Consider the following 144179-nt stretch of genomic DNA (forward strand, 5'->3'; position numbering starts at 1 on the left):
TCAAACCATTAAGATATACATATTACTTTTTGAATAAATTCTTATTTCTTGGACTTATTAAAAGAGAGAATGTCATTTTACACTACACTATTTCTGAGATTATTATATGTCTTTGACTTATTTAGAAGGACATTGTCATGATGAAGCTATTCATTCTCTTTTAGAGACATCTTTTTATTGGTGATAGAATTCAGGACCTAGTATCCCCAGATTTAGGCAATTGTGCCCAGGAAAAGTGTCAGTCATAACATAATTAATAGCCTGCAAAACATGTGAGATCTTGTAAGTTGTTTTGGGAATCTGTCACTTCTATAGTGAAAATAAACCCAGACATAATGAAGTGATCTTGATGAATCAGAAACACTTCTCTCTCCATTTCATGTCTATTCCATTTTTACAACAGCTTTTGGTTTGATTTAATACATTATTATAGGAGAGAGGGCCCATTAAACAGCTATAGAACATGAGAAATGTGTTCCTTTTAGGTTTTTATACTTTTTAAATGATATTCAGATGATTTTAATTACTACAAAAGCATTGAGATGTTAATATACTTTAGATGAAAGGGAGGGATACTATTTCACCCATCCTTTTCTGCAGTGAATTTCAACTCTGAGAAAATTATTTCTTTTGATCACTCTGATAGCATATAATAAAAGAACAATAAAACATGTGGCTCAATTACCACTGCTTCTCATCAAGCATGAATTAATGAATATAAAATTATTATTAATTGTTTTTCCTGGCTCCCTCTTCATTGGACAACAATTACACATTGCTGTATTTTGATAAGCATTTTGTGTTTAACACTTTGTGAACCAGGCTTTAAGAGGAACAGAGGCATGAAATTATTACAGAGGAGAATAATTCTTTGAATGTATTAACATTTGGAAAATACATGATAATATTTTAATCTCCCTAGTTTATAGCAGTTTTCCACAACTTCCTTAAAACTTCTCTAGAATTCTGCCCCCATTTCCATGTTCCATACATCTTTTTTCTAGAAACAGTTGGTATATGCACATAAAATGGTTTAAAAGTTCAGTTTCCCAATGTTAATAATACTAGTTCCTCACATGATTATTACATGTTCAATTTCTTCAGAAAAGTTTCTTAAAAATAAAATCTATAGCTTGAGTAGTTAAAAATAAGTTAAACAGCGCAACAGAGAATATAATAGATTGTGATCACTATCATTGACAAAATTAATGTTAGTGAATTATATTTACAAACACTTCACATAAAGATTCTATGTAACTGATAGTTCATTTTATTTTTATAAGCCTTTTGTAAATAGGTGCTATGTAATATGAGTATATATAACATGTTAAAGAACATATCTTTTTAGTCCGTAACCATTACTTCTAATAGATTATATGTATACCCAGATTTTGAAATGCATACAAAGAAAATTTAACAAATAATTACATGTAAACTATACATGTCATATGATTCCTGTTACCCATCAATCTGTTTCTGTTTTTAAAACACAGTTTTCAAACACAATGTCTGTGATTAAACAATGACACTAAAGCTAAATTGTTTATATGTCCTACCTAGTTCAATAGGCTTAATAAACACATATGCATACATGTTTCCAAGAGCAAACTAAAACCTGCTTTAGAATCAGAGAATTTGGGAAGCAAAAGGAACCTTAGAAATCATGTTATCCAATGCCCCTTATGTTACAAATAATAGCACAGAGATCTGGAAAGTTTAGTGATTTTTGAGGTCTATAAACTTTTTATGTTAACATCCTTCTGCCCAACTGTGTAAGAAAAGTGTTGTTAGTATTTCTTTTGCAGATGAAGGAAACATATTTTGCTTTCTTGACAGTTCTTCAGGATGTCAATGTCTATGAATCTGAATTCTTAGAGAATAAAAGGTGAGGAAATGAGAAACTTGGTTTAAATGGAAACCACTCACAGCCAACATATGGAGCAGGGATGGACCTGGCTGGAGTGTAATGCTCACTGCCTATCAGAAGCATCATTCCTTTGACATTGGTATCTGGAACCATTTGAACTTTTTATTGCTAACTCTAACCAGAGACCAGATGACTCTTTTTATGTGTGTGACCTTATTGAAGACAATTAGATTACTTATGCAATAACAATTATTAATTTTGTACAAGAGTTGATCTTCAATGTGAAAGCTTTTCTAGATTACAAATTATTAAGATAAAACTTGTAACTTTTAATTCCTTAATGAGTGCTTTTCATCTTGATTTTCTTGTGCCAGAGTTATAGAATCCACTTTGCTGAAAATCAAAAGAAAAAAGATATGCAAATTCAGTACAAAAACAAGCTCATCACTAAAAATTTACAGACAATTATTCACCCAAAGGGTAGTGGTAGATTAAGGATTCCACTTTTCCTTCCACTTCTGAAATAATCACTATGGCTTTTGGTCATACTGTGTATATGATGTACCAGATGCCTGGTGTGCATATTTATGAGATGTCTGAGAGTCATCTCCTGACAACTTATAGGTACTATAAAACATGCAATGCCTATGGAGTACATATAGGGGGGAAGACACAAAAACTTCTGAGTCTTTTGGTAATCACACCCGCTAAGCCACATCATGAACTCTGGGAGAATAAAAATTTTAGAGCTACCACCATGCATATCAAGACCCATGATATAACATTAGATCATCTTAAGATTACTAATTCAGGAAGAAAAGTGAATATGAGAACTCTCTGGGGGAAGCAGAATATGAAAGGCAAAGTATGAATATAATTAGGTATGTTCTTGTAATTGATTCTGCAGCCTGATGGAATGTGGGTTTCTGATATTTTTTCAGAGCATTTTCTAGATGCAGTCTCCCAGTAGCTCATTAATATCACACATTTGTCATTAAATTCCATACTTTGGATCCCACGTAGGGGTCTCAAGTGTTCCTCTTTCATTCATCATACCAATAAGACAGCAGGAAAAAGTGCCTTTCACATAGTACTGTTGACCATCTTCTCAATATCATTTTGGTTATTTTATCTACTTACTACTGAATCTAAAAGTAAAATGTGGACAGTAGCTTTTAAAAACCAGTCAAGTTTCACAGGACTTAATTTTGCTAATTTACGGTACAATGTGCACATCTGTTAAATTAGCTTTTAAACCTTTCATATGTAGCTTATAAAAAATGTTAGTTAAAAACACAGGTCCTCAATATCCTTTTCTCGCATTGCATATGCTAATTAAGAGTGCAAATTATAGTAACATTGATCTTAGATGGATAAAAAACTTAAATGCTATATTTTTGTAGAATTACACAGAATTAACTAAATTTTCAATTTAAAAGTAATATTCAAAAGCATTTAAGGCAATAACCAAATTTAGTTAAAAATTATACAATATTCAAGTGCAAGCATAAAATGTCATTTACGAATATGGACTTCAATTTAAACAATTATGTGAGTAGAGAATATCTTTTTATGTTTGGAAAAAATGGAAAATTTTCTAAAATGAACGACCTTTTGGTTTAGTTGTATCTGTATCTAATCTGATACCAGAAGACAATATAAAAGTTGATTGACTTCACACCATTAAACAAAATACTACCATAGTATAAATATCTGCAGCTGAATTATTAACTAAATATAATTAATAAAATGTTTTGCTTTATTTAAAATACATCATTTTAAATGATACCAAATGCTCATTAAGGTTAACAAAAGTGTTAAATGCTTACAGAGTATAACACTTACCCATAATTTTAGAGTAGCAAGGTTCACAGTGTATTGTCTGTCTATAAATCCAAATACTATCACCCGCTTGTAGATTTTCCAAAGGCCGCTTGCATATTTCACACTAAAGAAAAAATATATATATAAACTTTCCATTATAAATGAAGTCTAAATTATTAGAGGAACAGACATCATCTCTCCACCATCGAGGCACCTTTAAGGGATGTCTACCACTGAAGTTTTCTGTTTCACTCACAGTGGAGTAGATATAAATGTCCAAAAATTGTTTATGCCAAGGACAAGATGACCATTCAGTATCTCAAACAAACACACAAAGGAACATTTATTGTTTGCTAACTTAAAGGAGAGCTAGTTACGCTGTCCAGGCACAACCTAATGGAGAGAAATAAACTGCTGATCTGACTGAGTTTGGGAAAAAGTTTATTTTGAGTTGTGCCGGTTAGAGGTAGGAAAGGGCTGACCTCTGCTTCAGACCTATCCACTGCTGATTGGCTGACTTCAAAGCATGAGGCTGTCACTGATGGGTTGGCTTTCAGAAGCCAATTCATTGAAGTAAACTGTCATTGATTAATTGGGTTTGTCTAAACCAGTTCATGTGGCTCTCTATTGTTATAGCTATAGAACAATCAGTGTTTTTCTAAGAGAGTGAAGATGTTTGTTTTTATTCTCAGTAATGTTTTATTGAAATTACACTGAAAATAGAAATAAATGATCTAAAATGTAATAAATGAAAATATTTCTATTTACTAAAAGCAATGATCAGGAGAATATTCTTGCTTTAAATTTTTCTGCATAGTAATTTTAAATAAAAAGCTATAAACTAAGTTTTGTTTAATTGAACATATTTCATAACTAAAAAAACTTTGTTCTCATAACTATACAACCTGCAGATTATATCTTTATATAGAATTCTGTACATTATGCCCTAAAATTGAAATGTTTTGCTCAAAATGAGTTACTACATTTCTGATTGCTATGTGTCACTGTTTGAAAGTAATAGAAATAGAAGCAATCAATTGACAAAGTATTGCATTGTTTGACTGGATTTGATCATTTGTATCAACTGTAGAATGTTGCACTAGAAAGAAACCATATATTTGACCCATTGTTTCTCCAACTGACTGTACATTAGATTAATCAAAGAGCTTTTTAAAAATACCAGTGCCCAATAATTGCCTCTAAGATTCATGATTTAACTGGGGCTGGTCCCAATCATTCTATTTTTTTCCTCATCTCCCCAGATGATTATAATATGCAGCCAGGATTGAGATCCACTGGTCTAGTCAACACCTTATTTTACAGTTATGGAAACTGAAGCCAAGGTAATTTAGGTGGTTGTCCAAAGTCACACTGACACAGTTACAGGCAGAGGCAAAACTAGAACTCAGGTCTTCAGATTCCCATTTAGTGCTTATGCAGTTACACCAAAAACAATGATGTCGATCCACCCAATGTTATGGTAAGAATGCAAAGAAGCATCCTATGAAAGCACAAACTATGAAGTTTTAGCCTACTAATGAAAACTTTATTATTATTTATTGAGCCACAATTAATTACAATTAATTATGCTCTCAAACGCAGACTGACATTCACCTATTGTTAAACCCATCGGTCCTAATTTCATAAGGTAAGAAACTGCTAACTTTCTTCTCAACAATTTATTTTCTTGTTTTGATTTCATCACATATTTTCTGTAATGCATAATTTAGTAAAGTGTTGCAAAAACTTTTATAAAAAGAGCAAGTGGTTTTTTTCCCCCACAGATTTAAATCTCTAGGGTAAGAGTGAATAAATGTGTCAGTAATCAACTGTAAGTCTAAAGCCAAGATAGTAATTACAAACCTTTGAGGTTTAGGCTGCAGAACTCAGAAATATTTAAGTAGTGTACTATTAATGTGACTGATAGTGCTTCTGAAAGCTTTTCCTTCATCTCATTTATTACATTAAATTAATATTTTTATTCCAGTCATTACGCAATTTTTTAGTTAGTTAAGTGAAATAAACACATCCTTACCTTAAAGCAAGTAGAATGGCAGCAAATTTGTAATTCATCTAAAATCATTTTAGTTTCTACACCCAAGGGTTTTCGGCAATAAGTGCACATATCTCTTTCAATGACAGACCTATAGAGATGTAAGCAATTAAAAATAAATTTGCCATAATATAAAAGACAGCTATATTCCCTATAAACTCACATGGAAACAGTATGTTAATTTTGATGATACTTTAGAAAATTTCACAAAAATCAAGGAAAGTTTGGAGTTTACTTATTCTAGTAATAGAATTGACTCTTCTAGTTATCTCAAAATGATATCAAATAACTAACATGAGAGAAAATCTAAAATTATTAATTCATCGGAAATCAAGAGTACATCTGGGTGGGACAAAGATGCTCAGTTTCCTAATTAGGAAATATCTCAACTACTCCTCAGAAGTAGTTGAGGGCTTTTATTTATTAATTTACATATATCATGTTATAGATTACATGGAAAAAATATGCTGCAGATTAATTTTTAACTCTCAAAATATTCAACAGACCCAAAATAGAAATCCATTCAAGAGCATGTAGATAAACTCGCAAAATGATGAGTCTGTAGTGCCTGGGACTGTAGGGGCCAGAGTCACCAAAATACTCCTCTTGGTGCCACTGTAAGACTCAGGATATAAGGATCCCTATCGTGACAAAATGTATACCCTCCAGCAAGATATAACCCCACCACAAATTTGATGGGGAAGAAAAGAGAGTTTTGTTTATTAAATAACAAATATTAAATATTTGTTAAAATAATGTTCAAGATAAATGATCTACAGATATGATCAGCAGAATCCAAAATACCTTAAGTCACACCAGAACCTTAAGAAAGGATCCTTTTCCTTTTGTAAGGTCTTAGGACAGTCTTAAATAGCACCCTGCAGAGTGTACCAGTTTCAGGGTATTAGCATGCAGGCCTGACATTTCCAGAGTAGGATATGTAATGGGGTAGTGAAATTAAGCAGTCAATATTTAAATAGTGCTTTATAGGATATGTGAAGTGCACTTTTCTCTGCACTTTACTTACATAAACTCACTTTCTCTTCACAACATTCCTGAGAAGCCAATATTATTATTTTTATCATCATTTTATTAAAAAAGAAACTGAGGCACAAAAGGATAAGTAACTTGCCACTATCATGAAACCAGTGAGTGGAAGAGTGAAGATGTGAATGGAGGCAGCGTGGTCCTAACACAATGAATCCAAAGATCTGTTGCGCTCATTGTGTTGAAATGAGTTAGTCATACCCAGGAACCGCTAATCTATTACCAAGCCCAAAAGTAGGAGCAAAGAGGAGAGAGAACGGAAGGGAAAAGAAAGTGGGAGGAGAAAGGCATTATAGCAGATAAACTTTATCTAGCTTTACACTTTTAATCATTCTAGTAACATCTTTCTAAGTCTCGTGTATATAAATGAATATTTTCTGCTTTTATTTGTTCTGTACCCACTTGCTTATAGCTACCTGGCAAATAGTTTCCTATGGATTATCCATAAACACACACACATATGTATGCATACACTTAAATTTCCCATTTAAGACTGTAAGCACTGTAAGAGTAGAAAATAGGTGCTCTATGTCCTTCCTGCATTCCGCAGGCACTGATCTAGGCGCTGCAAATACAAAGAGTGGTGAGACAGTCTCCTCTGACAAGATGCTCTTTCCACTGGGGAAACCAGATGCATGATATAATGATCACAGTGGAATACAGGTACGTGGACAGAGTGAGGAGAGCAGAGCCAAGAGAACCACTAACCCCTGGGGTGAAGTCAGGAAAGCCTTGTCAGAAAAAAGTGCTATATGCATTGTTTGAAGAGGAAAGAGCTCTCAAGGTGGGCTTGGTGGGGTAGGGATGAGGGGATGGTAGAGGAATTCCAAGCAGAGTGAACAGAACATACAAAGGTGCAACTCTGGGAGGGTGTTTGGTGGGATTCAGCATCAGCGAATATTCTGCAGGAGCAGGTTCTGAAGGACCACGGAGAATGTGCAAAAGAAGTTGGACTTTATCCTGTTACATGGGAAACCACTTTAAACAGGATTGACCTGCTTAAATAAGAACTGTAAGAACATCGCCAATTTCACACACTATCAACAGCAAAAGGTTGTGGAACTGACTGGTCTCATGGAGAAGCGACTTCTGCACTGATGACTAAGAAAAATTTCAAAGCCACTTTAGGAATAGGGTTTAAAGTCTTTCTATTAACAGCAGTACTTTTATGGAGAATGTTTTCCTCCCTTAAGTTAATAATAGAAATACAAGTTCAGGAAATGCATTGATGTTGGTATTATCTTTATTAAGATCATACAGTTAGTCAAAGATCTTTTCGAAGCATTATGAAAACCTAACTCTGTTTTTTTTTTTAATTGGTTATCCAGGTATTTGTAGTTCTAATGCTGGTGTCAATGAATTTACTACTTAAAGAGGTGTGACTTATAGGCAAGACACTCAGCAAAGCATTGCTAATGGGCAAAATGTTGGAAAAGTGACAAGAAAGGGATATAATTTTGATGTCTGGTTCACCCATGTTTCCTTAGAAAATGGAACATAGGTTCGTGTTTTCAAAAAAAAAGAAGTACTAAGTACACATTAGGTACCAAGCGCTGTGTTAGAAGCTGAGACTACATAAGAAAATAAAGTATGTCTCTCCCCTCAGTGAGTCATATCTCCAGCCCCTGCTATAAAGAAACACCATCAGTGGAACATCAGACATTTGCATGATGGCTTGTTTCCAGGGCTTGAGTTGAAATCCTAATTATTTATTTTCATTTACTTCACTGGAAATCTGCAAGCCATAATCTCGTAAGTGTCACCTAGGTGTCCTACTGAACGTTAAATGGTAAAAGAGGATCACTAACAGCAAAAACCTGAAATGGGGCCAGTTCACCAGCACTCAATCAATACTCATCATAACTCCACTCCTGGGAACTGAGCTTGGGCCCAGAGTGGGTCACAGCAGCATATGTGCACGGCTGTTTGTAAGCCAAGCAGGTTGCAGAAAAGCACAAGAAGCGGGTGTTGAGCGCGCAGTCTATGGATGCAATGAAGCCTAAACGCTAATAATGTGGCAGCCCTGGGGCCTCCTGGGGATCACCAGGGGCTGGCCTGAGAGGCAGCTGTAAGGCACAGAAAGGTCTTTTGATAATATGCATCAAAATCAGACAGCAGCAACAGCCAGGAAGCCAAGAAACAAATTCCTGGATGCAGAAGTTGTTGTTATTGAGATGCACTTCTGTCCATGCACATACATGACAAGAAACATCAGCAGAACCATCTCCAAGGACAAAGGACAGCATGAAAAATATATATATATACACATACATATATTATATACATACATATATATATATAAAAATGTGTGTGCATGCATGTGTGTGTGCGTACTTTTTATGTATAGAAATAAAGACATACTCACCTATCAGAAGTTGAATAAACAGTTTGTATGTATTTTCCGGAGATATTCTCCTGATATCCATCCTTGGGTGATTTACTAGGAACAAACATATATAGACATGTGAGAATCAGGCAATTTTCCTTATGTAGATGAGAAAACACATTCACACCATCTCATGAAGCCTCGTAATATTTTATCTTTGTGTGTGTTACAAGCCAGGATGATGTACTGACACCTTTTTTAATCTGTAGAAATATTGATACACAAGTCACCCCCAAATTGACATATATATCAAAATAAATAGAGAGTAGGATAAGGAATACAGGAACAAGTGTGAGCAGGAAAAGAAGTCCTCATCTTTCATGAAATTTATACTTGCACCTCATCTGTTTACTAAAGAAAGCTACACAGAATGTAACGTAGATAAAGAAAATACTCAAAGCACACATTCACAGGGAGAAACCGAGATTCTTGAACTTTTAGAAAAAGCACCCAAAATTTTTATTCTTACTTGAATATATCCAAAAAAGAATAATTTAGAATGAAAGCAAAAGAAGTATGATTTTTAAAAGTGTTCTCTTTTCTATTATGTAGATTGTCCCAGCTTTTAAACAGCACTCTTTCCTGGAGACGAATAAAATCTGTAATGTCCTAACCAGCTGGTTCCCTTAATTGCTTCCCAAGCACTTATGCTATCTGGGCATAGACTAAGAATAGAAGCAATATGTTTCTTTATTTCATACAATGAGTGATAACCACATGGCTCTCACTTGGGATTTTTAAATGAGAAACCTATCTCTCTCTCCAGATTTGGTGGAGGAGACTGCCGTCAGAACTAAAATCTACTTTATGAAAACCATAATCCCACAATGCTACATAAGAATTTGCACATATTTATGCACGATGCATGTCATGATTCCCATTTTATTGATGAGGAAACTGAGACTGGAAGAGTAACATCACTGAGGCTACATGGTTAGGAAACGACAAAGAAGGATTCAACCTCAAATGGGACTCTAGGGACTCCGTACTGTATCACACTGCCTGTCAATGTAGATGTTAGGGAACTTAAGGATGTCTGAGGTACATCACCATCCTTGCTAGGCTAAGGTGCAGGAGGCAACCAATCATTCCAGAGGCTTCTGGCCAACAGACTATTAGCCTGATACGACACAATATTAATATTATCTTTATATAATGATGGTGCTCAAACTCAGATGCACATCAGGAACATCTGAAGTTTGTTAAAACACAGGTTGCTGGGCTCGAGGTGTAGAGTTTCTGATTTAGCAGGCAGGAGTGAGGCCAGAGAATTTTTATTTCTAGAAAGTTCCCAGGTCATGCTCACGGTGGTGGCCCAGAGACTATGCTTTGAGAATTACTGTTCTGTATGTGAACATGATACACATATGTACAGGGTATACACAGTATGTACTTTAAAAAAAAAAAACCAGTCATCATAATAAAATAAGTATGTTTTAGTCTTGGTACTTCCAGGAATCAAGTTAATATTATTTTATCCAACTATCCTATTAATCAAAAAAATCTAGAGCATGATGTTTAGCAGAATATTCCTAATTCTTAAATAAATTATTCATTATTCAAAAATCAATATTGTGGTTGTTTGGCATTAGTTCCCATAAGAAATTTCTTTAAAAATCAAAATGTATTGATGTGACATTCCGTAAGGATAAAAATGTGAGAGATTATGTAAATATAGAAAAAAAGCCTATGCTATTGTTCACCAATATTTCACGCCTTGTCTTTACTATAATACTATTTGATAGTACTCATCTTTTTATCAATTTATTTCAGATTTAGTAACTACTTGCTATTTTAAAATTTTCTCTGAAGTGTTTTCAATTTTAGTTTAATTGAAAGCAGAAATCACTGACTTGAACACACCAGAGAGTGAGAATTGGATTAAGGAAAAAATCAATCTTGATGTTGCATTTTGCAAGGTAAATTATGCATGGGTTTGAGAAACCTTTTTTGGAAGATCGCTCACCTCCTGACATGTATTGAATTTCCTGGATCCCCATCACGACTGCCTTCCACACAGAAGCCTCCCTGAATACTCTTCTCTTAGACCTCTTTGAAACGGGCTTGTCTTAACATATGGGTCATGTATAGCAGCATTTGTGTGCCCCACCATTATTGTACTCCATAATTGGGACAATTCCTGTTTTATATTCCTTGAAAACCAAATGAATTGTTGAGCCCTGACCTTGGTCTACATTTTCCTCAATATCCATCACTCCAAGCAGCAGATTTCAATTGAAACATCAATATCCTACAACTTGGGCCAGGATGCACTACTCAAATTTATACCCCTTATTTTAGATTGGTGGTAAACAACAGTAGATAGAATCATTTTATTCAAGTGGAACTCCAAATTAGTATAGGAATAGTTGTGCATTTTACAAAGCTTATTTTAACTATATAGTTATATACATTTATGTGAGAACTTTCAAATGGCAACCCTATTATGTATACATGTGTTATATTAAAATATTATTGAGTTCATCTAATGACTATAATTATTTATAGCCCAAGTACATAATATCAGAAACATTATAGAGAATTATATATGGAGAGCTCAATATACTCATAAATGGTCTTCTATTTGAAAGAAGCACACCCTAAAACAATAGCATCTCTTATTAAACATAGATCCTTTCAAAATTATAAAATGAAGCAAAATATTTGAAATAAATTTTGAATACCTATTCTCCACATATGTCCTTGTGTACACAACAGTATCCTTTGATCCTGCCTGTTTGGCTCCAGTGTTAGAGCTGCAAAACAAATCATTTTACTTCATGTTTAAAGTTTATTTGCAAGGATAACATAAACAAGGCTGTTTTCTAATTCAAAGCAAAATGTAATGCATATATGTTCCTTCTGAGCTATAATTGTTGAAACATGAATGTTAAGAGTAGTATTAACACAGCACTGCAAAAATTTTTTATCTCCTATTTTGTTTTTAACTTCCACTGTCTTGGTTTACTTCCTAAGTATTGTTACAAAACTTGATCACTCAGTAATTCTTTTATAGAACATGAGGATTATTTTTGAGTATTTGTGTAATATGTTATAGTATCTCTTTCTTTGATGTCTCATTCATATTTCCAAACCATAACTTTCTTCATGAACCTCAAACCAAAAGTAGACCTTAATTAGCTATCATGACAATATCTGATTTAACCAAGCCTTTAGATCTACCTAAAAGAATGTCCCACTAATGTCACAATCATGCTTTTTTAAATTGCAGACTTTTTAAGGGAAAATCACGTTTGATACTTTCCTACCAGATGTCACACAATGACACATCCATGAACTCAATACTTTTGTGTAAAGCTGTTTATACAGGTAACCCCACATAAAATTAGAAATTTCTGCCTTTCAAAGAAAGGGTCAAGTTGGATGTGGGGTATCTTTATAAAACAAAAGGAGAATAGTCCTGTTGTTTATTCTGCAGTTGGCCGCAGTACCTGAGATTCTTCCTGGTTTCATAAGAATGGGAAGCAATTCTTGTGGACTGGTTGTGTAGAGGATTGGTGAACTCGCTGACTTGGGCATCTAGCCTGATAAAGCAAACACAAGTATTTGGCACTTCAAATCAAGGTCACTAGAAGTTTTTTGTGTTATTAAAATTCTTCTCAATTAACATTATTTTACAATGTGAATCTTTTTGAGTTTGCCTGGCTTCTGCACAGATAACACAAATAGAATGCATGTACTATTTTACTCCCTCTACGGAAACCTCTGCCTTACCTTTAAGAATAATCTATAGGTATGTGCCACATTAGCTAACATTGCTCTTTTTTTTTTTTTTTTTTGAGACGGAGTCTTGCTCTGTGGCCCAGGCTGGAGTGCAGTGGCCTGATCTTGGCTCACTGCAAGCTCCGCCCCCTGGGTTCACGCCATTCTCCTGCCTCAGCCTCCCGTGTAGCTGGGACTATAGGCGCCCGCCACCACGCCTGGCTAATTTTTTTTTTTGTATTTTTAATAGAGACGGAGTTTCACCGCGTTAGCCAGGATGGTCTCCATCTCCTGACCTCGTGATCCGCCCATCTCGGCCTCCCAAAGTGCTGGGATTACAGGTGTGAGCCACCGCGCCCGGCCTAACGTTGCTCTTTTTATCAAGGACAGAAATCATCTGAAATTGGTTCCTGTAACATTTTCACATCAGCAATGCCATTATAGAAAGCTTCCCATTTTTAATATATCTAAGAATTTATCAAAAATGATCCAGAGGTTGCTTTGAGAAATTCCAGTCTTCATTTTGTTTTTAATGGAAGGCAATATCTTGAAGATGGCAGAAGAACTCTGACCTAGATTTCTGCTAATCTAAAAATGTCATGATACTTAACTAAATGTAGGCATATGTGCTTTTTCCTATGGAAGAGAGGAGATTCTTCATGCAAAAATAGAGAAAATTTTAGCTCCTTTTCCTCCTCCATGTTAGTAAACTCTGACATAGAAGAGACATGAAAACCTAAATGAGAGTTTAGGTCTTAATCAAGCCTTATCATTCTCAAACAGGCTGATTTCCAGATACCTCTTAAAGAAGACGAAAGCATTTGTTTACATATTATCTCTGGCATACAGAAAACCATCTGGTTTTAAGGCAGATGTTTCACAAAACATCCACGTGAGCTAAAATTTTACTAAGTGATGAGAAGGTGGAATTAATATTATTAGGTTTTCTAACATGATTACTAGAATATGTCATCCCAAGAATCACAAACCTAGCTAAGAATCGTTTGAAAATGTTCAGATCATATAATATACAATGCAAAACCCAACTTTAACAAGTAGAGAGCTTAAAGGACAAAGATTATCTATGAGTTTGAAATGCATTTGTATTGTCCTCAGAAATAGAATATTAATTTTAGATCTTTCCTGCTTTCTCTTGTAGGCATTTAGTGCTATAAATTTCCCTCTACACACTGCTTTAAATGTGTCCCAGAGATTCTGGTATGTTGTGTCTTTGTTCTCATTGGTTTCAAAGAACATCTTTATTTCTGCCTTCATTTCGTTATTTATCCAGTAGTCATTCAGAAGCAGGTTGTTCAGTTTCCATGTAGTTGAGTGGTTTTGAGTCAGTTTCTTAATTCTGAGTTCTAGTTTGATTGCACTGTGGTCTCAGAGACAGTTTGTTATAATTTCTGTTATTTTACATATGCTGAGGAGTGCTTTACTTCCATCTATGTGGTCAATTTTGGAATAAGTGCGATGTGCTGCTGAGAAGAATGTATATTCTGTTGATTTGGGTTGGAAAGTTCTGTAGATGTCTATTAGGTCCACTTGGTGCGGAGCTGAGTTCAATTCCTGGATATCCTTGTTAACTTTCTGTCTCGTTGATGTGTCTAATGTTGACAGTGGGGTGTTAAAGTCTCCCATCATTATTGTGTGGAAGTCTAAGTCTCTTTGTAGGTCTCTAAGGACTTGCTTTATGAATCTGGGTGCTTCTGTATTGGGTGCATATATATTTAGGATAGTTAGCTCTTCTTGTTGAATTGATCCCTCTATCATTATGTAATGGCCTTCTTTGTCTCTTTCGAACTTTGTTAGTTTAAAGTCTGTTTTACACTGTTGGTGGGACTGTAAACTAGTTCAACCATTGTGGAAAACACTGTGGTGATTGCTCAAGGATCTAGAACTAGAAATACCATTTGACCCAGCCATCCCATTATTGGGTATATATCCAAAGGATTATAAATCATGCTGCTATAAAGACACATGCACACGTATGTTTATTGCAGCACTATTCACAATAGCAAAGACTTGGAATCAACCCAAATGTCCGTCAGTGACAGACTGGATTAAGAAAATGTGGCACATATACACCATGGAATACTATGCAGTCATAAAAAATGAGGAGTTTGTGTCCTTTGTAGGGACATGGATGCAGCTAGAAACCATCATTCTCAGCAAACTATCGCAAGGACAAAAAACCAAACCCCACCTGTTCTCACTCATAGGTGGGAATTGAACAATGAGAACACTTGGACACGGGAAGGGGAACATCACACACTGGGGCCTGTCGTGGAGTGGGGGGAGTGGGGAGGGATAGCATTAGGAGATATACCTAATGTAAATGATGAGTTAATGGGTATGGCACACCAACATGGCACATATATACATATGTATCAAACCTGCATGCTGTGCACATGTACCCTAGAACTTAAAGTGTATATATATATATATATATATATATATATATAAAGAATATCAAAAATCACCAGTTGGCAAAATCCACAAACAGGACAGATAAGTGATTTGCCAACAGTACTATTATGGACTGAGATGTATTCCCCCAAAATTTATATGTTTAAGCCATAACCTTCAACATGACTATATTTGGAGACAGGGTTAATAAGGAGGTAATAAAGATCATCTGTGGTTCCACAGAACTGGAATCCTCATAAGAAGAGGAAGAGCTACCAGAGATATCTTTCCTTCTGTGTTCAGAGGAAAGGCCATGAGAGTACACAGTGAGAAGGTGGCCATCTGCAAGTCAGGAAGAGAGGCCTCACCAAAACCAATCTGATAGGATCTTGATCTTGGGCTTCTAGCCTCCAGAGCTGTGAAAAAATAAATGTCCATTGTCTAAGCCACCCAGTCTGTGGTATTTTGTTAAGGCAGCCCACGCTGACTAATACTGGTATCTTTTCCCAGTTGTGTTTATAATGTGATTAATAACAATGACTTCATGGAAGATTTAATTTTTATAACTGTGAACAAAAACCAAATGCTGGTTTGTAATGTGGTACAACAAACTCTTTGATGGATTTTGCTCCTCATGTAGACTTTGAGGATGATAATTTAAACAAATAAACCATTATTTTGGAGTAACTTTAAATGTACAGAAAAATTGCAAAGATAACACGGAGAATCCCTGTACACCTTCACCCAAATTCCCTTAAGGTTAATATCTTATGTAATTATAACAGAGTTGTCAAACCTACAGAATTAATATTTGTACCATACTATGAACTAAACTACAGATTCTATTCATGTTTCACTGGTTTTTCCATTGGTGACTTTTTTCTGTTTCAGAATACAATCCAGGATACCGTATCTACATATCCATCATGTCTCTTTGGCTGCCTAGGGTCTGTGATAGTCTGCCAAGTCTTTGTTTTTCATGGGATTGTGATAGATTTTATGACAGAAATTTTATCTTAATGACAATTAAGTTGTAAGACTAATTTTTTGTTATTTAGAACCATAGGAATAGAGTTGGGGAGACAACACTTTGGCAACCAACAAAACAGCCCATAGTGCCTTTTAAAATGCTACTGGGCCCCATATCCAGATATTTTAATTTAACTGGTTTGGGGTACAGCTTGGTCACTGGGAACCTTTAAAGCTTTCCAGTGAGTCCCTTATACAGTCAAGGTTGAGAATCATCGCCTTAGAGGTTGGGAAGTCCAACATCTTACTCAAAAGAGCATTGATTCTCAAAGCGTAGTCCCTGGAATAGCGAGTGATTCTGATGTACCCAAAAGTTTGGGAACCAGTGTAACAGAACAATCTCTGCCAAATTATTCCTCTCAAATGCCTTGAATAATCCTTGTAAAGGAGAACTCATGACTCATAGCATATGTCACTTGACGGCTTAATTGTTAGGAAGTTATCCTCCATTGAAACAAACTGCTGAATTGTAATTTCCAATCAATGGTCACAGTTTTGTTTCTTAATTAAGTAATGACTCTACAAATACAAACCCAAACATTGTATTGAATCTTATAGAATTCCAAATGGGTTTACACTTGAGAAAATGTTCCCTGCAGTGGAAATTCACCTTGAAAATTTACCTAAAACCCTCATACACTGCATATGAGAATATAAAATGATATGGCTGCTTTGAAAACAGTCTAGCAGTTCCTCAAATGGTTAAACATAGAATTACTCTACAATCCATCAATTTCACGCTTGATATATACCTAAGAGAAACAAAAACACATTTTCACACAAAAACTCATATACGAATGTTCATAGCAACATTATTCACAATAGTGAATTAAAACCCAATATTGAAACAATCCAAATGCCATCAGGTCATGAATAGATAAGTAAAATTGTCTGACCACCTTATCATTATATGATTTGAAAAGTATTACAGTCCTTAAAAGCTGTGAAATGGCTCTATGAAATTAATTTCACTCACAGTCACAAACCATTTAGTTTAGGGAAAGACTCTATCATTTAGAATTGAAATAAAAATATTTAAACTTATTCCTGTTGAGTCTCAGGAAAAAAAAACCCAAAACGAAAGCCTCAGAAATAGCCTCAGAAACAAAAGTTTTTCCTTGACCTTCTCCTGCCCTCCTATCTCAGTCTCATTCTCCCCCAAGGATAGCCAAAGAAACTAGAATCCCTCTTCCCCAAGGCAAGTCATACAAACCAAAACCCCTTTTCCCCAAAGCCAGCTGTAAAACCTAAAATTATTACTCTACCTATCCCTTCACCTTTCTTTCTATGTAAAAACTGGCCATAAAGAAATTATCTGACATCCCTTGTTTGACTGTAGGTCATAAGATCCCCATTCCAGAATGATTCTACCCCATGCCCAGAAGGAAGGAATGCATGCTCAAGAGGTTAAGAAGAATCTAGGGACACAGGCCTTGCTGGCTTTCCCCACTCAGTCTGTTGCCATTAGGTCATATTCTTTTTGTCCAATCATATTTCTTCATGGCTCTCTGTACTTTATTGAACCTAAATATTAAATGGACAATTTCCCCTGTATCTTTGGGTCTTCATTCTGAAGGCTCCCATCACAGGTTAAATAAATTTATATGCCTTTTCTCTAATTACTCTGCCTTTGGGGAATTGATTTTTCAGCAAAGCTTCAGAGGGCAAAGTAGAACTTTCCCCTTGGCTCCTACCTTCCTAACGAATCAAATTACAAAACATATATTTGCTTGCGCATCCAATTATGATGTAAAGTGAATATATTCATAAAATGAATCACGTCTCAGTTTAGCAGATTTTCCTGGAATGCTTATTTAGATTTTTAATTTGATTCATTAAAGTACCCGAAGAGGGCCGGGCGCGGTGGCTCAAGCCTGTAATCCCAGCACTTTGGGAGGCCGAGACGGGCGGATCACGAGGTCAGGAGATGGAGACCATCCTGGCTAACACGGTGAAACCCCATCTCTACTAAAAAAATACAAAAACTAGCCGGGCGAGGTGGCAGGCGCCTGTAGTCCCAGCTACTTGGGAGGCTGAGGCAGGAGAATGGCGTAAACCCGGGAGGCGGAGCTTGCAGTGAGCTGAGATCCGGCCACTGCACTCCAGTCCGGGCGACAAAGCGAGACTCCGCCTCAAAAAAAAAAAAAAAAAAAAAAAGTACCTGAAGAGGTAGAATAAGCTGAAGTTACAAAGAAGCCAAAACTGAGAGGCAACACAAAATTTTGGTTATTAAACAGAAGAAGAGCAGAGAATAAGGAAGCCAATAGGTACAGAGAAGGACAGGAAAAAGATGGACAAAATCCAATACTTAGTGACTAGCTGAGTTGCATTAGTGACAAAGAACTCTAGTTAATGTCCAAGGGTTCCAAACTTCTTCAGGTCAAGAATGAACAATATTCCAAGTGAGATCTTTCTGAGGCCTGGCAATGCCACCATTCCTGCTCTTGAACTTCCATGAAATTCCATTTCCTCATTAATCCCTCTGATAAAAATCCCATTTCATTAACAAGTCCAGTGGAACTGGAACACTTCTCAAATTAAATGTGAAATTCCTTAATTATACTTAATAATTTACTTGTAATTTTTTTCACCCCAATCACTTTCAAATAATACTTGAATGAGATTAGTTAAGTGTAAGCCCAGTCCTATTCCCAAAAGAATTCATGTATTTCGAGAATAAGCAGATTCTACTGAAAATGTATCCTCCCTCATTCTCTCAAAGACTTTCTCAAGGTCACAAACAGAAGCAAGAAGATGATTTGAGGAATTAAAGGAATGGAAAGAAACTATCTACCTGTGGGATTCAGGAATCTTTTATAGACAATATGAAAAAGAAAAGTGAGCCAGCTCTTCTGCTAGCTTTTCCATTCTCTGCAGATGAAATCAACAATATCATTTCTTTACATAAAAAAATTAATACAAAAGGCAACTGCACCTTATGAAGCTGAAAATAGTAATCTATTGTGTTTAGTATTCCCTCATATATAGGGGTAAGAATTGCTAAACATGGAAAAGTTAATTCTTCCTAAAGTATACAGTCTGTGACAAAAATGAAGTATAGCTCCTGTCCTAACCTTTCTTGTAATGGCCAATAAGGTGTCACAGTTTTAAAGCTATTATACCCTATGGTGTAAAGAAATTTCAAAATTAGCTCCTGTTTTGTGGCTGTGATAAATTCATGCATTCTTTTAGCACTAGGCATCCAGGGAAGAGATTCCCAGAGTGCTTTCTGCACTGCTGAGAGCTTACCAAGCAACAGTAAGTAAAAATAAACCTTCACAGCCCCAAAGAGCTTTGAATTTCCATGATGCCATTTACACTAAGCAATAGAACAGCAGGCCCTGAGTCAGACATTCTACAGAATTAGAATTATGTTAATTTTTTCCCTATTAGCTATTAAGCACCATATAAATTTCTGTATTTGGATTATATATATATACACACACACACACACACTACCCAAATTATATATTATATATATATAATATATATCTAATCTTCTAAGGCTATACAATATATGCAGATGTATATGGAATTCATAAGAAAAAAGTGAATTATAATAAGCTTTACCTTCCATTCTTGTTTTCAGAAACATGAGAATTTACTTCAATTAATTTTTCCAGGTTCTGGTCTCTAAGAAAAAAATATGTTATTTATATATACATGTATATATGATTTAGTTACAACATAATGACAGGAAATAAGAAAATACTGAAACATTTAAAAATCAGCACATAATCTTAGACATAGTCATTTGTGACCTATCAGGCTATGGGAGATTGAATATCTGACATTGAGCTATTTGATCCATACAACTCATGGATCAAACATGGAAGTATGGATTACATTGTGAAAGAGAAATAAAGAACTAACTTTTTGGAAGGTTTGGGGAATCTGATATGAAAAGAAATCAATAATTTTTATTCACATTCAGTTCATTTTTCTTTTTTCATTGATGTATAATAGATGTACATAGTTTCAGGGTATGTGTGATGATTTAATACATTCATATAATTTGTAAAGATCAAATCAGTGTACTTGGGCTATCTATCACCTTAAATATTTACCTTTTCTTTATGCTAGAATCATTCAACATCTTCTCATCTAGTTATTTGGAAATGCGTAATCAATAATTGTAAACTATAGTCATCCTACTGATCTAATACTATGTCTTATTTCTTTTATCAAACTGCATATTTGTACCCATTAATCAACTTCTTTTCAGCTAACATTTAATGAGTATTATCTCCGTGTCATGAAGTACTAACTGTGTTTTCACATGGGTTATCTCATTCAGATCTCACAAAAGTCCTGTAGAACAGTATCTGGATCTCAGAAAGGCAACGTCAGTTTTCCAAGGCCAATTAACTAATTTTCGGAAGAGTCAAGATTTGAGATGATGCCATCTGCCCACCTGAAATCAATTCTTAGATGTTTACCCAGAGACCTTATTTAGGCTTTGGGGATCACAGAAACAAGGGAAATCAACTCAAAATTTAAATAAATAATTCATTATGTGGGGGATAAATGGAGTGATTTGATTCTTATATCTTGGGCTGCATTAATGATTTGACACCCTTTCATGAGACACAAGATCCTCTGCTTTGTTATTTATATATTAGGTATAACATTGATAGTTCTTTTTTTTCTTTTTTCATGAGTTATGAAAAGTCTTTGTCATAGGGTAGGAACACTGTTTAGAAGTCAAAACAATGAGGCCCAGTTTTTTCCTTACTTCTGTGAGCAAGTTAGCCAACCATTTTAAACTTCATTTTGCATATTAGTCTGTTTTCACGCTGCTATAAAGAACTGCCTGAGACTAGGTAATTTATGAAGAAAAGAGGCTTAATTGACTTACAGTTCCATATGGTTGGGGAGGCTCTGGGAAACTTACAATCACGGCAGAAGATGAAGGAGAAGCAAGTACCTTCCTCATAAGGCAGCAGGAGAGAGAGCCGGGGGAACCAAAACTACTTTTAAACCATCAGATCTCGTGGAAACTCACTGACTCTCATGAGAACAGCATGGGGGAAACTGTCCTCATGCTCCAACCACCTCCCACTAGGTTCCTCCCTTGACATGTGGAGATGTGGAGATTATAATCTGAGATAATATTTGGGTGGGGACACAGAGCCAAACCATATCATTTTGTAAAGAAGGACACTAACGTCCAAACTCACACAATTGTGGTGAGAATGAGTAAGTTAATGTAAATAAAATTCATGGCACAATGATACGGTTTGACTGTGTCCCCATCCAAATCTCACCTTGAATTGTAATAATCCCTATGTGTGAAGGGTGGAGCCACGTGTAGATAATTGAATCATGGGAGTGGTTGTCTCCATACTGGTCTTGTGGTACTGAACAAGTCCTAAGAGATCTGATGGTTTTTTAAATGGGAGTTCCCCTAAACAAGCTCTCTTGCCTGCCACCACGTAAGACATGCCTTTTCTCCTCCTTCGCCTTCCACCATGATTGTGAGACCTCCCCAGCCATGTGACAATGTGAGTCCATTAAATCACTTTTTATTTATAAATTACCCAGTCTCAGATATGTCTTTATTAGCAGCATGAGAACAGATTAATACACACACAGTGACTACAGTTGTGAGTGAATTGAAAAAGCATAAAAAAAAAAATAGAAGTGCAGTGATCCTGCAGTTGGCACTGTTGATTCCACATTTTGAGAGGCCACTGTCACATTTTATTTCTGTCCTAAATTGTCACATCTTTGGAATTAACTCTGTTTTTTAAAAATCTCACCTCGCATGGTCCTAAATAGTGGGTTCAAATAAGGTTATTATACAAGGAATCAGTATATAGACTCTCACTCACAAATATTGGTAAAATGTTCTCATGTTTACGTGGGACGAGATTTAATACTCTTTACATAAAATCCAAGCTGTCAATATTGGTATAATATACAAATTCGGCAGCATTCCCTAGCCACACTTAAGCCTCACATTTAAAACACTAACTGCATACTTTTGAAACTGTAGAAAATAGGGTATATTACTTTTGAAGTGAGTTACAGTGGCACTATGCCAATTAATGTAGGTAAAAAGTACTAGGTTTCAGAAGTAGTTCGGAAGTATCAAATTATTGGCTCTGCGGTCCGAACGATGTAAAATTCAAAACTGAATTCTTCTACGTAACTGCAAGAACTGAGTAAGATAATCTACTACCCTAAATCCTGCAAACTGAGAAATGGTGACTAGAGTCTTTGGATTTGCCTAATCCTTGATGGTCTCCACTAATTACTAGAGCCATCTTCTTGGCATAAGGGGCCACAAAACTATTTTAACAACCTTAGCCATTAAGAGATCTTCCCCTTAATGTTTTAAGTAATACTTTACTAAATATTTGGGGATAGTGGAATAAAATTAAAGGGAGTATCATGGTATTCCATGATCCAGTTTCCTAGAAATGTCAAACTGGGATGGTTGACAGTGGTAAATAGTGGAAGATCATCAGGAGGTGTGAATCTTGGGCAATTAGAACTTTGTTTCTCAAAGTGATTCCCCTTCCAGTGCTAATGCTGGAGGAACTGAGTGCTAGTTTTATAGGTAAACTGGTGGCTTTCATTACAACTTGAGAGTAGGGTCATATTATTATGGCCTAATATGGCCTTGCACATAGTAGCTGCTCCATAATTTAATTTAATTCCACAAATTAATTCCATTTGTGGAATCAATTTAAATTATTAATTTAAATTATCTTTTCTTTTTTGGGGAAACCTCTTACAACCTTACCCAGCTCTGAGAAAAGATATTAAAGAAACCCCAAGGAAAAGTATTAGCCTAGACCATGAACCTTTAAGATTGTCTGGTCTGTCTATATCTAGGGACATAGTATCCACCAAATTCATGTGGAAAAAAGACCAGTAAAGCCAGTTATGGACATTTCACCTCCATTTCTGTCCATCACCCAGCACCTGCCTTACTTCACCCCTGAATGCACATATTATATTTATTTCCTTTTTGCACAGCTCCCAGTCCTGGCTTTGCTTCATTATCTTTGGAGCTTGTTCTGGGTTGAATTATACACTCCCCCAAATTCACATGTTGAAGTCCTAACCCCTAATACCTTAGAACGTGACTTTATTTAGAGATAAGGGTCCTCAGAGGTAATCAAGTTACAAATAGTGTCTCTAAGATGAAATTTGGACTCAGACACACACAGAGGGAAGACAAAGTGAAGACATAAAGTGAAGACAGTTTTCTGGCTGGGCGCGGCGGCTCACGCCTGTAATCCCAGCACTTTGGGAAGCTCAGGCGGGTGGATCATGAGGTCAGGGGTTCCAGACAAGCCTCACCAACATGGTGAAACCCCGTCTCTACTAAAAATACAAAAATTAGTTGAGCATGGTGGCAGGTGCCTGTAATCCCAGCTACTCAGGTGGCTGAGGCAGGAGAATTGTGTGAACGGGGAGGCGGAGGTTGCAGTGAGTCCAGATCGCACCATTGCACTCCAGTGTGGGCGACAGGGCTAGACTCCGTTTCAAAAAAAAAAAAAAAAAGTGAAGACAGTTTTCTACAAGCCAAGGAGAGAGGCCTGGCACAGATATTTCTCTTTTGGCCTGAGAAGGAGCCAGCCCTGTGGAAGGAACCAACCCTGCTGACAGTTTGATCTTGGACTTCTGCCCTCCAGAACTGTGAAACAACAAACATTTGTCTTTAAGCCACCCAGTCTGTGGTAGTTTGTTATGCAGCCCTAACAAATAAATACAGGTCTGCTTCTACCCTTACAATGTGATTACATGTATTTTCTCAGCCTTATGGTGGACATCCTCAACTCCTCCTGGCTTTGAACTCCTGACTGCTGTAGATACTGCCCACATGCTGCTCAACCTCTTTTGTACCTTAGTTTTCATGAGGGGGAGAAAGAATGGGTTTGGATCCGAGAAAGGAGAAGAAGCCAGAATCTTAAAAATCCAACAACTATGGATAGATAACTCAAAATTGCAACCTATGTGTGCCTTCAAAGAAGCACATTTCCAAAGAGGAAATACAGTTGCAAATCATCAAGTAAACCATATTACTATTTGTTTCATAACATTTTTCTTATTTTATTAAACACTACCACATATCAGGTTTAGTAGAGTAATATTTATTTATTTAAGGCTAGTCAAGTGAAGCAGTGGAAGTGGAAAAGGAACAAAGAAATCTATAACTGGTGTGAGCAGTTAGTAGTAAACACCACTGCACTCAGAGCAGCCAAGATTTTACTCTGAATAATCTATACCAATATTTAATGCAAAATAGAAAGTTCCAGATGAAGAAAAGTACAAAATGTGTATTTACTTTGGCTATTCACTCTGATTGACGCCATCAGCTACATTTGAAGATCCAGTAAAAGAAGCACAGACTGCTCATAAGCTTTCAAAGTTAAAGGAGATAAAAATAAATTTTTGTTCTTTAATTAAGACCACATCAATTGCATGGTGACTTTTACACTGTGGTATAAGATGAAGAACTGTGAGTCAAGTGTGAAAAATAGATTTTTATAGAAATGCAACCAAATGCTGCAGGGTTAAGCAGAGGCTTGATTCCAATCCCCTTTCATGGCAGTGGCATAGAAGGCAGGCAGACCTTAAAATATTATACATTGATGGGCAGGTGGAATTAATTCTAAAAAAAACACCAACTTTCTGTAGTTACAGAAAATTGTTGAAGAGCAAATTGTTACTGACTGTTGCAACTAATAATGTTTTTTGTTTGTTATTTAGAGAGTGGGGTCCAGCTCTGTCTCCCAGGCTCGAGTGTAATGGTGCTTTCATAGCTCACTGCAGCCTTGAACTCCTTGGCTCAAGCAATCTTCCCATCTTAGCTTTCCAAGTAACTGGGACTACAGGTGCATGCCATCATACCCAGCTAAATTTTTTTTTTTATTTTTGTAGAGACAGGGTCTCACCATGCTGTCCAAGCTGGTCTCAAACTCCTGGCCTCAAGCCATCCCCTCACCTCAGCCTCCCAAAGTACTGGGATTACAGGTACCTGGCCTAATAATGTTTTTTAAATGTAGATTTCAGAATATTTGGGGAGAAATATGAGTTATCTATGACGTAAAAGCCACAGGACAATTTTTGAGTAATTTATCCATGTTATAATAATGTCATTTATTTTCTACTACCACATCAAAAACCATAAACTCTCTTACAAAGCAGGTGAAGGAAAAAAATAGAGATTCTGGAGACCCAGGAATTATGTCTTTTACTATACAACTTTTCCTAGGAGAAGCTCTGCATATGAGAAAGTTATTAGCTCACTCCTAACTGTTCTTCCTTTCTCATGTGGGTGTGGGAGGTATTTATTAATAGGCAGCAATATGTTTCTCACCATACAGCTCATTTAAATTGCTTTTGTAGAGTAGCAAACATATTTACAAAATTGAGAGTCTTCATATAAAAAATGTACTATGGTATTCCTTTTATGCCAGGAACTAAATCTTAAGCATTAGGTGTTAGTTCAAAAGGAGTATCTGTCTTTCTGAAAGGAATAGAGAATACAGTGAGAGAACTGGTATAATTCCTCTACTTACTGACATAGCAAAATGGGCCCAACTCTTTATGTTTTTACATATTTTTATAATTCTTTTCAGTGAGGGAGTCTTAAAGATTTTGTATTAAACAAATTAACAGGTCCATAGAGCAGTTGGGCAATTCAGGTATTTTAAATATAAGATGTGACCAAGAATTTCAGTGGCTCCAATTCACTATAGTTTATTGAGATTATGTCATGAGCAAAAGATAGTCATTGACTCAAGCAAGGAGACCAGTCACAAGAAATCTGATTCTTTTCATTTGGTTTCACTCATAGGGGCTCAGAATGTCACAGCTGGAAGGCTAGACTTTCTCTAAGTGGACTATCACAAGGCATTGATGAGGTTGAGATTTATCCTTTAATTCAATATTTGCTAAATACCTAACATGTGCCAGGCATTGCATTATGCACTATGGGTAAAGAAATAAACAAGGCAGACCCAGTAGTTACCCTTAAAGACCTTATAGTCAAAAAGGGATGATTAAATAATAACTCCCTTGAAGAGACCAACATTATGGGACAGAAAAGACAGATCGAGAACATCTAGAAGAAGCATCTGATGCAGATGTGGTGGGTTAGGAGGGCTTCCCAGAGCCTGAGTGAGAGACACCTAAGCGGAGACCTAAAGGATAAGCAGAAGTTAACCAAGCAATAGCGATGAAGGAGGAGTGAGGAGTATGCAAGTTAGAGGGTGTGTGTGGGTGGGGTTTGCTTTTGGGTGGAGAATGATAATAGACTGGAGTGGGAAAGCCCATAGATGCCAGATCATGGTGGGCTTGGAGACCAGGTTAAGGAGGATCATGGCCATTATGCAATAGCAATGGGGAGCCACAGAAGGAGTTTAATCAGAATGACATGATCAGATTTGTGTCTTAGGAAAACCACTCTACAGGGTGGCAAATGGATTGAAGGGCAGAAGGGGAGATTGGCAGCAGAAGTGCAAGTTAGGAGGCTGAACAATAATCTGGACTACAGAACCAGTGGGTATGATGAACTGTCTTGGACCACTCCCTGAAATTAGGTGATGCATCCAAAGTGATTGATTGATTGATTATGGGGAATGAAACACCAGAAAGAGTCAAGGTTGTCCCCAAGTTTATGTTAACAGAAATATGAAAAATATGCAATAGGTAGTTAGGAAGGAACTCTTCTCTTTTTGGAATACTAAAAACTTGGGGATGTCTTAACAAATAGGAAATCCTTAAGAAGATGGAAGTATAATGCCACAAACAGTTAAGAGTATTTTTTTTCTACTTTCGATGAAGGATGCCTTTTCTAACTGTAGAGACCGTGGTGTCACTAGACGCTTTTCAATATTCATTCAGGAGCAGAAATTTAGCATTTTAATAATCAGTCTAACAACAGTTTATAGGCTACAGATAACTGAATATCTCTCTTTGACACTGGTTGATGAAAATGTGAAACTGTTACTACCAAAAGTCATGCAAATTCTTACTGAATAAATGAAAATTTTGTGCACATCTGTATTTTTTCCTAGAAGAAGTTCCAGGATGCCTGCTTACATTCTGATCAATGGCAGTAGTTTATTCAGCCCCTAACTATGAATTAAATATACAGCTGCTGGAAATGTCAGCAAAGTCAGATGAAAGAACTCTGATTCACGGCTGTTACACTATTAAATAATCAGTGCTTATGTCACATTGAATTGATGTAACAGTGCCTTGTGACTGTTCTTCCTAGTGAGAGGCACTTTTAAAATACTCTCCTTCATAGCTACATTAAAATCAAGAGGGCAGAATGGATAGATTATAGATACGGGTGGCTGAACCAATTGAATGAAGTCGCTTTTTTTCAAATAGATGGTTCAGTCTTTCCTGTTTGTCTGCTTTGTGATAATTCTTGAACATCCCAGCTGATTCTCATCATATCTGTCATACTAGTAAACAATAATTAGACATAGGTTAGGTTAGATTTGTGAATCAAGCCACCATCTTAAAACAACACGATAGCCAATATTTTTAAATTTTTTTATAGTAATCATATCTGTGTACAGAAAATGTCCTCTTTCTATGGATATTTGATTAGGAGTTGCTGAAATATAAACTACCTTTTTACCAAATTGGCCTCTTCTAATAAAATAACAGGCAAAAATCCCTTCTGAGAAAGTTACCGTTGTCAATAAAGCACAATTGTCAGAGGGACTGAGGGAGGAAAGAGGTGGAGGGAGGAGATGTGGGAGAGAAAGTGAGAGACTACATTTTTCACTGTCAGTTATTACATAACGTGATTATTAAACCTAACCACTTTCAACATGATTGGGAACTTCCTAAAACTGTTACTGATATAAAGAAAAATCCACCCAACAAATGCCACTATAAAGAAAGGGTTCTACTTCGCAAAGATATTTCCGTACAATTCTCAGCAGCAGAGTCCACTGTTATTTCAGTTATTAGAAAATCCACATACAGCAAAGTTTTCTTTCCTCCCTGTCATTTTAACAACAATCCTCCAGAATAAATATATCTGATCATAGTCCTTTAACTGTGTATGAGCAGCAGAGGATCATAGGGAATATGCAGAATGGAAAGAACAAGAGAGTCTGAGCTGATTTAACCACAGATCTTTTGTTTTCCCTCTAGGTAGTGACATCAGAAGTCCCTGAGTTTAAGTCCAGGGTGTATTTTTCTTTCTTGAAAAGGTTATTTAGTACCTTTGAGCTCTAGTTTCTTCTTCTACAAAACAGGGTGCATGAATAGATTTCTCATGGGATTGTTGTGAATATTAAACGTATGTGAACTACCAGTCATATCCTAGGTGCTCATAACAGCAAGAACAAAATATGATACTCAGATAGAAAACAAACTAGGAGATGTAAGAGTTAGGCCAATCATGAATTACACTTTCCTGTTTCTCCTAATGGGCTCAAAGTACTTCATCATATGTTAATTTCTTTTTGTCATTTTAGAATATTGGACTACTATTTCCAGCAATGTATTTATTATAATACAATTTCAGATCAGCAGAGCAATTTGGACTTCTGATACAGTGCACTCTTTTGCATTGTCTATTACTTTATTATAGGTTAATAAAGCATTTATGTGAAATATATCAAATAACAAATTATAAGATATCGTAAGAATGTAAAATGGAAGTTTATGGTTAAAATCTGTAATATTTTGTGGACCCACACTAGCTGTGGATCTAGGATTTTGAAGACCATGAATATTCTTTCCAATGTTCTATGGAAATGCATTCTAATGTTTTACAGACATCCACAGAAACCATTAGTTTGGTTCAACTTCTTCAAAATATCTTTTTTCCTTATTTAATTGTATTCATTTCTTTCATTTCAGTCCTAAAACTCTATTTTCTGTAGACAACAAACACTAAGTTGTTTTAGTGCAAATAAGAAGCCCAGAACTAATTCCAAAATAGTGCAATTGATTCCAGAAGAGTGAGATATGTTTCCTTGTTGACAGGAGTCACATGGGATGGATTGTAAATGTATCCTCATTTAACACACCAAAGAAAACTAAAAGTCTTCAAAAGAAAGGCAGAAAGGAGAAAAGAAGAAAACAAAAAAAGGATAGGAAGGAGTGGTTCATGCCTGTAATCCCAGGAATTTACGAGGCTGAGGCAGGATTGCCTGAGCCCAGAAATTTGAGACCACCCTAGGCAACTAGTAAGACCCTATCTCTAAAATAATTTTTAAAAATTTGCTGCCAGTTACTCAGGAGGCTGAGGCAGGAGGATCACCTGAACCCAGGATTTTGATGCTGCAGTGAGCTACGATTGTGCTGCCGTGCCCCCACCTGGGTGATAGAATGAAATGGAAAGAAGGAAGGAAAGAAAGAAAAAAGGGAGGAAGAGAGGAAGGGAGGGAAGCAGGGAGGCAAGGAGGGAGGAAGAAGTTCCTACCCTAGAAACTTGTAAACATGTCAAGATAGTCAAGGTCATTTACCGATTAGTGTTTCTAAGAGCTGAAGGTTTCACTTTAATAAGATTGTCCAAGTCTTGGCTGCTTAAAAGAGGGAGAGAAAAAAGTTCAGATTAGTAACAGGTTTTGGGGTTGTGCTAGGTCAATAAAGCAACATTATAAATCTACTTCATCCAAGGGCAACAGACAAATAAAAACATGAATTGACTGCTTCTATTTGATTACCTCTGATTGTTTCTGATTACTGCAGGATTTACTTTGATGAGGTTAGCAAGATCTTGGTTTCTTTAAATCAAACAATAAAAAGAGAGCAGGTTAATTATGAAGTCCTTTTGGTAATATCATTAAGGTTATAAATCTGCTTGAAGTAATAATAAAACTTAATATTCTTTCTGACCAAAGCACATTAAAACAATATAGTTTTATTACCTTTGGTTGTTTGTGAAAATTTCAGGATTCACTTTGATGAGTTTATCAAGATCTTGTTTTCTTAAAGTGGAAAAAATATTAAAGCAACTTGGATTAGAGATAATCATAGGTTTAAGGTAATTGGAAATGGAAAGAAAGGATAATGGTATAAGACATATTGTTTTAGTATTGACTAACTATGAAATATGTTTTCTAAACAATTTAGGGGATGAAGAATTATGCTTTATCAGAAGAAAACTTACTCTAATTTCATACATTTTATTGACAGAGCCTATCTACAAGGGCATGCTGGTTAAGTCGCCATAGCAAACATTTAGTAACCGACAATTGTTCATTCTTGAATGTATTAACATTATGAAGATACCAACTGATTTTAATATCCTTATTTTTAAAATCAGGTTAATCAACTAAGGATATCAATTTTAAAAAAAATAAACTCTAAAATGGGGATTACTGTTAATATAAGGCTTAGCAAAGAGAGTTCCAGCAATCCATCAATTTCAAAGTGTTCCTCTAAACTCATTTTAATACTTATTCAGAGAAATACATGGCAGTTACCATGGCAAGAGATTGCAGAACTGACAACACCTGCTTCCAGTACCATCTGGGAAACAATCTACATGTACCTCTCCCTGCAACAGTGCTTTTTCCTTATATAAAAATAAAATACATTTTATTCCTCAAAAAAAAAAAAAAAAAAAGATGCAAGGTCAGGGACCAAAAGAGCGTCATTTAGAGATGAATCATCAGAACGTCTGAGAAAAGGTCTGCATTTTCTTCCCCAGCCTTCAACCTTTCCATAGAATGTTCAAGGCTTCATTTAGTTTGATTTATTCTTCATGGTTCTCACCTCTCCATAGCCTATGGAAAGGCTCTAACTGAATTTTCCCTATTTTGAGCTTTCTTCCACGATAATGTTCTCAATTGAACATAATAAATTGATATCTATAAATACTATTAGAAGAATGATTGACATATGAAAACTAACTATCCACAACATAATTTCATTGTGTAAACCGATGACAAAATCTGTCATAAAACTAAACTGGGTCAGAAAGACAACAGTCTTTAAAATGAGGTTAATTTCACATATTATTATAAAATACAAAGAATAAAACTTTGTAGGGTGGACAGTATGTTCAAAAGCCACAATTTTAAAAAAATATACAATTAATCACAATATTGGTTAGTGTAACTACAGATAATATTTATGTGTCAGCAAAATTAAGAGTAAGTAACATAAAAAAAACCCCAAAAATCCACTATAACTTCCATTTTCACTGTCCTACTGAGCACAAAAATTTAATTTACCTAATACTCTAGAACAATGATATACTAACCACTGTTACGTAAAGCCCAATAAGAAATACATTTTACATCACAGCCTAAAACTGTCTTTTACCGACAGCCACACACACACACACACACAAAGACATACATTTTATGAAATAATATTCTTACTACATAAGAACTCTCATATTTTCTGTTCAGTTCATTCTATTTAATTAAGAGAAAAATGCTGATTGCCATTCACTAAATTAATTACAAGACCCTTTAATGGGTTGCAACCCACATTTGAGAAACACTAGCTTAGAAAACATAAATATATGCTATATTCTACCACCACTCCTGTAAAGACAACACCATGTGTTAATAAAACAAAAATCTCAGGAACAGTCTGGAATTGCCTTGATTGATAGCATCATGCAATTTTTGCAAACAACAAATATGTAGATTTTTTTCAGGCCCTAAATCCTGCAAAGCAAGCATATCTAAATTTTATCCAGGAAAATGTAACATTTTTTCTCTCAAGTTACTATTTTTATTTATTTAGCTTTAAGAATGTAGTAAAGGATACATTAGGATATTTAGGTTATTATTACTTTCATGCAGTTTAAAAGCTGTAAAGTGTTTTGCAATCATTTGCACATTTGTGCCATTGTAATCTATGAAGCAATCTTTCAAGTGACCCTGTAAGAACAGTAAAAAACACCTCCGGGTCATCCCACAGCAAGAGCAACACTCCTATCTTTACAGCCTCTGCTATTTCCCAAGGTGCTTAATTAATTTTTATATATTTTAAGATCAAAGTCTGTGTGCTGTGATGTAAAGACTAGGAGTTGGGCTGGGAGTTAGAAGATCTCACAGATGACTGTGAGATTTTTGCCCCTGGTCTCAGTATTCTCATCTGTAAATGAGGAGGTTGGATTGGATAATCTCCAAGGCTCTGTCCATCTCCAAACACCTCCTCCTAGGACTCCATGAATACGAATTTTACTGCCTCTGTGTTTATTAATTAGCTCTTCAATATCTCTCCCTTTGAAGAATGCAACTCATTGACAATATATTCTATATTCAGCAAGCAGTACATGAGTGCTCCAAAATGTAATATATTAAACTGACAACCTATTATTGTCTTGGTGTAACATCTCTGTGCCCCGGTACATAATTAGCTTTAATCTATGTTAATTGTCTGCTGTTAATAAGATTGAATATGCCTACCGAATTCTCTTTTTGGCTTCCACAACCTATAATTATACCTAATGTACAAGTAATGATACCTGGTTGTAAGCTGTGAACCCAGTAGGTGCTCAGTAATTATTCACTGCCTAAGAGATGATAGAACTACTATCAGTCTTCCACTAATTTTTTCTGTGGCCCTGCTCAAATCACTTAACCTTTCTGAGTCTTAATTTCCTCTTCTGCAAAATGAGTAGATTCATCTGGAACACTGGTTTTCAAAATTATTCAAACTACTGGGCCAAGATATCCTAAGGTTCCTTCCCTCCATCTCCAAAATTTTACAATTTGTATACATACCAACAGAACTTAAAAGGGGAAATCATGAAACCGTTCTTAAGATATATGTATATATAAAACAGTAATGTGTAATGATATTAAGTCTTTGATTAACTATAGACAAAAAGTGAATTTCATTATCTTACTGACATTACTTCAAGAAGAATTATTAAACTTCAGGTCCATTACCTTGCTGAGCGCAGTAAACCTCCCAAGAATAATGAACCTCATAAAATTTCCACTGACTACCAGAAAACTCTAAAATGAGGTGAATGATATTGCTAATGATTAGTCTAATGAAGTGTCTAGGTCTTTTTTCAAAAAAATTAACTACCATTAATAAATTATCAATTTCAAAGATAAAAGTATTAATTTCAACACCATACAAAACAAAATATCAACAGCTCCTAGACTACCTATGTTCCTTCCTGCCCATTTCTCCAACTGCTCTGTTCAATTCCTTTACTGGAGGCTTAGAGAAGAGAAAGCACTGCCATACGTTGTTTCCAGCTGCCTCTGTTTCTTGCAATTAACAAATCTTGAGACATCTAGGTTTCCACCTGTGATGATATTTTGAGATTTGCATTCAATTTGCCCATAGAATAATTCTAAATCATTTCTATTGATTTTGGGTTTACTTAACGAGAAACATAACAAAACTCACATCCATCTCTTACCCATCAGTGTTTTTGACAACTTTGGGGCTGACATGAATGTGTTCATCAAGACCTTGTTCACTGCGAAAACAAAATTAGAGGAAATTGGCAAATTTCATACCAGCATTTCTTTTTTTTTGTTTCGACAGGTGTAAATCATTCAATAGAATCCTAGTGTAAAAAGTCATGAGTTTACTGAGTTTCCAATTTATATATATTAGTTACCACTTTTTTAATCCTCAAAACAACTCAGTGACATCATTACCACCCCACCCCCACCCCCACCCCCACTGCCTTTATAAACAAAGATATTGCACTTCAGAGGGATTAAGGCATTCCCTGGGGCCAGATACCTAAGAAATGGCTGAGGGTGAACCAAAATTCCAACCACAGGAACTGGACCGCAAACTCCACACTCCTTTCCCCAACATCCTCCCTCTGTCTCATGTTCATAACAATCCCTCACATCCATACAATGCTTTTCACCTACGTTATCTTCACAGTAATTCAATGAGTGATAGTTTGGGGTTTCTCTGCCATGCTTTTAGTGACTTGTGTCCAGTGTATAAAGGGTCTTAATTTCTCAAGAACAAAAGTAAATTCAATGTCATGCAAAAATATTCTAATCAAACATAAGAATATTACGTTGTCAGTTTTCTTGCCAGTCATTTAAATATTAATCTCTGGGTTTGTGAGAGAACAGAAAGCCAATATTTACTGATTTGTTCAGTTTTATGAACTTGTAATTTACTATGAATTTATGATTATAATTTAGTTATGCTATTACTGTGTCAAAGGAATTTCTAAAGTAGTAATTACACAGAATTACCTTCAATATTATCATCTTCAACAATAATATAATGAAATTAATGAAAGCAATAATAGATAAAAAAAAAAATCTATCCAGCATTATTACACATCAACTTGTTCTCATTTTTTTTCATGTCCCCTTTCAAAATGTCTTTAGTCAACTAATTAATCTTATTTTGGGGCATAAATTGGAGACTTGCTAAGAAGTCTTCAACAATCTTAATAAGCTTACCTTTTGTTTGCTGAAGGGATCACTTTGATAAGATTGTCCAAGTCTTGGTTCCTAAAAAAATGTTAAGTTTCAGTAGCTGACTAGGTCAACTAAAATCCAATAATTTGTATATTTTTTCAGCCTTAATATTAACCAAATGATTGTTGCTAATTTAAAACTTCATCTATACTTAAATTTTTAGCCTTATGTAAAAACAGGTAGCTACTATCAATTCATTTCTTGCATACATTTGTGTATATGATAATTTAATTTAGTTGTATTCTTGTTTCTTTCAAGTCAACCTCAAAGCAGAATTATTCCTAAACTCTTTATTTTACATACTTTATCTGTGTGGCAGAATGAGACCATTTAGAATATTTTCTGGAGGTTATAATGAACGAGAGAAAATATAAAATTATTCATTATATCCATATGTTCCTTGCTCCCCTTCTTCCACAACAAACAAAAGCTGAGATTTTTTGTAAAAAGAAAAAAAAAAAAGAAAAAAAAGTCATTTTCTGATTCTAAGTTATGTAGGTAATATATATAATATAAATATGTAATATTCACACTACCCCAAGATATTAAATCACTTCAGAATCACACTTCATGCAAAGCTAAATTAGAGCAAGGGATCAGTTTATATAATTTATGTTTCTATAATAGGCATTCATCTCTCTACAGAGATGCTGCTGTTGTCACAGCAATGATACCAACCCTAACACCAAAGACCTGAATAGGAAGCCTAATTTGATATACTTTATTATTGGATGATACATTATATATCCTGGAGAGAAAATAATTGGAAAGACTTATATCTTAACTAATCCTTAAGACTAATCTATAGATTCATTTTATCACGTGCGTGTCCTTCCATGTAAATTATTATATTCTATTACATTGAACTGTTTAAAATTGCCATTTTGTTGGTCAAAAATAGTTGAATGTCAGTAATTTCATAAGATTCAACCTCCCAGGAAAATTTATTTGCTATCTTCTTCACATTGAGTAGTGCTATGGGAAATTAACAATAAAGAAAAAATTGTTAAGAGTAATAATAATACTAATAGATAATGTGTAATAAGTACGTGAACACTAAGTGTTTTACAAGCATGATCATGTTTAATTTTTGTAGTAACTCATGAAGAAATTAACTCTTACAATCCTGATATTACATATAAAAAAGCTGAGGTATAAAGGAGGTTAGGCAATTTGTCCAAGACTACACAGCTAGCAAAAGGTCCTCTGAACTCAAAAAATCTCACTACCAAGTAAAATAAATAGACACACAACCAAATGCAATACATGGCAGCATGTGGCTACCAAAATACAGCCTCAAACACATTATAAAGGAAAGGGCATGAATAATCAGGCCATCTTCACCTTTAGAAACTAAGTCATCTTGGGAGAGGGAAAAGGCAACTGTCTTTCACTGAATCTTAATCTGTAATGTAATTATATGGTTTCTGGATTTAGTGTCTGACCCTCAATAGTAAAACTAAAGTTGTATTAATATATGCCAAATCAGGGGGCAGTAGGGTAGTAGGCTGCAGTTCAGACTCCACCTCAACTACATTCAGCTTTGACTCTCTTCACCCGCTCAAACAAAATACTATGTAGTCTAGGGGTCAGCAAACTATGGACCTCAAGCTACATCCAACTTGCAGCCTGCTTTTGTAAATAAAGTTTTATTGAAACACAGCCACGCCCATTTGTTCACAAGGTACTAATGGCTGCTTTCACACTATTGGCAGAGATACTTACTTAAAAACAGAGACAATTTTGGTCCCTGAAACCAGAACTATTTACTATTAGCCCTTTAAGAAAAAGTGGCTGACCTCTGATCTAGTCTAAATAAGCTGTTTGATAGCCACATACTGCAAAATAGACCGTATTCAAATATGCAAAGTAAGATAGGAAATCTGCTGAGAGAAGATATATATTTTGGTATCTTTTATATCTAACTCATGTTCAAATTCATTTAACAATATACATTTACAAGTTGGTGATTTTATTATGCCTGTTTATTTACTTAACATGATATGCCTTCGATAAAATTCTTTCTATATAAAAGAAAAATGTCATTCTTTTTTCAAGGAACTGAGAATAATTTTTTAAATGACTTCCCAACTTTAAGAATTGTTTGGGTGGTAGACAATAAGAAGAGAGGGAATACGTGATGGAAGAAGAAGAAGGAAGAATTTTTTATCATATGAAGACCTTTCTTTATGCTACTTAGATCTGGGAAATTGTTTGGGATGATGTTTTGTCTCATGGGGAATTCCCGTTAATTTTTAAGGAAATCCTCAGCATGGAACACAAATCTCATACTGGTAAGAGATCATTCCTATACTTCAAGGAATTCTCTCTCCCATGGCCAGAGAGCCTTGAGCACGTGCTTGAACACTAAATTTCTGACACAAGATCTGCTGATTTGGGTCCCATCATTGGTTGTCTCAACGGTGGGATGATGCAATTTATTTATTTATTTATTTTTGAGACGGAGTCTCGCTCTGTCGCCCAGGCTGGAGTGCGTGGCCGGATCTCAGCTCACTGCAAGCTCCGCCTCCCGGGTTCACGCCATTCTCCTGCCTCAGCCTCCCGAGTAGCTGCGACTACAGGCGCCGCCACCACGCCCGGCTAATTTTTTGTATTTTTAGTAGAGACGGGGTTTCACTGTGTTAGCCAGGATGGTGTGGATCTCCTGACCTCATGATCCGCCCTCCTCGGCCTCCCAAAGTGCTGGGATTACAGGCGTGAGCCACTGCTTAATTTATCATGTTTTTAAGTTGATTAGGAAAAAAACGGGGGAGAAGTTCCATAAACCTTGCCCTTGGTTAGTTGTGTTTCTTTCAGGAGCCACTTTGATGAGGCAGTCGAGACTTTGGCCCCTTAAAAACATAGAAAACTAGATCAGTGGTAGATTTACCACTGATTTCAAGTATTTGTTAATGGTTTTAAGTATTTGTTAAAACTGAGAAATACTTTTATTATAAAATATTTATCAAAATAATAAAATTAGAGATCATCTCAGAGGGCTGGGGGTTTTCAGTGTTGACTGTGAATATACATATAGGGACCTAACTAAAACTGGAGAGAAATAATGAATAAGAACTTTTAGAAAATGTTTGATGTGCCAGGCCAGGCACTCTTCTTAGTGATTTACATGATTTGTCTAATTTAATCCTCACATCAATCCTATGACATAGGAAGTATTCATAGGAAGTATTATTATTCCAGTTTCATAGAGGGAATAACTGAGACACAGAAAGCTTAAGTAATTTTCCCACATGGCTAGTGGTAGCAGAGCTGGGATTTAAAGCTAGATAATCTGGCTACAGAATGCCTGTGCCTTATCATGACACCAAACATCTATTGGAACTTAGTAACTGAATTAGACTTGGGAGTATTGAGAGAGCTCCTGGTGCCATTTCCTCACTTTGCAGATGAGAAACTGAAGCCTGAACAGAAGGGACTAGTTTGAGCACACACAGGTAAGAGGAGCAGAGACAGGCCTATACCCACAACTACAGGGACCGGTCTAGTTCTCTTTCCGCACTGTGTCATCCCTTCTGCTTGAGAAAAATAATAAATCAATGAATAAAAATGTCCTGTCCATGGTGGGAAAACAATTTTATTCTTGATTAGTCAAAGAGTACTCTCATTGTATCAGAAATTGGTTGACCAAAATTTTTAACATTTCAGATGTGAAGTAGGCAGGGTTACACGGCTTCTCTTGAAGGATCATTGGGTTCAGCATCAGTCAGCCGAAATGAGGCTTTAATTATACTTTTAGGCATTGGTTACTATGAAACAAAAAAAGGGAGCTTACTAAATCTTACCCTTGAGTACTTTTTTCTGTTCCTGGATTCACTTTGATGAAGTCATTGAGGTCTTTGGAACTTCAAACAAAAAACATGATAAATAAAAATGGAATTAAATAAATTGGCTGTTTCGATTTAAAGGATATATGTACTCGATATAAATTTTACTATTAAGCTTTGAGATAAATTGATACAAGACTATGCTCTTAATTTAAAAGACTAAACTTTGTGACCTTCTTACCAATCACTGGTACACTGACGTAGTTTCTCATTTACCCCCAAAATAAAACCATATAATTAGGGCAAGACTCCATTTAAAAAAGTCAGTTAATGAATGACATAATAATCTGCTAAACACTCTCACCTGGTTCCCCTAAGCATTCCATCTAATGTTACAGCTATAACTAAACTGTTTTGTTAATCATTTCCATTTGTAATATCCTTCTTTAAAAAATTGATTTTATATCCATTATTTCATTCATGCCTAACAACTATCAAGTGACAAAAACCAAACATCATCATTATTATTATTATTATTGACACGGTGTTTGACTCTGTCACCCAGGCTGGAGTGCAGTGGCTGGATCTCTGCTCATTGTAACTTCTACCTCCTGGGTTCAAGCAATTCTCCTGGCTCAGCCTCCCAAGTAGCTGGGACTACAGGTGCACTCCACCATGCCTGGCTAATTTTTATATTTTTTATAGAGACACGGTTTCACTATGTTGGCCAGGCTGGACTTGAACTCCCAACCTCCCAACCTCAAGTAATCCGCCTGCCTCGACCTCCCAAAGTGCTGGGATTACAGGTGTGAGCCACTGTACCCAGCCAAACAAATATTACGATCCTCATTTTATAACTAAGGAGGCTGTAGCTCAGCATTCAAGGGACTTGCTCAAGAACACCAAGCTAGTAAGTAATGGGGTTCAGACTTTCTGATCCCAATCCAAAGGTTTTTCAACACATCTTCTTTCCTGAGTACCACAAATGGATGGGGAAGAGGAAGGAAGAGAGGTAAGACATAGTCCTCACCCTTGGATACTTCTGTTTACTTCAGGGGTCACTTTGATGAGATTGTCAAGACTCTGGCCCCTTTAAAACATTGAAGGAATGGTAAGATTGACAACATGTAACAACGGTAGATTGACAACAAGAAGATAAAGCTGTTCATTAAAACTCAGAAGCAGTGTAAAAACTCATTGAGATCATGCCAAGGAGTTGAAGACTGAAGATTGTGAAAGGTGACTGCAGAAGTATGTAGGGATTTGTACATCTCTGAAATTCACTGAGACTCAGGGAGACAGTATTTTAGTCTCAGAGCCATTTGGCCGCTAGCAAGTACTGCACTAGGCTTCTCTCTACTTTTACACACTAAATGCTACAATTTTAGCTTTTAGGGGCACAAAACATTTTTGTAACTTATTCTATATATTGTTTCATGAAATATTCCAGAAGCGATACTCTTTATCAACCTTCAACATGTAGAACTTTAAAACCAGCTTTGGAGAATCCATATTTTGTAAAATTGGCATTCATTAGCAGATTTTTTTTATCACAAAACTGTATTAATACACCAATTTGTTAAAAATCTATGATATGCAACTCAGTAATTGCTTCTGGTACTTATAACTGTGTTAGAATTATGAATTTTGACTAGTTGTATTTGGCAACAAACAATAGGAATATTAAAATCTACAGAGTTCTGAAACATTCTGAAATGTAAGATCTATCAACTGTAATATAAAGCACAACACTCTGGCTGGGCATGGTGGCTCATTCCTGTAATCCTAGCATTTTGCGAGGCCAAGATAGGAGGATCACTTGAGCCCAGGAAGTCCAGGCCAGACTGGGCAACATAGCAAGATCCTGTCTCCATAAATTTTTTTTTTTAAATTAGCCTGGCATGGTGGTGCACACCTATGGCTCCAGCTACTCATATGGCTAAGGTGAGAAGATCCCCTTGAGCCCAGGCTTTTGAGGCTGCAGTGAGCTGTGACTGCACCACTGCACTCCAGCCTGGGACAGAGCAAGACCCTGTCTGAGAAAGAAAGAAAATAAAATGAAATAAAATAAAATTCCATGCAGTCATCGAAAACATTTTAGTAGTTTGCTGTTACTCTTTAGCATACGTCGGTTTCTGATCTTAGTGGAATTTTGCTTTTCTCCCTGCATCTACATGTGTTTTCTGCATACCAATAGCAGCAATAAATGCTGCTCTGATCTACAGAGGATGCCACATAGGGAAAAGAATATCCACAGGAAGGCCTTTTTGCACTGTGTCTCCATACTCTGTGACTCTATTAAGGCCATGTCCAAAAGCCCCAAGGTTTTGTCTATACAACATCAAAGATACAGATATTTGAAAGCAACTACATGTTGATTCAAGTCTTTTATTTGTATCCAGATGTCTGAGAATGTGATATACAGACTCAAAGTAGCAATAATTACTTTGAACCTTTGTCATGCAAATAATGAAACAATTAGCCCCACAGAAGCAATCACTCCACTCCAGATCACTCCTTGTTGATTTCTGCCCAAATGAAGTATGTGGGATTTGAAGGCCAGTGACTGAGAAAAAAAAAAAAATCCCGGGATGCTATTTCCAGACTTGTGTATTTAAAAAAATAACAAAACGGTAAGCATTATAACTCCTCCCTTTGTGTTGGTTGTGGAATTTGCTTTAACTATATTTTAGGACTTGATCTCTTTAAATATTAAATAAAGCACATAATAAAACAAGGTTATTTAAATCTCATAGTTCATAAAGTCCATAAAGAAGAGTAGATTAATGTAGTAATCTACTATTAATGTCATAATGTAAAATAATATGTGAGTTTATGTAAAGCAATACCTCATAGTATATGTATCTTCAGTATTACGGGTTACTTCAATCCACCCTCATAGTATATATATCCATACCTCAGAGTATATGCCTCATAGTATATCTATCCATACCTCAGAGTATATACCTCATAGTATCTATATCCATACCTCAGAGTATATACCTCATAGTATCTATATCCATACCTCAGAGTATATGCCTCATAGTATCTATATCCATACCTCAGAGTATATACCTCATAGTATCTATATCCATACCTCAGAGTATATACCTCATAGTATCTATATCCATACCTCAGAGTATATACCTCATAGTATCTATATCCATACCTCAGAGTATATGCCTCATAGTATCTATATCCATACCTCAGAGTATATACCTCATAGTATCTATATCCATACCTCAGAGTATATACCTCATAGTATCTATATCCATACCTCAGAGTATATACCTCATAGTATCTATATCCATACCTCAGAGTATATACCTCATAGTATATATATCCATACCTCAGAGTATATACCTCATAGTATATATATCCATACCTCAGAGTATATACCTCATAGTATATATATCCATACCTCAGAGTATATACCTCATAGTATATATATCTTCAGAGCATATATATGTTTTGGAAAGCCCACTATGGGCCAGACCCTGCCCCAAGCTCTGGGATAAATGTGAACAATATAGACACAGGTTTAAACCTCACGAGGCTTCCATTTCAACTTCGGAAGAGTCAGGCAATATACAATTAAATAAATAAATGAATACCACAATTCCAAATAACAATATATGTTATGAGAAAAATAAAAAAGAGGGGTTGGTGCCTGCAGTAGTGGGGGTGGGGAACAGGACAGTGACTTAATTATATTCTGTGGTCAGAAATGACCTGTTGGAGAAGGTGACGATATGGGGATTGAGCATTCCAGGAAGTGGGAACAGCATATGCTGAAACCTTAATTAAGGCAGAAATGAGTCTGGAATAGAAAAATATCAGCTTGGCGAGGATTTACTGAGAAAGTAAAAGGCCATTGCTTTATTTTTAAAAGATCTACAGACTTCATTATGTTCAGAAAAAGGAAATAACAACTACTATTCTCAAAAGCCCACAGGAAGTACACACATACAAATATAGACACATGTGCTACGTACACGCTCACACACACACACAGGTACATACACATCCATGTACATATGCACTCATATACACACAAAAGCACATGTGTATATTTACACATATACTCATAAAAACAAGCAACATGCATACATATGCAATCACACACGTACAATGTACACACATGCAATGCTCAGACTCATGTACATAGGCAATCACATATGCATATAGACACATACATATATGCATGCACATGAATGTACACATGTACAAAAACATTTGTATGCATGCATACACACATGAGCATAGGCATGCCCACATATACACACACCAATATGTGAAGAAAAATAAGTCCTGATTGGAAATATTATCATTATTTTTTGAGACAGAATCTTGCTCTGGTGCCATCTTGGCTCACTGCAACCTCCAACTCTCCGTTTCAAGCAATTCTCCTGCCTTAGCCTCCCGAGTAGTTGAGACACCTGGCTAATTTTTTGTATTTTTAGTAGAGATGGGGTTTCACTGTGTTAGCCACCATGGTCTCGATCTCCTGACCTTGTGATCTGCCCGCCTCAACCTCCCAAAGTGCTGGTATTACAGGCTTGAGCCACCGTACTCAGCCTGGAAATATTATTTTTAATAAAAATTAGAAAAGGAAACATGGTTTTTCTTGGAAAGGCGATATTAAATATTTGAACACTAAATTATGAAGAAAATATAATTCACTTGAATCTTTATTGTTGCAACAATTACTTGTATCTACTCTATGCCTGGCATGAGAATCTTATGATCCCTCTTTTGTAAATGAGTAAATTGAGGTACAGGGACACAATTAGCAAGTGATAGAGCCAGAATTCGAACCTACGATTTTTGGATTCCCTGCTCACATTCACTACCTTAGGTTACCTCCCTGAACCACCCAGGTACTGAAGGAAATCAATGCTTTCTTCTCCATCTATGGGTTGCAAGCTTGTGCAAGCCTTGAACTCATTGGGTCGCTGTGCCTCTGACCATGCCACACCTACACAAACAGGGCAGGCTTGACAGTGTGCAAACCAGCTTTTCAACTACCTAAGCCTTTGCCCTCCCAGCTGGTCTGCAGGCATCCTTGACACATGTTAGAACTGACAAATAATATGAACTGAGATAATTGAATGGAAAGGAATTCAAGGGAAACTACATGCAATTATATGTTACTGTTTCCAGCAGCATACCAACAAATTCAGTTTCAAAAATATTTCATCTGCCTTATAAAGAATAAAAAGCAAGAAGATATAAGCTCTTAAGACTTACTTGACAACTCATGGGTAAGAACAAAGTACACTTTGTTAAGCTCTTCATCTTTAAATACACACCACACTACATGCACATACACACACTAAACACAAATACACCACACACGCACATGTAGATCATACATATACACATCCACACATGCACTTACGCATACACACACACACTTATACACACACCTGTTTATACACACATGCACTTAAATCCACATGCTACTGATACACATGCACATACACTCACACACTACTTACATCTACATACATATGCACTTACACATACACACATGCACTTATATATAAACACACTACTTATATATTCACACACATACACTAATACATGTACTCACACTAGCATACAAAGAAATAAATCATTTAGTTCAGTAGAGAAGGTCAGCCCAAATCTCATTTAATTTCTCAAATTTATTTGATAACAAACTTCACCCAAGAATAAAATGCTGGAGATTTAGGTGTATCACTTGCACAGAATTACTTAATATAAGGTGTTTCGAGAAAAAAGAGCTCAGTTTGTTTTGGCCTGAATTCCAATTTGCTGTCCTGAATACCAACACTCAAAATTCTAATGTGCTTCTAAATGCCAAACAAAGGGGAGAGGGGAACTTTAAATGCCTTACCTCCTAATATTTTTATTTGTTTCAGGATCCACTTGAATAAGCCCATCGAGGTCTTGTTTTCTTTGGAAAAGGAAATTAATTTTAATGAATGATGTTAAAATATAGCACTAATCAGATGAATAATGGCTGGAAAAATTAAGAAGTGGTAAATATACAAGTTTTCTATATCAATGTAAAATTTTAAAGCTCTAAATGAAAATGAAAATTATTCTCTTATAAATTGAGCTGAAGACCATTTAAGGTTGCTTATTTGTTGGTAATGTGATTTTTTGTTTTGTTCTCAGAATGCATAAGTATATATGAAACTTGTTATTTTACAAAATCAACTTTGTCTTCAGATATATCTTGTTAGAACACTCCAAGCAGGCAGCATTAAAGTAACATTAAGTTAGATTAAGTTCTACACTGGAGCCAGACAGTATAAATTTCTACTCAACAAACTGGATACAATTGCCTATTCTGTTTTTAAGTAGTAAGAATAATGTTGAGAATCATAATTTCATAATAACAATAATTTAACAATATTAACTAAAAGAATAAGAATGTATACTTTCATATAAACTCAGTTATCTACCTAGCCCAAACCCTTTTAAATATCAGTTCCTTCAGAGTAGATTATGGTGAGCAAAAAAGGGCAAGAAAAAACAGCTCACATAGTAGAAAAATTAATGATTCACTCCCCAGGGGGACACAGGCCACCCCATTAAAATACTTTGATACCATAAAAGGCAGAAGCAGAATCTAAAAGGGGCAGGAGGGGAAGGCAGAAGCACTGTGATTGGGTGTCATTGCCATGTCAACACAGCTCTGAACAGGAGACAAAGTGGTGGGAGGTCCTCACTACCCCTGTGTGTGCCAGCCCAGCCTCCCCTGGGCTGCCTCCTGAGACCACCACCCTTAGAGATGTTGAATTAGCAGAGCTTTAGAGAAGTTGAATTAGCAGAGCTTCAATGATGGCTCATTCTTGGCCATCTCTGTCATTTTGGAAATACGCTTTGACGATTTTGTCAAGACTGTGCATTCTTTAGGCACAAAAAATTCAATTTGATCACTTACTCTGAAGACAAATCAAAGCCCAAATTCTGGGCAAAAAGGCAATTTACTATCAAACATTAAGACAATGCTTCAAAAGTTAGTGGTTTTATTGAGGGCAAGGAGGGATGGTCGTGAGGCCTATCTTTATTGTCTAATTCCATGCTAATAAAATATTTTATGAAGCTAAAAAGTCAAATTATTTTATCTTCTGATTGACATGTAACAGAAACCATAATTAAAGACATTAATTATTCTTACCCAGTGGTACTTTCATTTCCTTTGGGATTTACTTTGATAGCATTATCAATGTCTTCACTTCTTTAAAAACAAAGGTTTATATCAGTTTCAAAACATTCCCATAATATTAGACACATACATCTTCTGTATTCCCAATGATTAATTCAAGCTTTTGGAGAAAATTATTATACTGACATTAAATTGGCTTTTAGGATAAAAATTGCCTATCAATAACTCAGCTTAATTAATCCTTAGGATTTTATTGGGTTATATGTAAATGCAAATTTAGATTGAATATACTGTATGTAGATTCTTTGAAGTGAAGATCAGGGCACCAGGGATTAGACACAGAAGAGAGAAGCCAAACAAAGATGTGATGCCCTCAATATCACATAATTAATATGAGAGAAAATAACCAATATTTAGAGACATCTGTTCAGTTCTCACCTTCTGCTCATTTTATTCATCCTGGCATTCACTTTAACAACAGATTCGAGATCCTGTCTTCTTTGAAAAAAACACCAAAACTTGTCAGTTAGGTTACAGTACAATTTTCTCTGAAGTCTGTATAATCAAGAATGTCCCTGAATGTGGTGTCAGGTGTTTTCAGGACAAAATGACCAGGAAGAGCTTTGATGTAATTATCCTTAACTTACCTTTATTAATTTCCACAACAGCATTTCATTTAAACAAGTCTAAATCAGTTTAGAAAAACTTCTCAATGTGGCTCTCACTGTGCAATTTTGTCCTTTATATTTCTTAAATTAAAATTTGACTCATCTCTTAATTATTTAAGAAAATATGGAATAAGAGATTATGTAGCGGGTTTTCTTGCACCTACTTCAATGTAACTCAAATCAGAGGTCCTATGAAGGAAACAGCACTCATCGTATTCCTTTTGCCTGCTAGGTCTGATGGGTCAAAGCAGTACAAGAGTTCACTGTCACAAAGGAAAGCATAGCACTCCCATTCCTAATGAGGTATAAAAAGCTAACCTGAATAAAAAGAGCCCCATCAAGGTAGGAGATTTACTTACCCTTTCTCGTTTTTGTCAGTCCTTTGATTAACTTTACTTGGACTTCCAAGGCTTTGGGTTCTTTACAACATTGGGGGAAAAAAAAGAGAAAGAGCAACTCAGTGGTATATTCAGAATCTTGTAATGACAACAGCAGATTTCCCACCAGAGAATCTCGTAAGATGTAATCTGTAATCATTGCCTAAAGGATCAGAAGTCCTTGGAAATATTGAATTCAAGTGGCTCTATCCATCATGCAAAATGCATAAGCAGCAGCCTGAGTCTAAGATATCAACCATTACTCAGTTATGATAGAGTCAACTTAAAAAGTTTTAACCAATGTCTTGGCTTCTGCTTTCTTGGAGGTGGGTTAGTGGGAGGCTTTTAATACATATATTGAGATACTGATTTTAATACATATATTGAGATACTGTCTTATTTAAGCATGAAAATCATTTACCGGCCGGGCGCGGTGGCTCAAGCCTGTAATCCCAGCACTTTGGGAGGCCGAGACGGGCGGATCACGAGGTCAGGAGATCGAGACCATCCTGGCTAATACGGTGAAACCCTGTCTCTACTTAAAAATACAAAAAAAAAAAAAAAAAACTAGCCGGGCGACGAGGCGGGCGCCTGTAGTCCCAGCTACTCGGGAGGCTGAGGCAGGAGAATGGCGTAAACCCGGGAGGCGGAGCTTGCAGTGAGCTGAGATCCGGCCACTGCACTCCAGCCTGGGTGGCAGAGCAAGACTCCGTCTCAAAAAAAAAAAATAGAAAATCATTTACATCAGGGGTGGAAATCAATTGATCAATATTTTAAGTCTAAATACTTTGAGAATTTAGACAAGTCATTTCTCCTAAAAAGTTAGCAGATGTGTTTAAATGGTCTGAAGTCACCTTGGTAAAGTCAAAATAATTGTTATGGTCCCAGCACTTTATATAAATGAAATAAAACTCTCACATGCCAGTGACTGACAATCACTAGCGAATATGAAAGCTAATCTCTTTAAATTCCCCAAGCTTCCAAGTAGCTTTGCCATTTTCACCTCTCTCTGATTTCTCTGTGATAAGACTGTCGATATTTTAAGTTATTTCAATGTGAGAAAGAAGGAAGGGAAGAAGAAAAAAGAACTAGGACTTTTTCCCTACCATGCAGACAAGATCAGTTATTCCTGCACCAAAACTCAGCTGTTATCAAATTATCCCAGATTATAAATCTTTTTCCTAGCCCACAAAATGATCTACTTATGATGCTCATCCTACTTTTCCTTTTGTCTACCACTTTTGCAGAACTCTCCAAACTGTTTTTGAAAAATATCTGGAACCTCATCTATTCCTAGAAAGCTCATATATCCATGAACAACAACAACAACAAAAGACTATTTTTCTACTTCATCTATTCCACATTTGAAAAAGTCACCTACAATGTTGGTATGTTTACATTATAGTCATAAGTTGTTAATAAGCATTCAATGCCTGTGTGATGGTTACTGCCAACGCTTTTCATCATATAGACTTTGTTAAGTGTTCTATATCAGAAAGGGTTAAGAATGCATCGCCAAGATTGGCTTGGAAAGCTAGAATGCCATCCTGGGCATAGACTGGCACAGATAAATGGTTTTTAAAAATAACTGTGACAACAGAAATAATTCTCATGTTAGAAAGGCAAATTTCATGACTAACCAAATACAAGGTAAACAGCCAATCTGGAAGGCAAAAATAGTAGAGATCTCATAAATCCTTGCCCTTTGCCATTCTTGACTATTCTGGGATTTTCTCTAATGAAACTGGCATGGCTTTGGTTTCTTTCAACAAGAAAAATAATATTAGTCATGTAAGTCAATCATCTAGTGTATCAGTCAGGCTAGAACTACAAGGTAACCTCTTAAATGCTATCAGCTCAGTTACTAATAATTAATTAACCCATTTTATGATTTAAAATAAATAAAATCCTAGTTTTGCATTTAAAGATATTTACAAATATGTATGAAGAGATATGCATATGAAATGACTCAACTAAGATTCCAACTGAGAAGTGCCTTATACACTCTAAAGACTTTAGTGGTGGCCAGGCGTGGTGGCTTATGCCTGTAATACCAGCACTTTGGAAGGTCTAGATGGGCAGATCACATGAGGTCAGGAGTTCAAGACCAGCCTGGCCAACATGGTAAAACACCACCTCCACTAAAAATACAAAAATTAGCCGGGCGCGGTGGCTCAAGCCTGTAATCCCAGCACTTTGGGAGGCCGAGATGGGAGGATCACGAGGTCAGGAGATCGAGACCATCCTGGCTAACACGGTGAAACCCCGTCTCTACTAAAAATACAAAAAACTAGCCGGGCGAGGTGGCAGCGCCTGTAGTCCCAGCTACTCGGGAGGCTGAGGCAGGAGAATGGCGTGAACCCGGGAGGCGGAGCTTACAGTGAGCTGAGATCTGGCCACTGCACTCCAGCCTGGGTGACAGAGCGAGACTCCGTCTCAAAAAAAAAAAAAAAAAGAAAAGAAAAGAAAAAAAAATACAAAAAGTAGCCGGACATGGTGGCGGGCACCTGTAATCCCAGCTACTTGGGAGGCTGAGGCAGGAGAATCACTTGAACCTCAGAGGTAGTGGCTGCAGTGAGCCAAAGAAGAGCCTCAGAGCAAGACTATCTTAAAGAAAAAAAAAAAAAAAAAAAAAAGCAGAGAGACTTCAGTGGTGAGGGACTATGCTCCTAAATGCCTTATTATAAATGTATTTAGTTTATAAATCAACCTATTCTCCACTACTCTTAACAGCTAGTTGTGTTTCTTTCCATTTTAGATATAAAGGGGAACTGGGGGATCATCTAGGTCATATCCTTCATTTTATGGAATGAGGAAACAGAGATGTCCAGAAATTACACAGCTTGCCCAGAGTCACCCAGATTGATGTTGGTGGCTGAGCTAGCACCAAGACACACACTATCTCTGGACCCCAGTCTGAGGCTTATTCCACCAGCCTGCCTGACCCTTGTCCTAAGCAGGAGGTCTCTTCCAGAAAATAGTATACTGTCTGGGACTCAATAAAAATGGTCTGTCTTAATAAAATCTTACCCTTTGCCATCTTTATCTGTCTGGGTACTCACATAGATGAGACTTTCAAGGCTTTTGGCTCTGAAAACAAAGAAATTCACATAAAAGACTGCATATTGAAATGAAATTGTGTGGTATCTTGAAAGGTCAGATGCAATAAAAATTCTCCATGAACTGCTCATTTACTCTTATTGAATGGAAGAGCAGAAATCCTTCTTGGTAATTATGTCTGAACTAAATGTACAATGCTGAGAGCACTACCCCATCTGCTAGTATATTTCCATGCCAGAGGATTCAACTCCCTCGCAGCTAATGTCTGAAGGAATAAGACGAGCAATCTGCAAGATAAGATTTTCAGATTTGAGACAGATGCACTTACCTTTTCTCTCTTTCATCTACCTTTGGATTTGCTCTGAAGAGACCATCAAGACCTTGATTCCTTTAAATGTATTGATTAAGAAAAGCCTCATCAGTGACAATGACCAATGCTTAACTCTATAAAAACATAGACCAGTTGACATCTAAGACAGGAAACAGAAGCTTGTTGGGGAAGATGAGCTGCAATTCTTGAAACAGGTATTTTTATAGACTCAAATTTTAAATTGTAGTGGGCCTTAGAGAAAATAAAATAAAAGATATAAACTGGAGATCTGCCAACCACAATAGGTCCATAGAGGTGTTGCTTGGATTCGTGGAGCATTTCTATCCTTTTAGCTTTCAAGCATGGGCTTTAAAGTGAGCCCATGTTTACAATGATGGTCAGGACACACAGAAACCTGGATTTTCAGGCTGGGTGTGGTGGCTTATGCCTATAATCCCAGTTCTTTGAGAGGCCAAGGTGGAAGGATCACCTGATCCCAGGAGCCCAAGACCAGCCTGGGCAACATGGTCTGACCCCATCTCTACAAAAAATTAAAACTTAGCCAGGCATGGTGTTGGTGCCTGTAGTCTCAGCTACTTGGGAGGTTGTGATAGGAGGATTGCTTGAACCCAGGAGATGGAGGCTGCAGTGAGCTATGATTGTACCACTGCACTCCAGCCTGGGTGACAGAGCGAGACCCTGTCTCTAAAACAAACAAACAAACAACAAAGCTGGATTTACAGGATCTCCTGAGAATATCCTGCTGTCCTGCAACACTAGACTCCGTGGAGACCCTCAGCTGGAGCTGAACTGAGAAGCAGATGTGTACTTAGACAGGGCATTTGCTCTCCTTTTGGCCCCAGTTCTCTCACTGCCTGTGTTTCATATAGTCAGTCTCCTCACCCACTCACACCTGCCTGGCCTCAGTGGGCCGTGGAGTCTGTGACTCCTGATCTAAAACCTCCTCTCCTTGTAAATGAGAAAACTGAAGAGCAGCAAATTAAGTGAGCATTATTGCCAGAACAAGATATGAAAAACACATCTCATGATCCTCTGATCAATTCATTTGGCATTTGCCCTGTTTTCTCCTTCTCTTTGATCGCTGTTTAGTGGGTTAGTATGCAAAGTAATAGAGAGCTTGCTTACCTTATACAGACCACAAACACAAGCCTTGATTATGCATTTTTCTCTCTTGGCATATTTCAAGTTATACAATTATAAATGATTCAAAACAAGAAGATACAGCCTGGGCAACACAGTGAGACTCCATCTCTACAAAAAATTAAAAATTAGCCACACATGGTGGCACATGCCTATAGTCCCAGCTACTTGGGAGGCTGAGGCAAGAGGATGGCTAGAGCCCAGGAGGTCAAGGCTGCAGTGAGTTATGTGTGCACCACTGCACTCCAGCCTGAGTAAGAGAGTGAGACCATGGCTCAAAAATAATAATAAACAATATAACATTAACTATGATAATAAAATGTTTTTTGTAATGGCTAAACTAAAATTATTCCATGATCAAACCAAATTCTGTTTACATTCTAGTGATTTAATATTTCAGGAAGAGAAAAGTGGTTATTTATATAACTGCCTTAATAAACAAATGGAGCATGAAAATCAATGACACTTTCATATTAGTATCTTTAGACTTCAATAACCATTCATCATAACAATGAAATGATGATGATTGCTGCAAGCTTTTATTCAAGATTTGTAGGATATTTTTGACTACCCTGGTATGTGGGTACTCACGCTCAAAGACTGGAAAGGCATACAAAGTCACAATATGCAACTCAGTAGTAAAAAATAAACATTTAAAAATCTTACCTATTCAAGCTTTTGTTCATTTTGATGAGATTATCCAATTCTTCACTTTGGGAAGAGAAAAAAATATTTAATGTTAGTAAAAAGCTTGCCCAGGGTCAAAGGGTAAATTTGCCTTAAAATAACAGTTCTCTGAAATACAACACATGTCACTTTTATCATCTGCGAAAATCCTGATGATCCTCAAAGCTCTCATCAAACACCACTTTCTCCAGAATGCCTTTCCTAGTCCTCTAACTGAATAGAGTCCTCTACATTTTCGGAGCCCTTGCAGCATTTGTTTTTTCTGCACCTCCTTTATGACAGATCTGTTGCTATACTTTGAGTTATAGCCATTGCACACTGGTCTCATGTTAATGCCCCTACCTCTGCACAGGCACACGTATGCACACCACTTAAAATTTAGAACTGGGCCGGGCGCGGTGGCTCAAGCCTGTAATCCCAGCACTTTGGGAGGCCGAGACGGGCGGATCACGAGGTCAGGAGATCGAGACCATCCTGGCTAATACGTGAAACCCCGTCTCTACTAAAAAATACAAAAAAAAACTAGCCGGGCGAGGTGGCGGGCGCCTGTAGTCCCAGCTACTCGGGAGGCTGAGGCAGGAGAATGGCGTGAACCCGGGAGGCGGAGCTTGCAGTGAGCTGAGATCCGGCCACTGCACTCCAGCCTGGGCGACAGAGCGAGACTCCGTCTCAAAAAAAAAAAAAAAAAAAAAAAAATTTAGAACTGTATTTTACATCAGACACACTTCTGTGTTTTAATACAGTGTCTTTCATACAGTAGATACTTAATACCCACTTTTAATTGAGTCTACACATAGGTACATTGATTAATTACAGCATTGCGCAATGTACTTGCACATGTAGCTTCTAGAAAACATTTGTTCATCAATCGGTAAGTCTGGCTTCCTTCTTAAGCTCTGCTACTTCATTTCCAGGTCAGCTAAATTTGCTAGCCTGTTTCCACATCTGAGAACTGCAAAGCCCTTTCTGGCTGCTGCTTCAGGAGCAACCTATCTAAACTCTTAGGTTCAGGAATTCTGTTTAAACCACATGGGTTCAACTTTCTCCCCTAAGTGGGCACCCTAGGTGAGGTGGGGTGGGGGTTTCACCACAGTGCTATTGGTTTCTTCCTCTAGTTCCCCATCACAGCATGTCGTTTCTCTAACTTCTCTATTCATGACCACGCCCCCTCCCCCGCCCACACACACACACACACACACATACACACCTTGCCCCACCTCTCTTGCCTTCCTCAGCAAGTTTTTCTGTTCACAAATCAGTAGTTATGCATTCAAGTTTCCTCGTTAAGGACACCTGGAATACGATCCAGGATTCATCACTTACTCATTGGTGAACCTGGGCGAGTTACCCAACCTTCTGTAGACTCAATTTTCCCATTTGTAAAATGAGAATACTAGTCATACCCACCTCAGAAAAGAATCATAAGCTCATGAATATAAAGTACTTAGCACAACGCCTAGTCAGTCATAAATTCCCGATTAATTTGGGCCATTATAATAAATAATGCCCTGTCAACACTAAATTTTTTGTTTAATAAATGCTTGCTATACTTTTTTTTTTTTTTTTAAGGCAAGAGTTTCACTCTTGTTGCCCAAGCTAGAGTTCAATGGCATGATCTTGGCTCACTGCAACCTTCGCCTCCCAGGTTCAAACGATTCTCCTGCCTCAGCCTCCTGAGTAGCTGGGACTTCAAGTGTGCACCACCATGCCCAGCTAATTTTTGTAGATTTAGTAGAGATGGGGTTTCACCATGTTGGCCGCGCTTGTCTCGAACTCCTTACCTCAGGTAATCTGCCCGCTGCAGCCTCCCAAATTGCTGGGATTACAGGTGTGAGCCACCATGCCCAGCCTAATAAATGCTTGCTATACTTATTTTTTAATTGCACTTAGAAACACCAAGACTTCGACTTAGCCTTCAGAGAGATGCAATTGCTGAGTCACTTATGTGCTTGAAGATGCCTGGCACGATGACACTAAGGCAAGAATAGCTGCTGAGGGTAGTCCTCTTAGAGACCCTAAATTAACAGCCAGTACATAGATGAATCCTTTCAAGTAGTTTTAGGTATCAATGGTAGAATTGATGCCTGAGAATAAATACTGAAATACAAAAGTTGCTGCCTCTAACCAAAAAAAAAAAAAAGAAAAAAAAAAAAAGATTAATGCTCTATCCTTGCGTGTGACAAACACTACCCAGTCCCTTGATACAGTAACCCATTACTGTTTCTTGCTTGAAATTCTACCCACTAACTCTGAGACTAACAATCTGTTCATGTCCCCAAGGGAAAGAGTAAACCCATGAGTTCTATAAATCTTAGCCCCAGACTTTTCTGACTGGCACGAGTCACAATGATGAGATTATCGGGATTTGGAGTTGCTTTATCCCAAGAAAATTAGCATAAATCATGAGAAGACGCTCTGTGGCAAATTAAATAAAACAGATACTGTATTCCAAGTAAAAGACTTAAGCTTTCAAAATGACTTTAAATTGATGAAAGCTTTGGATATTAAGTTTCACCATTGCATTTGTAACAAATTAAATGCTCTTAATCAGATAGCAGTAACATTCCATTTCACAAAGAGCAGCTCGGATAACTAAAGCCATTTCTACTCCCTGGAGATGGCCCAAAGTAACAATACTCTATGATCACTACCATGAACATTTTTCCTGATCCCTGTCAGGCAGCAACTTGTCTCTGTGATAAATGTACCTGGCTGTGGAATTTGAGCATTATGGCTAGGGAGCAGGGACAGGAAAGTTAAACTAACTGCCTCTCTCACGGTTTTTATTTGGTTTACACCAAACCATAATTTCCCTTCAGAGTCACTCACTTATCTGTTTCTCAGATATCTTGATCACCCACCAAACCACTATCTAATCTCTACTGGAAACAAAATATTACCTGCAACAAAAATAAATCAATAAAATTAGAGATCTAGACACTTCAATGAGAGAAGACATTCAGGACAATTTCTATAGACTCCATCTGGATTCAGGGCTCCTATTTTGTTTATGAATTTGCACAGAAAAGCCAAGTGTCATATTTTCTTCTCTGCAGTTCTTTTGACAGAGACTGCAATCTCTAACAACACTCTAAGCATTACTAAAATCTATTAAACAAGGAATATTTTTTGAGAGCTTTGGATTTAAACAATGGAATATTATGATTTAACCATAATCTATTAAACACCTACTTTGTACAAAGCATCATGTCACACAATGTAAATGGCAAATAAGACAAAACATCTGCCCTGAGAGACTATAGAGATGATAGAGAAGGTAACACATTTATGCAAATAACAGGAAACAAAACTGAGTATGATTCGGTCTTATAAAATATGAATAGTGCAACTCTAATTGCTTATAGAGGCAGAAGTCACATCTCACTGGATCACTCAGGCAAGACAACAGAGAAGGTGCCACTTGATCCGGATCTTGAACAATGGGCAGGGCTTGGATGGCCTGGCATGGTGGCTTGAGACTGGGAAAGGTTACCATGTGGTATGAACAAAGCCAGAGTATTTGGAAACTACAGAGAGAAAGTGGTTTCCCTTGATATGAATGTGGGATAAATACAGGAGTGAAAACAGAAATAACTGGAATGTGAGGCTGGAGCCAGGTTGGCAAGGGCTTTGAATGAGGTTATATGCCATTGAATGGGCAATGAGGATCTGGTTCAGTGATTGAGCAGAATCTTTGGAAAAATTCCGGCATTGATGGGAAATAATAGTTTAGTGGAAGGAAAGCCTGAAGAACGTAAGTAAAGCTGGATAGCTACTCTAATAATCTGTGCAGGAGTCAATGAGGGTTTAAACTAGAGGAAGTCTGTGTACACATGAGGAACATTTTAGATGTTTAATTCAAGCATGCATGATACTACCTAGGGGGAAGGAGAAAGAAGAATCAAGAATTATTCCAGAAAGGTGAGTCTGCAGGAATGCAAGAACAGAGAAGTCAGGAACAGCACATTTGGGAAGGAATTTGGACAGCCTGAGCGGGGGTGCTAGGAGATAAGTAGAGATCTGGACCAGCAACATAAATACAGGACTGGATATGGGGAATGAGGCTTGACGGCTGAGGTCACTGGGTGAGTAAAATTGCCAGAAAAAGCGGCAGAGTTGGAAGAGTGTCCGTAAATGTCGGCACCATCCACTATTCAGGAGTACTTATCTAGAGAAACTGATGCTTTCTTATTTTAAATTATATACAATATAGAGCACTAGGATTTTGCTCATATTTGGAACTTTTAAAGGTATGGTTAAGCATTTTTTGAACGCAAGAGAAGATAAAACCCAAGCTCAAAAGCTCGGAGATCTCACCCTTTGTCAGTTCTCTGAAGTGAAGTGGCCACTTTGACGATGTTATCAAGATCCTGACTCCTTCAAACAATGAAAAATAAGTACAGGTCGGTGACAGAGGAGCTGTTTTTTGAAGAAGCTAAAATTTCTCATTTGTTTTCAGTAAATAAAGTAAATAGTCTAGGTAGTGTTCAGGAATTACTGAGTTTAACAGAAAGACAAAATGATTCTGTTATGTCAGCTCATGGCACACAGAGACACGCACATCCCCCATTCTCACACACACACACACACACACACACACACACACACTTCCCTCTGTTATTCCACCTGGGTGTTGGCTCTGCCATCTAGTGCTCACTGAAATAACTACATTTTCTCCTGAAGACTGGTATTGCCAGCTCCCAGGTTCTATGTTACAAAAAGGACATAGAAAACAAAATCCATTTAACTAACAAGTAAACACAGAAGTGAGTTCAAAAGGTTTTCCACCAGAGCCAAGCAGCATTAAGCATCAGATACAATTATTTATTCCTTTTCACCCTAAAGCGGTGAAAATGTTTGTCTTCTCAGACTCTAGAATAGGTGGAAGCACCTGAGCACATAGACGGCTTGTGTATTCCAAATCAGATCAATGCCGATATCCCCGGATCATAAAAGGAACAGTTAGGAAAATTCTTATAGTAATTAAGAACTGTGGGCTGGGTGTGATGGTTCACACCTGTAAGCCCAGAACTTTGGGAGGCCAAGGAAGGAGGATCCCTTGAGGCTAGAAGTTCAAGATTAGCCTGGGCAACAAAGAGAGATCCCCCATCTCCACATACAAATTTCTTTTTAAATTAACTGGGTGTGGTGGCCTGTGCCCATAGTCCCAACTACTCAGAAGGCTAAGGCAGGAGGATCTCCTGAGCCCAGGAGTTTGAGGCTGCAGTGAGCTATGAGTTCTCTGCTGCACTGCAGCCTGGGTGACAGAGCAAGATCCTGTCCAAAAAAAAAAAAAAAGAAGAAGAAGAAAAGAAAAGAACTCAGCATCTCATAGACAGAAGGTTAATAAGGTTCCATGAAGAACGGATTCTGTAGCCAAGTTGGGAAATGTAACCAACTTTTGCTGATTTGGAATACACATAAGCACACTAAAGATTCTGAAAAGTTCTGTGGCAGAAAACTCTATTTAATTGTGTTTCCTAAATGTAATGAAACACTGAACTCTTCTTTTGCAGAACATGCATTGACATCCTGTGGCATATAGAACACAGGCTGGGGAATGCCAAGAGTGGTGCTGTCAGCTCCTCGGAACAGGGGAAACATGACTTTTTCCAAAGAAGAGAATCCATGTGATGTGTCTTTTAGAATGGGACTCTTCTGAGAGTCAAACGGGGATGATATAAAAAATGAAAAGGATATAAGTTTTAAATTTCAAAATAATTTTTCAGTGATAAAAATCTTTTGACTGAAAAATAGTTTATCACACTGATAGACCTATAAAATAGCACTGTTTAAAAACTATTTTCAAAAAAAAATATTTTTTCTCCTGAAAAAAGGGAGAAAAACAAGACACATCCAGAACAAATGCTAGACTAAATAGGAAGTGCAAGACAACAAGTATAAATGAGAAATGTAAATCGGGAAACCGGACATTTGGGGAATGCCACCTTACCCCCACCCAAGACATTTGGTGAATATCCCTTTACCAAATGGCATCAGTGTGCTTCTTCCTGATGCTGCAGGAGGAGTTGGACATACCTATGTTCAGCTAACACTAGACAAAGTTTTTGCAGCACAAGTTCAACTGAACAACTCTATTTCCACCTCTTTATGTATACATCCACACCAAGTATATGATAGACCTCAGAGAAGGTCCTGGGAATAAAGAGGTGAGCAAGCTCTCCTGCCTTTAGTGGGTTTGATCTTATCCTGTTATCTTGTTCACACAATTTTGGTAGTTTTCTTAAAGGAAAGTTTGGGATAGAATTAAAAGGAACAAAATTCTGAAAGTGCCTACAAAAACATTTATTGATATTTTGGAGTCAGTTGGAAAATTGATTTTGTCTACCTTATTATTAATTGCCTTACAGTTTTAAATGTGCTGAGAAAGCATACTTTATCATTGCTACGGTTATGTATATAGATAGAAATCAGTTTACCTTATATTTCTTTTAGCAGATCTGTTGGTTTCTGTATATACACCCGGTTTAGGTGGACGTATCTGCCTATATTTTCAAAGTTAAAGATTACATCAGTCAGAAAAGAAGACACTTTTTTGATAAATTTAAATTTATTTTTAAAAATTTAAGTACAAAAAGATTAGTGTTTGTTGGAACCATACCTGAGATAACAAATTTAAACTGTATGGGTCGGCAGGAACTCCAGTATACTGAGTTTGTAATTTAATCTACCTTTATCTCATATTTGTAAACCACTGGATATATCTAGACTTATAAGCTCTAAATACATTTATGTTGATTTTTTGTTCTCCATCAATAAAGCATTGTCATACTTTTCTCTATTAGATAACAACATAATATTTTAAAATATTAATTTTTGTTATGGGCATCAAAGGTATTTTTTTCTTAAGAATTATTTGCTCAAGCCTGTAATCCCAGCACTTTGGGAGGCCGAGACGGGCGGATCGCGAGGTCAGGAGATCGAGACCATCCTGGCTAACACGGGAAACCCCGTCTCTACAAAAAATACAAAAACTAGCCGGGCGAGATGGCAGTGTAGTCCCAGCTACTCGGAGGCTGAGCAAATGGCGTAAAGGGAGTGGACTTGCAGTGAGCTGATCCGGCCACTGCACTCCAGTCCGGGCACAGAGCGAGACTCCGAAAAAAAAAAAAAAAAAAAAAATTTTTGAATACTATCAATAATATATTTGTTATATAAGGTGGAAAAAAAAGTCTATGTTTGGAATGACCAAACTAAACTGACAGAATTAAATTTTATTATGTTAGGTTCTGGCACAATTTAAGACTTTCCTCTACTCTTTTTAAAAGTATCTGGTTGACCTACTTATACATTCCTACTTGTTCTCAAGAAGCTATATTCAACTATTTTTTGTACTCCTGAGGACATGCGTTAATTACATAGAAAACACTTTCATTTCATATTCTTTCATTAAAATCATCTTGCTGTGATTAAAGCAGTCATGATTTTAAAAAACATGCAAGTTGTCCCAATTTTATTTTTTAGATCATTGGTGGAATAAAGAAATTTGAGTAGTAAGTTCCTGTGAAATTTGGCTTCCTTTAAATTTAAACAAGCTAGTAGTTCTAGTGACGCTGATTTTAGATTAGAATGTCAGTGGTACTAAGGCCAATTAATTTTAGCCCCTTAAAAAATTCTATTCAAATTGGTATTTAATTACTCAATACTAGAAGTGTTAGAGGAAAAATAATGTAAGATTAAAAAGTTGAGAAGATATTTTTAAGAGATCATTATAACCATCATACAAACAAAAAGTTATAAATCTAATCTATATTTTAATTAGTTCAGTGAAGAAATATTCTCTTGACTCAATTAAAAAAATTATGTTCTCATCCTAAGGACAAAATTTCAAAGGTACTGTGCAGTTTCACTGAACAGAAATTCAAACCTGGAGTTTTAACACCTATTGCTACATAGTCCTGCTGCCCAGTCAAAGCTTTCTAACTGAAGTTACCCTCTTAATGAAGAAAATTTCTATAATTGTGACTACTAAAAAATAGTTCTATACTTGTGTCTTATTAAAGAATAGTTTCATAATTGTGTCTTACATGGTGTCAAAAAAATCACCATCAAAGAGCAAAAATACAAAAGAAGCAACAGTAGGCAATCAAGCAGATCTAATGTAGTCAATCTTCATTGAGTTACCATTTTTAATCTCACAATAATAATGGAAATGTGGGGTGTACATCTCAAAAAATTGTTCAAGATATATTAAGCAGTTTAAATGTAACACATGGGAAGAGTTTCAGATCTCTGAATTTGTTTCCAAGTATTAATTATAGAGTGACAGAGATTCAAAGCTGAGAAGCAAGTCTATTTTTCCTGATTCAGAGACAAGTCAATTAGAACATCTTTCAAAACTTGTGATAGTTTTGAAATAAATTACAAATCCTTTCACTAAAAAAATGATTAAAGAACTATCCAAACATAGTTCTAACATAAGCAAGGATTTGAGTGATAACACAAAGTTTCAAGAACATCTTTCATCAGAATCTGTATCTCTTAGTGGGAAACCTAACTTGGAGCAAATATGAACAAAAAATACACTTTTAATATGGTTTATATTTATATTATATATAATACATGCCAAATACATATATGTATTTATATTTGCGTATTAGGAACTAATACATAAAAAGCCTGTGTACAATCACTTTCTGAACACGAATATTGTTTCATTTTTATTCTGAAGGCGTATTTTCTTTTTTTTTTTTTTTTTTTTTTTTTTTTTGTTGAGACGGAGTCTTGCTCTGTGGCCCAGGCTGGAGTGCAGTGGCCGGATCTCAGTTCACTGCAAGCTCCGCCTCCCAGGTTTACGCCATTCTCCTGCCTCAGCCTCCCGAGCAGGTGGGACTACAGGCACCCGCCACCTCGCCCGGCTAGTTTTTTGTATTTTTTAGTAGAGACGGGGTTTCACCGTGTTAGCCAGGATGGTCTCCATCTCCTGACCTCGTGATCCACCCGTCTCGGCCTCCCAAAGTGCTGGGATTACAGGCTTGAGCCACCGCGCCCGGCCTGAAGGCGTATTTTCTTAAGACAAGTTAGCCATTAATATTCAAAGGCAAACATAAATAAACATATGTGTTGGGAAATAAAATTAGAAAAAGTTCTACAGGTGCTTCTTTAGGGAATGTGCACACAAAACATTCATGCTTTGCACACAGAGGGTCACAATCCATTTGCTTTCATTTCCCTTGAACTTCATTTTGTCAAGGAATTCTGGAATACTAGGTCTTACCTATTATCCCGTCTCAGCTGGTTAGGAGAAGAAACAGGAGAACTGGGCTTTGGAGGTATTGGAGGGTGAACACCTGGTTCCCTTTAAAACAGAAAACAGCAGTTCATTTCTCCATGGTAACATGGCAAATTTTAGATCTATTAACTGAATGCATTTATTACCTACATAAAAATATCCTTTGCATCTTACAACCCCCATGTGTGAGGTACTTGAAAGGTCAGACTCCATGGAGCACTAAACTTTAAAGAAGTCAAATATTTAAAAGTCAAACTTTTAAAAAATATTTTAAAAGTTTATTTAATCAGGTTCTTGAAAACCCTATCCTCTTTCACTATAGTTTGGACTATCCTATGTTCTTTAAATAGCTCAAAATTTTGCTAGTATATCTAGCTCTATTCATGACATCCAGGTCAGCAGTGCATGAGAACTGTAAATGTTCCTTGGGTATTAACATAAGCTTCTTTGGGGATTATGTCAACTATCAGGCTGCTATGGAAACAGCAAGAAAAGGCTTTAATTTCAGAGACCTCAAGGTAGCATTGATTTGAAACTCTTAACTAAATCTGACTTAAACATTGTCAGCACAGGCCAGTTTGATGCTGACAAAGCATACATATAATCTACTGTCAGCCTAAACTTTCCAATGAAGCACCATGGCAGTCTCTGAGTTGGCAGGACTTAATGACGTAGGAACTGGAGATGGGCAATTTTGTGCACATTTTGGATGGAGTCAGCACCTTACTAGGGTATGTCACTCCCATGTGTTCCCCACCACTACCACCCCAGCAGTTCTCTATTTGTCCTCAACATAAACTCTGTACCTAGTGAAAGAACCCTCTGATCGTGTGTACCCTTCTGGCTTCCGTAGCAAGGTAGATAAGCATGTGGGTAGGAGTCAGCCTGCCTGAATTGCCAGCTGTGTGGTAATGGGTTAACTTGATTCTGTTTCTTCATCTGTAATAATCCTTCTAATAGGATTGTTGGGGTATTGTCAGGACTGAATGAAATTGTGCTTTTATTCAACAAACATTTATTGGTAGCTTTCTATGTACAAAGTTCTCTCTGAGCTGGATAATGTCCTCATTCTCAAAGGCTTTCAATATACAAATAAATATATGTCAGAAGAAGAAAAGTGCTGTGCAAATAATAATAATAAAACAGAATAAGGAGATATAGACTGATGGGGTGGGAAGACTATTTTATTTAGAATGGACTGGGAAGGCCTCTCTGTCAGGTGAAATTTGAACCAAGACCTGCAGGAAGTAATAGAGTAAGCCGTGAGGCTATCTGGAGAAAAAGCATATAAATACAGCCATCATTAGCTTAGAGATAGTATTTAATGCTTTAAACTGGCAGAGATCACTAAGGAAGTCAGTGTAAGTAGAGACAAAAAGATGGCCAGGGGTTGGACCTTCAGGCCCTGCAATATTTAGAGGTCAAGAATATGAGATGAAAACAGCAAAAGAATCAGAAGGAATGGCCAAGAAGGAAACAAGAATAATAGGAGGGCGTGGTATCCCAGAAGCCAAGAGAGAAAAGTTTCACAGAAAGAGTAATTGGCCATTTCAAATGCTGCTGTTAATCAAATAAAAACAAGGACTGGGAAGTTACCCTGGTTTGGCCAACAGAGTGGTCTTTGTAACCCTGTTAAGAGCAGTTTTGATGGAACGATGGTGGGGGGGGGGAAACAAAAACAAAACAAACAAACAAACCATTATACGAGTGGATTTAGGAAAAAATGGGAAGCAAGGAGATAGAGGCATTGAGGCAGTTTGGCAGTAAAGAAGGAAGAGAGAAATGGGTAGCTACTTCGAGGTTGATGGATCGAGGAAGGTTACTACAGCATGTTGATAGGATGACGAGAATGATCCAGTGAATCACTGATGCAGGAGAGTGAGGGGAAATTACTAGACAGATGACTTTGAGAATTGATGGGACCTAAGGCACAGTGGAGTGGCCGATCTTAGATAGAAGCACAGAGGGCTCATTCACAGCAGCAAGAGGGAAAGAACTAGATGGGTATAGCTGGGGTATGTTCATTGACTCAGAGTGGAGAAGGTTCTCTTTTGTTTACTTCTATTTTCTCAGTAAAATAGTAATCAAGATCATTGATTCAAAGTGAGGAGGTTGAGTAGGGGTTAGGGCAGTGTGAGAAAGAAAGAGGGGGAGAAAATGTGTGAAATGGTTTTCTAGGCAAGCAGAAGAGTAAGTGGACCCAGGAAATGTAATAAGATGATGATGATGATGATGATGATGTACCATTATATAGGGTCATTATGTGCCAGAAACTTTTCTAAGCACTTCACGTATATTAACTAATGTAATCCTCACCGCAATCCCACACATAAGTATTATTCTTCTTCCCATTTTACAGATTAAAACACTGAAGCACAGAACATAAAGATAAATATCTCATGATGATGCAGCTCATAAGGGGCAGAGCTGGGAATCTAAACCGGAAAGTCTGGCTGCATAAACTCTCCACATGCTGTGCTGTCTCTTGAAGGATCCTTGGGCCATACCAATCGCTCAGTTGAGGTTAGTACTCATGGGCTTAAAATCACATTATTTGGCATTGTTTCCTCTTGCCATATTCAACTGGTTGGGGAGGAAGAACAGAATAGACTGACAGTTGGATTTACCATTAGCCACGTTTACAATTCAGCCAAGTGAGTGCAACAAAGAGAATGATGGCAAGGAAGTGGAAGGGGTCTGCAAGGAAGGGGTTACAAATCACGTTATTTGGCATTGTTTCCTCTTGCCATATTCAACTGGTTGGGGAGGAGGAACAGAATAGACTGAGAGTTGGATTTACCATTAGCCACATTTACAATTCAGCCAAGTGAGTGCAACAAAGAGAATGATGGCAAGGGAGTGGAAGGGGTCTGCAAGGAAGGGGTTACAATGGGGGCCGTGGAGTTTGAGATGGGCATGGAGGGAAATGAGAATATGAGTGGTTGGGACTGTGAAAAAACTGGTAGAATTAATGGACTGGTGATTGTGGTGGGGCTGAGCAATTCCTGGAATCAAAGGACTGAAGAGAGTGAGCTGGACAAATAGAAAGCAGGAGCCAGAGAGGGAAAGCTTTGAAGTAGAAGTATTGTAATTTTGTAGGGTGTGTGATTATTTGCAGGGCAAGATCTATCAATGGCTGCAGTAGTGGGAAGGACAAGATCATCGGGGAGGTCACAAAAGTGAGAGATCGGGGAGGGGAAGGATCCTCTGCATGGATTTTGAAATCACCAAGCATTGTGACAAGAGGAGGGTTTGGGAAAGACGGTGAACCTGGTGCTGAAGTCTTCAAAGAATGAGCATGAGTGTCTCAGAGACCTTCAGATGACTCCAGCGAAGAAGAGAAGTTCACAAGGGCATGATTTCAAAGGAGATGGAGAGTTTCAGGGAGGCGGGAGTTAAAATTAAGAGAAGGTGGTGATGAGAAGAAACCAGACCCCTCCCTTCCTCCAGACCCTGTGATAGGTCAGTTCAGAGGGAAAACAGCCCTTGCTGAGAGAGAGGCTGTGGAAGCAGGGTCCTCTGGAAGAGTACAACAAAAAGGTGGGAGATCATTCAGAGGGGAGGCTGAAGAGTGGAGAATTTTGGCAATGACAAATGACATGCTCAGCAAGGTGGAGTGGAAGGGTTTGAGAGCTCAGTGTGATATTAGGTTGGGTCAGGTTCAGGGAGGTACAGAGCTCTGTGGAGATGGTCCGGGTGATAAGAAATGACCTGACTGGGGTTTCAATAAGAGACTATGGACATAGGGATGGAGGACATGATGAAATGAGTCTTGAGACCTCTCAGCAGAGTGGTAACGAGGCTGTGGGTGATGGACAGTGGAGCACCAAGCATGGTGGGTTTCTTGGCTCTCGTGTTGAAGGTGACATTGAAGCCAGAAGAGGGTGTGCATGCTTGGCTTCCACACAGGAAATAGTGTCTTTTGCTGTAGTGGTTGTTGTTTTCACCCCACACGACCCCAGCGCTGCAGATGTGACAAACTCTTACCCTTCCTAACACACCCCACCATATTCTGTCCCCGCTGTGGAGCACCTACTTCTTCCTTTCCCCTGGAAATTCTCTCCTTGCCCTTCAGACTTTGGCTTAGGAGTAACTATCTCCAGGGATATCCAAAGCCATGCTGCGTACATCCCTACATTCCCCCATAACAACCCTATTCACAGCACATATCACACTATTCTGGATTACACATGATATTCTGTTCCCACACTGGACTGAAAGTTCCTAAAAGGACAGTTATATCCCAAGTACTAGGATTGTGTATGACATAAGAATGAAGGAGGAAGTGATTGGCTGTATTTCTTCGGCAGAAAGGAAATGGGTACCAAAGAGGGATTTGCAACTTTCAAAATCTGTGCAAGCTTAGCTTCCTCAGAGAAATCCACTGTCAATCCCATTACAGAACACCTACTAGGTGCCAGGTACTTAGCTGGGTCATTGTGTTGTGTGATATTTCTGGAAGAGCAACTTACATGGAAATAGTCTTCCCATCCTGGCTTAGTGGCAGATTCCACAGTATTTTGTTTGTATTGCTACCATCTTCTTTTCTCAGAGAATATTCTTGTGTTGGGTGTATGTATCAAGTGATCTTTAGTTTTTAGAGTCTTTAATATATCTGTGTGGATTCATTGGTTACATGCTTTCCTTCCAGAGGCAGAGGAAAGGGGGAAGGAGATGATCGGTCCTGGGTAATAATGAGGCTGTACAGAACACTAGATGTCTGAGGACAGGCAGGAAAGAGGTAACAAGGTGGAAAGGAGGATTACAAAAAGTAGAAATGGGATGGTGCCAAGCTTTACTTATGTTAGAGTCATGCTAATGACATACTCAATTTCTTCCATTTTAAAATGTCTAGGGCCTCAAAGAGGTGGGTAAATATGCATTGCGTGGATCAGGGGAATAGAGGTGAGTAGAAGTAGATCTGAGATGGTCTGGAGAATACACAGGAAAGAGAAAGATGGATATGTGGTTATGAAGGCCAAGAAAAGCGGAGGAGCATGTTTATTTCTGAGGGTGATGCATTTACACCCCTGCTGGGCCAGGAGCCAGGCAATGCCATGTTGACTTCCATTTACCTCAAAGGAGCTTTCATTTGCATCACTGCAATGACAGCCACAGATGACAGAACTCAAGCCCTGGGGTGGGGCGGGCAATGAGAGGAGTCATTCATGTCGTGCCAGGAGCATGATGTGATGCCAAGCAGGGGGATTAAAATGCAAGAGTGAGGCAGGAAGCTGTGGCCAGAATATTTTGAAGAGAAGGAAACAAGTGACATTCATTGGAATGATCCTCATTGAATTCTGCTTTGAGATGCGATGTTTAAGCTCGGGTAAGTTGACCCTGGCTCTCCCCTTCGCCCATCCCCAGACACCTCAAGGCTCCTGCAGGATTTATGCCACCACACTAGTGGCTATCATGATGAGCTTTCAGAAATATAAAAGGTGAATTTCATGAGAAATATGTGAACACTTGCAGACTGTAGCTCAAAGGCCAAAGCTAAAAGAAATAACACTGTAAAGAAAGCTGTCTATATTATTTCATTTCCATATGCTGCTGCAAAGATCACATCTTTCCTCATGGCTTTTTTGCATAACATGCTTGGCTCTGCGACTTCTGTTCTAGTCTGGCTAGACATGTGAACATGTCTATTACTGCAGCACAAATCTAGGTTGAACAAAGAATCATTGTCTCTAATATTTAACTGTGAATTTTGTTCTCCCTTTTCATTGTGCTTAGCCAGGGTTTCAAACTGGTCTTTCTGATGTTAAATCCTTGCTTTTTTCTCTATATCATACTGTAGAGAACCAATTCTTTTCCAGGTATTTTCACTGCAAATCTATTAAAAATTGATCGATCTGAAATATTTCCTTGCCCAAGGAAGGAGCCATTTGCTCAAAAAGCACTTACTCCACAATTGCCCAAGTTATAATGTTAGGACACATAACAGTATATTAGATGTCATTAGCCAGTCAAAGACAAGAAAAGATGTAGTCCATGCCTTCAAAGAGCTTGGAAAATGCAAGGCACATGTTCAAAAGAGTGGTTACTGTGATGATGCCTCGCTTTCTAGTGGCCAGTCAGTAAACCGTAACCTAGTAATGGAGCATGCACTGGACTAGAATTCTAGAGATCTAGATTCTAGATTCTAGACTAGCTTTGCCACCAACTTTCTCTTTGACTCTGGAAAAAGCTCGGATTCCCTCCGAAACTCTGCTTATTTGCCTATAAAAGGAAGAGATTGGCCCAGATCTGTGGATGGTAAACCACTACATGACTGAGGGAGGGTGGCGCTATTGCAAGGAATCCTCAACTCCACAAGTACCTTGACGTTCATGTACTGTGCTTTTCAAATGTATGTAGATGCTGTTGTGGTTAATAAAATTTAAATTTAAGTTGGCTCTATAAGAACATGAGTCAACTTTTATTGGTCAGTAGATACAAAGATACACAAATTCAAGTATTGATAAGTCATAGCAGCTTTTTGTCCTTAGATGTTTTCTCAAAGACATAAAAATATTCCAACTATTATCAAGTGAACTAAAAAAAACATGTTCGCATTAAAAAGGAGTCTACTCAAAATGGATCACACATCTATATATCAAACATAAAACTACAAACTTTTAGAAGAAACCAGAAGAAATTTTTGTGATCATTAGTTAGGCAAAGAGTTCTTAAACATAATACCAAAAGCATAATTTATTTAACAAAACTTGATAAATTGGATTTCATTAAATTAAAAAAACCACGTTGGCTCTGAAAAGTGCATCGTTAAGAGAATTGAAAAACAAGTCATACACTGGAAAAAATATTTGCTATTCACATACCTGAAAAAGGACTTCCAAGCACAATGTATTTTTTTAAAATTTCAAAACTCAACAATAAGTAAACAAACCAGCAGAAATAAAATCGGCAAAAGATTTAAGATACTTGGGCCGGGCAGGGTGGTTCACACCTGTAATCCCAGCGCTTTGGGAGTCTGAGGCAGGAGGATCATCTGAGGTCAGGAGTTCAAGACCAGCCTGGCCAACATGGTGAAACCCTGTCTCTACTAAAAATACAAAAAATCAGCCAGGCATGGTGGCACACACCTGTAGTCCCAGCTACTCAGGAGGCTGAGGCATGAGAATCACTTGAACCCAGGAGGCGGAGGTTGCAGTGAGCTGAGACCACACCACTGCACTCCAGCCTGGGCAACAGAGTGAGACTCCGCTTCAAAAAAAAAAAAAAATTTAACAGATACTTCACCAAGGAAGATACACAGATGACAAACAAACACATGCAAACATATGAAAAGGGTGTATGTCATGGGTGATTCCATTTATATGACATTCTGCATATAGCTAAGAGAGGAGACAGAGAGATGAGAGGACAAAGACGGGCTGCCAAGTATGAAGACAGTCCCAAGCAAAATGCTGGTCCTTTCACCCCCATCCCCCACTCCCATTGTCCTCTCCCAAACCCTATGCCACAGCATGTCCCCATCACCTATACTTCACAGTCAGGCCTCCCTGCCTCCCAGTCTTCTTCCTCCAAAGCCATCTTCCACTCCCCTCCACACAATGCAAGCCTCCATTCCCTCAGGATGCTCTAATCCTGCCCAGTTTTAGCAGGAAAGAAACCTGATTCATATAATTGACACTAAGATTTGAATGACCAGAGATAGCCCCTTTAATCTGTCATGCTTCTAATTGAGGTGAAATTTACAGTCTCTAGTCGATAGAACTTTCAGCAATACTACTAAATGGTGAAATAATTTTTTTTAAAAATCAAATTATTTGTTTTTTATGATCGGAGCAAGGTGACGTTTTTGAGAGTGCTTGACCCTAGGTATCCCGATTCTCACAGCTTCTTTCTCTATCCTACTTTTGAACCTGGAGCTTCCCTGTTTTCTCATATTTCCAGGAGCTCCCCTGCCAGGGGCAGAGGCAACAGGGGCTCCAAGAGAGGGAGGGGAGGTGGGAACCTGGGTTGGGCAAAGCAGGGATGCTTTGTACTTGTTGTTTGAATGTATGAGTTACTTCAAACTAGTGTTAGGGAATCAGGGACTGTCTAAGTTGTTCCCATAGGACTGAAGAAACTATAATTCATGATAAAGGTTAAGACCTTCATTTACAGATTCTGAATTAGGTTTCTCCTTGTTCTGTTCAAACTACACATTTAAAAATAATAAACTTAAACTCAGGCTAATATTTTAATTATTTTGAATGTTTAGAATGAGCAATCTAGGCATTCAGGTAAGATTTTTAAATTACTGTATTTTGATATTTTATTGCGTGTCATAGAATCTTAATTTCTACAAAAGAGATTCCAGTTAATATAAAAATTTTTTTGTTGAGATAAAAATGAGATGGATGTATTGCTTTTATTTAGCATGACATCAAACTTTGTAGAAGATTTGGTACCAATAGAGTTAAAAATGTTGCAGCATAATTAGAAAGGTTACATTTTACCATTTATAGTTATAGACAGAAAAATATAACTGTAGTGCAAGGTTGCCATGGCAACTCACTTCTCAATCAGGATATTTTTTTCCTCCTCCAAGTCTACCAATCAGCTAACGGGAAGTGAAATAACCACTGAAGGAGAAGAGGTTGAAACAAATAAGGATGAGAAATTATGTAGAAAATATTTATATCGTAATTTTCCTAGATGCGTTTCTACTGCTTTATCAAATATTATTTCCTTTTCTATCTTTAAAAATGATTCCAGAAAAAAAAAGCACATTCATTTCTAGTGGTAGCTTCATTATTGTTCCTAAATGAGAATAATGAATAACATTCATAAATATTCATACTGTCTGTTAAGCAAGTACTTTAGTTTGGCTTCCATGAGGTTCTTAAATGAGCTTTACATGCCATTTAACCACTGAATCTCCAAGTCACCTAAATACACAGTCAAAATCATTTGAATTTATCATAAACAGAATACAAAAATTTAATGGTAGGTTCTGAAATCAGAAAGAAATTCGACTTTCCAGAACTGTTATTTCTCTAGTTCCTTGTGATGAACCTGAATATTTCTCCAGATGGTTCCTATTATTCCCTCCATTGGCTCACGTCCGGCAAATGTTACCACTCTTTTAAAAGTCTCAGAGACAAGAAAGTATTTAAGAACTTGAAAAATGAAGACATCCCCAAGTGTTTGCTGACACACTGCTTTGCCTCAGGCTTTCAGGCATATCATAAAACAAAAGAAGTGGGAAGAGGGGAACATGGCTCTGACTTTCTAGTAATTTTCTACATTGATGACACTTGCACTTTCTTTTGTACATATTCCAAATCTACGGCATATGGTCAGAGCTCAGATTACATAACAGCACAACATTAACTCTGAAAACAGAAACATGATATTCTAAAAAGGTACTTAGGCTCACCACAAATTATGAGTGGATACCTGCTCATAGTGTCTTACATTAAAAGACATTTTCCCACATAATATCAGATTTGGAATTACTGGATTTCCTGCTATTACTAAACATAATTGATAAAGTATAAATGCAGAGAATGTCCCATGGATGGGAAGCCCATAGTTCTATGCATACAAATACACTCACATAGACATGCCCATATACCCTGTACTCTCTGGCACTGGAACTTCGCTCCTCCTCTCCTTTCTGCCTGAAACGCCTCTATCCATACCTCCCCCTTGCATCTGGCTTACTCTTGCTTGTTCTTTAAGGCTTACCTCTGGCATTGCCTCTTTTGAGCCTACTCTACTCCAGATACAATGTCTACTGCCTACCTCTCCACACTCCACATATTTTGTGGCTACCTTGACCTTTGTGTTTATCATACTCCTGAGGACCCTCCCTTGGTGAGGGCCAGCCTTCATGTTTAACAATCCTGGCTCAAAATGACTCCCTGCTAGAAGTTGAGTTTTCTCTCTGTACTCCTTTTTGTACTCCTGGCATCTAGCAAAGTGTTTTTTTTTTTTTTAGCACATAGCCAGAGCTCGACAATTGTTTTGGAAAGGGAAAGAGACAGAGACAAGGAGAAACAGACAGGGAGAGAGAGAGGTGTTACTTAGCACATAGAATACAGCACAACTACAAAAAGACAAATAAGATAACAGGTTGAGGGAAATTCATTGTCTAGTAGATACGAAGAAATATTAAAATAATCGATCAGTCAATATGTACTTATTGACAAACTACTATGGATAAATTTACTTGATGATTCAAAGAGTTATAAGATGATGCCATTTAGTCGATGAGTACACTGCAATAGTAAGCGATGTGTCAAAGTAACGCACAGTTAATTGCTAAATGATCATCGAAGATAATAAGCCTTCTGAGTCCAAATGACAAAAGTCACACCTTAGGGTGTGAAAGCTTTGGGGAGGAAGTAAAATTCATGCCAGACTTTTTGAAGGATGGCTTGGTTTGAGACGGTAGAATCCATTGACCCGCACTGCCTTCATCCTATCCACCTCTCATTACACCTTACCTTTACCATGTAACCTTAGTCCCCCACCACACCTGATGTATAGACACACATCAAAGTTCCACTTCCATTTTCTTCTCATTTAATATTTTCTCAACAGGTGTCTTTACTCTATAAAGATACTACATTTTAAATCCCTGGGTTCATCCCCAAATTGGATCTTCAGAAACTGCCTTTTACCGGAGCACACTCCTTCCTCCCCTCTAGGTATTTATCTTTGCTTGGGAATCACTGATACAAATATATCCCGCCAGTGTCCCAGACTCTACCTGCTCAAAACAAAGCACAGTGTCAGCTGCTTGAGACCAATTGTGTACTCCCCATTCTGCTCCTATTTCTTCCCACATTGATTAGTGGCATTACTATGCTTTAAATCACCCTGGGCTTGAAAACCTAGCATTGTGTAATTTCTCTCCTTCCCCCAAATCCCACACTCCTATGGGGACCTGATCTCTGAGTTCCCTGCTAGAAGCTCTTCCTACAACATCAGATTTCCCAGAGAAGATGGATGTTCTTCTTATGCCCTCACAGTTGATCTTATGGTATGGTTATTTATACATTCATATTCTCCAACTTTTGGGGCTATAAAGCTGCTGCCACTTTTCAGAGTTCTCTGCTCTGGGACTCCCATAACAATGCTGAGTGATATCACCTAGACATGAAAGCCCTTTCTCTGATCCCTCCTGCCCCTGGAGTCCCTTCACCCTCCTCCCTTGCTGGGTGGTGGTCTCTTTGCGGTTGCCTTTGGAGGTTCTCATGTGGCGAGTGACTCCCTCAGAAGCAAAACCTGTGAAAGCACCAGCAAAATTAGGCTTGTGGTATGCCTCTGCCATCTCATGGTCATATCTTTTTTCTCCATCAGCACCCTAATCCCTGGAACTCACTGCAATGATGATTAAATAAACACAGTAAGGAACACAAAGAGGTCCATGATAGCTTTGATGTTTTAAGTGTGGGGGTGGCTGAATATTCAACTTACGATAACACAAATAAAATTTAATTTTAAAAAATAGCATAGAATGCCTCTCAAAAGTGAATATGTCATCGTGTTTGGTTATGACAATAAGATTCTCTAAGAATAGGCTAGTGCAGGAAGAAAGGAGCTAACCTCCCCGACGTAAGTAGTTAACAGGAACTAGGGGCTGGAGAGCAAAGGTGGAAGAAAGGAGTGAGGGGCTGTTGAGGAAAACAGCAGCAGGTGAAGGCCTGCAGAGAAATACCAGCCAACAAGAAATGCCCAATAACAGGGATGGCCAAAGAATTTATGAACAGGGATTTCCAATATTTCATTTTACATAGTTTGGTGTAGGCTTCTGCAATATGTTGCTACCACTCCCACCATCCCATATCTTTACTAAGACTTTATCCAAGTGGCATTTGGACACATCAAGGAAACTATAGCTGGTTTAGTGTGGAAGTGAGAGAACAGGACAGAGGTAAGTTGGAAGTGAAATACTGAAGGGAAATCAGATCAAAATGTGGTGATATGGTTTGCCTCTCTGTCCGCACCCAAATCTCACCTCGAATTGTAGTACCCATGGGCCCCTGAGTCAAGGGTGGGACCAGGTGGAGGTGATTGGATTATGGGGGCAGTTTACCCCATGCTGTTCTAGTGATAGTGAGTGAGTTCTCAGGAGGTTTGATGGTTTTATAAGCGTCTGGTATCTTCCCCTGCTTGCCTTCACTCCATCCTGCCACCCTGTGAAGAAGGCTCCTGCTTCTCCTTTGCCTTCCTCCATGGTCATAAGTTTCCTGAGGCCTCCCCAGCAAGGTGGAACTGTGAGTCAATTAAATCTCTTTCCTTTATGAATTACCCAGTTCCAGGTATTTCTTCATAGCAGTGTTGGAACAGACTAATACACATGGCCATGCCCTTTCTCACCAGTTCTATTCAAGAGAGTATTGGAAGTTCTGACCAGGGCAATCCGGTAAGAGAAACAAATAAAGCATATTCAAATAGAAAGAGAGGAAGTCAAATTGTTTTTGTTTGCAGATGACATGATCCTATATCTAGAAAACCCCATCGTCTCAGCCCAAAATCTTCTTAGGCTGATAAGCAACTTCAACAAAGTCTCAGGATACAAAATCAATGTGCAAAAATTGCTAGCATTCCTATACACCAACAACAGGCAAGCAGAGAGCCAATCATGAATGAACTCCCATTTACAATTGCTATAAAGAGAATAAAATACCTAGGAATACAGCTAACACGGGAAGTGAAGGACCTCTTCAAGGAGAACTACAAACCACTGCTCAAAGAAATCAGACAGGACACAAAAAAATGGAAAAACATTTCATGTTCATGAATAGGAAGACTCAATATTGTGAAAATGGCCATAGTGCCCAAAGTAATTTAGAGAGTCAATGTTATTCCCATTAAACTATCATTACAGGAGAATGAGATAGGAGACCGGGTTAGGATGAATAAGGATGGATTTCATTTTGAACACACTGAGTTTCTGGTGTCTTTGAGACAGTGGGCAGTGGGCTACCCAAAGGCAACTCAGATAAGAGATCTGGAGCAGATATAAATGAAGAAGTGGAGAGCACACAAATGGCCACTGAAACCCTGGATCTGGATGCTGCTGTTGAAAGGCAGAGCACAGAACAGGAGGAGAAGAGAAGAGGGACTTGGAGCCTTTAGGAGCATCAACATTTAATGGCTTGGTAGAAAATGATGAGGAAGCTGAGGAGACTAAGGAAGAAGGGCTGAGAAATCGAAAAAGAAAGAAAATCCAGAAGAGCGTGTTGGGGGAGTGTGCTGGTTCTCGAAACACAACAAGAGAGATTTGATAAGGGCATAAAGAGTCAGTGGTGCCCTTTGAAGGGTGACTTGGTCATACAGACTGATAGGAGCAATGTCATCAGTGACTTAGGGAAAGCTGTTTCCTAATGAACTAATGGTGATAGCAACCAGTAAATGGAGATGAAAAGCAGCATCAACTCTTCTGAGAACGTTGGCCAAGATGGAAAGAGAGGAAGGATGTCAGCTGAGTAGGTTTGTAATATTAGGCTATCAAATTTTTAGGAGCTATATTTTTTAAGATGGAAGAGGTTTGAACATGGAAAATGGGGAAACCAGTGAAGCAGGACTTTGATCAGAGAGGTAGGAGGAGAGACAGAGGAAGGTAACAAGGAACAACAGTTATAAAGCTAAAATTCTGATTCAGTCTTGATTAAAATGAAAATAAAACATGCTCTGATAAGAAGACTTCAAAGGATAATCTGCTTGGCATATCTTGATAATTCAAAACACTGTATTGGTTATTTCCATTCTTAGCAAGAGAAGAAAGAAGACAGAAAACATCAATATCCCAATGGTTGAAATCACAATGACCAAGAAGCAAGCTTGGAAATCAGCTAGAAGGGCCAAAGGTTTTATTTAAGTTAAAAACTTTACATGCCATGTCTTGCTGTCATGAATTACAGCTACTCTCTTGAATATTTACAAAAATAGGACAAGAGACTTTCAAAGATATTCAAGTCTTAACTCCAAAATTTTGTTTGATCACCCAGGTCTGAACTCTCTCATTGCGTAACTAATGTATACTATACATAAAATGACACTTCTCAGAAAAATTTCATTTTTTCTTTAGCTATAAAATATGCTAATTTTTAAAAACTCTCTTTTCTCATTTCAGCTCTACTTAACCTCACCAGCCTTGTGTTAATTATAAACATATAATTACATGTAAGTATAGTTATAGATGTAGATGTAGGAATAGATATATTAATTATAAAGATAGACTAACATAGTTATAGGCATAGATATACATTTAAACAAAGGTATGATATTATGAGCTCTTCTGTTGTTAAAAAAAGTTTAAGACCTTTTGGGTGTGGTTTACATTGTGCTTGTAATAGATTTTAATCAAAACACAATACAACACAAGTTTTTAATCTGAACTTGATTTCTTCCATAGTATAAATTAAGAAAGGAACAAATGAGAGACGGGATAACCCATGGTGTTAAGGGCTACAGAGAGGACAAGGGAGGAAATTCTAGGAAAAGGACTCATTCCTGGATGACAGGGGAGTTTGATGGTCTTTTCAATTGTGCTGCACAGAAAAAGATGTATGGGAGAAAATGAAATTTCAGGGAAAGTTTAGGTGGTGAAAAAAAAGCTCACAAAACTAAGAACAGAAAAAGTGAGGGTGTCAGTCTTAAGTGAAAATTCTTCTGGAGAAGATGGGAGGGGAGAGAAAAGGGGGAGAGGTGAACACCAGTGTATTAGTGAAAGATAAAGGAAACGTTTAACATTGAGCTATTAGCTAGTGTTATCAATCATAGCCCCTCATTTTTATCTGTTTTTGACCTATTTTCATTTTCTTTGGGCTCCTCTGGGAACAAAGATATCTTTGTGAAGCCTTTACTCCCTTTCATCATTTAATAATTGCTTCTAGTTTTCAGCATTTACTAAAAAGGCTGTTTCTCAGCCCTGGGAATGCACTGGCATTAAAGGTGAGAAATGGAAGCTGTACTTTCAGCTCTTCCAAAGAAAACCACTTCAGAAATCAAAGGCATTGCTATATTGTTATTATTCTCTCCTTCTCCTGAAGGCTTGGCATGACATATTTTTGATGCTCAAAGAGAAGTCTTTTCGTTTAGCCATTATATTAATAATCTGTGACTCTAAAAAAGGAATGGATATATAAATTGATCAACCTAGCCTAATAATCTCCTCTTTCCCTTAGTTCCAGAGCTATGGATCTGAGCCAAGAATCAGAAATAGGAACATTGTAACTCATTTCATCTCCCATGTAAATCACATCCAGCAATGCATAAATTGTGAGGGAAGGCAGAGAGCCAAGCCCCATCAGCTCTGTGCAAACAGATCCACAACCTCAACAGGCGTTGATAGCATGAGATGTTAATTCATGAATAATCCTTCCACGTTTTTACACTGTTATATAACCAGTTGCTTTTTATAATGATATTGGAATAATGAATAATTGGAATGATGAGTTGAGGACAAATATGAAGTTATTTTAAATAGGTAATAAATAGATCTAAGAAAAGTACCAGTTATTCTCTATCAAGACAAAAATGGATGGATCTTAACAACACTCAGAAAAAATAATAACTAGGAGAACTCCTAGTTAACATTTTCCCCACTTAGATAGCTCCTTATATCAAAGGTATCACCCATAAGAAGTATCTAATAACAGCCTGAGGGGAAAGAATGTTTTAAACTCCAAATGTAATTCATATATGGCAGTTCATGTAATTGGAAGTCATCTGTAAATGAGCAGGTTCTAAAATAAAACATTGTAATACCAGGTGAATGTGACTCCAAGTTGTGACTGCTCAACATGTTATAGACATATAATTTGATTTAGTTATAGATGGGTAGACAGATAGACAAACAGATAGATAGACAGAGATAGGATAGATAGATAGATAGATAGATGTAATGATAGGTATAAAAAAGTAACTCGAGCTCTTTCTATTGACCAACTAGAGTTTATTTACATCCTTATAGATCTCACTCAAATTATTGCAAAATACATGTATTTCTAAATATATCCATTACTTGGAAATGAAAGAGACATTAGAAGTCTGCACGGTAGATAAAAATTTTATAAAATAAGCCAATCTAATATTAAATGAGCACATAGTTTAATAGAATTTTATTTTCCAATAGTCAGAATTAGAAAAACTGATCCCATTGAAACATGAAAATATTCTAGAAGTTGAGACATAAAAACATCTTTGGATACCTGAAGAGTAAACTAAATAGAAGACCTGTTTTTGTTTCTGAGTTAGTGATGATATTGATTATAGAGCACGCTTCTTTAAAGACCAGAGTGTAGGTTCTATGTTTTGTTCACTGATATATCCCAAGATCCTAGAATAATATCTGGCACACAGCAGTGTTTATTACATATTTATTACATTGAATTGGTGCTGGCATTCCTAGCATGGAAATAGTAGAATAAGGTGTCCTCCACCTGATCTATCATTTAGTTATAACTATTACCCTCAACAACAACAACAACAAAATTAGAAAACACTCATTTGTCACTTAACGTTTATGAACAACTTGCCACACATAACCTCATCCAGTTCTCCAGGTTCTGCACAGCCTGGAGACAGCTGGGCACCAGGAGCCCACATTGGAACCCCTGTCTGATGCCTGACTCTGTTCTCTCCTGCTGTCACTGTTAAGGATTAAGTTGTGTCCCCTCTGCCCCCAAAATTCACATGTTGAAGTCCTAATCCACAATTCCTCAGAATGTGACCTTGCTTAGAAATAGGGTCATTGTAGATGTAATTAGTTCAGTTAGGATGAGGTCATACTGCAGTAGGATAGACATGATTAGTTCCTTCATAACAAAGGGAAATTTGGACTCAGACGTGCACACAGGGAGAAGGTCATGTGAAGATGAAGGCAGCAATCAGAACAATGCTTGTACCAACTGGGCAATGTCAGTGACTACCAGGAAACCGCCAGAAGTTAGGGGAGCCCTCACAGTCCTCAGAAGGAACCAACCCTGATGAACCCTTGATTATGGACTTCTGGCCTCTAAAACTATGAGGCAATAAATTCCTGTTGTTTAAGCCACCCAGTGGCACTTCGTGGCAGTTTGCAGCACCCAGTTTGTAGCACTCATTTCTTTTGGCTGTAAGTAATCCTAGCAATCTAATGCAGCCACCTACTTACTCCTAGCAGTTTGTCAGATGTCCTACCAGGATACTTGTAGTCCTGAACTTACTCCCACTGGACACCCTCCAGTACAGAGCTGAGAGTTTACAAGATTGCCTCCAATTTATCCCAAAGCATCCACAATTATATGTTGTCGATGTCTGACATGTTCTTCCATCTAATGGCACAGCAATTATGCCCGACACCTTTCCCTTACCGTCTCCTGGTTCCTGTGCTTGAAGAGGCATTGTAACCTGGAGGGGGCGGTGGAAACCAGGACTGCCTGTTAAGAAACGACACAGTAATAAACATGATGCTTGAAAGGTTGATCCCACCCACATGTCTGAAAATAATTTGACAGTTAAAAAGACAATGAGATTACACCAAGCCTTGGAAGTAAAATGAACACTATTTCATAAATGAAATAGGAAGTAACTGTCCTATATTCTAGGCTATCTGTTCCTCCAAGTAAACTTCTTTTCTCATTTCCTTTGGCACTAAGTAATGTGGACATTTCTTTTACAAATAAATCTAAAGCAAACCTAGAAAATAATGACAATTGTTAAATCTAGATAGTAAATTCATATATGTTTATCATGTTATTCTCCCTGTTTTTTTTGCATGTCTGAACTACACAACAGAAATAACAATCTTACACTCTACTCAAAATACATATAGTTTTACTTTTATTTTTATTTTTGAGACAGAGTTTCGCTCTTGTCACCCAGGCTGGAGTGCAGTGGCACGATCTTGGCTCACCACAACCTCCGCCTCCCAGGTTCAAGCAGTTCTCCTGCCTCAGCCTCCCACGTAGCTGGGATTACAGGTGCCCACCACCATGCCTGGCTAATTTTGTATTTTTTAGTAGAGACGGGGTTTCTCCATGTTGGTCAGGCTGGTCTCAAACTCCCGACCTTAGGTCATCCACCCACTTGGGCCTCCGAAAGTGCTGGGATTACAGGCGTGAGCCACCACGCCCAGCTTCAAAATATAATTTTTAAAAAACTGTGGGCCAGGTGCAGGGGCTCACGCCTGTAATTCCAGCACTTTGGGAGGCCAAGGCAGGTGAATCACCAGGTCAGGAGCTCAAGACCAGCCTGGCAAAAATGGTGAAACCCCGTCTCTACTAAAAATACAAAAATTAGTTGGGCGTGGTGGCATGTGCCTATACTCCCAGCTACTCGGGAGGTTGAGGCAGAGAATTGCTTAAACCCGGGAGGCAGCAGTTGCAGTGAGTCGAGATCACGCCATTGCACACTCTGTTTCCAAAAAAAGAAAAAGAAAGAAAGAAAAGAAACTGATAGAAAACTCTGACAAGTAAGAATATTGAAAGTGTAAGTGAATATCATAACAGCACTAGCTTCAGTTCTAACCTCAATTAGAAAGATGTCCTCACATCACTAGGTCATAATTTTAGTTGGTAGCAATAGCTAAGCAGAAAGACCAAGATACAAACGAAAACTGAAGATATTCAGATGAGAACGGTATGCACTACAGAAGAAAAGGCAGACAGGAAAGCTGGCCTTAAATTGTTTAAGTAGGTCTCTTCTCTGAGCCACTGCAGAGCTGAACTAAGACAAGTTACGAGTCACTCAAGGCAGATCCCAGCTCCAATAAGGAATAGATGCTACCCAGTAGAGCAAGTCAAAGATGTGTCCCAAAATAATGAGAGTCTTATTGCTGGCTTCAGTGACCCTGAATTATGCCCAAAATGTCAGAGGAAAGATTCTTGCACTAGGTAGGAGATTGAACTGACTATCCTAAAATTTCTCTTTCAAACTTAGGAATCTGTTTTTACCAGGCAAAGGGTCAAGGGGCATGAAATTTGGGTTCAAGGGAAAGATGAATCACATTTCTGAGACTTTGCAGCCTCAACCAGAATTTTGTTGAAGGAAAAAAATAGAATCAGCCATTTTTCTCCAGCAGCACCATGGCAATGTCAGCCGGTCCATCAACAAACATTGAGTATCTACCCTGTACAGAGCCTGGACCCAGGTACAGACAGGGAAATTGAGAAAATTTAAAAACATCCATGTTTGTAAATGCTTATTTTCCATTTGCATCACAATTCATAGCCCTGGGGTTTTTTCAACATGCAAACCTCTTTTCCACCATCAGGTTCTGTCTCATGAAGAATATTTGGTCACCACTGGTCCAACTACTCCTCCGTGCCTGCTAATTACATAGGACTCAGCACCAGCAGAATGTGGGAGACCATGCAAAGGAGGTCGGTGGAGGAGGCAAGAATCAAACAAATACAGATGGATGTCTCCAGAAAGGGTCTTTGACTCTGCATTTGGAAGCAAGACCAGCCCAATCCACAGAGTGGAGGCGGCATCTCCACATACAGGCCTGTTTCAGGAGCATGGCAGCATGTGGCCCTACATTCATCGTTATTTCAGGTTAAGGCATTCCCAGCAGCAACGCTCCATGAAACATGCTACCTCAAGTAGTTTGCCATTTAACATGTGAGCTCTATCATCTAAAACATTTCCTAGAAATTCAAGGCCCTAAAGGAACTGAAAACAAGACTCTACATTTGAGAAAGAGATTGTTGGGGGAAAGAGCTGAAGTTCGGGAACAGCAGAATGTAGATGCTGGATCCCCGCCAAAGAGAGGAGGAAGCTTTCTAATGCTGCCTGGGAGTTTGGTGGATGACTTGCTTCAGAAATTAATAAAGAACAGTCTTTCATAGTATATCAGCAAGAGGCAGACACAGTGAGTTCATTGTACCTCTTCTTTTTTACAGGAGTAGTAGCAGAAGTGGATGCTACGGTGTTGGAGGTGTTTGCATTCAATGAACCGCCAGGTTGCCTGTTTAATGACAAGAACAACAGTTAATCACACTCTCAAACTTTTTCATTTCAGCCTACCTTTGAAAAGTCTTAAATTCTACTCATATTCCTGCCTGCTCTCTGTTCATCATAAAATGTTTCACTTGAGGATGGAAAAACAGCCAAAAATCTTCTCCCTTAGTTGACATATTTTAGAAGTTGTCAGGTTCTCATAGAACCAGCTAAAACTAAAGGAATAAAGAAGTGATTCATAAAATGACATTAACTGTCTGAAATTCACACCAATCAATTCTGGCATGCTACAGATTCAGATTTCTTTTATTCCTGTGATTGTATTGTGACTAATTATGTTGCAGTTTTTTGCATTAGAAAAATTTAAAAATCATACCATCTTAAGTCTCTATCTAGCATTTATTCATATATGCAGATCCTCAAAAATGGAAGTGACCCAGGCCCGTTGCAAGCTCTGAGAGGTGTGATCCAGTGTATAAATCACTTTATACATAAATAGGAATTCAAAAATAAAATAGGTTTACAAATATGTCTGATTTGGGCTGCTTGTAACCACCAATAGTACACTCCAGGGAAAATGTATTTCATTTAAATAGATTTTTAGCTCACCCTCTGATTTCCCAACTCAATTTTCTCTGAAGGAGGAGGCGTAGATGTGAAGGGTGGGTAGGGAAGGAAGTGAGATGTGGAGGAAGGGTTAATTATTGTGGGAGTAGAGAGAAGAAAAGTCCTGTGGGGGAAAAAATAAGGAGTCTAGATTTTAATAAAGAAGAAGAAAGAAAGGATCACCTAAGTTTTGTTGTTTGGTTCGAGTAATGATTGGAAATCTTTTTTTCTGCAAAAGTCCAGATAGTCACATTTGGACCTTTGCAGACCATTTTGGTATTGTCTTCTACTACTCAACTCTGCCAGAGCAATAGGGGCATGGCTGTACTCCAATAAAATTGGCCTGAGGTGGTTTTCCCTGGTTTTTCTTGAACACATAAAAAGAAATATAATACAATTAGAAAGAATACATACAACTTTGTTACTTCCGGTGATCTAAACATGGACGTGCTCCTGGTAAAAGAGAAAGAAAGCAAAGTTTGAACAATGAAGAATGAACATTTGCATCTATTTGGAATTATTCTTGAATTTAGAGTTATTAAAAGTTAGACAATGGTGAGAGAAAGAAATAGAAAGTATTATATTTTAATAAATTTCATAAGATCATTTCATGATTTTGTCTCTTGTACTAGAGTCCAAAGAATTTTTTTTCTTCTGAAAATTTAGTGTCATTTAAGCCCAGTGTTTTTATTTGTTGGATTCAGTAATTTTCCTTAACAATAATAATGTAAAATTTGCATTTGCACCTATTTCATAATTTTGCCACCAGGACAACTTAAACAGAAACATAAATGTGGTAAGAATGGTGATTTGGAGCTACTAGTGCTCTTGATTTTTAAGCTAAACAACAAGATTTTATTCTAGCCATGCACAGGAGTAATGATTTTTACTCCTGAATTCTGCAATAAAAATATAGAGACTAGGAATTTACAGAAAGATATTAAATAGGATTGAAGAATTGCAAGTACATAGGTAACACTTAGAAAAATATTATACTTGAGCCTTTCCCATAGTTAGTAGATACTGGTACCTATTGGTTAGTTGTTTATCCAAGGTATTGGCCTTATATGTTTTAGCAGCATCATTTCTGTCTGAGATCCTTTATAAAGAAACAAGACAAAAGTCTGAATAAACATTTAAATTGTCAAACTCCTTTCAGACCATTTTCATGCTAGAATAGCTTTACAACATAACCTTTCTCCCGTAAAGAGAACTATTTTTCAAGTGTTACATTTTAGAAAATTTTTAAATAAAAAGAAATTACTTATGACAAAATCTACTTATGACATTGTTTTAATAGAGTTTGAAATTTTTATTTTATTATTTTATTTTATTTTATTTTATTTTATTTTATTTTATTTTTTGAGACAGAATCTTGCTCTGTCACCCAGGCGGGAGTGCAGTAGTGTGATCTCAGCTCACTGCAACCTCCACCCACAGGGTTCAAACTATTCTACTGCTTCAGCCTCCTGAGTAACTGGAACTATAGCCACTCACCCCCACGCCCAGTTAATTTTTGTAGTTTTAGTAGAGAAGATGTTTCACCACGTTGGCCACACTAGTCTTGAACTCTTGACTTCAGGTAACCCACCCGCCTCCACATCCTAAAGTGCTGAGATTACAGGTGTGAGCCACTGCGCCCAGCCTGAAATATTAAAAGTGTTATGCCTTTTGCCTGTTTGTCTTTCTGACTTGTCGAGCATTTAACTCATTAACTATTTTCATTTTCATTATTGTCTAATGATATATCTTGTCAATGACAGTACTTCCTAAGTCAGTGAAAGGTGTCAATGAAATGCTTTTTTATTTTTTTAATGGTTTGTGGCATAAACAATATTATATGTTTGCCAAACACATTTTCTTTTCTTTCTGAGCAATCAGGGAGACCACATTTCCCAACCTTCATTGCAATTAAATTGGGACCATGTGATTGAGCTCTAGACTAAAGAGTGTGGGCAGATGTGTTATCTGCCACTTCCAGACCCATTGTAAAACCTCCTGGTGATCTTCCGTGTTCTTTCTTCCCCCTTCTACTATGGCTTTGGTATGCATGGCAGCATAAAGATGGCAGCATTAAAATATGGAAAGAACTTAGGTCCCTGAGTCACTTCATGGACTCCAGCAAATCACATTGGACTCTGATGTGTCAAGCAGTACCTTTTAGTGTGTTAAACCATCTAGATTTGGAAGAGAGGAAGCAGACTTGTTAAAAAGTTACTCTACCTTGACAAATTAGTTTACTTTGACTAATACATGTAATGAGTCCAAATGATCATTAGAGATTTTAACCATTCTAATCTCATAGATCTAGAAAAGCTGTGTTCATCTGCTTCTTGAGTTAGAAAGGACAAATAAGGAAGGTTATCATTCTCTGCCAATGGTGAGATCTCATAACTTCAGCCCCTGTTCCTTCTTTCCTTGTCTCATACCTACTACTGTTTGCTGGTCATTTGATATGCTTTCTCTACTCTCCAGAACATCCCTGCAAGGTAGGTATAATGATTTTCATTTTATAGATAAAGAAATGGAGTCTCAGAGTCATTGTGTGGCTTTCTCTTGGCAACACAAATAGAAAGTAGTCTATCTCCCAAGTCATTCACTGGGATCCAATGTCATATATTCGATTCTGTAGTATGATTGTTCCCAAAACTCATATATGAGGTTTACACATCTTCCTTTAGTCTTTATTCTTCACCTCTCACAATCACTTTCATGCTACCTAGGGGATAAGTCTATCAATGGTAATGGAGAGAACTCTAAACCACCATTTCAATATGTATGTTGACTTCATATTGCTGGGGGATATTAATTTTGTATTTATCCTGGAAATTAAATTTCTGTCAACTAGTGATATAAATTAGGTTATTTTAATAAAAATCGGTTTTGGAGACTTGGAATACCCAACAATGTAATTAGCAACATGATCGGAAAAGCTGAAGGAAAAGTTATACTTTCACAATGGAGCACTAGGGGGCCTCCTAACCTAGGTTTTCCAAATTAGTTATAACCCACTATCTCTGCATGCTACATACATGTTTGTTTATGTTTCTTTTTCACACCTCGTCTTTTACACACATAAGTACATTTTAAAAGGAACTTTTCAAATGCAAACCCAGTAATTTTCTCATATTCATTAAAACAATTTATCTGCATCATTATTAAAATGCAAATGCACACATACCAGATATATTTGATCATCCTCCTCCTAAAATTATTTCATGTCTTACATTTTGGAGTGGCCTACATTACAGAAGTTCGGCTCCTGCTAACAGGACTTGCCTTTCTTTACTGACGCCTGTGTTCTCTTCCTGAAAGCTATTTCCACATCTAGTACCTTGGGAATGAGCTGCCAGAATACTTTTTCCAAACATACCACTAAAGTGTATAAATAAATCATGTAATCTCTGGGCCTGCTTTCGAGGGTATAAAATGAAGGGCTTGGGATATATTGGTGATTCTGAATCTCAGCTGCACATAGAATTACTTTATAAGCTTGAAAAAAATGCTTGAGTTCCACCTCAGGCTAATTAAATCAGAATTTGAGGAGTGAGGGGTAGTAGGATAGAAGGCACCAATAAAGTTTAAGAGCTCCGTCAGTGGTTCTAATTTATAACTAAGGCTGAGAATGACCTAACTACATTGCCTGCGAGGTCTAGTCTATTTCCAGCATTTGTAGGCGGTGTCTCAGCAGACCTGACATAAACGTTCAGACACATAACCTACAAAAGCTTAGGTCTTCCACCTTACCTGAGGCTCAATTATCTCACTTTAAAATTCATTCCTAGAAATAAGGTTTCCTTCTTCAATTAACCATCTGCAAGTCCAGGATGAATGGACAGAGGTATTTTATCTACCTCTTCTCTATGCACCGTTGTGGAGATGAGGTCTTGTACATATACTACAAACTCATTTTTGACAAGGATGATAATTTTTAAAAGAGAAAGACCAACTCTTTAGGATACCAGTGTTGATTGTCCTCTATTAGGGTGACTGACTTGAAAGCCTAGGAATAGTGCAGAAGGTATATACATTTGTTACATTAATCAACACTGGCACCGTCTGAGTTTAGAATCTACTGGATGCTGTAAGTTACCATGTATTTTCTTAAAACCCAGTAGGTGCCATTTTTGCCTACAATTGCAGCACATCTTTAGCTGCAAGGAGTAAACTCAACTAGCACTGGCTTTGGGTATTCATGGTACCTATTTAATAGGAGTCCAAAAGACTCCTATTAAAGATGCTAACTTTGTCCTTTACTTCTGCTTACTAAGCATCTCTACCATATCTAAGCTAAAAATGTGATTTGTGGCATTTATACTTCAACCTGAATAGAAGTTGCCCTATTTTCCCTGTAGAGATGAGCGCTTTCCCTCCATGTAAGAAGGAACTAACAGCAGGCACACACGTTGGACTCATTCTATCAGCCCTATGGAGACTCCAGTGTCGAAAGAGTATTTTCACTTTCTAAAGAGAAAGTAAAGAGCTAATGTCTCTGTCCTGGAGTGTATTGAAACTATTGCATTATTAAAATTTACAGTCTCTCCATAAAGCAGTTGCACGGACTGATGTTTTTCCACCATCACTGTGGAAGAACCAAATGTTGGAACAAGAATTACACATATTCACAAAAAAACCCTATATTCTTCATTTTAAATTGAACTAACAGATTCTGCGCAGTACTCACCCTAGCTGTACGCAAATCAGTGTCTCTAAGAATTGTTCACATCAACCTACTATTAGCAAGATTTTAGAAATGCATCTAGTCAAGATTTAGTGAGATTTGAAGAAAGTAATTCAATTCTTAGAGCCCTCCACCCCTGGGAATAAAATACCAGCAATTCAAACCTTATTTTGGTAAACGCTTAAATTCTTCATAACTTTATAAGAAAAGGAATTTCATATGTCATGCATTCTACTTACATGGTTCAAAAGAACCTTACCTGTCCAAAGTGTCATCAGAACTATACCGACTAATTGTAGCTTTTGACACATCTCTCTCATTTACTTTCCTGTAGCAAAAATAATTACCAAAAAAAAATCAAATAATTATAAAAAAAGTTTATAAAACCTATCATACATATGGCAATATTTTGACCTATTTGAGTAGGAAATGTACACGTTACCAAGGAGACATAGATTTGGAGTACCCAAATCTTCCAACTTGGATGGAATAAATTATGGAAAATCCAATATCCTATGCTAATAAAAGATTCTTCTCTGGCTTCAATTATTTCAAACAACAATGTAACATACTCAAATTAGGGATAAAGATATGTAAATCATACAACACAACAAACAACACAACACGCAAAATGGTTAATAACTAATATGTACTCTTGTCAATGTTGTTTATTTCTACATAATAGGAACTCAATCTTTTATACTCAACTATATTTTGTTTGCAGAATTTTAGCAGTGCCATAAACCAGCACCATGGACTAAATCCGTAAATGCTTTGTTTAATATTCAGCACCGTGGACAGGGTTGAAAGAAGGGAACTTACAGGGAGAAGGAGGGGAAAGACAGCAAAGAAAGGAAAGGAAGGAAACAGGAAAAGCTGGGGAAAATGAAAAGGAGAAAGTGGGAAGCAAGAGAAGGGAAGGGTAGGAGGAAAAGAGGAAGAGAGAAGAGTGACAAGAAGAAGGAGAAGAGAGACAAGGGCAAAGAGAGGAGGGCAAGACAGATGAGCAAAAGTGGGGGGAGGGATTTAGAAAATAACAGAAAAGAGGATAGAAGGCTGAATAGAAGGAATCATGATCATGGAAGCAAAAGAATGATCTTGATCAAACATAAAAAAGCCTGTTTAATGCCTCCTATAACCCTATGATATCAAGCAAGCAAGCTTTTTGGAGAATTCTCCATTATTTATTATTTGTTTTTTCAAGTATCATTTAAAGCCGTCCTATCCAAAGTATTGCATTAGAAGAAGTACTAAGACTAGGTACTAAAGATTTAATTTTAAACTTGATGTGGCATATTTTCACTAAGCAACTATTTGGATGTATTCAATATAAAAAGTACTACAAATAGTGCAAAAAGTATATTTGCTGTATTAGTAGTGGAGAAAGTAACATTTGCTATATTAATCAACACTGTTGTACTAATAAATATAAGGAAATCTAGAATAAAATAACTATAGCTGCCATCTACAGAGTAAGACGAACAAATCAGGAATGTATCTCCAAAGACAGAAAGTAGTGAGTGCCATAAAAGAGGTTTAGGTAAGGTGTAAGGAAGTTCTAAGTTGAGAAAGCTGATTTCTAGGTATGCAAACCAGAGAAGGCTTTACGGAATGAAGTGCAGTTTGAGCTGGGCCTTGGAGGGGAAATAGATGTGGAATAGATGTGAACATTTTCGAATAGAGGTAGAGGGAACAGTATCAGTTGAGTCAAGAAAAAAAGTGAAGAAAAATGCCAAATACAACTCCCCCAAAGTTTAATACAACCCCAGAGTGAAATCATGGCGTGGTTCACCATCGTGTGTAATGTGTAAATGCAAGCAGGTGCTGGAGGGCCATCTGACCCCTTCCAGAAAACAGCCCCTCCCAAGACACTATCACTATGTCTCTTGGTGGCTGTTGTCTTCCTACTGCTTATCACAGTAAGACAAGTTTCAACATGTTATTTTCATTCTCTCCGCTCCCTCACTTTCAACTAGGATGCAAGTTCTGTGAAAGCAGCGACTTTCCAATTGTGGATAATATGAAGGTATTATCTAAGGTGATGACAGTATATTATTTATTTTCCTTTATTTTCAGACCCCACTCATGTCAGCTCTCTGCACACATTGTCATCTCTGCTGGAAGTGTTTCTTTCCTTGCTCCATGCCCACCAGCCAGTCTTGCCCATTTGGGAAATTTTTCCTCATAATCCTTCAAGCATCATCACCAACACCAAAGACCACTTTCATGGTGAGGTCTCTGATTATTTAGGTAGAGTTAGTCTCCCCTCCTTTCTATTCCCATAGTGCACTCACACACCTCTACTATAGCACTTCCCGTGACAAACTTTGGTATTTTCATTTGTGGATATGTTTTCATGAATACAAGAGCTCCTTAAGGTCAAAGATTATGTTCTATGCATCTTTGTATTCCTGGCACCTGGCACAATGCTGGCACATAGTGGGTGCTCCAAAGTGGCTGTTGAGTGGGCATCAAGGTAAAGACAGCCTCTGTAGAGCAGAAAAATGACAAGTGACACCCTCTGAGCAAGTACCAGGAGAAAAACAATCTGCCCAACTCTTTTAGGGAGATTGATTCTGTGATGTTAGTTATAGGTCAAGGGGAAATGTCTAGGGCTTACAGATTTTTGGTCCTTAAAAGACTGATATGCTACTTTAGCCACAATGCTGGCAACCACAAGGAAGGGTTCAGGAAACCAATACAATTTAAAATATGAAATAAACATGAAAGGGATTATGCTCCTGTTAACCTAAAACACATTGTATGTACATTAAGAATATGAAGCGTATTTCACACTTAAAAAACACAAGGGTCTGTGTTCTTTAATCATTCCAGAGAAAGGTGAATAACATACAGGCAGCAATTTCCACAGGTGGCTGGACTCAAATGATGAGCCTTTCCTTTGTTGGTGAGATCAGAGCCAGCTGAGAACCAGGCTCTGATCTTCAAAACCATAAAGACTAAGGACAGGGCCTCGGCAGAGTCTGCCAGATCACAGAACAGTAAATCAGATGAACTAAAAAGCTGGCATCGGGAAAATGAAATGGCAACTCTGTGTAGAGGGTTATATGCTCAGCACCCTTAAAACAGGTCAAAATTATTAAAAAGTTTAAAAGGGTTGAGAGAAATTCATAAACAAAAGTTTCCAAAATAGACATGTCCCAGGTGTCTGCTTAACTTTTTAAGATCCATGCCATAGAAGACATCCACACTCCCTTTCTAATTACATTTTAATGACAAACAGACACAAGCTACTAGACCAGATAAAACTTGTGTCTAGGTTCTCCTGATGGATGTGGTTGTTTGTATGTATGTGAGTACAGCTGTGTTTTAGTAACAATATTCTCTATTTTTTATCAATCCGAGATTATTTACATCATTGTGATTACTGTTTTGTCTTAATTTTTCTACTAAGTTGCTTTGATCAGTCTATTTGCCACTGAGGATCAGTTCATGTTTTCCCACTAGCCCAGGAGTTTCCAAAAAGAAAGGTACTGTACCACAAAGCAAGTGAACTCTGGAGTTGTTATTTCTGTGTTTTAGGATTCCTTTCCCTAAGGTTCAGAGATATCTAATGTGGTCATGTTGCTGTTGTTGTTTGTTTGTTTGTTCATTTGTTTGTTTGAGAAATAGGGTCTTCTTCCATCACCCAGGCTGGAGTACAATGGAGCATCACTGCCCACTGCAGCCTCAGTGTCTCAAGCTCAGGCAATCCTCCCACCTCAGCCCCTGGAGCAGCTGGGATGACAGGTGTGTACCATCACACCTAGCTAATTAACTTTTTATTTATTTATTTATTTTTTAGACACAGGGTCTTGCCATGTTACCCAGGCTGGTCTCGAACCCCTAGGCTCAAGTGATCCTCCCACTTTGGCCTCCCAAAGTTTTGGGATTACAGGCATGAGCCATGGCACCCTGCCTGATCTGATCGTGTTTCTATGAGAGTCCTTTCTCTGCCTGTCAGGAGGACCACCTCTGTGGGATGCACAGAGGGTTGGTTATATTCTGCCTCCAAGTCATGGTTCTGGAGAGGCAGAGTTTCCTTGTGGAAACCTCTGATGATATCACAGATTCTCCTTCACATGCCCAGAACATCGGAGAAAGCCCGAGGCATGCTGAAAATATTCAGCTGTCTTAAACAAGTCTTCTCTGAAAACTATCATCTTTGTGTTTCTGCTCATGATGTAACACATCTGAACACCCACCTGTCCAATGCATCATGGGAATTATGTCGGTTGAGCACCACCCTACCATAATTTTCATCTCTGCAAAGAAAGAACAAAAGTATGTCACATAGAAAGTTACCACAATATTGGCTAAGCACCAAATGAGAGAGACATGAGGGCAAGCTCACAATTTTTGGCAAGGTTAATTCATTTTACTTCAGTTGTGAGAACACAAAATTATGTATCTATTTTAACCAGTCACCACTTGAAAGAGCATGAGAAAAGAAACAAGTTTGTCGGTACAAATGATCATTTATCCCATGAGGTTTGCACATGATTCAACAATGAATGAGTGTTGTGATGTGTTTTGTTTTATCAGACTGTGGGAATATGAGCCCATTTGCTTCACATGTATTAGAAGAGTCCTTTTTGGCTTGAAGTCAAATACAAAAGCTTTCCACAAATTGTGTTTAAATTTAAGCAAGCCCATTATGTCTGGATATGTTGGTGGACTTGACAGTTCTCCTTCATAAAATGTGGAAAACTCAGTACCAATATTTGTGGTTAAGGAGATTAATAATTCACAGGAGACCTAGACCATTTTTGAACCATGAGAATACAGTTTGCTCTAGTTAATCATTAAAATAATCCTATGAATTAGGCAGTGAAGACACTGTCATATCCAGTTCACAGATGAGAAAATTGATTGGGGATTTTGTGGCTTTCCTAAGACCACAAGGTTAGCAAGTAACAGACATGGGTCTAGGACCCAGATCTTTTCATTCCAAACCATTGCTATTCCTACTGGTCAACCCTGCAATCAACCTTCATATGTAAAATCTCAAAGTAATATCATTCTTGTTTTGTACAGTGGAACTGAAAGTACAGGCCCTTTCAGGAAATGTCAAAACATGTAGTGAAGCCTTTGGATTTGAGCCAAGGCAGAAAGTACCTGAACCTATTTCATGTCAACCCAACCAAACCTGAAATACCACAATTTCCTGGTTATGCTCCAGTAACATTACTCAACCCTCTGGTACTTCTTCTTTTCTTTTTTTTTTTTGACAGAGTCTTGCACTGTCTTCCAGGCTGGAATGCAGTGGTGCAATATCTTTGCTCACTGCAACCTCTGCCTCCCGGGTTCAAGCAATTCTCCTGTCTCAGCCTCCCGAGTAGCTGGGATTACAGGTGCCCGCCATCACGCCCAGCTAATTTTTGTGTTTTTAAAGTGGAGATGGGGTTTCTTCATGTTGGCCAGGCTGGTCTCGAACTCCTGACTTGCCCACCTTAGCCTCCCAAAGTGCTGGGATTACAGGCCTGAGCCACCACGCCCGGCCTCTGGTACCATTTTTAGTGAAGCTATAAAAGAACTGTAGTAGACAATTAAATAGAAAGATGAACAGTAAAAGTGAAACAATGCCAGCAAATATATACTCTCAAAGACCCCAAGAGAACGTTCCTACCTTCCTCCATATCTCTTACTGAAACTTTTGAAAGAGCAGCAGATACCAGGCATGTTTTTATCTGAGGCAGAATTATAACACACAGCCCAGAACCGGGCCAGGGAAAATCAGGGAAGCATCAAAGCCAATTTTCCCTTCATTCAGCAGCTCCTATGCCATCCAAGTTGGCTTCCCTGGGTTTTCTTGGGGAGGCATGCCTGGCATAAAAGCAACATTCCTCCCAACTGTGATTTGTCTTATATGTTCTGTCTTCACTCGTCTGTGTAAATATTGGCAATCCAAAATGTATGGTCTACATTTGACATGACACTATCACTACAGAAAATTGGAATTGCTCTGACAGAAGCAATAAACGCTGTTTCACGGAAGGAAATGATTATTGTCCAATAGTGCTAACTCCAAAAGTTAGTGTGAGTCTCTAAATCTCTAAACTCCTGTATATTTCCTTGAAATAATAATATTCAATAACAGAAATTAATAGATATTTTAAATTTAACATTTACATGAATGACCCTCAAATAACCATATCTGCACAGTTTGTAGATAGTTTAGAGTAAGTATCCTATAATGCAAGATTTCCCAACTTCAGGACTGTTGACACTTTGGGTTTGATAATTTTTTGTGTGAGAGCTGTCCTGTGATTTATAGGATTTTTACCAGCATCCCTGTTCTCTGCACATTAAATACCAGAAGCACTCCCCAATTTTAACAACAAAAATGTCTTCCAACCTTGCCAAATGTCTCCTGGAGGTAAAATTGTCCCTGGTTGAGAAACATTTGTGTAATGGAAAAACAATGAACCATGTTAAAATCTCATCTCTACCACTAAATAGCTATGTGCCACTAGACAAGTTACTTAGCTTCTCTGAGCTCAGATCCCTCTTCTGTAAAATCAGGAGATATAACACCTACCTTGTGTTTTATTGTAAAATTAGTGGTGCTTTATACATAAAGTATCCAACATCAAGCTTAATAATAAAGAAATTATAAAATGTCTACATAATTTATAACATACACACATCGTATATATCCGGGCTGGACAAATACCTATTGCAAATCTATATTGGCAATGAGGCTATATGCCTGTGGCCATAGTTTTCAAATCTTTAAACCTCTCAGCTAGTAGAAGTAATGCTCAAAACAAACAAAATTTTGTTGGTGGTAAGTACTTACAAAGTAATACCATATATCCCACCTTCCCAGTACCTAGAAGTAGATGACACTAAAATAAGTTGGTAAATTTTTAAATTTCTCTTGTACATATCAAAATTTTATATACTAAATTTGGAATTATACTATTTTTGTTTATTTCAGCTGACATGATCAACATAGCAGGAATTGTCCAATCATAGATTAACTGTTACCTTTGTGGAAACTGGAAAGTCGTGTTTTCTTTTCAATTTACCAAGTAAGCACAAACATCTATCCTAGGTAATAACCAGGCTCTCTCTCAGTAATGACTCACATTCTCTTATGTATGTGGATATTTAAAATGGCAGAGATATTCTTGAAACTCTGATGTGTAACCTATTTATGCTTACTAAGTCTTACCAAAAATTAGACCATGCAACAAAGTGTTTCAGGAGAAAAGCATTCACTTTTCAGATGAGCATTAGCTTCCCAAACAGAGAATGCCTCTGTCTGCCCCTCCATCCACCTATCACGCTCCACACCAGCTTACTTTTCTTCTTCAGGGCGTTTCTTTATCCAACTGTTATCCTGTAAGAAAGTTCTTCTTTTGTTCACCTCGTGAAAATCCTGCTGCTTCCGTGTGGTTCCCACAGTGGTGCTCTTCATCTCTATCAACAGAAACATGAAAGACTGGAAGATGTAATAGTGTGGAGTTGAGCGTGGGCTTGTTAACCTGAAAATCCTGAGAGGCACAACTGATTGGCCAGCATCAGTCTTCTAGGCTGGCAAGTCCAGTACTGATTCAAAGTAGGATGCACCAGCAAGAAAGAACAGATCCCACACCCCATCACCAAAGATAACACATAAAGCTGCTCAGGTGCCAACTGAAACTGCCAGTGCCACTTATGAGGCCCCATCCAGTTCCTGGGAAAGGAGAACTCCCAGCCTGGGATAAACCGAGCCAGGATTTAGTGGGCTGGCCATTGTACCCCATAAGAAATATACCTTGGAAGCCCACAAAAGACTGTTTTTATAATACCTAGTAATAGTCAATAAGTCCTGGTCATTTGATTCTAAGTAACTTAATTCTTTTATCCTGTAAGAGCCAAACACAAAGAAGGTCATATTTTAAAAAAAGATATTTTTATTGATTTTAAAAAAATGAATTCCAATTACATGACTAAAAGCTGTGGCATGTATACTTTTCCTTAAGCCTAACTTTGCAATGCTAATTAAATTAGACTGTTGTTTCTAAGCATTCAACGTCTGTATTAAAGAATTGAGATCTGTGAGTTGTTTTTCTGAAATTTTAAAGTTTTCTGAGTAAGAGAAACATCATGTACATTACCATTTCCTGTGGGAGACATTTTTCTCAAGGTAACATTGGACATGCTGCCTTCCAGTAAGGACCTAAAAGAAAAATGGGAAATAGAGAAAGCACAACAATGACTCTAAGAACCTGTAAGTGACTGTTTCATGACTGAGATTCACTTTTCAATAACAGTGACAGTCACATGGTCTGTCATAACAAATGCATGACATAAAATGCCCCTGAGAGTTCATCTCTTCCAACATATTTATTTTACAGATGGAGAAAATAATAAGGCCCAGGGCGTTTTGTGATTCCAGCGTTATATCATAAGCAATTGGTAGAATCGGGCCATCAATTAATTCATGTGTTCAATCAATAATTACGCATGGAATGCTTACACTGTCCCTGGCACTGAGCCTGGTGCTGGGGGCAGAAAAATGAGTTAGACAAGTGTCTGGTCATGGTCAAGAGGAAGAGAGAGAGATTGTGCTGAACCCACAGCGCACTATGAATGCCCAAAGAAGGGCTCCTCAGCTCCTTCCTGAAAAAAGCCAAAGCAAACTCAGGAAATTGCTGTGTAATTAGAAGGAAAGCAGCCAGGCACATGGAAATCACAGACTTTGAGAAGCACTGGTGATTTTAGGCAACCGCCACATGGAAAACTCAAAGTTACTGAACTACTCTTCTGGTGTTAAGGGGTTAAGGTAACCCATAGCACGAGTCTGCCCAGGACTGATCCAGTTCCCCAGAACTGAGTTATGACTTTGTGGGTCCTAGGTACTTTTGCCTTCAGGGTCCCTTCTTACACAGACATACACACACACAAATTTAAAATTATATCTTATGACTATGTTAGTATGAATATGATCCTGGCTGGCTTCATTATTATTATTGTTATATCAATATTTTTCTTCTGTTATTGAAAGAAATAAAAATTAGAATACTTTTGTGGATCATAAATGTATTGTGGGCCTTTGTGAGCCTGAGTTAACCCTGCGTCTTCCTGAAAGTGGAAACCAGAAAAGTCCTGGGCAAACCCGGATGGCTGGTCACCCTATGTGGGGTTATTATGTCCTTTCCAGTGTCTATCTCACCCAGACTGTGTATGGAACATAGGAGGGGCATTCAAGCTCAAGTCAGAAGCAAGTTTTAGGTCCATATTTATCACATTCAATGTCTAGAAAATGAACCACTTAATCTCCCTGCAAAATGAGGCTATTGAAACCTGCCATCTACTTCCTAAGTTGCTGTGATGATCAAATGAATAATGTACAGAAAAAGAAACACTTTGTTAAACAATCAATGCTATTGGACTTAAGGAAATATTATTGGACAACTGTCTATAGGTATAACTTGGGGTTCTAAAAGCCCCCACTTCCTGTCCTCTAATGGGAAAGTATTTCCTGCAACAACTTGCCATAGGACCTGAAGCGGGAAAGACACACTTCTCTGGATCAAGGTATTATTTTCCTTGGGGTCTCTTTTCAGAATGTCAGTAGCACTGCAGAAGATCAGAGGTGGAGGCTGTAAGTGTCCAGACCAGCTCCCTCTCACCAGTCTGAAGCTTGGCAGCTACAGGCTCATGAATGCACCTTTCCTGAGGATTTGCCCTTCACTCCGCCTGGCTGGTTGCACAGCCTCCCCACTCACTACAACCTGGAGCTGGTGGCTGACTGACCGGGATAAAAAAGGTCAGTCCCTTGCCTCAAGACAGAATCAATTTTATCCAGTGACTTGCACTTCAGAGCTGGGATCCGGCAGTAGATCAGCCAGCAGAGAGCACATCCTTGCTCACTTCCTTCCCTGGCCTTCCCCTGCCTCTCTCCCTTCTCCTGAAAGCACACCCTCAATAACTCACAAGCACCCAAATGCCTCTCAGAAATGGCTTCTGGGAAACCTAACCTAAGATGTGGATTAAGAACCAATGTATTCATTACGACCATTACCTTCACAGGGACCAGAAGCTGTTCGTTGCATGAATAGCTGATTCTGAAGGTCTTAGTGGAGTTAGAAAGAACTGCATCTAAGTGATGCTGTTTACTGACTATGTCACCTAAGGTATGTTATTAGCTCAGGTCTCTTATTTGTATAATGAGGTGAAATAGGAACATTATGAGGTTCAAATATTACTAGATAACATATGTAAAGTGTCTAATTATTGCCCAGCACACCGTAGGTGCTTGATAATTTTTAACTCCATACTCCATCACCTTGGCAAGCAGAGAGCAAAGACATAGGAGAGGTATGGTTGGATGTGGGAAGGGATGGAACAGACTTGAACTTGGGCAGCTGGGCACACCAGGAGTGTCAGGGATCCCCTGGCTGGCTATGTTTGGAGGCTGCATAGATAAACTCAGGCAAAATGATGGTAAAGAAGCACCTAAAGGCAAACTTAAAGCTCAACTAGTGACTATTTTGCCTCTCTCTGGGAGTGTGCCTCAGGACTTTTGGCTAACCTTTTTCCTGTTGCTAAATGGCCTCTGATACATTTTTTTTCCTCTTAGCCGATAAAGACCTGGAGAGTTCTCAGTTGATTGCACTAGAATTCTCAGGTGGTCAAAATGCTGATTGCATAATTAGTGATACATCTGCAGACAGTAATGCAATTGTGAGACAAAAGACAGGGTAAATGGAGAAAGGGTGTTTTACAATTACCTGCTTATTTTTCTGTCCCTCCCAAGAGACTGTGTTTCCAGTGGGCAAGGCCTAAATCTTTTCCTTCCATTCCCAGCATCTGGGAGAGAGTAGGTCTTCCCCGGGTGCTTGTTACTGGCCAAGTCATGTTCCTCCAAAATTCATATGTTGAAGTTTCCATCGCTAGTATCTCAGAAGGTGACTATATTTGGAGATAGGGCCTTTAAAGGGGTGATTAAGTTACATCCATGCCCCTGAGCAAACTATCGCAAGAACAGAAAACCAAACACCGCCCGTTCTCACTCATAGGTGGGAATTGAACAATGAGAACACTTGGACACAGGAAGGGGAACATCACACACCCGGGCCTGTTGTGGGGTGGGGAGAGCGGGGAGGGATAGCATTAGGAGATACACCTAATGTAAATGACGAGTTAATGGGTGCAGCACACCAACATGGCACATGTATACATATGTAACAAACCTGCACGTTGTGCACATGTACCCTAGAACTTAAAGTATAAATAAAATATAAATAAATAAATAAGAGGTGATTAAGTTAAAACAATGCCCTTAAGGTGGGCATTAATTCAACCTGACTGGTGACCTTGTAAGAAGAGAAAATTTAGAAACACAAAGAGACACCAGAGGAAAGGCCACTTTGAGGACACAGTAAGAAGGTGGCCATCTGCAGGCTAAGGAGAGAGGCCTCAGGAGAAATCCAAATCTGCCAATACCTTGATCTTGGATGCCCAGGCCCCACAACTGTGAGACAATGATTTTCTGTTATTTAAGTCACCCATCTGTGGTATTTTGTTATAACAGCCTGAGCAAACTATGGAATCCTTATGAAAAAAGTAATCTGAAGAGTTATAAGATAGCCAAGTCATTCAAAGAGCTTTGGTCCACACTGCACCTGATCTGTGCCCTCCGTGTCTTCAAATGGTTTACTGCACAGGATAATTGCTATTAGAATAAAGATCCACTGGTCGAGTCCCTGCCCTGAACAGGGTACCTCCCAGGCATTGTCTCTCATTTTTCACATAAACTCTGCAGGGTGGCTCTTGGAACCTCCAACTCCAAGGTGAGACTACTGGAGCTCAGAGAGAGGATGAAACATGTCCAAAGTGTTAAGGGGCTGTGTCGGGCTTCTAAACCAAGCCACATCTTCCTCAGCAAACAGCACTAATGCCCATCAGTAGTCACTGCAAGACTAGGCTGCTGCCCTGGTGTTAGAGCGAAAACAGGAACGTGGATGCAGGGGCTTGCCTGGTGCTGGGCATCTCACTCCTTGGAAGTCCCATGACCTCCGTCAAGTGCTTGGTACCAGGGCAGCCTCTCAATGAACTGCTGCAGCAAACAAACCTTCACAGGACAGGCTTCTCTGTGTGTTCCCCAATATTCCTTTGGTTAAAAACATGGCCACACAAAAACTTGTACATGAACGGTCATGGTAGCACATAACAGCCAAAAAGTAGAAATGACCCAAATGTCCATCAGTGGACGAATGGATACACAGCATGGCATCTCTGTGCAACAGAATATTACTCAGCATAAAAGGGAACAAAACACTGATTCATCCTACAACGTGAATGAAACTTGAAACATTAAGCTAAATGAAAGAAGCCAGGCACAGAAAAGGACACACTGTACGGCTCCATTGATATGAAATGTACAGAACAGTCACATCCATAGAAAAGAAAGTGGATTAGTATTTTCCAGGGGTTAAGGGGAGAGGTGAATGAAGAGTGACTGCTAAAGGGAATGGGTTTCTTTCTGGGGGTAAAATTAAAACACACTGGAATTAGATAGTGGTGATGGTTGCACAATCTTGCGAATATATATATAACATAATAAATATAAAATAATATATAATATATTACATATTATTTATTATATAATATATATTTATTAAATAACATATAATATATTACATATTATTTATTATATTATATATTAATAAATAATATAATATATAATATGTAATTATATGATAAATATAAAATAATATGGCATATTATATATTTTATATTTATGATATAAATAATATCTATCGGCCGGGCGCGGTGGCTCAAGCCTGTAATCCCAGCACTTTGGGAGGCCAAGACGGGCGGATCACGAGGTCAGGAGATCGAGACCATCCTGATTAACACGGTGAAACCCCGTCTCTACTAAAAATACAAAAACTAGCCGGGCGAGGTGGCGGGCGCCTGTAGTCCCAGCTACTCGGGAGGCTGAGGCAGGAGAATGGCGTAAACCCGGGAGGTGGAGCTTGCAGTGAGCTGAGATCTGGCCACTGCACTCCAGTCCGGGCGACAGAGCGAGACTCCGCCTCAAAAAAAAAAAAAATAATAATAATAATAATATCTATCTATATATATATATATATATACTTTTTTTTTTTTTAGACAGGGTCTCACTCTTCACCCAGGCTGGAGTGCTGTGGCATGATCTCGCCTCACTGCAACCTCTGCCTTCTGGGTTCAAGCAATTCTCATGCCTCAGTCTCCTGAGTAGCTTGGACTACAGGTGTGTGCCACCACATCGGGCTGATTTTTGTATTTTTAGTAGACATGGAGTTTTGCCATGTTGGCCAGGCTGTTCTCAAAGTCCCGGCCTCAAACAATCCACCTGCCTTAGCCTCCCAAAGTGCTGGGATTACAGGTGTGAGCCACCGCACCCAGCTGTGAATATATTTTTTAAAAAGCACTGAATTTTACACTTTAAAATGGTGAATTTTATGGTATGTAAATTATATCTCAACTACAAAAACAAAAACTGGCAGCAGGCCAGGCCGTCTTTGAGCTAGAGAGGTAGAAAAGACACTCTTATATGTCCCGTGTGGTTTTGCCAGAATAAAATGGAATCAGATTATATTTCACAAGATTATCCCAGTCCCATGAGGATTTGTGCACCTCCACACACTGCTAACAATTAAGCCCTCTCTGGTATGCATCTGTATCAACTCCTAAATGTTAAACTGGTGTCTTGAGTGACCAATGGATCATTCATCATTGTGGCCTGAAAATATGCTCTCTGATCCTGAACTATGCAGGAAGCTATCAAATTTATACAATAGAGACAAGCAGACCTAGGCTTCTGTGGAACTCACAAACAGAAACCACATAAATAATATAAACACACATATTCAGGAACATCCTAGTTTAAAACTTTCTGTCTTCTGATTGGATCTTAGTTCCCAATTGTGGTTTAAAAAGAGTCACACTATTGTACAGGAAAGCAGAATGAGAGTTGTAAGGATAAAGTCAATCCCAGGCAAGAGCATGTCTATGTGAATTAGCAATGCGGTATAGCAGATTATGTGACAATAAGAGAATGTGATATTCTACCACGTTACCAAAACATGGAACCACTGGGTAGTGTGTTCTGTTATTTCAATTGAGCACATGCTATTTTAAAATATATATTACATATAAAGACATACAAATAGCTAACAGGTAAAATGCTCAACACCACTAATCATCAACGAAGGCAAATCGAAACTAAATGAGATACCATCTTACCCCAGTTAGAATGACTATTATTAAAAGGACCAAAATGACAGATGCTGGCAAGGATGCAGAGAAAAGAGAACTCTCATACACTGTTGGTGGGAATATTAATTAGTACAACCTCTATGCAAAATAGTGTGAACATTTCTCAAAAAACTAACAGTAGAACTACCATATGATCCAGCAATCCCACTGCTAGGTATCTATCCCAAAGAAAAGAAATCAGTATATTAAAGGGATACCTGCACTCATGTGTTTATTGCAGCACTATTCACAACAGCAAAGATATTGAATCAACCTAAGTGCCCATCAACAGACAAATGGATAAAGCAAATAGAGTATATATGCACAATGGAACTATACACAGTGGAATACTCTTTGACCATAAAAAAGAATGAGATCCTGTCATTTGTAGCAACATGGATGGAACCAGAGGCCATTATGTTAAGTGAAATAAGCCAGGCACAGAAGGACAAGTGCTGCATGTTCTCATTCATATGTGGGAGCTAAAAAACTTAATCTCATAGAAGTGGAGAGTAGAATGATAGATACCGGAGACAGGTAGGAGTATGGGTGGAAAGGGGAATGAAGAGAGGTTGGTTATGAGTAATAGCTCTAATGTTTGATATCAGACTAGGGTGAGTAAGCAACAACATTATGGATATTTCAAAGTAACCAGAAGACTCAAAATGAAGCTAATGCATAAAAATGTTAAACATTCAGGTGATGGATACCTTGACACGATCACTATACACTCTATGCATGTAACACACACGTATACCACAAATATGTAAAATATTTTATATCAATAAAAGATAAAATACATAAACTATATATGTAGTATATAGTTAGTAAATACAGTCTATATATAAATAATTTACTTATAAGTATACAACATAAAGAGCTATCCCTCTAGCTATAAAATTAGAATTCAGTTTTTAGAAAACACACTTACACTCATTAAAACACATAAATTTATCTTATGCATGCCATATTCTTCTACTCATGCTACTTATGCCAACCTCCCTGAATAAATATCCTCTGCATGTGAAAATTTCCCTTATTTTCTTTTAGAAAGTGTATTAGTCTGTTCTCATGCTGCTAATAAAGACATACCCCAGACTGGGTAATTTATAAAGGAAAGAAGTTTAATTGGCTCACAGTTCCACATGTCTGGGGAGACCTCACAACGATGGTAGAAGGCAAATGACAAGCAAAGTCACATCTTACATGAGGGCAGGCAAGAGAGCATGTGCAGGGGAACTGCCCTTCATAAAGCCATCAGATCTCACGAGACTTATTCACTATCACGAGAACAGGATGAGAAAAACCCCACCCCCGTGCTTAAATTACATCCCACCAGGTCCCTCCCACGACATGTGGGGATTCTTACAATTCAAGGTAAGATTTGGGTGGGGACACAGAGCCAAATCCTATCAGAGAGTTAAAGATACACGCTGATCTTTATACAGACTTCCTGCCCATCTTAATGTCAACACCCTTCTTTTCCCCATTACATCTTATCCTTAGCTTCCCTTTATGCTCCAGAACTTTCCATCTCCCTCAAACCCTCAAAATTCATCTGACCCTCAACGCCTCAGGATCTTTCTGTCTACTAGCCAATCTGAAGTAAAATGTGCCTGAACAGGTGACATCTTAATGTGTTAGCAGTGGCATATGAGGAAAAATGATTGACAGCCCTTGAGCAAGAAAGTCCCAGATTGTATGTGTCCCAGCTTCATCACTCATTAGCTACTTGGACCAAGTCTCTGCTTCTGCCTCTGCAAAGAGGAAGTTATAGCAATCTTAAAAGGTTGTTATGGAAATTAAATGAGATAATGCTTTGTAAATTACAAATTCCTATAAAATCATCTAAAGCATTTTATTGTTTGAACTTTCCTCCCTACCTCACAGACCCTAAAAGGGCAGCAGAAGCCTAGGTCAGAGGAGGACTGAGATGGGATATGAGTAGAATACCAAAGAAAATTTAAAACACAGCAACCATCTGGGTTTTTGGCCAGAGAGCTATGTACTATGGAAGAGGCAGCTGGGATGTCCTAGAGAAAGAAAGTGGGTTTACCGGAAACTATTCCTAGGGAATATCCCAGAGGTTCTGGGATGAAGCCAGTGGGGGTGTTTATAGGATACCTGAGGCTAGTCATTTACAGAGAGAAAGAGGGTAAGGCCCATGAGCTTGTTCAAACGTCTTATTTCACTGGTTTTCATTTAACCAGGTCTTCTGGAAAACACTTAGCTGACAAAAGCATGAAAATATCAGACCCTATGGCAGAATGTTGGGTCTGACTGGAGCTATCCCCAAACATAAAATGATGAAGAGATAACTGTTTTCCTCTACACATCTTTTTGCAGGAATTTCTGATGATCCAAGAGTTGATTAAGACTTCAGCCCTCCCAGCAGGGTACATAACTCTGGGTGCAGACCTCCAGATGGGCAGAGGATGAGGGAGTGAGGGATGGAAGGCAGTGGCACTGAGTTCATTGCAAAGGGTCTGCTTGCAAATCCTTCTGCACTCAGCATTCAAGCATTTTTATACCAAATCCATCATACCCTTTTGTCAACCAGTAAATTACTGAAAATATAATTAGTCTTATATGTGAAACATCATGAATTTTTTTATTTTAAAAATGAATTTTCATTCTTAAAACAGTCAGTAATCATTACTATAGATTTTGGGGTAAATCTAAATTTTTATTTTAAGAATTATTCCAGAATGCCATGCCTCTGTCTTTAAAATTACAAATGTTACTCACATTTTTTTTTAATGTTTAAGATTTATCTTAAATTTGGGGGGGACTGGGGGCGGTATGTTCCAATGGGAGACGACAATAAGGAAAGGTCCAGTCATGATGATCTGGAGATTTCCAAGTAGAGACTCATAGCAGATAATGACTGCATATCTGATATCCAATTCTCCCCTTCTTTCTTACTGATAGCTAAAGCCACATTTCTCAAGCTCTCTGAAGCTAGCAGTAGACACATTTGTAGTTCTGACTATTACAACTGAAGTGGAAGTCCCTGGGAAGAATGTGTGCTTTTGTGCTCCCCGACTCTTTTCTGAAACTAAGGTGGCTTGCAGGAGGGAGGAGCAGTCCTCTTGGACCTTAGGGACTGTGGGCAACCATAGGGACTAAATTCACACACGAAAAATAGCAGAGCAGGAAGTTAGAAGGGACCTGGTTCCTTGACAGTGTCATAGAGTTGCCACAATAGCCCTGTATTATCTATCTCTGAGCTTCTCCTTCCAAGAGAAAAATAAACCTCCTCATTTGTTTAAGAGATTTATTTCCCTTTTTTCTTTTTTTTTTTTTTTTTTTGTTACTTAAGCCTAATGCTCTTCCTCCATGTCACTAAGCCATCGTGCAGCAAATAAAAGGTCCAAATGTTGACAGGAGTCTACAAATGATATGTGTGATTCTTTTTTTTTTCTCTCTCTCTAGTTTTGGTAGTGGTGAATGTCACTCCTCAAAATTCATATGTAATTGCAAGGATGTGTGATTCTTTTATTAACAAAAGATATGTGTTCAATGTTCCTAGAAAGAAGGGTCACATGTTAAGCCCCTACCATGTACCACCTGCTGTACCACATGTTTTATGCACATTATCTTATTTAATCCTTCCAGGTCAGTACTATTATCTATAATTATGGGAGTCCAAACCTCAGAGGGTGAAATAACCTGCCCAAAGTACACAGAGGAAGAATCAGAAACTGCAGTTAGGTCTGTGTGAATGCAGCACCAGAGCTCTTTTCCATAAGTGATACTATATGTACCTCAAAGTGCCATGTGATATGACCCATATCAGGCACTCAGAGAAATGCTTGGAGTCCCAGATGATGGATGCTCATGGGAGAACAGGTGAGAGGAACAGCAGGAATGAACAACGGCCCCAACATTTCCTGACAGCTCAGCCTCAAAACTCACTCTCTGATGACCACACTGCAGCCAGAAGTGGCTTGACATGGTTCCCGACTGGACTCCAGTTCAGCTAACTGGATTTATTTCTAAGTGCCACATTTCAGTTTCATTCCAATTAGGTTTTTAGCTTCTCACAAAAAAGATGAAACTCCAATCTTGGCTTCTCAAAAGACTGTTGCCAGTACATATGCCTACTGATTACAGACACCAGCAAGTGTGTTTTAGAAGTGTAATATTATGAGGAAAGACGTGTGAACACTGTCTCTCCTATGCTGGGAAGTAGAAAACCATTTACCTATGAAGCACTGAACGCATGTGTTGAAAATTATGATGTGAAATCACAACGTCAAAGTCTATGAGGAGAGAGGGAAAAAATATTTTCAATTACTGGCCCATCTTTCATTTCCTCTTTGTGGCCAAACACCAGAAACAGCTAGTTTTATCTGCTGCCTAATGCTTTTGCCCAAGGACATTTGTCTTTAGGTTTTACATGAAATCACTGCTCAAGTTCTAAATCATGAAATCAATTAACTTTCTTAGCTCTTTTTGTATGCATTTGAAACTATCAGCATCTCCTATTTCTTACATTTGTCTTCTTTTCAGCTTCTCCTCATCTCTCTATGCCCTTAATCCATTTCCTTCAGTATTTTCTTTTTTTTTTTTTTTTTGAGGCGGAGTCTCGCTCTGTCGCCCAGGCTGGAGTGCAGTGGCCGGATCTCAGCTCACTGCAAGCTCCGCCTCCCAGGTTTACGCCATTCTCCTGCCTCAGCCTCCCGAGTAGCTGGGACTACAGGCGCCCGCCACCTCGCCCGGCTAGTTTTTTTTTTTTTTGTATTTTTTAGTAGAGACGGGGTTTCACCGTGTTAGCCAGGATGGTCTCGATCTCCTGACCTCGTGATCCGCCTGTCTCGGCCTCCCAAAGTGCTGGGATTACAGGCTTGAGCCACCGCGCCTGGCCTCCTTCAGTATTTTCTATCTCTAATAAGAGCACTTCCTCTGGGAGCATTTACGTCCATTAAGTGACCTAACTGCCGCTCTCCCCACCAGCCCAATCTGAGCCTCAGCTCCTCTTGTCCCCATGCCAAGAATTCCCTGAGCCAACTTTCACTTCAGTCCCCCAGCGCAATCGCAGCCCCAGCTCTTCCTGTCCCAGTGCCAAGAATTTCCTGGGCCAGTTCCCAGCTCAGCTAGAATCTTCGTCATCTTTTTGGGTTCTCTCAGCATGAAGACTTTTAAAATCTTACTCTTCCCTTCCCACCCAAGGACATAATGCCTCTTGGCTTACCTGAGGAAGTCTTTAGCACTCCCTGCTAACCTTCTTAAGAGAAAGATTATGTGAACAAAGAAACTAAAATTGGTTAAAGAAGGGCTCATAGAGGAAAAAGAATAGGAGAAATAAGGCAGAAAAGAAAAAAAAAAGTGCAGCAGAAACTAAATTAACAAAATAAAGGATGATGGAAGAAAAGAGAAAAAACAAGGACTTCAATTCTGACTGTTTAGATTTGGGGTCCCACAATACTAATAACTATTTTGAGCTTATATTTCACAGGTGTTGTCTCATTTAAGCCTTACATGCCTTTAGGTTGTTACTATTATTATACTTGTTCTTTACATGAAACTTAATGATGAATGGTTTCAGTGAAGTCAGAGTCTTTTTGCAGAAGGATAGGGCAGGAGTTGGAAATGTGGGCAATGGGCGAAATGTAGGCAGTTTTTTTTTTTTCTGGAAGGAGTCTCAAGATGAGTAGTTTGCCTGAGGTTACATAACTAGTGAGTCGCCCAGTTGGGATTCAAACTCAAATCAACCTGACAGGAGAGTACCTATCTTAGAAGCCTGAGAAACAAGAAGGAATCAACAGGAAGAAATTTACTAGACTAAAAAGTGGTGGATAAAAAAAGAATGAAACCATGTTCTTTGCAACAACATGGATGCAGCTGGAGGTCATTATCCTAAGCGAATTAATGCAGAAACAGAAAACCAAATACCAAGTGTTTCCCCTTATAAGTGGGAACTAAACATTGGGTACTCATGGACATAAAGGTGGCAACAATAGAGATCCATGGTGGAGCTCAATGGAAAAGAAGAATTGGAGCAGACTTTCTTTGACCATTTTACCAAAGTATCATGAGATCTACATAGAGTGACATTTGGATATTTTAACTAAACCAAAATCTTTCAATCAATTTATCAAGCTTCTAGTATATTTTTATAAATTACTATCTTTATGAAAGACCAAATGTCAATAGTTGCCCAGGGCAAATCTCTTTAGTGATGGAGAATACAAAAAAGCTAAAGTAGAATAAGTGAACAAATACAGAAAAGGGGTCTAGAAAATGACACAGGGTGGCAAATCGCCCTGGTGGTATTCACTTTTGCTTCTGAAAATGTCCTGAGGGTTTCAGGGCACAGTAACAGTGCCAACCCCACCACTACTTGTTTCCCAGAAATCAATGAAATAGCGAAAATCCCTAGGAACTGGAAAAGGACAAATGCCATAAAACCATTTTCAGTAGAAGTATAAGAGGGGCTCTATAATTACAGACCAATAAACAGAAGCATTATCTTTTGGAAGATAAATAAAACAAACCATCAAACAACTAATTACCACCTAAAAGTACAAGAAATATATGTAAGGGGAAAACAAATAGTGCTTCATGAAGTATAATATTAACAAGTCTATTTAAATCCATTTTTAAATGATCTCTCAGAAACAAACAACTGTGTTTAGCCTGAATACACAGCCTAAAAGGAAATCCAAAAATCATTAGGCTGGGAAAGATTCATTTAGCCTTCTGTGATGGTTAGAAAGCAGCTATTTCTTCAGTCACATAACCTCACAATCTAAGCTTAGCATTGGGAAACTTGTTTACTGATGGTGAAACAGAGTCCAGAATGTAGCACAAATGAAAGACCCTACCATACAATTTTCTCACTGTTGATTCTGGGGTTTGTTTGCTTGTTGAGATGGAATCTTGCTCTGTAGCCCAGGCTGGAGTGCAATGGCGTGATCTCGGCTCACTGCAACCTCTACCTCTGGGTTCAAGCTATTCTCCTGCCTCAGCCTCCTGAGTAGCTGGGTTTATAGGCACGCACCACCATGCCTGGCTAATTTTTGTATTTTTAGTAGAGACGGAGTTTCACCATGTTGGTCAGGCTAGTCTCGAACTCCTGACCTCGTGATCCGCCTGCTTCTGCCTGGTTCTGGTTTTTAATACGCAACCCTCACCAGCTCTTTTTCTTATGGCCCATCTTTTCTGCAGAATGATAACAGTAAGCTTTAATGTGAATAGTGACCTATAATTATTTATTTCATTTTACAAAAAACACTAGTCTAACATTCATTGATAAAAAAGCTATCCAATAAAAGTTATCTATCACCTGAGCCCCACGAGGGGCTATTTTCAGTTCTAGCTGAAAATATGAGTTAAATGACTAAAAACTCAATTTTGACCATAGACTATGAGCCAGAACCCTGTTAGTTATCTTAAATACTTTACTGGATTTCATATTCACGAAAGCTCTGGCATGTAGCTATTCTCTATCCCAATTTTACACAACATAAATCTTTCTCAGTATATTTAGAACTTATGTGGAAATACAAGAAAGCATATATAAAATGTGGAAAATACAAGAAAGCATAAAGAAAGAAAAAAAAATCAGACACCTTTAATCAATCACTGCAATTTTCTTCCAGGGTTTTTCTTTGCCCATTTAGAGCCTACTGGTATGCATTTTTCCAATGCCATTTAAGAATATTTAAATATTTATTTTACAGCTACAAGATATCTCATTTTATTTATTTATTTGTTTATTTATTTTTTATTTTTTATTTTTTTGAGACGGAGTGTTGCTCTGTCACCCAGGCTGGATGGAGTGCAGTGGTGCGATCTTGGCTCACTGCAAGCTCTGCCTCCTGGGTTTCATGCCATTCTCCTGCCTCAGCCTCCCGAGTAGCTGGGACTACAGGTGCCTGCCACCACATCTGGCTAATTTTTTGTATTTTTAGTAGAGACAGGGTTTTACCGTGTTAATCAGGATGGTCTCCATCTCCTGACCTTGTGATCCGCCTGCCTTGGCCTCCCAAAGTGCTGGGATTACAGATATGAGCCACCACGCCCAGCCCATTTTATTTATTAATGTAACATCATTCCTCTGTTGTTTCTAAAAAACCATACAAAAGTCTTTCACCAAGTATCTGATTATTTTCTTTGAATGGTTCCTAGAAGTGCAATTACTTGCCAAGATGTATTATTTCTAAAATATTATTGATCCCTATTGTCCAGTTTCTTCCCATAAATCGTATAGTAGTTTATCATCCACCAGCAGCATATGAGTGTCCATGCATTTGCCAGCATTTAGAATTATCATTCATTAATCTTTTTAATAATATAATAAGTGAAAGTAGAATCATTTTGTTTTACTTGCATATTTGTCTTCACTTTACAGGGCATCTTTTGTTTATTTTATAAATTATCCATTGACAATTATTATATATTTCTTACTGATTTCTCATTTTCTTTATATGTCAGGAACATTCATCTTTACTTTCCTAGTTTTTCATTTAGCTTCTAATTATAATTTTGTATCAGAAGCTTTCAATTTTGCATTCCCTATTTTTCCCTTTATAATTTCTTCCACTTTCACTCTTTAAAAGCCATCTTTGTAGACCATCCATCAGTCTTCTTTCTGACCTTGAAGTCCAAGCAATCGTCAAGTCCTATAATTCAACATCTCTTGTTATGTATCTTTCTATTTCCAAGACACCAATTCAAACTACCGTAATCTCCTGACTATTCCAACGGCTTCCCAGCTACATTCTCAGTCTCCAGACTTCCTCAATTTTAATCCATTCTCCTTACTGGTGCCAAAGTAGTCAACACCTTACTTAAAGCTGTTCAGGGGTGTTCCATTTCTGTCAGGATAAAATGGAATTTTTTTTTTTTTTTTTTTTTTTTTTTTTTTTTTTTTGTTGAGACGGAGTCTTGCTCTGTCGCCCAGGCTGGAGTGCAGTGGCCGGATCTCAGCTCACTGCAAGCTCCGCCTCCCGGGTTTACGCCATTCTCCTGCCTCAGCCTCCCGAGTAGCTGGGACTACAGGCGCCCGCCACCTCGCCCGGCTAGTTTTTTTTTTTTTGTATTTTTAGTAGAGACGGGGTTTCACTGTGTTCGCCAGGATGGTCTCGATCTCCTGACCTCGTGATCCGCCCGTCTCGGCCTCCCAAAGTGCTGGGATTACAGGCTTGAGCCACCGCGCCCGGCCAAAATGGAATTTTTAACAAGGTTAACCAGGCCATACTCTCCAGCCTCATTGCTTCCCGCTCCCCACAGCAACTCCTTCCAGTGTCTGGTGCTCCATCCTTTTGATCACCTGTGAGCTATTGCTTATTCTATCTATGCCTGAAACACTCTTCTTTCTGAACTTCCCTCAACCCCTCCTTTTCCTTCAGGAAAGACTTCCATTCACCTTCCAGATCACACATTCTATATCCTCCAGAAATCATTCCATGACACCATCGCCACTTGCCTCACTCCTTCCTCCCCAGGCTAAGTTATGAGCCCTACTGTGTGTTCAAATAGCAGAGTTTCTTTCCATAACATCACCTAAGACTGTCTGTGTGTGTGGCTGAATAATCTTCCCCCACCCCCAACACACACATATACACACACACTCACACACTCACACTCGCACACACTCACACACTGTACATCTTAAGAGTAGTGGCGAAGCCCATCTTCTCCACAGTTGATTTTCAAAACTTATCACAGTACCTGGTACATAATCAGTTCTAGAGGAATATTTGTTGAACAAACATGAGGTTAACTAAATATTTACTTTTCTTTTAATTTTTACAATATATTTTGTTGTTTTATGTAATCTCTCTAATCCATGTGGATTTACTTTGGTAATGGGAGAATAAATCCCTTTCTCATTGATAGATGATTCGTCCTTTGTCACACTTTAAATTCTTACATATTCTCAAATGTGCTTTGTGGCTGTTTTTCTCAAGATATCTGTCTTTAGTTTCTTACAATAAAAACAAACTACTTTTATTATTGTGTTTTTCTGATACATACATTTTTAATATCTAGTAGCACAGCACCCTTCATTAATTTCCTTTTAGAAATTCTATCAGCTATTCTCATTTATTCATTTCTTTAAGATAACTTTAAATTATTGTCTAGGGTTCCAAAACAAATACTCTTGGAACTTTTGACTAGAATTGTACAGATTCTACAAAAGAGTTTGGGAAGAACTGACATTTAAGGTCAACTTTCACCTTTATGTCTTACTATAAAATGTTGTTATTTTCTAAATCTGGATTTTAAATTTTTCTTGTAGAGATTTTTTCCAGATTTCTATATTTTTGTGCTATTGTGAATCATATTATACATATATATCCCATTATGTAATATGCTATGTATATTATAAAATATGTATATAATATACCATTATATAATTTTATGTATCTATTAATTATTCAGCAAGAATCCTAATTTTTCTTTTTATCTGCTGGTGCTGTGAGTTAGGCATACTCATATTTGTCACCGTTTGTCCACATGGGATCATGGTTCAAATTCAAGTCTATCTAGATTTCAGATCCCTGCATGCATTTGTATACAAATTTCTTTTAAACTTTTACACACAGCATTTCTAATGACAAAAGAGGGAACCCTGGGGAGAACTGGCGAGAGGGCAGGGCAATAGGGATAGTTTTCTCCAAAGCTTTTTAACTAAAATTAGCTCCCCATACAGACATGTGCCATGCTTATTTCATAATTGTATTGCATTTTCTAGGACATTGACACAGTCTCCTGGGATGTATATATCTCAATTTGAAAAACATGGCTTAGAGTTCACTGTCTTTCCCCAGGAGGTTTCATATGAAGGATATGTAATTACATTTTAGAGTCAGGGAAACTTGGGTCTACAGACAAAGAACAAATTATTTAGATTTTTAGAGCTCTCAATTATACTATTATAATGAGGATTCAGGATGATCAGTTCTTGTATCTAGAAGCAAACCAGTTGTCATTTAATAGATAGCTATAAAATTCACTCTTTCAGTTAAGTATTACAATAAAAGGATGACTCATATCCTTAAAAAATTTAGTAATCAACATGAAATGAAAGTCTAGTAAATGTAGCTGTCATTTGGCAAAGCATCCATGTAAGGAAGAGCTTCTCCCGAGCCCCAAAATCACAAGTTCATGGAAAAATCACAGTTTACCATTTGTACAGTGGTAAGCTGGAAACACTTAAGGAATGTAACTGATAAAGACTTTTGACTAAGGCCAGGTGCATTGGTTATGCCTATAATCCCAGCACTTTGAGAGGCCGAGGCGGGTATATCACCTGAGGTCAGGAGTTCGAGACCAGCCTGGCCAATATGGTGAAACCCCATCTCTACTAAAAATACAAAAATTAGTCAGGTGTGGTGGTGCACACGTGTAGTCCCAGCTACTTGAGAAGCTGAGGCAGGAGAATCGCTTGAACATGGGAGGCGGAGGCTGCAGTGAGCCAAGATCATGCCATTGCACTCCAGGCTGGGGAAAAGAGAGAGACTCCATCTCAAAAAAAAAAAAAAAAAAAAGGAACAACAAAAACGACTTTTGATTCAGAAGTGAACTTTGAACAACTCCAGCTATGTATGCAGCAATTAATATATAAAATCTTTATTTCAAAGTCCCTAGCCAGAGAAAATGGAAAATGATCAACAAATGGTCTAGAAGCAGGATAATGACAGAAAGTGAAGCCAAGTGAAACCAATAAAGATTTCCCTTGGACTTCAGGGCCAAAGATTTGATCCCCTCACTCTTAAGAAATGGTAGGAGTTGATGTCTGAACCATATAGGATGCTCTCAGTTAAACAATGTTTGCTTAAGTTGACTGCTTAGTTCATTCCACAGTATGAGCTCAATCATTCAAAACATATTCTTTGTTTTGTTTACATAGTCCCCAGGAAAGTGAACTTCTCAGGTATTTCATCATAATTCTGGTAGTCTGAGAAGGCAGTCAGGTAAGCATCACCTACAGAATGGCATTCGGGGCGAGGGGGTTCTGATTGTACAGACCACAGCTAACACACATACATCAGATCCCCTTCCTGCTGAGGGGCTACGGGCTCCTGAGATGAAAATCTCATAAATATAATAAATGGCAACACTGATTCCACAAGCCACAAGTTGGAAACATATTCCATTATGTCTTAGTCACAGCATATACAGTATAATATTTCCACATATTGCTGGATAACCACAGTCCATGATGGAGTGTGGCTCGTTTATTGCTACTACATATTTTATAATAAAAAGTATTTGAAAAAAATATTGAGAAAATTCAGTAAGACAAAAGACAAGCAATCTGGCTTCATGTTCTGGTTCTATTACTCTGATCTTCACAAGTTCCTTAACATTTATGCTTTGTTTTTCTCATCTAGAAAATTCAGGCCTTAGACTAGATGGGCCTATGCTCCATTTCAGTTGAAATATTCGGTCAATTAGATCTAAGATTTACATGAAGCTAACATTCCAATAAAAATTCTGACCTGTTGCTGGCATTCTCTGCATATCCCAACATTTAGGATCATCTGAATGTTTTACTAAAATTTTTACTGTTGTCATTTCTCAGTTTTCTCAAATTGATGTTTCTGATACTTTAAACACTGGAGCACCGCAAATATTAGGAAGGCTATATCTACGTTATAAACTGTGGAAGTGAAAGACAGTTTTAAATGTAATCACATTTTATGAAAAATAAAATTACCCACACATGCTATGCTTTAGTTTTCTGGTTACTATAAACACTTGAAAGCCAAGTTATAAAATTCTTCGGTAAACCTCTGGAAAATGAGCACTGAGCACTGGTGTGTCTAAACCCCTCTCAGACTGCAGGTGACCTGGTCAGCAATAGGAAGCCACGAGAACTCAAGAACTAAAGATAGAGCCAAGTATGCTGTGGGGGCGCCTCTCTGGAGGACACAAACCTGCAATTTGCAAGCTGTGAGTGGCCCCTGCATTTGAATTCCACAGCTCTGTATCATAAATAGAAATGATAAAAAAAGAAAAAAACACAAATCAGACAAGTCAGCTTAACTCTTAATTATAAAAGGACTCTTCTATCCTTACCAAAAGTCTCCCAAAACTGGTTTCTCAGGACTAAGCTACGAATAAAGTTTGAAAATTGCCCCCATATATATTAATCACTCCTTAGGTTAGAATGCAGAATATGCTGTAGAGAAGTTGGCCAGATGTCCACAGATCCCTGTAAGGAACCATGTACCGCTAATTCTGCCCCCACACCCTGCCTTTACTCCTTGGTACTTTCAAGTAAGAAATGGCGATTTTCTTATTTGGGGAAGATAGGGTGGAGACAAAAACCTCATAAAAATAAACCTCTCTTTCTCATAGCTCAACAACTTGCAATATTTTTAGCAGTAGAGAAAAAATACGACTTACTAACTATAAAGCAATATTTGAGTTCACTATCTCACTAAAAGCATCATTTATGAAAACAGAAAGTTCCTTTAAAAAATGTTTGTATAGTCACTTGGAAAATAAACCAGCAGGTGCTGGTCCCTTCACTTAAAGAACTTATTATCCTTTGTGTGGCAGGATTCACCAGCTGACAGCTCCCACCCAGAAAATCAAATAGGTGCTCATTTCTGTGATGCCCATAATGTGTAAAATTGCCAAGAAGTTCAATGCAATGTGGCCTAAAAGTACAGCAAGGAAGAGCAGAGCTAACAGTCAGCTGGAGGCTGTCAAAATTTACAGGAAGAAAAGACAAAGATAATACAGTAAGTAAGTAACTTCCAAATTTCAATCATTTGGAAGGAACACAGAGAAAGCCGTGCACATACAGCAGATGTATTTCTGTTTGCAAGTATAATTCAACTTACCTCTATTGAGCAGAAAACCAGGACTTTTTGGGTAACCGGCCTGTAGTGATTCCCTGGGAGGATCTGACTGAAAGAAATGGCAACCTAGAGTTTATTCAGTGGAGTCTCAACCTCTACCTGACTGTATTAATGAACAGTTCAGAGGTTTCTTTCTCAGCGGCTGAGTCACTCAGGGAGGAGGTCTGTGGTATGCAACAGGGTGTCACCTTGTACAAATACCAGTTCAGTTAAAACAGTCTCACTCATGAACCTACAGCCTTTGTTTGGTGAATTCTTTAACTTACAGCCTTGTTATGCGAAAATATATATATATACACACGCTCCTGTGATTACCCTTTTAACTGATATCAACAATATCACAACCATATCACTGACAAGGTGGCATAGGACCCAACCTATTTTGCATTCTCTTTCAAAAAACAAAACTGAAAACTCAAGATAGAAGGAACCCCCATATGCCCACAGTACCTGGAAGGCAGGGGCAGACAAGCATGCAAGGAGTACATGGCTTAAAGGAAACTTCAAGACAAACAAGTTCTCAGAAACCCAGGAACCCTAGGATCAGAAAACACGAAAGAAGTCTGTTCCACACATTCTACACCTAGAATATTTTGTAAAACTATCAAAGGGAAAATACACCTAGCATGTAAGAATTCTAATCTCTACCTTATTTATCCATGTATTAAAAAATGTGAAAAAGGGCCAGGCGTGGTAGCTTATACCTGTAATCCTAGGACTTTGGGAGGCGGAGGCAGGCGGATCACCTGAGATCAGGAGTTCAAGATCAGCCTGGCCAACATGGTAAAACCCCGTCTCTATTAAAAATACAAAAATTAGCTGGGCATGATGGTGCTCACCTGTAAAGCCAGCTATATTTAATAACAGTAACATACCATGATAAAGTCATAAACAGAAATTTTCAATGCCAGGCATCGCATAGGGGAGAGAAGGAAGAATCTGGAAGGTGATGTTGATGCAGAGTTTTAAAGTCTTAGTAGACAGTGATTAGATGGTCAAGAAAAACCATTCATCCACTCTGGCAGGAGGAGGCAGGAGAATCACTTGAACCAGGGAGGTGGAGGTTACAGTGAGCCAAGATTATGCCACTGCACTCTAGCCTAGACAACAGTGAGATTCTCTCAGAAAAAAAAAAAAAAATGTGAAAAGGATGGTTGAAACTTCTCTCATAACTGAGGGCAGCAGTAGACCCGATGTCAAAGGCTGCTTCTGGCCAGTTGCAGTGGCTTTCACTTGCACTTTGGGAGGCCAAGGTGGGAGGATCACTTGAGCCAAGAAGTTTGAGACAAACCGGGCAACACAGTGAGAGAGATCTCATCTCTACTGAAAATAAAAAATCAGCTGGGTGTGACAGTGCATGTATTTGTTCCCAGTTACTCAGGAGGCTGAGGCAGGAGAGTCTCTTGAGCATGGAAGGACCAAGCCACAGTGAGCTGTGATCACACCACCGCATTCCAGTCTGGGTGACAGAGTGAGACCCTATCTCAATAAACAAAAAACAAAACAAAACAAAAAAACAAACAAAAAAAAACAAAGGTTGCTTCTACTGGGAGGAAGGAGTACCACTGAAGAGCCATCCTAGGCGGGGACTCCTGTTACAGGTTTTGAAATGCAACTTCCATAAGAGCCAAAGAGGCTTTGAGGAAGCTTAGCAAACCCAGAACATTGCTGAGAGAAGCCACGTCATCAGAACTTCCTGGGTCATCATCACTCATATGTCACACCAGCAATGAACCAAATCCTCCCTGAACAACTGCTCCTGAAAACTACAAAGCAGCTGAGTGGTGCCCACTGAAATGACTGTAACACGAAGCAGAAACCCAGACTGGAGAGCAAGGCAGTTGCAGTATGTGGTCATTGTGACTGGCAGACCACTTTCTTTATGTTCCCTGATGCTCCCTTATTCTGGGCTGAGGAATTTGAAATCTAAAATGGAAAATGTTCTTTCAAAGTAAAACATATATATGTGTCTACTCTGCCTTTTTATGGAATTTTATACATGCAAAATATTTTTAAAATATGCTTTAAGTTTCTGTGATGCCCAAAAATCTTGGTTTGAACATTAATATTACAAATGATAAAGTTGAAAAACAAAGATATGATTTAACTCAAAAGATAAACTAGAAGCGATCTTCAGCCTTAGAACTTAGCCAAAATGAAAGGCAAACACAGTTTAAGAGCTCCCTTGTAGGGATAAGTTGTAATTTACATTATAGAATGTTGAAATATATTACTTCATAAAACACAGAACCTGAAAGATAAGTTCTTATCTTATAATGAAGTAAAGTGCAGCTGCCCAAGTTATGAATTTTGAGCTTCCAAGGAATTATTTCTGCATGCAGTTAAGGGTTTCTCTTGCTTTATACACCAGACCATCCACACTGCTAAGCCAAACCAGTGTTTTTTCATTTAGAATCAAATCTCTGGTATAAAAAGGGATAATTCTAAACCATTGAGCAAAATTCAGACCTCTTCATGCTAAGCAGACATGACTGCCTAAAATTTAAAATCTCAAATGTGAAGAGGTTGACTCAAGAATGTTTTCAGATGTGGAGGTAGCCAAATAAGCTGGGCATTAGTTTCACTCAGGTCTTTAACCGGGAAGCCTTGGGCATGCTTGGAATAACTTGGCTTCACTACACCTGTTCACTTTCAGTGTCGGAGTTCTTGAGATCTCTCTAGAACTGTAAGCTCAGAAGCTGAAATGCCAAATGGTTTTTATCTCGGGTACAAAAGCCAATTGATTGGTGATGGCTTCCTGGAGGAATCTTGAAGTTTGTAAGCAAGTTGGGACTCAACAAGGGAATGTCATGGTCGATTAGCAATATCCACCACAGGTCTTGGATGGGGGAATGTTTGCTGACCCTGTCTCATAAAAGTAGACGTTGCAACATCACATTGCTTTGTCTATGTGTTACATCCAAAGAAACAACCAGCCAAAATGAGCACCTTTTTTTTAGTTTTAGGTTCACAGCAAAATTGAGAATAAACAACAAAGAGTTCACGTATACCGTCAGTGTCCTCACTATCGACATCCCACATCACAGTGGGACATTTGTTACAATTAATGAACCCGCATGGATGCATCACTAACACCCAAAGTCCATAGTTTACATCAGGGTTCATTCTTGGTTTTGTATATTCTTTGAGTTTGGAGAAATGCATAATGACATGTATCCACTATTATAGTAACATAGAGAGTAGTTTTGCTGCCCTACAAAATCCTTCGTGTGCTGCCTATTCATACCTCCCTCCCTGCAACCCCTGTTAACCGCTGATCTTTTTACTGTCTCCATAGTTTTGCCTTTTGCAGAATGTCATATTGTTGGAATCATGTAGTATGTAGCATTTTCCAGACTGGCTTCTTTTACATAGCAATATGCATTGAAGTTTTCATCATGTCTTTCCATTTAAGTTTTCTCCATGGCTTGATAGTTCATTTTTTTTTTAGTGTTAAATAATATTCCAACGCTAGGCACGGTAGGTCACAGCCATAATCCCAGCACTTTGAGAAGCTGAGGTGGTAGGACTGCTTGAGGCCAGAAGTTCAAGACCAACCTGGGCAACACACTAAGACCCTGACTTTAAAAAATAAAATAAAATAACAACAATAATAATAATATCCCATTGTCTGAGTGTACCACAGTTTGTTTATTCATTCGCTTCACCTACTGAAGGACATCTTGGTTGCTTCCAAGTTTTGGCAATTATAAATAAAGCTCGTATAAACATGTGTGTGCAGTTTTCTTTTTTGAATATTTATACATTTTGAATCCAGTAATATATAACATTGTTTGGAAACTAAAAAGTATAAAATGGAATACAATGAAAAGTGGTTTCCTTTTCCTCCAAACCTTTCTTTCCAACAAAAAAGCAGTTACTAGTTTCTTCTGGGTCTTTCCAGAGACATTTATGCATATACAAGCAAATGTAAGATGTGGATATTTTACACTGTTCTGAATCTTGCTTATTTCCTCCAAGATTATATTCTGAAGATCTTTCTATACTGATTTTTCACAGCTGCTTGGTATTCCATGATATGGATAGTCCATAATCTATGTCATCAATCCACTGTTGATGGGCATTTCCATTACTTCCAAACTTCTGCTAACAATGCTGCCATCAATAACATTGTACATAAATCAATTGGCACATGTGTGAATCTGTAAGATAAATTCTTAAAAATGTAATTGCCGGGCCCATGTGTTTGCACATTTTAACTTCGGTAGAGCAAATCTTGCCAAATTGCCCTCAGTAATGGATTTACCAACTTATCCTTCTTATTCTCATTTGTCTTCTTTCAATCATTTCTTCATTTAACAAGCATTAAATACCCATAATTCTCCTACATTGTTTCCATCCCAAGGGAAAGGAAAATTCATGAGACCCAGTCTTGCTCACCAAGAATTTACAATTTGTTTGGAGGGACAGACATTGAATTAAATAACTGTAACACACCATGATAAAGTCATATGCAGAAATTTTCAATGCCAGGTATCACATACTGGAGAGAAGGAAGAATCTGGGAGGTGATTTTGATGCAGAGTTTTAAAGTCTGAGTGGATAATGATTAGATAGTCAAGAAGAAGAACCATTCATCCACTCTGTCATCTTCTTAATGTCTTCCACATTTCCCCTTAATAGTGAACCATTTTGCAACTTTCCTGCCTCCTTTCCTCTACCAAAAGAGCAACTTGGCAGCCCCAGTAATCCCAGCTCCTCAGGATATTATGGGTTCACATTTTCTGGAGACAGTCATGAGCCACACTGCAAATACAGTGTAATTCCCCTGACCACAGTCTGAAATAAACCATTCCATGGGGATTAGAAGCAAGAATTGTTTTTTTTCCCATTGAAAAACTAAGAAAGGCCAATTTTTGTAATTAAAATCTTACTTTTAAGCTCAGATTATTTCATAATTTTCCTCAATTTAGTTAATTCTCCCACTTCATTCATGTCTCTTCATCACCAAATACTTACTATATTACATCATAAGCTCCTTGAGATCAGAGACCAGGCCTTCACATTTGTTTTTATGCTAACACATAGCACAATTCTTGACTATATAGATATTTACTCATATATATACCTATATGATCCATATAGTAACATTTAATGTTTGTTGGTTGAATGAAGGAATAATAATCATAAACAACAAGTATGCATGCATAAGGTGTTTATTGCTTACCTAAAGTCTGGTTTATCTGGTTTATAAATCTGATTTTCTTGAAAGACTACAGTATTCTCTTCAATTCACCTGGAACACTCACTGATGTTTCTTTCTTTGAGACAGAGTCTTGCTCTTGTTGCCCACGCTGGAGTGCTGTGGCATGATCTCAGCTCACTGCAACCTCCGCCTCCGAGTTCAAGTGATACTCCTGCCTCAGCCTCCCGTGTAGCTGGGATTACAGGCATCTGCCACCACACCCAGCTAATGTTTTTGTATTTTTAGTACAGACGGGGTTTCACCATGTTGGACAGGCTTGTCTTGAACTCCTGACCTCAGGTATTCCACTTGCCTTGGCCTCCCAAAGTGCTGGGATTATAGGCATGAGCCATCGTGCCTGGCTCACTCACTGCTTTCTTAAAACAAGGGAAGAGTTCTCTGCATTTTACAGAGATTGCTCAAATAATAATTATCATAGCTAAACTCATTGCCCAAGGTTGGAACCTCCATCATCATTGCCTCCTGCCTCACCCTCTCCCCACTGCTTTAAACTACATCCAATTTAGTTCGTCACTCAACCATTACTATCAATTCTACCTCCTAATTCAGTCTCCCTTCCACTTGACTCCCACTGCTGCCTAATTCAGGCCCCCATCATCCTAAGAAAACACTGTTTCATCACCTGCTAACTGGTCTCTTCCCAGTTCAACTCTAACACCTGCTCAGTCAGTTAGGCTCTTTCAGGTTGTACGGATCAGCAGTAAGTTCTGGAAACCTCAGCTAATGGCAGAACAGTTAAGCAGAGCATACCCAAAGAATCCAAAATGATGATACTTAGAAGTCTACAGTTTATCACAAGAAAAACATAAAATGTAACAACTGCATTAATGTAGAGAGAAGCATCACAGCTAAGGGCTGTCTCATAGCAAAAAGTCAAAGGAGCCAAGGTCAAGCTCCAATTGTCCTTTCTCCACAAGGTTCTTCTCAGGATCCACTTTCTCCCTCAGGCTGAGAACCACTGACTCATGAATGGAACACCCAAATGGAGTTTCAGCTGCAGTATCTTCTACCCTGCTGATCCCATAGACATATCCTGTTATGTGACCATGCCTCCTGGGGTTTCAGCAGACACAAATCGTCAGTTTCACTGTTATCAATAAACAATAATGACTAGCTGGTAAAAATCACCCTGAAAGTCTTGGGGTGCTTGGTTACAAAGCCATGCGACCAATCAGTATGTTTCAGATCAGGGCTGTGCAGGCTCATTTCACATTTCAGCAGAACAACTAGGCTAGCTTCAGGCCTGCTAGAATTAACCTTCACAGCCTAGAGGGTTTAGTATAAAGATTTAGGGATGGTTAGGAAGACAGAATATTGTCTCAGCAGCCTTTCTTAGATCTTAAATATACAAGTTGCTGGTTACTTTGCAAAACCAACACTAGTTGGCACAAATCTGGGGACCCAAGGCCAGCTCTGAGTCTCGCATGCTCATGACTCAGCTCTCTAAACTAGATTCTCTACCTGCTTCTTTCTGCCATGCCACCAGTTTGTCACAGTCTCTACATGTTTCAGTTTAAAACCCCTGAGAGATATCTGCTTGAGCTAGTCAACCACCATCCCATACCGGGTTTCTGTGGGGAGAGGTCTTGCACTGGGCCATCTCTTGGGTCTCTGGTTAGTCATAAAAGGACAGACACCTACACCATCTCAATTAGCTGTGACTAAGGCAACAGCACTGATGGTTTAATGCATGGTTCCCCTGAGCCTTGGAACTGCTAAAAAGTGGACTACAAGGATGGCCTTGCATCCAGTTGTAAATTTCTCTCCGGTAAAGACAGTCCATTCCCTAATGCTATTTTTCCAAAAGACAGATATAATCATGTCACTCCCCATCTTCCAACCCATGATAAGTTCCCCGTGTTGCATGAAATTCAAACATTTTAGATTAATACACAACTCTGCTGTCAAATGTAGCACCTACTGTTCTACATGTTTCTATTTAAAACTTTTATACTAATTAAAATTAAATAAATTTACAATTCAGCTCTTCAGTTACACTGGCCACATTTCAAATACCATATTGGATGGAGAAGATAGGAAATACAGAAAGTTGGTCTAAGATGTCTTGTTAAGTCACTTTCAACTATTCCAGGCTTATCTCCCACCACTTGCCCATGTGTGCCCTAAGCTTTAATCACATCAAAATCCTTCCTGTTGCCCAAACATACTATAATATTTTAGGCTTTTAATATCTGTATCAATGCCATTCCTGTGACTTGAAATGTCCATTTCTTGTGCACTTTAGTGATCTCCTACTCACTTTCTCAGGACCTACAAACACATAACCTGATCTATGGAGCTTTTACTACCATTTCGGACCTCAAACACAGGTAGCTTCCCCCTTTCTCTCTGCTCCAAGGGAACTCTGTACATTATTTTATTATAATACCTAACTGCATTATATGATAATATAATTGTAACCAGCATACCATATGCCATTCTAGAAGAACTTAATAGCAGAAGCAGTATAACTATTGCTTAAGAGCACAAATCCAGGTGCCAGATGGTCTCTGTCAATGACTACTTGAGTAACCTTTTGGTAAGTCATTTAACTCCTCTTGTCTCAGTTTTCTCACCTGTAAAACAGGAATAATAAAACAGTACCTTTCCCATAGGGTCATGGTAACACAGAAAAAGCACTTAGAATGGGGTCTGCAATTTTGTAAGGTGCTACCTAAAAGTTAACTCTTAGTAAACTGTTAACGCATTTTATTTATTCATACATGAATTATATCTAAGAACAAGACCATAAGCACAATTAATAATTCTTCTCTTCTCAGGTACACTTACTGTGTCCAGTGGTCAAGTCCTTTAATACACAATGTTGTTCATGAACATCATTAGTTGTCTATGACTAAATGCAGGTTTTAGAAGGTGTGTGAAGATCCTCTCAAGAGTCAGTCCCTGGGACTTATTGATGGCTTTCTAAAAGGTTAATCATGCGGGAACCTCCGAAAAAAAAAGTATGTAAAGGAACAGAATGAGAGGTGCCCATGTGGAGTGCAGTGTTTACTGTAGTACTACATAATTCATTTCTCTTAGATGATTAACTTGTTGCTTCTCACATTCTCTTCTGTTTGATTGGCATGGCATTTTTCTCTTCTTAGATCCAATCTTTCTTCTCTTTCCTCAGTGTTCCCATATCCATCACAGCAGAGTTTTCTTTTTTGAAATCTATTTTATCTCTCCCCTAATAATCCATGGTTGTATTAGTTTTCTATTGCTCCTGTAACAAATAGCCACAAACTTCGTGGTTTATAGCAGCATAATTTATTATCTTATAGTTCTGGAGGTCAGAAGTCTAAAATTAGTGTCACTGGGCTAAAGTCAAAATGTCGACAGGGTTAGTTCCTTCTGGAGGCTCTAAGGAGAGAATCTGTTTCCTTGACTTCTCCAGCTTTTAGAGGTCAGCGGCATCCCTGGTCCATGATCTCTTCATGGTGACATTCCAACCTCTTGCTCTGCCACATCACCTGTCAATGACTCTGATCCTCTCATCTCCCTCTTATAAGGAGACTTGTGATTATATTGGGCCCACCTGAATAGCCCAGTATAATTCTCTCATGTTGATGCATTAATTTAATCACATCTGCAAAGTCCCTTTTACCATGTAAGATAACATATTCAGAGCCCGGATATTAGGATATGAACATCTTTGGGGGACCATAATCCAATCTACCATACCTATCATATTTTTACCGTTTCCAAGTTTCCTATAACTTCTTCTATTTTTACAATTAAAAAAAACTAAATATTTCATTAAGTAAATGAAGTTCAAAATGCAGGCAATAATTTGATTTAGTAGATAGATACAAGAGAATTCCATACTATTATGACTTTTATTAAGTTAAAGTAGGCGACATATTTACAATGCTTCTAAAATTTTGTATTTAAAAGCCATGTAAACCAATGCTAGAAACACATGAATTTTTATAGTCATTTTCTACCTTTCACTCATGAGCGATATGAACAGTATTCATTTAACAGGCATGTTTTCAAATGATCACAGGATGCTTGAGTACTGTTTGCAATGACTATGTGAGCCCTGTGCCCAGCTAAATCTGGGGGAAGCATACTACCTAAGCTGTATATACTACCTATGCTCATATATGTACATACCTGCACACGTGTACACAATATATTTATACTTATGGATCTATGATACATACATGAGATTTATACATATATAATACACATATAGCAGATCTACACACACACACACACACACATGTTGATAGCTCTACCTGTGTCTGTCTCCCCTATCATAATGTAAACACCCTGAAGGTTGAGCCCTGAGCTTACTTATCCTTGAGTCTTCGGTAGTCCTGACTTAGCCAGTACTCAGGGATTGTTTCTAGGATGAATATATCTGCATTACCATGTGACACATGAGGAAATGGGACAGAAGCCACCTGACAAGAAAATGAAATCACCAGGCTCTTTCTTTGTCCACTTCTCCTTCTCAGCATCTCAACATTCGATAAACTAGGCTAGGAAAATGTGGCTCACATGGTCTCCCTCGTTTATGCTAGCGTTTCTGTCGGTATTTTCCTTTACTTCTTGCACATTCTGATGTACTGAATCTCTCAAACCACTGGGGTGTCCCAAAAGTGTGTCCTTGTTCCCTCCCCACTCACAATATCTGCAATATCTGAAAAGCCCTCACCTCCCCCACTCACTTCCTCCTCCAGTTCACTCATTCCATCCACCCCCTTCCACCTCCTCTCATCTTCAAATTGTCTCCAGTTCCTTTACTTTATATAATCAAACAATAAACCCTCCAGAGAAAAGAGAATTCTAGAAATTTTTAATTTTCAAGCTTTATTGTATTAGTGGATTATCCTCTACTGGAAAAAAAAATTGTGATAATTTTAATGGTATCCCTAGAAAATAGGGATTTTTAAATACTTCAGAATTGGTACACTTCATTATTTCTTTAATTTTACAATATCCCCTGCCAATACCTCATTCCTCTCCTAACTAAAAGTTATTTAAAAAAGGTTGGCCTTAATAATTTGGGAGTGTGTGTGTGTGAGAGAGAGAGAGAGAGAGAGGGAGAAAGAGAGAGAGAAGCTTTGAGGTCATTTAAAATACTATGAGGTAATTTGCTCTTTTTAAATTTTTGATGTTTTTAACTTTTTACTGTTGATTTATATTTTAATTTCCACTTCTTTACTTAATATTCAGTTCTTTCAGGAAGAATAAATGGCATATGCTTATACATTCAGATGTCTTCTATACAAACAAATCTTGACTTTTACCATTTCTACTACTAAGTGCCTGATATAAAGAAAATGAGGAAAATTCAAACTAACAAACCAACCACATTCCCAAGTTTGGCTAAAAAGAAACATAAAGGCCTGATTAAATTTGCTTTTATACACAAGAGGCACAATACTAAAATTCAAAGGTCATTGTCTGTTTAAAATATGACAGTTACCAAATAAGGTGCCTCTTATAGTGCACTGCCTCCCAATCAGAACAAATTTCCAAGAAACCATCAAGATTCTTGCCTACAAACCCAATCCTTGCAAAAAAAAAAATTGGCTTTAAGCAAAAATTGAGACAAAAGTTGATATGGAAGCATCAAATAGAATAAAAATGTTATGAAAGCTCTTACTATTAACATGACCGATGCAACTCAGAATCAATCCTTTTTGTTTTTTGTCTATGGCTAGACATCAGCAGTTGTTTTCTTAAAGGGCCTGATAGTCAATATTGTATTTTAGGGTTTCTAGGCCATATGCAAAAACTCCACTCCGCCATGTCATAGCATAAAGCAGCCATAGCCACCACGGGAAAGGAATGGGTGTGAGCAGAATGGTCTACAGTGGCCGGAGCAGGCGATATTTGGCCAACCTCTGGTCTGTGCTAACCAACCCTATTGGAACATCCCTGTCCCTTTTCACCCCCTCCCTGTGGAGGAGGGAATGCTCAATGAGAAAAGAGTCAAAAACCTGTATTTGAAACCTCATTTTCCAGACAAGAATTCTGAGATATTGACTCCTTCGGGTGACTTGACAAAGATCCAATAAATTAATTAGTGTGGAAGTAAGGTCAGAATTCATTCAAAATTATGGAACATTTCTCGACCATGTACTCTTGTCTGATGAGCAGCTAAGCACATATACCTTATCTGATTTCATTCTCATAACAACTTTCTAAAGTACTGTTATCATCTTTGTTGCACCCATGAAGAAACTGAGATTCAGAAAGGTTAAGCAACATGTCAATTTCACAGCAGGCAAGTGGTACAGGAAGAGGCCAGGGCTTTGAACCCTCTGCTTCTTGTCACTTTCACTGCTGCTGGTGCTTCTGTTGCAACACTCTCACCAGCCTGCTTTCCATTGGATGCCATTCCATGGTCCTCTTGAGAAGCCTTGTCATGGTAGCATGTGTTTTTTTCTGTGTTTGGAAGTTAATACTGGAGTTCTCACCATTTCATCTGCCCTACACTGTCATGGGTAGAATTTTTCCTTCTCAGAAGCACTCACAAAACCTGACTTGTTTAGCCAGTCTAACCATAATACTGCAACACAGAAACAGGGAGTAGTCCTTAACTTACACACCCATGGCCAACCCCATGTAGAAAGGCTGGGAAACTGAATTGTTTGATTTTTGCTTATGCAACTACACTAGTCTAAAAAGACCCACAACCACAGGGCATAAGGAAAGTTGGTTGACTTGATGCCCCCTCCTACACTGTCAGACTCCTGGAGAAGCTGTGTGATTCATTACAGTGCAGGTCTTCAGCATAAAAGACTGAAACATCCTTTTGTTCACAGCCAAAATGTGTGATTCTCTTAGAAAACTGGGCCTTCCTGGCACCCCCTACTTTGCACTACATGGACCTCCCCACACTTCGCCCACTTTGTTTTTCCATAAGCCCTGTCAAACGACTAGGTGTAGAAATGTAGAAAGCAAGACAGACACATGCAGTACACGCTACTTTTCTAAACTGATGTATTTCCTTATGAAGTCTTGGCAAATGTCACAACTAAAGTCTCACCATTAAAAGAAAAAGCCATCACAAGCGAAACGGCAAATTGTGAGCTGAAAACAAACTTTTCTAAATTGATGCGCTCGTGTCACAGGATCAAATATTATTCTTCCTGTATCCTACACAGGAACGTAAGCCATTTTTGCATGCACATTTACTTAAGGAGAGGTTGCGTTGTCTACACACTATTATCTTCATCTTCAACTCTAGAAAAGGGCATACATAAAGTGCATTATCCTCAGATCACTAATATCCATAAGCAGATATACCCTCTCTGCCTTTCCTTTTCCAACCAAGGTCTATTTTACATCTGTTGAAATAGATGGGTTTCAAATGAAAAAAAAACTGAGTGAGAGAAAATTTCTGTCTTACAGCAAAAGTAATCCCCAGTTGGTTTCTGATGAAGTTACTTTATAAGATCTATTGTCCTTTACTCTTTCTTCCAAATCTTTATTTCTCCCAACAGTAATGGAATGAAAATGAAATGAAAAATCTGGAGTCAAGTTGGGTAAAAAAAAACCCATAGGAGTCTCCACTGAAGTAAGACAAGGATCAATTAGTGAAGCGATGGGTTATACAGTCAAAACAGCAGCTTTACTATACACTATTTACTATTTACTATTCACAATAGCAAAGACATGGAATCAACCTCGTTGTCCATCAATGATAGACTGGATAAAGATAATGTGGTATATATACACCATAGTATTCTACGCAGCCATAAAAAGGAAGGAGATCATGTCCTCTGCAGGGACATGGATGGAACTGGAGGCCATTATCCTTAGCAAACTAACACAGGAACAGAAAATCAAATACTGCATGTTCTCACTTGTAAGCAGGAGCTGAACAATGAGAACATGTAGACACATGTGAGGGAACAATACATACTGGTGCCTGTCAGAGGGTTGTGGGTGGGAGGAAGAAGAGAATCAGAAAGAATAGTTAGTGGATGCTGGGCTTAATACCTGGGTGATGGGATGATCTGTGCAATAAACCACCATGGCACATGTTTACCAAGGTAACAAACCTGTACATCCTACACATTTACTGGCCGACAGGCTGTGGGACTTTTTCAGGTGCCACCTGAGTTGACTGCAGAAATTTCTAGAAGCAGCGCCAATATCTTTCACTGATTTCACAGAGGCAAATCAAGAAAGGTTAAAAATCATGTTGGTAAAGTCATTTTCTGTAAACAAACCAACATTTAAAAACTGCAACAAAAAATTATCATCCAGAAAACCTCAGCAAAGCACTTCAGATACCTCTGGGCAAATTCCTAACCATAGTAAACAAATTCTAATATTCCGCCTAAAGATTCAACTGCCCTTTGCATAGCTGGGCAGCTTCCTGGGTCTCTCCAGGAAGGCATGCAGCACGCCCAGTGGGCTGACCCACCCTTCACAGCCAAACCTGACAAAGCTGAGCAAATACACTCTCAAGGCAAAGACATTCTTTAGTGATTGTGCAAAGGAATTTGGCAGCTGCATCTTCCCCATGAGGTGTGGCATGAAGAACAAGTTCCTCAGTTAGGGGCATAGGATCATCCACAAAGAAGAAACGACTATTAAATTGTATTCACCCAGAAATCCACATTTACATTAAAATGCCTGTAGCCTTCCTCTGCTACTTTAATATATTAAAAAAGAAGTTGCTTAATATTGAACCAAGTAAAGGGTGGAACTAATACAGGATACTTTGCATAAATATCTTTTCTGCTTCTCTCTTTTCTTCCTTCCTCACCCATGAAGCAGATGCTGGCATTCACAGTGCGGCCCAGGAACCCAGTAAGAATGACTCAAGTATCTCCTTCATACTAGCGGGGGGATGGTAGACTTTGGCGCAGAACAGAGCTTCCAAAAGGGTTCTTTTTCAATCCTACAAGTCACTGTGAGCAGAGAGATAATAATGTCCTTCTCACTCTGACCATGTTTCCACAGGCAATATTGGTCATAGAAAAGTCAAAGGCGTAAGAGTTATTTGGTTCCAGCCTCTATCTTTTTATCACCAGGATCCTAGTAGACCCAAGCTGAGGGCACTAGTTTTCTCTTTTGATGTGTGGTCTGCTTACTTTGGGCAGGCTCTGCCATTGGGTGATGAAGGTGCTATTGCCCTGAGTGAATCATGTAAGAGTGCAGAGGTAAGCTGCCTGTCACCCTAGGGGAAGGGCTGAGTCTTTCTTGATTCCGAATGGGAGTCCATCGACATGGTCCCGTGAATCATCTGTGAACTACACATGACCCTCATGGATGCCAGAGTTGAGTGGGTGGAGCGTTGAATAATTTTTTTGGTTGTTGTTATTTTGTTTGTTTAGCAAAGAAGGCTCTCTGACTTGTTCATGGGTTGGGGTAAATGAAATAATAGGCCAGTTCCTGGAGGCCAAAAAGGCAAGCTGAAAAACAAGATGGATGCTGGAGAAAGAAGTCATAAAAAATATCTAAGTCTTTGAGACTAAATTATTGTTACTCAGGGACAGAAACCTATTCTCTGTGTGTGTGTGCTGGAGACAATTTTATTAGTGAATAGTGATTTGCAACTTTTCCCTCTCTCTAACCCATATTAGAGCATTTGAGCATTGCCCACTCATCTTTATCCTCTACTACCTCTATTTCCCAGGTTGATTTTCAGGAGGATCAGCTACACAGCATAAGACCTACACAAAATGGAGGAGAAGGAAATTGATATATCCTAAAAGTCTACTGGATGGTGAGGATGGAGGTGATCAAAAAGCAAGAGGGCAGAGAGAAGGATTATGAACTAGAAACAGTAATGGGGAGATAAGAGAGTGAAAGACTCCCTGGAGCTGATAGGTACTAGATAAGTATTATCCAAGGAGGTTTAGATTGTACCAGCATAAAAACATTTTGAGCACGTACTACCTATAGACATTTTTACTTACTTTTAACTAAATATCTGCACTTTGGTGTATTTTGTGTTGTACCAATTATCTGTGGGAAACCCAGCACTATCTACTTTCCAAGATCTTTGAACTGCGATGGCTACAAGATTAGGAACTGCATTTCTCGGAATGCCTGCCAGCACAGGTTTGAATTATGTTCTGCCTGTGAGAGATACTCACACAAGCTTTGAAAGGTAAGACAGAAGTAGAAACCATATTATTCCTGAGCCACTGGCAGTAAAGAGATCATGTGTTTTGGCAGACAGTAGATATAAGATGTTTCCGGAAACTTCCTGGCATCTTCCTGTGAATTATTTCTTTTTAGTGGTGAACAGACAACCGAATCATGGTGAACCATTTCCTGCAGTTCCTGAAATTCCCCATTTCATGAAAGGCATCAGCAGTTCTACTTGACCTTCATTCCTCCAGCCTTCTTGTTTCCTTGGCAGAAATCTGATTTGATCTTATAAAGCATAATACACAATTATAAATTTTAAAAAATAACATCAATATTATTTTAATTATATTATTTGACAAATAAGATTTTTTCTCAATAAAAATGTTAGTTTGTACTTAATTCTTTTAAATTGATTAGCATACAACTTGAATGGTATTAAATTCATTTTATTTCAACATTTAGCTTTAATAGCTATAAGAGGTTAAAAAAAGAAGACATTTCACAAAAACGTGTAGATTAAAATGGAATGTATGCCTCATTGGTGACAAAGTCCCTCCTTGTCCAAACTCTAGGTTTATATAAGTACACCCTATAATGTTCACACAATGACAAAATCACTTAATGAAGCATTTCTCAGAATGTATCCTTATTGTTAAATGACACATGACTGTAAATATAGCCAAAGTTTTCCACCTGAAAAGGAAAACAAATCTATAACTCAAACCAAACACAAAAATCACCTCCAGACTGGCTAAAAACATAAATGTCAAAAGCAAAACTTTGAAATTTTAGAAGAAAATATAATTGAATATTACTCTAACCTCAGGGTGGAGAAGAATGCCCTAACTACCAGAGGAGCTAATGATAAATTCCACAGCATTAAATTTAGACTATCTATTTATCAAAATGTATTATGAAAAAAGTGGAAAGTCAAGCTACAGAGTAAGAAAAGATAATTTCAACATAATACACCATGCAACACAACACAACACAGCAAAAAGGATAGGCTTCTAGTATATTCAAAGGATTCCTATGATTCAACAGGAAAATTATAACTCAATACAGAAAAGGGCAAAAAGCATGAACAGGTATTTCACAGAAGAGGAAACATACATGGCAAATAAACATAGAAGGAAATGCCTAAATTCACTAGTAATTAAGAACATGCAAATCAAGACCATAACAAGGTACCTGCTATGGTTTGGATGAAGTTTGTCACTGCAAAAACTCATGTTGAAATTTGACTCCCAATGTGGCAGTGTTGGGAAGTGGGGCCCAGTGAGAGGTGTTTGGGTCATGGGGACAGATCCTTTATGAGTAGATTAATGCCCTCTCACCTCTGCTGATGTGAGTGAGTTCTTGCTCTCATAGGAATAGAGTATTTCCCAAAAAAACAGGTTACTAAAAGACTCTGACTTCCCAGCTTTCTCTCTTGGTTCCTCTCTCACCACGTGATCTCTTTGCACATGCCCACTCCTTTACAGCTTTCCACCATGAATTATAGCAGCATGAGGCCCTCACCAGATGCAGTTGCCCAATCTTGGACTTTACAGTCACCAGAATTTCATGCCAAACAAACCTATTTTCTTTATAGATTACCCAGCCACAGGTGTTCCGTTATAGCCACACAAAATGGACTAAGACAGTGCCATTTAATATTTATTTGTGATAGGCTGAATAATGGTCCACCCAGGATGTCCACATCCTAATCCTCAGAACCTGTAAATATTTTGCCTTCCATGGAAAAGGGATTTTGCAGACATGGTTAAGGACCTTGAGATGAGGAGATTATTCAGTGGACCCAATGTCATTACAAGGATTCATTTAAGGGAGGCAAAAGGGTCATAGTGAGACAAGGCAATGTGATGATGGAAGCAGAGGTCAAAGCATCACAGGCTGAAAGTTAACGAAGGTGAGGCTTTTGCTGCTGACCCCTCCACTGTCACCACCTGGCACACCAAATGTGACACATGATTATCCCACAAATGTACCGAGCAAAGACATCAATGTTAGCTCATATAGTAAATGTTAGTAAAATTCTATGTCATCATTACTTATCAAGATTTAAAATACATGTAAAAATTCTAATATTTTATATATTGTAACAAATGTTACTTATAATAATACATTTTATAATTCATAACACTAATTATATATAATACATAGAATATTTTATAATATATTATTTTAATATTTTTCCTGCACAGCAATGAATTGTCTTGTGTCACAATTTTAAAATGTATTAAAAACTTTTGTTTTTAAATGCCAGAGATGCTACAGGAAGCCACAGTAGCTTGTTTCTACCACCTGGTTAATTGGGTACATTTACAATCAGGTCCTTGGGAATTCACACCTCTGATATGGTAACCTACAAACCTGCTCTAGTACCACTGGCGCTCCACTCTCCAACATCCACCGCTGCCACTCCCATAAGTTCCAGAACTGCTCCCCAGTTCCTGTGGGCCTGGCGCATTAGTCCCATTCAACTGTTGGTGCAATTAAATCTGCATTACTTCTGCTAGCTGGGATCCCCAAAAGACTCCTGGGGCCATATCTCTTTCCACACCCAGAAGCCTTTCCCTTTAATATGACATTCAGCTCTATCTGCAAATCTTAGGTTTATCTTTCGTCATTTATTATTTCTTTCATATTTTATCTTGGTGTTTCTAAGTTACAAGTCCTTGAGCAGATGGACCAAAGAATGTAAGCCTGGTAACTCTGCCAGTGTCTATAACTCTTCTGAGTTCACAAGAGATATTTAATAAGGGGAAAAAAGAACTCGACCAAAAATAAAGCAAGACCTAAACCAATTTAAAAACAACTGCCTGCCTGGTTTAATTTGAAAAGTCCTGGAATCATATACCACTCATGGCTGCTGTAGGACCTGAACTATACCCATGAATTAATCTCCATAGTGGCAGAAGAGAGGAATGTATTGCTATTGTCAATGTTTTTGTTTTAGAGTCCTAGGTGACAACAAGAGTTATACTGGAAGACCTCACGAGAAAGTGTCTCGAATGATACCTTCACTTTATTTTATTTGACTTCTGTTTTGTTTTGTTTTTTGAGACAAAGTCTCACTTTGTCTCCCAGCCTGGAGTGCAGTGGTACGATCTCAGCTCACTGCAACCTCTACCTCCCGGGTTCAAGCAATTCTCCTGCCTCAGGCCCTCAGCCTCCTGAGTAGCTGGGATTACAGGCCCCCATCACCACGCCTGGTAAAGTCTTGTATTTTTATTTTTTTTTAGTAGAGGCGGAGTTTCACCATGTTGGCCAAGCTGATCTTGAACTCCTAACCTCAGGTGATACACCAGCCTTGGTCTCCCAAAGTGCCGGGATTACAGGCATGAGCCACCGCACCCGGCCCCTTCATTTTACAAATGGATGAACTAAGGCTTAGAGAGGTGAAGTGATTTGCCCAAGTCTCCTTTCTCAAATATGAGTGTTCTTCATAAAACCACATATAGGTTAAATGCAACTTAATCTAAACATTGTAAGAAACATTCTGTTAATAGACGTTTTTCAACATATAAAATAGGTACTAAAAATATATTTCTGTTTCATGGTATATGTGACTAAGGAAAGAAAAAGAGGAGAAGGAGTTAAAAAAATAACTCATTGGAAGAGGGCTTTTTAAAAAAATAACTAATTGGAAGAAAAACAAAGAAAATAATGTTGACACCTTGACTCATTAAAAACCTACCAAAAAGAGACAAGATACACAGAGAAGACAAAACAGAGAGAGAAGAAAAGGAACATCAAGATACAGAAAGAGTAGATTCATGACATATAAATCTGGTGCATTAAAAGATGTCTTGATATTTATGCTACCTGTTAAAATTATAATTTAATTCAATTTTATCAAAGCTATGTGCCATAGCGTTAAACACTAGAATTAAAATTGAAGTGTCATTTAGTCCAAGTGTTTTTTAGTTTTTATCTCTTTAAATTAAATATAAATTATCATAATGCAGAACTCTATCTCAGATTGTTATTCATAGAATTTATATGAGGATGTTGTCTATGGCCCTTTGAATGAGTGATAATATAAAAGGAAGGGCATTTTGTGAAAATATGGTAAGAAATTATAGTTTGAATAAAGCTATAAAGATGGAAATACATTTACAGAAAGAGACAGATCCTTTTTCCCAAACACAATCTGACTTTTATTACAGAAAGCATACATTTAAATATTATTACAGATGATTTTTATTGTTTTATAAATTTAACTCTTTGTTTCCTTAAACAGTTGTTGAAGGTTCGGCATATGCAAAATACATGCAAAGTCTGGCTTATGCTATTATTTTATGTACAATTTCTACACATCTGACATAGACACACAATCAGCTCTGTCTCAGATCGTGAGAACAATCTGTAGAATGAGTTAAAATGATTAGTAACTATTTTCTTATATATGTAGAACACCTATGTATGTAGAACTCATATGCAGGTCTCAGGGGGCTCTTTAGATTAGATTTGACATCTTTATTGATTTCATCATCATTCCACTTAATGGATACTGAAGAACAAAATGATCTCCAATGTCCAAATGATGATGCCATTGGGAAACTTTTGTCACATAAAGCTGGCATCCTAAAAGGATATACCTTTAACCAAATATAAATCACATACACACACCGGCATGTGCTTCCAGAACACTGCAGTGAAAATTTCCTGCTGATAAACAGAAAGGAGATGGCTCCTGAGATGCTTGAATTTGCAGCCTAAATTCACGTAACTTGTACTATCCAATAAACTTCAAATTAGGATGTTATTATGAAATGGTCCAGACTTTATACTGGTAGCCCAAGATTTCTGACAGAAGCAAATACATGTTCTCTCTGGGGAGAGAAATGTGTTAATATTAGGCTTCAAAGTGTTCCTACAAGTTTAGGAGAGAATGGGAGCCCAGAGGTGTAAGCCCAACACTTTCTAAAGCAGTGGGAAAGAGCTTTATCTGTGGGAAGGACCCATTGATCAAGAGGTGACTGACACTGAGCCCAGATTTTGGCTTCAAAAGGCTAGGGTGACTCTCATATACCCTCCATGGGCCGGGATACTAAAAACTATACCTTTATGGTAATGGAGAACCAAAGAGAAAACAGCACTAGAAACCTGGGTTCACAACATCTGGATGGTCCAGAAAACCTCAGAAAGGGAACCTGAATTAAGATGGGTCAGAATGCCTGCAATTGCAATCCCAGCACTTTGGGAGACCAGGGTGGGAGGATTGCCTGAGGCCAGGAGTTTGAGACCAGCCTGGGCAACATCACAGCACCCTATCTCTACAAAAAAATTTTACAGAATAGTCAGACATTGTGTCACAGGCCTGTAGTCCCAACTACTCAAAAGGCTAAGGAGGGAGGATGACTTCAGCCAAAAAATTTGAGACTGCAATGAGCTATGATAACACCACTGCACTTCAGCCTGGGAGACAGAGCAAGATCCTATCAAAAAAAAAAGAAAGAAAGAGAGAAGGAACGAAGGAACAAAGGAACGAAGGAAGGAAGGAAGGAAGGGAGGGAGGGAGGAGGGAGGGAGGGAGGGAGGGAGGGAGGGAAAAGGAAAGAAAGAAAGAAAGAAAGAGAGAGAGAGAGAGAAGGAAGGAAGGAAGGAAGGAAGGAAGGAAGGAAGGAGAGAAAAAGAAAAAGAGAAAGAGAGAGAGAAAGAAAGGAAGGAAAGAGAGAGAGAAGGAAGGAAGGAAGGAAGGAGAGAGAAAGAGAAAGATAAGAAAGAGAAGAAAGAGAAAGAGAGAGAGGTGGGAGGGAGGGAGGAAGGAAGGAAGGAACAAAGGAAGGAAGGAAGGAGAGAGAGAGACAGAGTAAATGAAAGAAAAGGAAAGAAAAGAAATGCTGGCCAGGCATGGTGGCTCATGTCCATAATCCCAACACTTTGGGAGTCCAAGGCAAGAGAGTGGCCTGAGGCCAGGAGATTGAGACCAGCCTGAGCAACATCGATAAAACCCCGTATCTACAGAAAAATAAAATAAAATAAAAATTTTAAAAAGCTGGGCACAATGGCTATGGTCCCAGCTACTCAGAAGGCTGAAGAGGGAGGATTTCTTGAGCCCAGGAATTGGAGGCTATCATGAGCTATGATGGCACCACTGCACTTCAGCCTGGGTGACAGAGCAAGACTCTGTTTCTATAAAAACAAAAAAGATGGTCCCAGATTGAGAGCACCCCAGATGCCTGACAGAAACAAACACAAAAATTCCCTCTGAGATTCTATCACCTTAGCCTTAATTATTCCTATAATTAAAATTTTAGTTAAAGTGTTCGGCAATGTCAAAAAATAACTAGGCACACAGGAAACATGTCACCAGGAGCAAGAACCGGCAGAAACAAACAGCTAGCCAAAATAAATACACACAGGTCTGTGATTGGAAGTATCAGTACATATCCTAAGATAAGTATGCATAGGATGTTCAAAGAAATAAAAGCAAAGATAGGACATTTCAGCGGGGAACAGAAAATTACAAACAGTAACATAGAAGATTAGAAAGAAGTGGTGTTTGAAAAGTGAAAGAATTCTGGTCGGGCGCGGTGGCTCAAGCCTGTAATCCCAGCACTTTGGGAGGCCGAGACGGGCGGATCACGAGGTCAGGAGATCGAGACCATCCTGGCTAACATGGTGAAACTCCGTCTCTACTAAAAAATACAAAAAACTAGCCGGGCAAGGTGGCGGGCTCCTGTAGTTCCAGCTACTCGGGAGGCTGAGGCAGGAGAATGGCGTGAACCGGGGAGGCGGAGCTTGCAGTGAGCTGAGATCCGGCCACTGCACTCCAGCCTGGGCGACAGAGCAAGACTCTGTCTCAAAAAAAAAAAAAAAAGAAAAGAAAAGTGAAAGATTTCTAAATTTGAATCTGGCTTTTTAGATTGTTATAATGGTGTATTTGTCAAGTTAAGAGGCTAGGACATATTTTCTTTAATAGCTCATTAGCTTGATTCATAACTTACAAACATTTAGACATATGGTATGTGCCATCATTTGTATTCATGATGCAGGCTTAGGACTAAACCTGTAAAAGAATAAAATGAAAACTTCATGCCAATAAATTTGAAAATTTAAACGAAATGGAAAAGTTTCCAGACCAAGATAGCTTACCCAAACAGATCAACAGTAACAAAATCATATATCTGAACAACTCTGTTACCATTATTAAAAACAAAAATAAAGTCAGTAATTAAAAATCTTTTCACAAAGAAAAATCTAGGTCTAGAGGATTTTATAGGAAAGTTGGGCTTATCCTAGGAATACAAGATTGATTTAATATTACAAAATCAATTAATGTGGCTTACCATATTAACAGATTAAATGAAGGGAAAAATTACATGATTATCTCAGTGAATATGGAAAAAGCACTGGAAAAACTTCAGCATCCATTCACAATAAAGACTGAAAAAACTATGAGTGGATAGAACATTCATCAATCTGATTAAAATATCTACAAATCCTACATCAATCACAGTATTTAAAGTTCACACCTTTTCCTTTAAGATTAGGAATAAGACAAGGATGATAACTATTGCCTCTTCCAGTCACCATTTTACTGGAAGTTTTATCCAATACAGTCAGACCTCCCAAAAAAAATTAAAAAGAAAGAAACAAAATTATCATTTCTCATGGATGATATGATTGTGTATATAGAAAACCCAAAAACCCATAAAAGTGTTTAGAATTTAAAAGAGAGTTAAGTCAGGTTTTAAAAATATATGCATAAAATAAACATACAAAAATCTGCATTTCTATATATAAGTCACAACAGAAAAAGAAACAAAAATAGTGCTTAGAATAGCATCAAAATTATGAAACATCAAGAAAGAAATCTAACAAAAAACATGCAAGAACTCTGTGGAGAAAATTATTTAACTTTGTTGGAAGAAAGTAAAGAAGTCCTAAATATAAAGCAAGATATAAAATGTCTGAAGGATTGGAAAAACTAATATTGTAATAATATTGTGGCTGAGGCTGGTAGTTGCCCATCACAATCTATTTTCTCTTTCCTCAATGGTGCTAGAGTATGTTGGGTGCATGGTTACCCCGCTAGAACTACATTTCCCAGCCATGTTAGCTGGGTGTGCCCATGTCATTAACTTTCCTCCCACAGAGCATAGGCCGAGACCATGCTGGGCCTTATGTTATCAGACACTTTCCTCTTCCCATTGGCTGGAGTCAGTGAATTGCAACAGCCCAACGTGGACCACACTGGCAGTTTCTGGGTATTGCAGGCTTTCCCTATGTTCTGTGTGATCTAAATGGTAATTATACATATGCATGCATGCAAAATTTGATTGAGCTACAAAACTAAAATTTGAACATTTCACTGTGCTTGTTTTACCTCCATTATAGCAAGTTTTACAAAAAATTAACTTGATTGCAGAAGAGGGTGAGCCTGCATTTAGCACGATCATTTAGGATGGTGGTGCAGCATTTTAGGTGAGAGATACTATCAGCATGAACTAGGGTGATGACTTGAGGAGATGAAGAAGATGAATGATTTGAAATATATTAAAGGAGTTTAAATCCACAGGATCTGGTGTGGTGGACGGTAATAAATTTGGATGTGAGAGGTGAGGGAGACAGAAGCTTAGGGAAAGATTTCCAGTGTTCTAGATCTATTTAAACAAGCTGAACAAAGCAGCCCAGAAAATATGGGTCTGGCCTGAGGAAGGAATCTCCAGCTGCTTTTCACACTTATTTGGAAAACAGTGAAACTAGTGAGCAATGTTAATTTTTATGAGGCTCTCCAAGCCAACCCTGATAATTGAGTTTAAATGTTAAGTTTATGGTTTTACTAGTGCCCTTAGTTTTCCTCGCAAAGAATTAAATTGATTTAATTTTAGAATCTGAATGTTCTGTAATTACTCTACATTGCATTAAAGAAGTTTCCCATATTATTGTTTGACAATGTTTTGTGTGAAGAACACAAAGTAGAATGATTTTTTCTTTTCTTTTCTTTTCTTTTGAGACGGAGTCTCGCTCTTGTCACCCAGGCTGGAGCGCAGTGGCACGATCTCAGCTCACTGCAACCTCTGCCTCCTGGTTCAAGTGATTCTCCTGCCTCAGTCTCCTGGGTAGCTGAGACTACAGGCGTGCACCACCATACCCAGCAAGTTTTTGTATTTTTTTTTAAGCATAAACGGAGTTTCACCATGTGTCAAGTTCTAACTCAGGTGCAAGTGAGTTGGTGGGCGAGTGGCGGGTAGCTGGAAAAACACTCGAGGAATTGTAGACAGTTTTCAAGATGGTTCTACTCTGTGGGCACGAGTGAGCCATATGTACAACGTTAGCAGGGTAATTATACCTTTACAGATGATAGTGGCTCTGAGCCAAGCACGAGCTCACGTCATCTAATGTGCCTCACATGGCCTGGTTACATGTGTGGGGTCATGCATCTGCGCTCCAAACACACTGAGTCATGCTGCACCAGAAGGCCACCTCAGCCTACTCCTGACTAAAGCACAGCCATTCCCCTTACACTATATTGGCCAGGCTGGTCTCAAACCTCTGACCTCAAGTGATCTGCCTGCCTTGGCCTCCCAAAGTGCTGGGATTACAGGCGTGAGCCACCACACCCAGCCAGAATGGTTTTTATTAGAACGAATAACATGTTCTGTGTAAGATTAGTTGTGTTTAGTATGGGTGTTTTGCTTTCAATTCTACTTTGGTACTCCTTAGAACTTTGGATGAAAAACTTTCATTGTATTTTTATTAGAACTTGACTGTTTTATAAATCCCCTCACCCCTCAAAAAAGAAAGAGAATATCTCTATTATTAGGAAATACACAGTAAAATATTTTAGGGTAAAGTGATACTGGGGTAAAAAGCCATGATTTATGCAATTTATATTGGCAATATAATGGTAAATTGTGAAGAGTCAAGACAGCAAATTACAAACAAATGACATGGAATGATGACAACAGATGAACCTGAGTAAAGGGTGTAAGAGATGTTCTTAGTGTTATTCTCATTCTTGCAACATTTTTCTAAGTATGCAGTTATTTCCAAATAAACAATTTAAATTAAAAATCAGGCTGGGTGCAGTAGCTCATGCCTGTAATCCCAACACTTTTGGAGGCTGAGGCAGGTGGATCACTTGAGCCCAGGAGTTTGTGACCAGGCTGGGTAACAGGGTGAGACACTCTCTGCAAAAAATAATGTTTTAAAAACAGCTGTGCATTATGATGCATGCTTGCGGTCCCTGCTACTCAGGAGGCTGAAGTAAGAGGATCACTTGAGCCTGGGAGATAGAGGCTGCAGTGAGCCAACATTATGCCACTGTACTCCAGCCAGGGCAACAGAGTGAGATCTTGTCTCAAAAAAAAAAAAAAAAACCACACACACAAAACAAACAAACAAAAAACAAACAAAATAATTCTAATGAAGTGTGCAGTAATACCAAATATTCTTCCATGGATTCCTCATCTCCTATAACCTGGACAAGTCCTCCTGCTTGTCCTTTAAAGTAATATGCCAAGGCATTATTTCCTCTATGAATACCTTTCTCAACACTTTTCTCTAAAAAGAAACTATTAATATACCTTTCATGTCATCTGAAATTGCATTTATACTTTAGTAACAGAGTGAAAGTAGCAGTGACTTAAGACAGAAATGCATTTCTACCCCCAACTTGACGGAGAGTCAGTCCAGGGTTCTGCTTGGTTATCAGTGTCCAGGGTCCTTCTATCTTTGTTCCCTGCCATCCTTTGTACATGACTTCCATGCTCAAGGTTACATCATGCTTCAGGGTGGCTGCCAGAGCTACAGCCATCACATCCACATTCCACATCCACATCACATCCACATTCCAGCTAGCAAGCCCCAGTCATTTCTCCCTAAGCTAAGGGAACTTTTCCCCAAATTCAACCCAAAAATTTTCATTTGCATATTATTAGCCAGAACTTAGTCCATGGCCACATGTAGCTGCAAGGGAGGATAGAAAATGGGGTCATCAGCTGGATATTTTGTCACCTGGTATAGAATCGGGTTTCTACTATAAGAAAGAGAAGAAGAATTAATTACTGGGTGAGCAATTATCAGTCTCTGAACACCTCCCATTTTGATATTCACCATAATTTTACACGTGTTCCATTATGTCACATTCTGTTTTCATGTTAATATGGCAAACTACAAGATAAATTTTTAGATATGAAATATCTACATTCATGTCTAGTCCCCTGATGCTAGCTCAGGCCAGTCACATGGTAATTGCTCATGTAAGGTTGAGGAAATTAAGTGAACTGATAGGCAGCCATTTGAGATATTCCAAATGAGTACAATTTACATTCCACACAAATATCATTCAATTATGGAGGACTTTGAGAACTGACTTCTCAAAGTTTAATTTGGTTATAAAGTCTGAGTTAATTTTGGTGGTGACAAAATTCCCTGATGATTATAGGTCATAGAATATATACAACAGAAGGTTTTAACAGCAAAATGTAATTCTTTTTCCTTAGCCTCAATGACTCTTCCCTCTTTTGTCTCTGAATGCTGAGAGTTCCTTCATTTCAATATTAAAACATTTAATGAGAGGTGATTTCTAACCTCATGGAACCAATCTATAAGGAAGTGGGTTCAGGAACCATTTAAATGGCATTCTCAACAACAAGCAGCATAATAGGAAACAGGAAGCAAAGATGTCAGATTTCTAAGTGATGTTTCATTTTCTCAAGCATATGATTCATGGCAGAACCCAACCGATCTTCAGAGAGGAGCAAAAGGTCAATCTTTCTATGTGAAAACACTTAACTGGAAAAGAATTTGCATCCACAGGAAGAAAAAAACCTTAACAGTCTGTAGTTGTGCCTTTACTATGTGTCAGGCAATTTGCAGATACTAGAGGCAGAATGACATAAAAGAAAGAAAAGACCCTTAATCTTATACAGTCTTTAGCTTCATAGAGTTCTCCCAGCTAGTAAGTAGTAGAGTATGTTTTCAAAGATTTTCTACCTTTAAAACCCACACACTACACTTGATCTTAGCCAAAAGGTCAAGAAGCAATAACCCACTCACGTGACCACTGTATTTCTGGATTAAGAATTAGTCTTTCTTATACATTTCTATCTTAAATTTTGAGTCTACAATCACATGAGAGCTAAAAATCCTAAGTTGTTGCATTCAGTACTTGTGATTTCCATTGAAAAATGAAATTGGTGGTAATGGTAGTTTAACTGGAATAATGTTTTTAAGTAAAACAAAATGTTCATTGATATTTTATCTTGTTTTAAAGGCTCACTTCACTGAGTTCTATATAAGTAAGTCACCAAAATTTTGGAGTTCTCTATGATCATCTGAACATAGCAAGCAACACTCTGAACTGCAAAGCAATCATTTGGATATCCTTTTTCTACTTGACGGCAAAAATTCATATTCAATTTTTTCCCTAAGTTATCCAGATAATTTGGCACTGTAGGCAGCCTCAGCACAGCTGCCAGACATACTGGAAAAAAAAATTACCCGAAAGAAAAGGTGGGGCTTCAGAATGAGTAAAACAAAAGCCATGACAAGAAAGATAAACACACACCCTCCTTTGAAGATTATTGCCAAGTGTCTTTAAAATCATGCCAAAGAAAGCATCCCATCCAGGTTTACTTCATCTCAATCTTACCTGTTCTAACTCTAAATAAGCAGGCTGTCACTTGCAGCTCAACAATTCTACCCTGAGCTTTAAAAAGGTATTAAAGAACTTACTGCCTGAAATCAGAGCACTGTTTTACTGTGTTGCCTGATTCTTATCTGATGGAGAACAGTCAAGAATGGAATATAAGGCATCTGGTCATGTATTTGAGACCACAAAAGATCAGGGTGGGACAACCTCACAGCACATCATGTGTTGCCCAGATGGTCCCTTGAGTACCTTCTTCTTTGAGAAAAAGACAAAAGCATCCCTTACTAGTCGTCACACCTACATTGTCTGATTAATAGGTCTATCACTATGGGAAGTTTTCCAGCCTGAAATGTGAGATCATCAAACCCTAGAAAAGCCATAAAAATAGCATTTCGCTATGTATACCCAGCATCCTGCCAAAAGAAATCGTAAGTGCCTCTGAATCACTGCTCCAGAGCACCAGCCCACAGTGACCGACCACAAAGCATATGCAGTCTCACCTAGAATATCAGCAAGATAATAATTCTCCCTGGTAATAATGCTTGCTGTGGTAGCAAGCCCTGATCATTGTTCTCTTTTTTAAAACTAGGGGAGAGACAAATGCTCATGAATAACTGTAAATGTGACAAAGGATGACGTCTCCAGGTCAAAAATGGAGTACGTGACATCTGAATCCAGATGGATTTCAATTTCCCCCTTCTTAAGAATTACATGGGTTATAGTATAATAAAGCAAATTAAGTGATCATATTAAGTCATTTTAGTTAAAAATTGTTCCAACTTGAGCCTAATACCTGACTATGATTATAGTTTGTAGCCCTATTAAATTCAGGACCCCCCCCTGCCACAAGCCAAAAAAAATTTTAAAAAAAGAGAAAGAACTAGGCAGAAGACGTGGAAACAAACACAATGATCTGCTTAGTTCTGGAAGTCTCAGTGTGACCAAGAAGAGCTGTTTAGTATTGGTGGGATAGAGAAGTACAGGGGATTCAGGACTTTATGTCCTAAAAAGGAGCAGTAGCGCCCAAGTTCTAAAAGGGACGATAAGAATGAATCTTCTCAATTTCGTTTTAATGAACACATTCAGTGAATTGGACATCTCTATATAAAATATCCATGCACTTTTCACTTTGGGGCACTAGAGGGAAACAAAGTAAGAAAAATAATGAAGTCTCATGTATTAAGCTGCTAAAAGAACACATTTCTTTTTTTCATGTCAGTGAATTCTTCCGTTACTTTTGGTGGGAAATGGTATTCAAATGGTAGCCTAGTTTCAAAAAATACCAATTTGGATTTGATTTCACAATACTTCAAGCCCACTTCACAGGAACAAACGTCAGCCAGAACCTCAGAAGGTCCATTATCTTTGGTTAAGTCAGTAAAAAAAAAAAAAAAAAAAAAAAAAAAAAGGGAATCAGTAAGTCAGTTTTGAGAAGGGTATGAGTGACACAAGCCTATTATTTAAGGCTTAATTACATTCTTTTTAGGAAATTACTTTCCCAATTATATGTAAGAACACATTTTTCAATGTTATGAGGGTGGGAAGAGGGAGAGGTTCAGAAAACAAACAAACAAAAAGCAGTTGGGTACTATGCTTAGTACCGGGTGACAAAATAATCTGTACACCAAACCCTCAAGTAATGACTTTACACATACAATAGACCTGCACATGTACCCCAGAACTTAAAAGTTAAAATATTAAAAAAAGAGCAGGAGGCAGTAATCCACTTCTGACTTTAGCTTCCTTTTTAAAGTGCACCAGTAGGAATGTCACTGCTTTCAGAAATGGAAGGAAAAAAAGCACCATAATTTGGTACACACATCTC

At 38.1% G+C, this 144179-nt stretch overlaps 1 protein-coding gene and 1 long non-coding RNA gene across 14 annotated transcripts; one reads left to right on the forward strand and one right to left on the reverse strand.

The window, feature by feature from the left end:
* Positions 1-1247: 1247 nt before the first annotated feature.
* On the reverse strand, positions 1248-114587 carry SCEL (sciellin). 13 transcript variants are annotated; one of them, XM_033177487.1, is made up of 34 exons: positions 114423-114587; positions 94479-94540; positions 93681-93798; positions 90576-90635; positions 86630-86698; positions 82720-82788; positions 82104-82142; positions 81010-81090; positions 78494-78559; positions 61173-61253; positions 58375-58440; positions 56252-56311; positions 51914-51958; positions 50105-50164; positions 49747-49806; positions 46699-46758; positions 46110-46166; positions 45684-45740; positions 44391-44450; positions 39540-39599; positions 38528-38587; positions 37517-37576; positions 34707-34757; positions 33686-33745; positions 30210-30269; positions 30006-30065; positions 29805-29864; positions 19912-19974; positions 12630-12722; positions 11862-11933; positions 9157-9231; positions 5727-5835; positions 3713-3815; positions 1248-2260 (listed from the first exon to the last, which is right to left on the reverse strand). In XM_033177487.1, the coding sequence occupies exons 2-34, from the start codon at positions 94519-94521 to the stop codon at positions 2244-2246; spliced, it is 2154 nt and encodes a 717-aa protein (XP_033033378.1). In that variant the 5' UTR covers positions 94522-94540; positions 114423-114587; the 3' UTR covers positions 1248-2243. The 13 variants fall into 13 exon arrangements, with proteins under 13 accessions (XP_033033378.1, XP_033033386.1, XP_033033376.1 ...); XM_033177495.1 differs by having other exon boundaries at positions 29805-29861; positions 45684-45743; XM_033177485.1 differs by having other exon boundaries at positions 45684-45743.
* LOC117063664 lies at positions 41066-49740 on the forward strand. Its single transcript, XR_004429027.1, has 4 exons — positions 41066-41142; positions 44416-44535; positions 46572-46681; positions 49475-49740. It is a non-coding gene; the product is annotated as an uncharacterized LOC117063664 (long non-coding RNA).
* Positions 114588-144179: the final 29592 nt, after the last annotated feature.

This window comes from Trachypithecus francoisi, unplaced genomic scaffold, assembly GCF_009764315.1.
Source record: "Trachypithecus francoisi isolate TF-2019V2 unplaced genomic scaffold, Tfra_2.0 Lachesis_group18, whole genome shotgun sequence".
Lineage (NCBI taxonomy): Eukaryota > Metazoa > Chordata > Mammalia > Primates > Cercopithecidae > Trachypithecus > Trachypithecus francoisi.

Excerpts from the sequence above, each read along its gene's own strand:
- SCEL (XM_033177483.1), bottom strand. The coding sequence starts at position 94,521 with ATGTCCAATGTTACCTTGAGAAAAATGTCTCCCACAGGAAATG. Across the intron at positions 49,807-50,104 it reads GTAGATGAAAGAGAGAAAAG|AGCCAAAAGCCTTGAAAGTC; the intron begins GTAAGTGCATCT and ends CTTTGTTTTCAG. Across the intron at positions 30,066-30,209 it reads ATTTTCACAAACAACCAAAG|AAACCAAGATCTTGCTAACC; the intron begins GTAATAAAACTA and ends TTTGATTTAAAG.